General features: G+C 51.6%; 8 protein-coding genes and 3 long non-coding RNA genes across 18 annotated transcripts; 8 read left to right on the forward strand and 3 right to left on the reverse strand.

Moving 5' to 3' along the window:
- The first annotated feature begins 1,207 nt into the window (after nt 1-1,207).
- On the forward strand, nt 1,208-5,231 carry HOXC12 (homeobox C12). Its single transcript, XM_012450546.3, has 2 exons — nt 1,208-1,838; nt 2,625-5,231. Exons 1-2 carry the CDS (start codon nt 1,235-1,237, stop codon nt 2,861-2,863), a joined length of 843 nt encoding a protein of 280 aa, XP_012305969.1. The 5' UTR covers nt 1,208-1,234; the 3' UTR covers nt 2,864-5,231.
- Nucleotides 5,232-10,474: 5,243 nt separating this feature from the next.
- On the reverse strand, nt 10,475-13,030 carry LOC105716011 (uncharacterized). The gene is made up of 3 exons (XR_001107172.2): nt 12,869-13,030; nt 12,551-12,705; nt 10,475-10,725 (listed from the first exon to the last, which is right to left on the reverse strand). It is a non-coding gene; the product is annotated as an uncharacterized LOC105716011 (long non-coding RNA).
- A 6,653-nt stretch (nt 13,031-19,683) lies between these two features.
- Nucleotides 19,684-24,198, forward strand: HOXC11 (homeobox C11). The gene is made up of 2 exons (XM_012450547.2): nt 19,684-20,470; nt 21,734-24,198. The coding sequence occupies exons 1-2, from the start codon at nt 19,789-19,791 to the stop codon at nt 21,964-21,966; spliced, it is 915 nt and encodes a 304-aa protein (XP_012305970.1). The 5' UTR covers nt 19,684-19,788; the 3' UTR covers nt 21,967-24,198.
- Nucleotides 24,199-30,454: 6,256 nt separating this feature from the next.
- On the reverse strand, nt 30,455-32,127 carry LOC105715881 (uncharacterized). The gene is made up of 3 exons (XR_001107146.2): nt 31,966-32,127; nt 31,451-31,570; nt 30,455-30,665 (listed from the first exon to the last, which is right to left on the reverse strand). It is a non-coding gene; the product is annotated as an uncharacterized LOC105715881 (long non-coding RNA).
- Nucleotides 31,633-36,764, forward strand: HOXC10 (homeobox C10). The gene is made up of 2 exons (XM_012450346.2): nt 31,633-32,500; nt 35,659-36,764. Exons 1-2 carry the CDS (start codon nt 31,750-31,752, stop codon nt 35,934-35,936), a joined length of 1,029 nt encoding a protein of 342 aa, XP_012305769.2. The 5' UTR covers nt 31,633-31,749; the 3' UTR covers nt 35,937-36,764.
- Nucleotides 36,765-41,384: 4,620 nt separating this feature from the next.
- Nucleotides 41,385-101,816, forward strand: HOXC4 (homeobox C4). 5 transcript variants are annotated; one of them, XM_012450347.3, is made up of 4 exons: nt 41,385-41,491; nt 98,959-99,075; nt 99,192-100,154; nt 100,648-101,816. In XM_012450347.3, exons 3-4 carry the CDS (start codon nt 99,716-99,718, stop codon nt 101,001-101,003), a joined length of 795 nt encoding a protein of 264 aa, XP_012305770.1. In that variant the 5' UTR covers nt 41,385-41,491; nt 98,959-99,075; nt 99,192-99,715; the 3' UTR covers nt 101,004-101,816. The 5 variants fall into 5 exon arrangements, with proteins under 5 accessions (XP_012305770.1, XP_012305772.1, XP_064233237.1 ...); XM_012450349.3 differs by having other exon boundaries at nt 41,408-41,491; nt 99,710-100,154; nt 100,648-101,041; XM_064377167.1 differs by lacking the exon at nt 41,385-41,491 and adding an exon at nt 63,771-63,861.
- LOC105715888 (uncharacterized) lies at nt 45,478-46,467 on the reverse strand. Its single transcript, XR_001107148.3, has 2 exons — nt 46,167-46,467; nt 45,478-45,726 (listed from the first exon to the last, which is right to left on the reverse strand). It is a non-coding gene; the product is annotated as an uncharacterized LOC105715888 (long non-coding RNA).
- Nucleotides 46,555-49,423, forward strand: HOXC9 (homeobox C9). The gene is made up of 2 exons (XM_012450350.2): nt 46,555-47,183; nt 48,865-49,423. Exons 1-2 carry the CDS (start codon nt 46,646-46,648, stop codon nt 49,107-49,109), a joined length of 783 nt encoding a protein of 260 aa, XP_012305773.1. The 5' UTR covers nt 46,555-46,645; the 3' UTR covers nt 49,110-49,423.
- HOXC8 (homeobox C8) lies at nt 55,690-60,179 on the forward strand. The gene is made up of 2 exons (XM_012450355.2): nt 55,690-56,158; nt 57,536-60,179. The coding sequence occupies exons 1-2, from the start codon at nt 55,723-55,725 to the stop codon at nt 57,826-57,828; spliced, it is 729 nt and encodes a 242-aa protein (XP_012305778.1). The 5' UTR covers nt 55,690-55,722; the 3' UTR covers nt 57,829-60,179.
- On the forward strand, nt 63,775-77,145 carry HOXC6 (homeobox C6). 4 transcript variants are annotated; one of them, XM_012450354.2, is made up of 3 exons: nt 63,775-63,861; nt 74,989-75,334; nt 76,065-77,145. In XM_012450354.2, the coding sequence occupies exons 2-3, from the start codon at nt 75,181-75,183 to the stop codon at nt 76,370-76,372; spliced, it is 462 nt and encodes a 153-aa protein (XP_012305777.1). In that variant the 5' UTR covers nt 63,775-63,861; nt 74,989-75,180; the 3' UTR covers nt 76,373-77,145. The 4 variants fall into 4 exon arrangements, with proteins under 4 accessions (XP_012305777.1, XP_012305776.1, XP_012305775.1 ...); XM_012450353.3 differs by lacking the exon at nt 63,775-63,861 and adding an exon at nt 65,874-65,947 and having other exon boundaries at nt 76,041-76,723; XM_012450352.2 differs by lacking the exon at nt 63,775-63,861 and having other exon boundaries at nt 70,175-75,334.
- Nucleotides 78,851-81,781, forward strand: HOXC5 (homeobox C5). The gene is made up of 2 exons (XM_012450356.3): nt 78,851-79,975; nt 80,684-81,781. The coding sequence occupies exons 1-2, from the start codon at nt 79,522-79,524 to the stop codon at nt 80,896-80,898; spliced, it is 669 nt and encodes a 222-aa protein (XP_012305779.1). The 5' UTR covers nt 78,851-79,521; the 3' UTR covers nt 80,899-81,781.
- Nucleotides 101,817-137,647: the final 35,831 nt, after the last annotated feature.

Here is a 137,647-nt window from a genome sequence, read left to right on the forward strand (position 1 = left end):
GTGGTTTCGCAGATGTTGATTATCTCACCAATGGCCAGCGTTGGCTTCTGGCCTTCTCTGGGGGGAGCTTCTGAGTTTGCACCATAAATATAATTTCACCCCCCAACAAGATAATTCTTCAAGGATTTTTTTCCCTTGAAGAATTATCCTTCAGGAGGCAACCTACTGCTGGCTTCTGCACTGCTATCTGATGGTCCCGGGGCAGGCTGGGCGGGTTATGGGGTGCGGGTGTCTCCTCCGCAGTGAGAATTAGCCCCTCTCAGGCCAGCCAAGCCCTGTTAGGTGTCCAAAGCTTCCCGCTGCAAAGACTCCAGGAGGCCCCCAGAAGCTCCTCAGTGTCCCGGAAATGACAGCAGAAGAGTAGTTCGAGCCCTCAGATTTTCAGGAGCAGGCAGACAGGTCCATGCGGGGCTAGGCACCTCCTTTTGCTGCATTCTCTGCCTCCCTTCTGCATCTTTCCTCTAACCGTGAGTGGAGGTGTGAGGCTGGATGGCTCCCGGCTCCGGCGGAAAACCAGGCATTATCAATTATCCTTGAGTATTTCTTGGGGAAGAGGACTCCAAATGTCTCTCCAAATTCCTGAGGATAAAGAGATGATAAAGAAGCGTGTGGCAGCAGCTGGGGCTGGGAGAGATAATGGCAGGGAAACCTGTCCTTACCCCCTCTTCGCCTCTACTGTAAATAAACCCCGAGCCAAAGGGCTCATCCGTCTCCTTAAACAGCCAGTAAACTTTATATGACACAATATCTAATAGTAATTTATTGGGGAGATATTGTAAATTCCAACGGTTTTAGTTAATAAAGAAGCTAATTAAAGAGGGACGGGCTGTGCTTGGCCAGCTGTTGGCGATAAGATAATACTGGGGGGGGATGCAGGTTATAGGGGTGTGTATATGCGGGCGTTTTTTGGCGTGTTTTTTTCCGTCTTGCCCCGTGTTGGGCAATTGCTTTACTCTCTGCGTTAGGATATATATATGTATATTTTAAATCAGAATTCGGCAAATAAACCTGCCCCCGCCATTTGTTCCCCCTACCCCAGGATTGGGGAAGGGGGAAGTTGGAGTTGGTGCGGGATGGTGGTGGGGGCGGGAGGGGGGGAGTCGGTAGTCCCCACCCCTCCCCCTGGCGGCGGCGCCCACGTGAGCGGGGCGGCCAATGGGTGGCCGGTGCAGGTTTAACTATGTTTAATGTCAGATAGCAATAAAGTAGAAGCTGCCGGTCGGGCCCCGCGGAAATGGGCGAGCATAATCTCCTGAATCCCGGGTTTGTGGGGCCGCTGGTAAACATCCACACGGGAGACACCTTCTACTTCCCCAACTTCCGCGCGTCCGGGGCGCAGCTTCCCGGGCTGCCTTCGCTGTCCTACCCACGCCGCGACAACGTGTGCTCCCTGCCCTGGCCGTCGGCGGAGCCGTGCAATGGCTACCCGCAGCCCTACCTCGGCAGCCCAGTATCTCTCAACCCTCCCTTCGGCCGCACGTGCGAGCTGGCGCGCGTGGAGGACAGCAAGGGTTACTACCGGGAGCCGTGCGCCGAGGGTGGCGGCGGGGGCCTGAAGCGTGAGGAGCGCGGGCGCGACCCGGGAGCCGGGCCCGGGGCAGCGCTGCTCCCGCTGGAGCCGTCGGGGCCGCCTGCGCTCGGCTTCAAGTACGACTACACGGCGGGCGGCGGCGGTGGGGACGGTGGCGCGGGACCTCCGCACGACCCGCCCTCCTGCCAGTCGCTGGAATCCGACTCCAGTTCGTCCCTTCTCAACGAGGGTAACAAGGGCGCCGGCGCGGGCGACCCTGGCAGCTTGGTATCGCCGTTGAACCCCGGCGGCGGGCTCTCGGCCAGCGGTAAGGACCCCGGCCACTCGCGCGGTGGACTCAAACCAGACATCTTACCAGGGCGGGAAGAGCAGGACTGAGATAGGGCCGCCTGGGGTGACAGAATGTGTGGTGAGGAAGAGCTTCTTTTAAAATGAAGTGCGGGTGGGGGGAGCCTATAAACATGTAAATATCCCCATAAAGGAACTAGAGAAATTTTCTTTTTTGTCCGCTTGCGGCCGGAGGCGGCGGGGAATCGGGAGTTGGGGGATCCTGACCAGGACTCCCCAGGCCTGGGGGTGAGAAGGTGGGGACAGAGAGCCCGGCCCTAGTTCTCCCAGGCGCCTGTCCCTCCACCTTCCCACAGGCCCCCATTACCTACATTTCAAAAGAAATGCCAGTGGACACGTTTACTCTTTGCCACTCGCCCATGTCTGTTGTGACTGATCCGGGACGCAGTCCTGAAGGATGTGAGAGGAAGGGACCAGGAAATAGGGAAGGAGAAAATTGGAAAGAGGTTTGGGGAGAAAGGAAGGGACACGGACATAGAAGGGTCATGAATTCTGCAGCAGGAGGTAGGGTTGAGGAGGTAAGGACAAGGAATGAAAGGAAAAAAAGAGCAATGAAGGTGGGGGAGTGGGTGGGGACGGGGTCTGGGTAGGAAAGGCTATTCAGATGACTGGCGGCAAGAAGGGAGAGGAAGAGCCTGGAGTCCAGGCATGAGGCCAAGGTGAAAGGGTCTGGGGAAGGGCCTAGGGCACTGGACTGGTCACCCTTTGATCCTCTGGCCAACCCCTGCCATTCATCTCCACCCAGGCGCGCCCTGGTACCCGATCCACAGCCGCTCTCGGAAGAAGCGCAAGCCCTATTCGAAGTTGCAACTGGCAGAGCTGGAGGGCGAGTTTCTGGTCAACGAGTTCATCACACGCCAGCGCCGGAGGGAACTCTCAGACCGCTTGAATCTTAGTGACCAGCAGGTCAAGATCTGGTTTCAGAACCGGAGAATGAAAAAGAAAAGACTTCTGTTGAGGGAGCAAGCTCTCTCCTTCTTTTAAGGGGCAGGACATGAGCGCCAGCCCCAGACTGAGCCTGTCCCTGGCAGAGAGCAAAAGAGGGCGCCGCCTAGAACACAGTCCCCGCTTAGAACGCCAGGCGTCTCTGGCAGGCCCTCTTTGGACACCCTCTTGTCTGTTTCGTTCGTGGTTCCCTCCCATACACCCCCAAAAGACCCTGCCAGGTCCCAGAGAGAAGGGAAGAAACCTAGCCAGGGAGAGCAGAAGCCCGCAACTGCCCGAGGGTGGCAGGGACAGGAAGGCTGAGGTGGTCCAGGCTAGTTTAAGGCGGGACTGGGGCACTGCGCCTCCGCGGAGGATCTGGAGAAGCCTCAGCCCAGATGTCCCCTTCCTCTACTTACCTTCCGTGGTCTTAAGTCTCTGCCTGCAGGAGCAGAGAGCAGGGCCAGTGGAACCAAGGCGCCCTGAACTTGGTGGGATTAGAAGAGGCTGGGAGGAGAGAGGAAGGGTGGAGAGTCAGCTGAGAGAGCTGAGGGGGTCAGGTGGCTCTGGCAGGACTGGAGGAAGTGGGGAACCAAGGAGGAAGTGTGGTTTGTGAGAAAATGATCAGCAAGACCCAGAGTTCGCTTGGGTCTGTGTCTCCCAGGACATCCAATGGGCCAAAGCTTGGGTGTTTGGCTGGCTGGGCTGTGGACAAGGACCATCAGCCTTGTGTTCCCTCTAGGATGGGTGGCCAGAACAGTCTCCTGGTCCTCAGCCCTCTCCCGAGTCCCTTGCCTTCCCCAGGTGAACGTCCATTCACAGATGTGCTGCCATCCACTCTTCCGCCGCCTAGGCAGCTGTGAGCCTGGTGCAGCAAGCAGGGACCTGAAAGCCCAGCCGACACAGCCTCAGGTTCGGTAGCCACCCCAGAGGTTCCCACCTGGCTCTCCAGAAAGAAAGTCTAAGAGGCTATAGATGGGGCTACGGAGCACCACACTGATTGGCCGGGAGAGTTTCTGGCAGCCACAGCTGAGGCCTCTGATTCTTCCTTCCCCGCTGGCGTTCATGGTCATGGCCGGCCAGAGGCTGGACCAGCGTAATTTACGAGGCAGGAGGAGAATTCGCCCTTAAAGGGGCTACCAGCCATTGAGGCCCCACTCAGCCCCAGTTTCCCAGGCTGGTGACAATGAAGGAGGGGGGGCGCTGCAGCCCCCCACCCAACTCCCTTCTCTCTTTTCCCTGCCCGCCCCCCAACATTGCCTTTTGTCTCCAGACTGGCTGCCTCCGCCTACCGTCCAGCACAGGGACCAGAGCAGAGGGAGGGGCACAGTCCTAGAACCCACTGGAGGTCTGAGAATGGCTTCTCTGAGCGGGAAGGCCTTTCATCCAGACTTCTTCAGACCCTAGCCCCAGCCCAGCAGACCCTGGGCTGACTTTGGAGAGAAGCAGTGAGAGAACCCATCAACCTTTCTGCACTTCATTTTTATCCTTCTCCCCAAGAGTCCCGCAACCTCCCATCTGCTGTCCCGCCCTTTCCAGGAACAAGAAGGGTGAGAAGCAGGGCACTGATAGGAGTTAACTGCAGCCTGGACAGTGTGAAACTGGTCTGCTGACTTGGAGTGTTTCCCACATGGGGAGATTCTCCTCTAACAAGCTCTCCAAAGGCCATCCACAGAACTCTTTACTCTCCCACCAGCACACAGCTTCAAGTTTCTGTACAGGCAGAGGCACAGGCAAACACATACACACAGCTGGACACAGCACAGCACTGGGCCCACCCCAGTCTCCCTGGTGCACTTGCAATCAGGGAAGTGTCTATAGTCCCCATAGAGCCCAGCACAGTGGAGATACAATCACATGCCTCCATCCCCTACTGGGTATCTGACACCTGACACTTCCCCATCCACACATGCTTGTTTCACCCATGTACAAGTTCTCCCAAATTACCACCATTCCAGCTGTCTGCAGTCTCCTGTGGGCTTGTCCTGGACATGTAGCACTCCCCACCTTGCCTAGTCACCCACTGTACCCCCTTTATGCAGCCCTTCTTGTGATCTCTGGGCTCTAGGGTGCTGGATTTGAGCTCCACCACTCCTAACTAACCTGATTCCCAGCCTAATAGAGAAGAGAGACCAGAACACTCCAAAAGGAGTGAGGGGACAAAGATATGCAATATTCTCTTTCCATTTGCTTTAAACTTGACTTCTGTGAGCTTCTCTGTCAATCTGTGTCTTGTTCTCTGTGTCTGTCGCTGGTACCTAGTGTAGTCCCCGTGGATAGTTGACCTTCCCCTACCTGCCTCCCCAGCTCTCTGTAGTGTACCCTCCTATTCAAACGTCTGTCTTTAGCACGTTTTCCCTTTATATAGTCCTTGTACAGAGTTGCTTCATCATATTAATATTGATAATAATAATAATTAAAACATGAATTATGACTGTGATTTTTTGAAAACAAAAATTCTACCCCAGAAGAATGGGAGTCCCAGCCTCCTAGCTGTTCTCCGCTTTTTTTTTTCTCCAGCTCAGGTGAATAATAAAAATAATAAATGTGTAATAATAATAAAGGAAGAGTGGTTGCAGGGGCAACAAAAATATACAAGCAACCAAGATCTGTTGATGAGCTACCATCTGCAGTACAAAGCAATTATAGCAGAGAGAAAATTGGGGGGTGGTAGACTTGGGGGAGGAGAGGGAGATTTGAGGAGTCATGGGGCCATAAAAATAATGTGGGCAGACTAAACGAGGTTGAAACCAGCTTCAGAATAGGAGGTCTGTGCTGCAGGAACTTGACAAATAGAAGCTGGGAGAGGGGCACTGGTGGTCTGTACTGGGATACTGGGGCAGTAAGAGTAACCAGTAAGCCAGGGGCTGAGATGGAGCAGGGTTGGTGGGCCTAGAGCTTCAACCCTGTGATCTTAATGCTGTGGCTTCACTCTGAGATGACACTTGTGTATTGCAAGATGTTGAGAGGGGGCCAAAGACCCCTTGGAACTGGCAAAATAGGCTCCATCTTTTGAAGCCAGCGACCCCCTACAGGCCAAGCCAGAGGTAAACTCACGCCCAGGCCAGTGGTAGAGTCCAGATGTGCCCATGAGCCCTCTGCACATCCAACTACCCCTTCCTTCTCTAAGAAATGCCCTCTCTCTTTCTCTCCCTTTTGCCTCTTCCCTCCCCTCTCCTGTTACCTTTTCTACCTGTTTGGCTCCCGTCAAAGGAGTCTCCTCCAAATTCCTCTTCCACCCTCAGGAATACTAGGGTCTCCCACCAAGTCCAGGCTCTGAGCCACACCTCCTGCCCTGAAATCTTCCTTTCTCTCTTTCCCTCCCTTTCTTTATTCCTATAATTAGAGAAAGTAGCAAATTTAGATCAAATACCATTTTTTAAAACCCTAGTCCCCAGCTGCTTTGTGAAGCTGAGGCGTATGGACAGGAAGGAGACCCAAAGTCTTAGGGGGCTCGTATAAATGCCCCACAGAGTGCAGCATCGATCGAAGACGGGCAGCTTGGGCAGCCATGAGCTGGGGGAGGGGCTTAGTGGTTGAGCCTGGGTCTGAATAAAGGAGGGTAGGAGGAGTCTGAGTTCCAGGGAACCCAGGCAAAAGACTATCTGATTCTCATGACGTGTCTTCACGGGAAGGGTCAACAATAGGGACATCTCTGGCAAAAGAAAAAGAGGGATTTAGGAAGGCTGCAAATAACTGGCCTTTAAATTTATTCCCAGAGACTCTCCCAATTTGAGAGAGAAGGCACCTAGTTGGGCGGTGAGATCCAAAGACTCAACGCAAACACTGGGGATGTTGCCAGAGAAGGAAAGACATTAGCCTCCTCCTTATGACTGAAAAACAAATCGCTGGGTCTCCCGGCCAAAGAGGAGGTCATGGCTGGAACCGCGATCCAAATACTTAGGGCGCAGCTGAGCTCTGGATCTGGGTGAGGATTTCCTCTATATTGCAACTATTTGTCCAGTTTAAGCCCCCAAACTACAATTGACGCTACTAACTTTAAGACAAAGCACTCCGTGTCTCTAGCCGAGTTTTGAGGAGCAAGAAAAGGTAGACAACAATTCTGCTGTTGTGCGTATATAATCTTATATCGCCGAATGAGTTCCGTATTTGGACCTGGTTATTCTCGCAGTTACTCTGCTCCACTCTGACGTGCACAGATGAAACTGGGTATTTAAAGCTACTAAGCCGCTATCGAGCGGGCAGGAGATGGGTTTGGCAGTCTGGGTTCTGTGGATGCTAATGCAGCCGGAAATCCGGCGCGATCGATGGCTCAGACCCAGAGCGGAGCAGGGACCGCTGGCCCCGATCCGCGAACAAAGCAAACCCCGGGGACTTGGGGTTCCGGCCAGGCCGGAGCCCCTACCCATCCTCCCCGCTATATCCAGGAAAGCAGGAGAAGTGTTTTCGGCCCCAGGCCGCGCGGGAAACGCACTCCGGAGCCGCCAATCCTCTCCGCACGGCACCTGGAGGCGCGGAAAGTTCCGGTGCAATTCAGAGGGAGTTGGAAGGCAGGCCCGATCCCACAGCGCGCCTATGCCGAGCCTTCGGTCCGAGCGGCCGCCTTTCTGCGTGTGCCTCGGTCGAGACGGCGCTGCCGGTTTAGCGCGGAGAGGCCGTGGCCCGCGCCCGCCGCTGCAGGACTCCCCAGCTTCGCCCTCTGCTCCGCGCTGCAGCCCTGCGCGGTGCTCGCCGTTGCCACTTTAGGAGAGGCCCCGAAACAAAGACGCGCCGGCCACTGGTGGACGACGCGGGCGCCCGGGCCACTCCCTGACTCGCGCCTGGAGTCCACAGCGCCCCGGCCCTGGTAGCGAGGGCTGTGAGACCTTGGTCCAATTCCCCAGCCGTCGCGGTCCCGGCTGCGGTCATCTCCAGGGTTCAGGGAGAGGAAACCCTGCGCGCCCGCAGCCCCGGCTGACCCAAGCAGCTCCCGCGCCCGACAGCGCCGGCAGCTCTGATCTCCTCCCGAGGGCTGCTGGGCCCCCGCGAAGGACGAGATGACCCCTGCTGGCCGGAGCTGTGGAGGCTGCCTCGCCGAGATCCGGACCTGTCCAGTCGCTTGTCCCTGAGCACCCTAGGCCTGGAGGGGACGCCCTGTGAGTGTAATAGACCTCCAAGAGCCGCCGGAGTCTGAGGCACTGCCCGGGCTGCGGTAACCAGACCTTTCTCCTAAGAGCCTTCCCTCTGCTGGGCACGCAGTGTCCCCACGGCGGCGGCGGCCCGCTCTCCTGTCTGACTTCTCATCGCTAGAGGCTCTGCCCTGGAGGCTCCTAAGACCTATGTCGCCCGCTGGAGCCTGGCATAGGAGCCAAGAAACTGGGCCTCGACAAGACCAAACACAGCTGGACCTTTAGCCAATCTAAACCAGCCCGTTGCCAGCAGGTGATTTCTCCTGTTCCAGCCAGAGCCGCTTAGGAGGCAAGTCTTCACTTTGTCAGTTTGCCTGGCCCAGAGTGGAAAGGTTCCTTCAAAGACAGGTCTGTGAGGATGGAACCCACCAGCAGCCCTTGCTTGGGAAGCTCTCTGTGAAAGGTGCATAGTCCACATGCAGAGCATGGAAACGATTTTCCATAAAGCACACACTTGGTCATAGTGCTGCTAATAAATTGAAACACAGTCTAAAATGCACAGATATCTATATTACAGGTACACTCTAGGCATAGAAAATATTTTCTCTATAAAATATACACACAGAGGCACTTTTATCTACTGTATGTGAAAGCAACCTACTAGGAAAGGATTACATACAGCACATATATTCACCACATGTAAAACTTTATTTACACATATAACCACTACACACACACATCCTACACAAAGAATGTGCAGTCCTGAGTCTATTTAGCTACATGTGAGTATATACTCCATAAGGCATATAAAACCAATAGATAGAAAATGCACCTAGATATTAATATGTCTAGATTTTAAAACTGCATGGGAAATATATTATTATATATACACAAAGTGCATATCTACCCAATGTATGGAAAATACATTCTGAGTTATGTTTATAAATATGCTGTGTGTGTACTAAATACATTGAAAGTGCATTCCTCTGGGTTTGTGAACTGTTTAAGACACATTTCTCTAGCAATCTTACTAGCAGGAGGAAGTTCAGGCATTGGCAATGGTAATCTCCATCTGCTGGGTCTTTTTTTTCTGTTCTTCTGTACTTCTATTATTTGTCTTTTAAGTCCCCCTTCTATGTCTACATGCATTACTTATATAAATGTTCTCCTATGTCTATTTCTCTGTTGCAACTTTTATCCCAAGCTGGGGTCTATATTTAGACTGCAAAGTCCCATTTGCAGCAGGGTCCCACTGCATAATCATGCCTGTATGGAATAAGCATTATATAATTAGGTTACCCATGTGTCTCAAGATGCATTTTTCTAGACCTAATATAAGTATATTATAGTTTCTCTGCACTGCCTGTTAGAAAAGGGGTGCCACCGTGGCTTGGCAAGGCATGTAACAGGCAGGTGGATTCCTGAGTGGGTGCTGAGCCTTCAAGGGCTTCCAAAGGCTAGGGCTAGTTTCATTTTTATTTTTTATTTATTTTATTTTTCATTGTTTTCTGAGACAGAGTCTCACTCTGTCGCCAGGCTGGGGTGCAGTAGCGCGATCTCAGCTCACTACAACCTTTGCCTCCCAGGTTCTAGCTATTCTCCTTCCTCAGCCTCCCCAGCAGCTGGGACTATAGGCGCGCACCACGCCCAGCTAATTTTTGTATTTTCAGTTTTTGTATTTTTAGTAGAGACGGGGCTTCACCATGTTGGCCAGGATGGTCTCGATCTCTTGATGTCGTGATCCGCCCTCTTGGCCTCCCAAAGTGCTGGTATTACAGGCGTGAGCCACCGCACCCTGCCTAGTTTCACTTTTAAAAAATTATTTTTGAATCTTGAGTCTAGGAAGCAGCATGAAGCAAAGGCTGGACCTCTGCTTCTATGTCCCTCTCACATCCCAGACGGAGCAGCTCAAGTCCCCCGCATCCAGCTGGGACAGAGAGGTTTCTGGGTTACCCAGCCCCTTAGCTTCCTTGTAATTATTAAACTGGGCTGGGTCTACACAAGTAGCAGGGAAGGCTTTCCTATAACCCAAGCTTTTTTCCAACAAAACACATTCCCAACCCCTTTGAGGAAGCGTTTTCTGACACTGAACGGACTGTTTTGGCCCCCTAAAATTAGTCCCATTTGGGTCTTTCCTTAGCAACTAAAAATCCGGAACCCTCTGACACATGCTTATGGAAAAATTCTTTGAGAGACAGTGCACTCACGCCCAACAGAGATATTGTTTATGAGTCCTTGGGTTCGGTGTAGACGCCGCCATATTTTACAGTCCAAAGGAATCAATTAATTAGCGCCTCCCAGTCCCCCCGCCGGCCCGCTGCTCAGCTGAGCGGGCGCGGCTGAGATAGATGTGCGTGGCCAGCTCGCTGGTCTTGTTAACAAGCCTCGTCATAAAGATGGAGATGATAAGAAGACCAAGGAAGCCCGGGTGGCCGCGAGGGGGGGCTTCGTGGGCCCTGCCCGGCAGCGTATGGGGCAGCGGCTGACCGGAGCCGGGTGCTGTCCCGGCACCCGCTCAGGTTTTTCCAGCGTTCCCTCCTTCTGGGTGTTCATGTGGTGAGCTAGGACCCGGATAATTCCCTCTGTATTCCCGTTCCCGAGATTTTCCCTTTTTCTCATAGAACACCAAATCAGATTTTTTAAAAAGTAAAAATACATAAACCTCTGTCTGTGAGTGCCTGTGTTGCCCTCTGCCACGTTTGTTCGGGGAACTGCCGCCTTGCTCCCTTGCCTGCATTTCTCTGCGTGGTTCACTTTCACCTCCGTCTGGCGCTCTCTTCCCTCCTCTGGCTCTCTCTCTAGCTTCGCTGTTGCTTTCTCTACCATGTCGGCGCTGGCTCAGGCCCCAACGAGCTTGTAAAAAAATACAAATACCCCCTGGTTATCTCTTGCCAAAGTGAACACCCCCAGATAAGCCAGACCCAATGAAAATAAAATTTGAAAAAAAAAAAAACCTTGGGTGTAATTGCTGGTTTGGGTTGCAGCACTTAATTCTGTTTATTCTCGCTTATGTGCATACTTAACGGAGAGATATTGATATTAAAGGGCAGGGGGGAATTAATTTTTCTTTTATAGTCATCTATTGAGAGCAGAAGATGATCTGAATCTCCTTTAAAGGGACTCAAAAAAGGGGGATGGGGAAGAGAAAGAAAGGGAGGGGGAAGGGAGAAATATGACTGAAGGCGAACAAAGATCTTTGCCTGAAGAAACAATGTAACACTAGACAGAACTATAAAGTCTGGGAATGTAAGAACGCAGGACTCTCTCAGCTTCCCCCATTTGGAATTCTGTCCCCTGCACTTCCTGCTGAAATCCTGACCCTGACTACACAGTGGTATTCCAGGAAGAATTCATGCAATTATTTGGATAATTGTAGGGGGAGAGAGAGAAAGCATTTCTCTTTTATTGTCTGACCCTCTCTGATGTCTGTGCAGAGGAGGAGGGGCCAGGGGTGTATGGGATGTAGAGGAAAAGGAGATGGTAGGGTCTCCCAATATCACCCTAAACCCTACAAAATGGCTACTCCTAAATCCAGCAGGCCCTAGGCAGGAGCTTACAGATTTTGGAACATACTTAAGAACACACAAGAGATCGCATTTGAATGCCCCGATCCAGTTTCATTTTCCAGGATATTTGCTTGGCTTTACTTTGTCGGCATAGACCTGCCTCCCCTAGTATTATAATCATTACAAGTAAGGGAATAATAGATAATTATAGGGGTGTCAATAATATTATTTTATAGCCACACAAGATATGATTAGAGTTAATGTCGGAGAGAGCTCTGCTGGAGCCTGGGAGGCAGCAAGAGACAAGGTAGAGGGCCCTCATAGTCTTTCTCTATCCTATTTTTACATGTGTGTGAATCTCTGTAAATCCCTAATTCTCTAAATCTCCTCCCCAGATGTCTTAAGGGAAAGCTCTAGGATTTTAGGGGCTGAAAGCCAGAGAAGGGTGAGCCACAATTTGGTATTTGAACTCCACTCCCCTCCCCATAGTTTCAGGAGCTGTGGGATCTGCTCTCCCCCTGCCCCCACAGCCTGAGGCTTTGCTCTCAGTCCAAGCCCACTAGGGTCACAGAGACTTTGCAGGTGGGGCCAATGTGAGGAAGACAGGGTCTTATCATCCCCAAGTGGGCCCTGGGCCCAAAGTGAAACCTCTTTTGATCCCCTTTTGGCCTTCCCCCTCTCCCCCAGGAAAACCTGGGTGGGGCAAAAGCCAGGCTGGGGCTGTGAAGGTCAGTTCAGAGTGGGGATGAAGGAAGGACTGAAAATATTTTTGTTGTTGTTGTTTCTGGGATTTGAGACCAGAAGGGACCAGAAGGTTGTGGAAGAGAGAGAAAGATTAAGGAAGTGCCCGAGAGCAAGGCAAGAGAGAACTCAGGGAAGCTATGAAACCGCCGGGCACGGGTAAAAGGAATGAGTGAAAGAAAGGGAGCGGGAAGAACAGCAGGAGAAAAAGAAGAAAAGAAAATGAAAAGGGAAAGACAGAAAAAAGAGGAAGAAAAAGACAGAAGGAAGGAAATGAAAGTAAGAAAAAAGAGAGAGAAAGATTGAAAGAGAAAAAGGCGGGAGGGAGGCAGAAGCAAGGGTCGGCGGTTGCTCTCCCTCGCCCGGTCGCCTGCAGCAGTCTGGGTGGGCGGGGGCGCCATGACAAAGTGAAGGTCAAGTTAGCATCGTACCTTATAAGGAAGGAGCCGGTCCTCCATTTCAGCCTTTTCTCTGCCAGGACGCGGCGGTGGCATTTCTAGTCTTGTAAACATCGGGCTCTTTGGGGCCTTAAAAAAATAAAGACCCACTCTTCTTTCTTTACTGGGGATGAACCGGCCGGGGAAAGCTGTGGACAGAGAAATCAACTAATGAAGACTGGGAAACTTTTCTCTCTTTTTCTCTCTCTGGCTCCGCTCCTCGCCAGCTGGGGACCCCTCCCTCCCTCCTTCCTCCCCCACCCTCCCCTCCCCCCGCCTCTCTTTTTCTCAGTATCTCCCGGTCTTCCGTACCTCTCGCGGCTGTCTGTAACTCTGGGCTCCCTCTCTCCACTCTCTCCTCCCCTACTGCAGGCTTCTAAATCCGTTCCATTCCACTGCGAAGCGGAGCAGGACCTAAGAACTGGAGAGAAAATTAAACGTCATAAAGAAAAGTTCATTTACAGCTTAAATGTCTGAATGTTACGGTTCCTTCAGAAAACAAGGCGGTACACTCGGTAAGGAGCAGAAGTGAGGCAGCAGGGGTGGGGAGGGCTGGTGCGGTAGGAGACTTGGTTTTATTTATTTCTCAGATCCAGAGGCGGAAAGAAAGGGGGAGAGGCAGCAAAGTGCGACAGAAGCGATTTACCCGGGCAGCTAGCAAAGAAGGAGGCTGCAGTCGGTGGGATTGGAAGCAGAACGCTTAAGGACCCTGTGCGGGGGCAGCGACTCCCGAGCGCCGAGCGGGCTGCGCGGAGGCCCGGGGTGCGGAGAAACAAGCATTTTGGATATTTGTTGGTCTAGGGGGAGGGAGAAGGCAAGAATGGAGGGACCCAGGGAGACCGGGAGCGTAGGGCAGCGCCGCAGCCAGCCGGCAAGACGGAAAGAGCTCCGGATCTGCACGGACAGGCTTAGCTCAAAGGCTCTGGGAGGAAGGATCCTGAACTGAGATCTTTGATCCTTTTCCTCCAAGGTAGCGCCGGGGATGTACAGAGAGAAAGAAGGAGAGAAAATTAATTGGTGTGGGATATCTGCGGAGGACTTACCTTTTCCCTGGACCTCACAGCTCGCTTTCGCCTCCTCTAGGCTCTTGGAACCATTTTAAGGCCTTTTTAAATTGGAATTATAATTGCAAGGAAGGGAAGAATGCACAGAAAACAATGATGGGAAATTCTAGTTCAATCCGATGCTTCCAAAGGCTCTAATTTTTGTCACCTCTACCCTCCCCAACCGGAAAACTGGCCTCTGGGATCTGCCCCCTCCCACTTTACCTTTCTGGTTGAGAGCACCTCATGGATATTAGGGACATGAGGGTCTAGGTCCCGGATGGGAGCCCACAGGAGCAGGGGGGTTGGTTGGTGGAACTCCCAGGCCTCAGTGCCTGGTGCTCTCCTACCCTTGTATTCTCATCACCCAAACACAAAGGGGGAGGATTTGATTATTTCTGGTGCTGTTAAATGATCCTGGCTTTCAAAGCAGCTCTGCCCCCAAGATCTAAGGTGATAAGTGTCCCTGTGCCATAGATGTTTAATCTGGGCAAAGTGCCACTTATGTTACAAAATGCCTGGGCTCAAGGGACTGAAGGAGTAGCCAGGAAGCCCCAGGGAGGGAACAGCAGGCTCTCTTTGGCAGTATCTAGAACTCCGTGGATAGTATTTTAAACAGTTGAAATGGACTGGGGGGGCCCTTTCTTATGTTCCCTCAGCCTGGGAAGGGGAGTCCCAGTTAGTGAGGTGGCTTATGAGCTGGACCCTTCCCCCTAGTGTGGGAAAGATAGAGATAGCCAGACCTCACCCTGCAAAAATGTGCTTCATGTCTGTGACATAAAATTGGCAGGCACTTTGGAGATTTAGGGACTTGCAGAGAGTAGGGCAGGGCCAGACACCCTGGTGAAGGCAGAGGCTGAGGTGTGACTCAGGGTGGGTGGGGGAATCTGAGGGAGTAAGCTTGGGAAGGTATCACCCAAAACCATTTCCTCAGAGAAGCCAGATACACACAATGCACTCCAATATTGAAAAACACCAGATGATCTGCTTGGAAGGGACATAAACAGGCCAAGCGGATGCAAGTTAATAAAACCCGAAAAAGCCCAGGCAGGAACACTTAAAATGCCCCAGAAACAAAGCACACCGTGACAAATTCTCACCCAACACACAAGTACACGCGCCGGAATGATCCCAGACACAGAGAAAAAGCGACTTCCCTACCTTGGGCCTCCACTCGAGAACACTCAGGCGTACCTGCCCAGCTCCAAGAGCGTACACAAATTTGTGCACTCTCATAAACTGACCCAAAGAAACCCTTGGGGCCTGGGGCAGGCACTGGCTTCATGCACACCCCACAGAGCCAGCCCCATGTCTCCTGAGCCTCGCTAATGCATGATCCATACCCGGAGATAAAAGTCTAGACAATAGACGGCTGTTTATGACAACCAGGCTCTCCAAGTTTGGGGCCAGGCGATAAATCTCTGGCGAATCTTCCTGTAACTCAACTTCTGGCTGTAGTGAGGAGAAAACCACTGAGCCCGCAGAGAGGAAAGCAGCAAAATGGGGGAGACTTGTAAATCCTGAGCAGAAGGCACCTTCCCTGCTGGGGCAAGGAGACATAGGCCACCACACTCACCCCACGCAGCAGTCCTCACTGTGGAAGCTTTTGGAGCAAGCTTCAGAGCTCAGGCGAGTCAGAGTTCCCCACTGCCCGCCCAGGCTTCCAGGTTCCGGAAATCAGGGCAGAATGTGCAGGCAGAAGGCAGGGCCTGGAGGCTGGAACAGATCCACAAACAGACGATTCTTGCTGGAGCCAAATAATCTTTTTTTGTTTTTGGTGACAGGACACTTTTTGCTCTGTGTCACCTGAATTTTTTCACCCCATGCCTCCTCACCCCCCTCTTTTTTTTTCCTTTTCCTTTTTGGATTGATTAGCTGTTTGTTCCCTTTTGCATTTTCAACCCAGGCATCTGATTACTAGTAAAGAGCCACTGAAGTTGATCTCATAAAAATGCCGCGAGCTCACTTTGATCAGCTCAGACTAGGTCCGAGCCTTAAAGTAGGAGCTAAAGCCAGAGAATCAGGGCTCTGGCCAACTGGCCTCTGCTCTGCGGTGAGGCGGGAGATCTGGGTGGCCCAACAGAGCAATCCCACCCAGAAAAGGTATTTTCTGTGCCACGGCAACTGGCTTAGGAAACTAAAGCCCAATAGCAGCGACTCCATTTCCAGACTGCTTTTAAGACATTTCCTTCATTTTGGAGCATTTGGTGAGGGGGCCAGTGAAACGGGCTCGTAAAATGGGGCTTTTATGGGAAGAAATAGGGTCGGGTTGCTAGCCTCCTGGGACAATCTCTCCACAGAGGAAGCTGGGTGGGGCCTGTGGGGGCAAGGGAGCTGCCCTTCTCCCTCCCCACTACCTCCTCCATAGGTCCCAGGAAGCTCTGAGCAGCGTCCACCAGCTTAGGTGGCCTGACTTGGGGACTCAGGCTTGGGGCGATGGCCAAGTCTGAGAAGAGGTGGAAGCCAGGAACCAGCAGTCCCACCCCTTTCTTGTTCCCTGGCTGGGGCTGGGGTATCCCAGGTGCATGATAAACTGCTGACCTGAAAATCCCAAAGCATACTAAAGGGATTATTGCAGGCAGTGGTATTACTCTACGGGAGAGAAATACAGGCAAAAAGGTGAAAGCCAATTTCTAATGAGTGCTCCTTGCTGGCCCAGCCTGTGAACAAATGAAGGTGTCCATCCATGGGACTCTCTCTGCTTATCTTATTATTTACTCCGCACAGGCTGATTTTACAATCCAAGCCCACTGGAGCTCATGCAGGCCCCATTTCTCCTTTCAGCATTTTCCTCCCCAGCTCATGGTCTGTGGGATGGGTTCCTTTCCCTACCATGATCTGCTCTCTAGAACCCAGAGCAGCTGGAGGAAGTAGACAAGCTACCAGGAGGCTCCAACACTATGCGCGGGAGTTTGCTCTAGGAGCCACCCAGGCCAGAATTTGGGAGACACTGCTGCCCCCTTCTAAAGCCGCCCCTGTTGTCCGTGTGTGGGAGGGAAGGGTGCTGGAGTCTGCCTTAGCCAGGGTCAGGCTACCGGGACAGCCGCCCAAACCGCAGCCGCCTGCTAGCGGCCAGGCTGGCTGGTGGCGCTGACTGAGGACACTAACATCCAGTGGGGAGGGCGGGATGGCCCTGCTGCAGAGAATTTCAGGTGAATTTTGGAATTTCAGGACTCAAAGCAGTTGGAGAGGCCACAGGTACCCACCAGATAAGGTACAAATAAGCGACCTGGAGCAGGCTTGACAAGGAAGGGATTGGGGGCCAGGGATGGGTCCTGTGTGGAAAGGCATGAGGCTTTGGCCAGAATCAGCAGGCTGAGAGGGTGTAGCCTGGAACAAGCAGCTCAGCTGAAGCTTCCAGGTAGCCTGGACCCAAGGATGGGCAGGGAGGCTATTTCACACCGTGGGCATTTTTGCCCACAAATGTCTAGCTGACCTCAGTGGCCAGGGCCTTCTTTCCTTGACCCTAGCAGCAACTTCCAGTTGCTAGGGTTTTTTTGAGTTGTTGAAAAACTAAGTCTTATCGACACTAGAGAACATTTTAAACTTCATGCCTTCCTTTTAAGGGGAGGAATATTATTTTCCGGATGTCTCTGTTGGGAGACCCCAGAGTTTCCTAGACATCAACTCTTTGACATTCTTTTTTGCCTTTCTTTTTTGTTTCAAGGAAATAGGGCCGCCAGCAGCTCCTTGTTGCCGCCTGGCTCACTTTTATGGTGGCCCGGGAATAAACTTTGGTGGTCAAATTCAAGTGCTCAGGCCAGCAGCTGTCTCCTCACAGGAAGCAGCCCCTACCCCCACTGCAGCCCAGGCTGTGCTGAATCTGCCTTGGGGGATTGGGCCCCACTTCACCCTGGAGGGCCAGGAACGGGAAGGAAGTAGAGCCTTGGGTGGAAGTGGAGAAAGGAGGAGCTGAGACTTGAGCCCTCATTCACACCTCTGCAAGGATAGGGGTACCTCTCCCTTCCCTTTTGCTGGTTCCTATCATTGGGGAGCATTTTGCCTCCAATAAACTCGAGTTTAATGAGGTCAGTGCAAACCCCATTAAAAGCCACAGTCCATAGTTCTCCACCATTATAATTAAAAATGCTGGCCCAGCTCACCCTATAAAAAGGGCTAGAGGAAAAAGGAAACAACAGATTTTCTTTTTGTGGTTCCTTCCCGTCAGAGAAGCCTCACACTTTAGCAAAGCCCCAATCTAGTTCTTCTTTGCTTTGGTTTAAGATCTGACCAGATCTAAAGAAGCAGCGCCCAGCATTGAGTAGGTAGGCGGGCGCTTGAGTCCTATCCCTGAATATTCCAGAACCACCCCAAGAATGGGACCCATGGTGGAGGCAGACTCCATCCAGGTGTGGCTGTAAATGCTGGGGAGGCAGGAGGGCTGAGGAGGAATGGATTTTAGAGGTTACATATGGAGACAAGCTACAATTTTTTGTGTACTTACTATCTGGTTTGGGAGCCGCAGCACTTGATCATGTTCCATCAAAACAAATCCAATCTAATTTTTATAAGTGGAAACTAATTTTAAGTAAGGGTTATGGGGGTAAAGAGAGTTTGGGCTATTTTTTGTTTTCCCTGAGTGTGCATTGGGCTGAGCCCTTGGGGGCTTCGGTTCTTCCCCTCCTTCCCAAACAAATCGTGCCCTGGCAGCTCCTCTTTGGGTCTAAGGTTGCTTTCAGCTCATGCCGGTTGCTTTTGGCCCCCTGGACCCAGTCCAGAACCTTTCAATAAAGTGATTTTCAGCCAGATGTGTCCTGTGGCGCTCGGAGGGATGGAAGGCAAGGGGTTGGGGATGCAGAATCTGGAACTTACTTCTTGGGCTACAGCTACCAAGGAGGATGACAGGCTTGAAGGAGGGCAGGGAAGGACTGAGAAATAGGAAGGAGGCACTAAGATCTGGCCACAGCCCCAGGGACAGCAGCTGGGGGCTTTGACTAGGGAGTGGCCCCTGGCCCTGCCTTGATGCCATAGCATCCACCGCTCCTTTCCACTGTCCTGCTAGTCTCTTCTGGAGACCCATACCTGGCCCCATCGCCCACCTTACATTCCCTGCAATCATCCAAGGATAAGAATCCCAAACCTAGTTCCCCCACCATATTCTTCCTGGACCCCAACACTAGGCTTCTTTTCAACCCACTAGCTGAAGCTGAGTCGCTAAGCCAAAAGGCCCTGACATAGAAGATACACGGCTCTCATTCCAATCCTTTTCTTTGGGGTTTGGGATTTGAAAATCCACAGTGGATGTAGCTTTCTTCACATTGATTGACAATAAAGGCAGGCATGAAATATTCACCCAGGGCCACTCTCTCATACTAAATATTTAACACAACATTAGAGAAGGTTTTTCCCAGACTTCGCCAGGCACCGGCTGGGCGGCTGGCGCACTGCTCACCACTCGTTTATGACTAATCCGACTCCCTAGCCAACGGCAGCACAGCAAGCCAGACAAAGTTGGGACACTGGCTTGCAGCTGGGCTGCCTCACCTTTGGGAAACTTCAGATACTCTTCCAGGAGTCTCTCTAAGGACTCCAAAAAGGTAGTCTTGACGCCCAGCTCTGGCCAAAAAAGAGCGGACTTCTTCAAACTCTTGTGAACAGGCGATGATTCTGCAGGTTGGAGGGGTAAGAGTCCCCGAGATTTAAGGGGAAGGATTCACTTCTCTGGGGAAATCAGGCAGTGGGGAAAGAAGTCCTCACTCCCACCCTTCTGGTGCTGATCACAGGGAGGAGGCAAGACCCCCATACGTGAGAGCCCTCCTCCTTCCCCCAATCCTGGGGGGAAAAAGAGCAGCAGCTAGAAAAAAATACAATTACCCCCTCCCAGCCACCACCCTCGCCCATCCCACCGCCCACCCCACCCCAACCCTTTCTCTCCTCCTTTGCTCGGGCTGTGGTATGGAGAGAAGGGGAGTGACGAGAGAAAAACGAATACAAATCTGCAATTGATTTTCATAATGTTTCTGCGGTGTTTGCAAACCAATCGCCTGAACGTCCCCGATCTTACCTAAGAGAGAACCCCTCCTACGTCTGCGAAGTGCTCCGAACTGATATATGACAATATCTACTTTGGATCACGTGCTTGGGGAGAGAGACTAAGACGGATAACGCGTCATCTCGCCTTCCCAAATTTTCCCCCCTCGCTAGACCGGGTCCAAAACCTCCATCCGGAGCCGGCAGGAGAGGAGAACGATGTTTAACTCGGTCAACCTGGGCAACTTCTGCTCGCCGTCGCGCAAGGAGAGGGGCGCTGATTTCGGCGAGCGAGGGAGCTGCGCCTCCAACCTCTATCTGCCCAGTTGCACTTACTACATGCCCGAGTTCTCCACGGTCTCCTCCTTCCTGCCCCAGGCCCCCTCTCGTCAGATCTCCTATCCCTACTCGGCCCAAGTGCCCCCGGTCCGGGAAGTCTCCTACGGCCTGGAGCCATCCGGCAAGTGGCACCATCGGAACAGCTACTCCTCCTGCTATGCGGCGGCCGACGAGCTTATGCACCGGGAGTGCCTGCCTCCTTCCACCGTCACCGAGATCCTCATGAAAAACGAAGGCTCCTACGGCGGCCACCACCACCCCAGCGCCCCGCACGCAGCCCCCGCCGGCTTCTACTCCTCAGTCAACAAGAACAGCGTCCTGCCTCAAGCCTTCGACCGTTTCTTCGACAACGCCTACTGCGGTGGCGGCGACGCGCCCGCCGAGCCCCCCTGCTCCGGCAAGGGCGAGGCCAAGGGGGAGCCCGAGGCTCCCCCGGCCTCGGGACTAGCGTCCCGGGCTGAGGCGGGTGCCGAGGCGGAGGCTGAGGAGGAGAACACAAATCCCAGCTCGTCCGGTTCATCCCACTCTGCGGCCAAGGAGCCGGCCAAAGGAGCCGCCCCCAGTAGGTAGCAGCGGCCGGGGAACGGGCGGGCGGGCAGCGAGGGAGGGAGCGAGGGAGGGAGGGCGAGAGCAGGGGGGAGGCCAGGGGAGCAGGAACGGCCTCGTGTTTTGGGTCAGTCCGATTTTATGTGGAGTTTTATAAGCATTCAAAGGATTTTATTATAACCTACAAAGCCCTCTCTCCCAACGACTCGACTTTTTACGATGGAGAAGGGGTGGGGAGGGAGGGAAAAGGGCTCTTTGGAAAAGCCGGGTGAACCCCCCTCCCCCGTTATCTCCCTCGGTCTGTGAAATTTTTAAAAGCGCCACCATTGCGGGCGATATTAACTTTGATCGTGAACTTAGAGGAGCATTTAAGGAAGGATGGGGAGCCGGGCTGCCGGGGAGTGGAGGGAGGGGAGGGGTGGAGGGGGAGAAAGGGGAGGGCGAGGGAAAGACAGGGAGAAATCCACAGAGGGGGAGAGGTGGGGGAGAGGAGCAATGGAGCAGAACCTGAGACCGGGGAGGCAAGCCAGGGCCCCTCCGATCCTTTTAAAAACTATTTTTGAAAATGCTCAAACTATGTGTTTGCGGGTCCTCGAGCAGAAACCCAAGCAACCTTGGGGTCAGCGGCGACAGGAGAACGGGGAGAGGCGGCTCAGGGCTCCGCTGCACTCCAGGCGGGGGTCTAGGCGTTTCTCCTGGGTCCGCGGCCTCCGTGCGGGCCTAGAACTGCGGCGTGGAAGGCGCGGCCCCGCGGGCGTCCCGGGGCGCTAGGGCCCCGGAAGCGGCTCTCTGGAGTCCCGGTGCCTGCTGTCCGGCTTCTTCCCCGCCTCCCCACTGCTCTCGCCAGATCTCACCGCTTCGCGCCGGTTCTCGGCTTTCCCCCACAGATTTCTGAAGGAGGGGGTGGTGGGCTTTCCGAACCTCTAGAAGGGCGGCGGAGGAAGGGCCTGAGGGCAGTGGGGAGCAGGCAGGGGGTCCCCGAGGGGACGCACGTGGCCCCGGCGGCTTTCCTCCGGTTCTATACCCTGTCAGCGGCGGCTCTGGCCTGAGGACGGGGGACGCTGTGGCGCAGTGGCCTGGGGTCGGGACCCGCTAGACCTGGCAGGGGGTCGAGGCTTGCCCGGGCGCTGGGGCCGCAGGAGAGGCGGCCGCCTGGCGGGAGGGCTGCCAGCGGTGGGCTGGGAGAAGGGCCGCGGAGCGCTCAGCGGGCTTGGGTCGCCCGGGTCTCACGTGTCTCTCTCCCCCCTCTCCTCGCACTTGCCCCCTCCCCTCCCTCCAGACGCCCCCCGCTCCCGCAAGAAGCGCTGCCCTTATTCGAAATTCCAGATCCGGGAACTGGAGCGAGAGTTTTTCTTCAACGTGTATATCAACAAAGAGAAGCGGCTGCAGCTGTCCCGGATGCTGAACCTGACGGACCGACAAGTGAAAATTTGGTTTCAGAACAGAAGGATGAAAGAAAAAAAACTGAGCAGAGACCGGCTGCAGTATTTCTCGGGAAATCCGCTGCTGTAACCTGCAGACCGGGCCCTTTTGGGGGCGGGGGGAGGGGAAAATTATTTTATTTTATTTTTATTTTTTATTTTCTAAGTCGTCTTCTTTCCGCTGGTGGAAAACTGGACTGGGCCAGGGCTGGCCCCCACCGCCGTGGCCGGCACTCCGTTCCGGAACCTCCTGGACCCTCGGCCTGACTCGCGCTGTGGGACAGGGACCGGGCCTGGAAAGGGGGTGAAGGGAAGTGTCTGATGCACGGCGAGTGAACACCGTTGGCGCCGAGGCCAAGACTTTTATTTAAAAGAAAACACACCTCGGCGACAAGGTCTTGCTGCTCGGATTGGGTGGGGGAGGGGCGACAGTAGTAAGCGCCTGAGCCGAACAATCCTCAAACTAAAAAGCCTTCCCTTGCCCAAGTGAAAAGATCCGCTAAGACAGCCTGTCTGCCAGCGGTAACTTCTCGGGCTCCCCACTCCCACCCCACCTTGCCCCACTCCTTAGGGGGCAGCTAAATGTGATCCTGCCTTGCTGTGAAATTTCCGTACCTTCGACCTGGTGTTAGGTGTGCAAAGTCCATGTCCTACCTCCGTCTTCGCCAAGGCCCCGCCCGAGCCTAGTTGTTCTCCCCGGGAATGTGTAGACCCTTCCTTTGAAATTTCTTAATTGGTGCATTGAGGTTTCCAAACCTTTTTCCAATCAGTGCCCCACTTCATGGATTTATAGCTATAGTCTATGCAGTTGTTACCGCTTTTTTTTCTTTTTTAAGAAAAAAGATTGGGGTGGTGGAGGCAGTAGGGAGATGGGATTGGGCACCTCCCCCGTGCTGGGGCCTGGATTTTTGTAAATAAATTTCCCAAGCGTTTCTTTCCATCTGGAGGGGAAGGAGGGATGCCCCAATGAGATTCGAATCACCCATCTCTCTCCCTGTGCGTGAGTGCATGTGTAATGTGCACTCCCCACCCTGCTCCCATCCCAGAGGGATTGCTGTGAACATTTTTTTTGGTGGCAAATAAAGATAAATTTCATTCTGTTCAATATTATGATTTTATTTAACCCTTTTATTAACCCCTCTCCTCTTAAAATCCTCCATGCTCCCAAGGCGGCGGCGGAGGAGGAGGCAGGCGGGCAGAGCTCAGCGGGTGAGGACAGGCACATTGAGGTGAGGTAGGCCGGTGCTGGCCGCATGGGCCTGGAGCTCCTATCTGCTGGCAGGTCCAAGAGTATGGCCATAGTTTCCTCAAGCTCTCAAGCTGAGGACATTCCACAGCTACTCTTAAGCTTTCCTTTCTCACGTGCAGCTCGAGCTGTGTCCAAACGCCCAGCAACGGCTTTCTGTTTAAGTACACGTTTGTTGTGGAGTTAATTGTAACCATCATCGAATTTAAATTTATAGGAATTTTTTTGGCTCCACCACCCTTCTGCCAGATGTCTCCGTCTGTCGCAGTTAAATGTGTAGTGTTGAGGGTAGGGCTTTTTTTTTTTTTTCTCTATGAGAAGTCTGTATTGGAATTTTTATATACTGTTTTTAAGGAAGGAGGGGACAGAAGGAGAAACCAGCCCCCTCCCTCTCCTCTCCACAGCTCCTGGGGGTGGGAAGGTGGGGCCTGGCTGCTTTCCCTCTGGCACAAATGGCCAGGCTCTCCCAGACAAAACAAGACGCCTAGGCTGGGGCCACCCTGATGTTTATACATGGGGTATCCCACAGTAGAAAGCCCCAGAGATTTGTTTTGTAGGGGTTGGCACTGGGGATGGAAATGACCTGTGGGGACGGTCACCATACCCATCTATATTTGTGCATGTTTCTTCTGTGTAAAGATAATCATGGCCCTTGTAATGCTTTCAGTGAGGACACTTCATTGGTCTCTGTTTCAAATTCGTTATTTGGGGGCAGAAGTTCGGGACCAATTATCTCATCTTTCCCCCCTCTTTCTGTCTTTGTATAATTCAAAGAAAATGTTTTTGTTGATACAATTCTGTTGGATGAAAGGAAAAAGCATCATGACTATCAAATCTAGGTTCTGTCATTTTTGATGGTAGAAATCCCTGCAGCTTAGTTATCTGAATCTTAATTTGTAAACTTGGGTCGTGAGACAAAATTTGCAAACTAGGATGTATGTGCAGCCCACAGTTCCCTCATGTGCTCATACACACACATTTTGTTTAACTCGGTGTGCCTATAGGTGCAGATGAGAAGGAATATTATTGGTATGCTTTGTCTGTTTTATGGAGTAAACCTGACCACATGCACATCTAGAGCTTGTGTCTCTGTGGTGTGTGACCACTGGGAGTCTTTGTTGAGTGTGGGCACGAATGCAACTGAGGGGCCTCTGTACGTTTGTGTGTGTGTGACACTTCTTAGGATGATGTTTATCCACTAGCCACATTAGGAAATATTAGCCTGCCGGTCATGTTTCCTGTAAAATTAGGATAGAAGAACCTATTTATAAAGCAAAATATTAATCTCCAAATGCCTCCTGATTCTGGAGAAAAATATTTAAAATCCGCAGGTACCATTTTCTCTGCAATGTGCAGTCCAGAAAATGTCCTCAACTCCAGAAGAGATTTCTGGCAGATGAGAGAAGGTCATCATGAAAGAAAAACAAAGGCTTCTGTGACCCAAGCCAGGAACCTGCCAGTCCTTGGTGACCCTCTAAAAAGGGGGGAAATGGGGTTTTTGGCCCCCAAACAAACCCACCTTCGGACTCCCAAGATGTCCCACCCCCCTTGCAGGTCAGGGGCACTCTGGGCGCAACCTCTTGGAGTAATCCCCTCCAGCCACAGCACTGCCCAGGAACAAAAGATCCTCGTCTAGACGCAGCCATAAAGCACCCCCCTCCCACCGCCCGCGTCTCTAAACCCAGTTTCATTTCGACCTTAACGACCCAGTCTGGCCTGTATTAGAAACCGCTTCCGCCCTAAATAGTAAACAAACCTGTAGTGGAGGGTCTTGGCTCTCCCAACACACCCCAGATCCCCACCTCCTCAGCTGCTTGCCCCACATTTTTCCTCTTTTCTCCAGCCTTTCTCAGTTCCCAACTCCCCAGCTCCTTTCCTCCCCGCACCCCCCCTCCACAGTAAATAAACCTGAGGCCGAGTTCAAAGTTTCCCGGGGCCAAGAAGGAATGTTGGTTGTAAAAATCCAAGTTTATAGCGCACGTGGGAGTTTACAAGGGTATTAAGTGGTGTGGGCTGAGAGCACTCTGGGCCCCTCCCCCTCCCATCATGGGCTTTAGGGGTGCAGGAGGAATCAAGGGCACTCAAAATGAGAAATGGGTTTGGGAGTAGCCTTGAGTTTGGGATTTCTTTGTCACTCAGACTCTTAGGTTGCTGAGCAATGGCGATGGAAGGGCCCTTTGTAAGAAGGCTCAAAATCCCTGCCAAGCACCTCTGAGAGAAAGCCCCCTGGCTCTAGGTGTCCCAGATGGAAAGATTGGGCAGCCCTGTTGGGGGAGAGCAAAAAGGTGCAAACCAGGTATCTGAAAGGTGAACAGAGTTGGGGATACCTAGAGCCAGGTCTTAACCAGAGCGGGGAGAAACTACCTTGGGCTAATTTCTTGAGTGGGCTGAGAGCAGAGAGGGCTCTTCTCTTAAGGGCAAAGAAGAACTTTGAACTTCAAGGGAGTCAAGGGCACCACCCCTTCGCTTTCCCCGCCTCTCTCAGGAATCCGTAGGGCAATTGTTTCTGGGCCAGTATTCCCTGAAGGGGGCAGCCACTGGGGTTTTCTGGTGCCCCAGGGTTGGATAATGCTGTTTGCTAACCCCTCCCTACTCACAGCCCGCCAGAACCAGTGCACGCGACTACGCTCTTTATTATTCGTATAAACCTTTGGAAAAGGCAACGCCCGGGAAGTTTTTATAACTTTGTTTGGCATAAAAATTTTACAAGATTCCCCATCCCTTTAAAAAAAAATACTTAAAAGTTTTGGTCTTGCCATAAGATGAAATCTCAAGTCTTTGAGAGGCAGGGGAGAGAGGGGCTGAGGGGGGTGACAGTGCAGGGAAGAGAGTGGATGGAGCTGTCTTTCTCTGTCTAAGACAAAAAGCCTTGAAGGTCTGAGTCGGTCCTTCCTGAGGCCAATCTTGGACTCAGCTTTGGGGCATCTTTGTACAGAGTCCTGTCCACTCTGCTCTTGAGTCACACTCTTACAGACTCCAAAAGTTGGGACAATATCAGCATGGCAAGATCTTCCCTCATTACACCCTCTTGTTCTCCTGCAGGCACTTCTCTCTCTCTCTCTCTCTCTCTCTCTCTCTCCACACACACACACACACACACACACACACACACACACACACACACACACACATCTCTACACGCTCCCCCTTCTAACCCACTGCACAAAGCAGAGACCCATAACCTTGACTCAGACTGCTGATTGGGGAGGGTCCCTGCACACACAGCCCTGCATGCCTGCCTGCCGCCTGTGAAGTCAACAATGGGTTTGAAGAAAGAATCCAAAACACCAAGAAACTCCTGCCAGAGGTTGCAGTGGTCGCAGGACCAAAGGAGACAGAGGGCCCGCAGGGCTGCAGTCCAGGAGCAGAGAACAAAGGCAGCCATGTGGGAGATGGCCTTGCCCATGGATGACCCCCGGATCTGCCCCTCAACCTAGGACTGACAGAATCCCACTCGCTCATTTCCCCTGACTCCAGCCTTGGGAGCACCAACTGGGCTCAACTTTGGAGTCATTTTAATGTTTCAGCTCCGGAGGTCAGGACAAAGATGGGACGACTTCTCCAAAGGTAGGCCTGGTAGACAAGGCTCCTTTGGGGTGATGGAAGTGAAGATATATGATCCCTGAATCCTGGCACTTCAAGAAGCCATCAGCATTAGTGTGAATGTGCCCCAGAATCTGATTTTTCCTCCCCTAATGACGACTGCTGGGGCCTGGCTGCTGGCGGCTGGCAGCCCTATACTTCGCCTTGTGAGGTGGAGCTGAGCTAAGGCTGTAGGCGGGAGAAGGTCAACTCCAAGCCTTAGCAGCTAGGCTGGGGAGGCATACGACTGAGCCTGGTGCTGTCCCCTTCACTAAGCCCAGCACACCAGAGAAAAATAAGAAAGCTTAGGAACGAAAGTCAAGGGGAAGAAAATAATTGGTGAGAAAAAAAGAGCAAAGATTGAATTGTATAATAGAGAAGGAAACGAGGAAATGTGGGAAGTAAGGAAGACAATTGAGAAAGGATTGGAAAAAGAAGGAAATAATGAATTACAGGGAGAAAGGAAGAAAAAGAAAAACAGAAAGAAGAGGAAAAAGGACAAAACAAGAAGGAAAGAAAGAAGAAAAGAAAGACAGAAAAGGGGAAAAAAAAGGAAAGGAAGACAAACAGAGATCTTTGAAAAGGAAATTAACTGGTAAGAAAGGATCGGTATTTTTCTCCGGAGCAAGCCAGCCTAACCACAGCCCTGACTCGTTAGAAACCTGACATACTGGGGCAACTTAGAAGCAAATCATTAAAGTGGGGAGCAGGGCCTGCCCCCTAAGTCATCTTTCCACCTGTCTCCTTCCCCCAAAGCTTCTCTCGGAGGTGTCTGCGGTCTGGTTTCAATTCAGGGGACAAAAACTAAATAACTGGCTAGCTTCGGCAGGGCCAGGAAGCAGTCAGGTTGGCGCGGGGTATCAGACTTTGGGATTCGGAGATCTCAGACAGCGCTTTGGGTAAAAGTGAATATTTGTGGCTGTGTACACACATTTAAGTGCAAGTTAGACACGTGTATAGATGCTGAACTCCGTAGTATCTGTGTGCAAGTGTATACAATGTCAAGATTTGAGAGATTCTGTTGGTCGAGCTGCCCCGGAGGCTGTGAGGTCCAGAGCAGACCAGAGGCCCCGCTAAGCGTCCTCAGCCTCCTACCTCCCTCTAGTACCTGTTTGTAAATATTTTACTTTTCTGGGTCTCTAGGCATTCAGAATTTTGCCTGGAATTTCCCTGCTTTCAATTCAGCTGGGGCAGAGCCTGGTGCTAGTGAAGAAGAAAAGCAAATCTTTTCCTCAAGTTTTTGGAAGAGAAGGATTTATCTCGGCCTCCAAAGCGAGAGGAAGAATCCTGCAATCTCTGGTGTGATTCTGTTTTCTCCGCTTAAAAAGATTTCAATACACACGCTTTATTTTTATTTTATTATTTAATCCCAAAGGGAAAGACCTTTTTCCTTTTTCACTTCATCCTCAGAATTTCCCAGGTGACTTTCTTAACCTCTTGGGGAAATTCTGATCATTTTTGCTGGATAATCCAGGGTGCTCCTGGGGTGTGTTGAGGGCTACAGCCAGGAAAGTAACCAAAGTCCCTTTTTGTTCATTGAACATATTTTCCTTCTACTTTCATGTGGGGACCCCTAGCGCCTCAGCCCTTGGGCTGCCCTGTGGAACCCGCTGGATCCTCCCGGAGTATTCACGGAGCTCCTGAACCCTCCTCCTCTGCATTGCTCACAGCCCCAGAGGAGGAAGGAGGCCCAGCCCCGTCCTTGCTGCCTTTCCAGGATCTGGGTACCCAGGAAGGGTGAAAGGGGCCAAGGCACTGGGGTGGGTGGGATTTGTCAGGAGGAACGCAAAGTCTGAGCCCCATTGTGGCCTGCAGCCCTGAATTTTCATGTTCCCAAGTTGAGGTAAGAAGGGGGAGCCCCAGACTTAGGCGTAGGCACAGGTCTCTCGGCACTCTGGGAAAGTTGGGGAAATGGATTAATAACAGTCCATGTGATTCTAGCAACACAGACTTCCCCTCGATCCCAATTCAGTTGCCAAGGGCACAGGCCAAAGGGTCTTGGCCCTATGGGGCAGGGAGGTGGGTGCCTGGCAGTGGCGGCAGGCGGGGTGGCTGTGGCGGCCCGCATGCCTTTGAACGCCAGGCCCGGACAATAGGACGGGAACAGCCTTTGCTCGTGGCCTCGGGAAAGACCGAGCCCAAGGGGGCAGGGCTGGGGCCCAGACCCGCACAAATGCTCCCTTCGCCAGGTTCCAACACTCACTTTTTCCTTCCTTTTACCTCCACTGAAGCAGAATCCCAAAGTCTGTGAAAACCCAACAAGTTATTCAGGTCTGCGTCCGAGCGGGCTCTAATTTAACAGCTCCGGGTTTTCGTTTATCTTGCGTAATTAGAGGCAAACATTTGTCCCACCGGGGGTCCCACTTAGGCTGATGAATTTGATTTCTTTTTTCATTAATGGGTCGTGTTCATCATACTTCTAATTATTTCAACTTTAAACACTATTCGTTCTTGTGAGGAGGTGGGAGTCGAGGCGGGAGGCTCCTTCTCCCGGGAGTATTATTTTCATTAATAATGGCAAGGATTCCGAAGCGACTCCGTCCTCTCCCTTGGCTAAGGTGAGAGGTGGGCTTGGAGGGAAGTTGGGCTGGTGGGGCCCCTGAGGCCGACGGCTCTGCTCCCTTTCTGCTGGTTCCCCGGGCTACTTCTTGGGGCTTGTCTGAAGTTTATCTCCTTCACCCCCTCCCTAGGCTTGGCTCAAACCCTTTGACTCTCTTCCTTGCAAACCTTTCTCTGATCGCAGCCTGGCCTGGCTGGTCTGGGCAGAGGCTCGTGTAGCGCTGCCCTGGCCCCCAGCTACTAACATTCAGAGAAAAAACAGGAAAGGCTGAGGTGGCCGAGGGGCACTTGGCCGTGGGGAAAAGGTCCCACCAGACTCCAAAATGGGGGGTAAGGGTGGAGAACAGGGACACTAAACTCCTGGGAAAAGCACACCAGGCAGGAAAATAAAGGAGCCGTGAAAGGGGGGGAGGGAACCCCCAAAGCCATATAATTCTCAATTGCTTTGGTATTTAATTTCATCGTCCCATAAATGAGGAAATATCAGTTCCCATACTAAATTTTTATCCCTGGCTGATAAATATGACGGGAAATTTTCGTTGGGTCCTCGTAAAAGGGAACGGTTTCGATCAAACTGGTGGGGAAAGACTTATGCAGATAACACAAACAGAGTGGCCATAAAGTCTCGCCCGTTTCCCGCGGGATGGGCGGTGGGACAAATGGCTCCCTGGACTCACTGCTGCCCGGACTGTCCCAAGTCTCGTCTGGGGCCTAAACAGCCTAACCTTGCCCTGGATAACCCCCATGCTGAGGCCACGGTGACCCTGCAAATGAAAATACAAAACCATTTCAAATCTCCTCTGGCCGGTCCTGCAAGCAAATCACACACTCCACATTTCCTTCCTGTTTTCCCGAGGTTCAGGAACCCCTGCGTCTTCTCTCTCCACCCCTGGATGGGGGAATTCCGCGGATTTCTTTCCGCAGTCTTTTAGCAGCAGCGGGCTTGGGCCTCCCTGGAAGCTGTCTAGCCTCCTCACTCCTCCATGCCAGGGCGCTGGGCTCCAGTCCTTTCCCCGCCAACCTTCAGCGCTTCGGAAAGTCTGAACCCCAGGCTCTGTCCAGGGAAAAATGTGGGGCGACCGGAAAGACAAGTTGTTTTTCAGATTCCGTTTCCTGAGGAAGGGGTGGAGAGTTTAGTTCGCTTTGGAAGAAGGCGATGGAGAAACGGAAAGAACCATTTGGAACATACGGTTCCCCTGATTTCTTCCTTTTATTTAAAAACAAGCACAAAAATAAACTGGTCTGTCTTCTTTCAAACATGCTCCCAGCCCATTCGCTCTGTAAAAGACACTTCTCTGGGTCGGGTTTTGTTGGGTCTTGTATGCTGGTTTCCCGTGTGATACGTGACTCCTCCAAACTGGCCGAGGCTCCGCGGGTTCCCTCTTTCTTTCCCGGAAGATTCCCTGTTTTAGTGGGGGCAAGGTCAAGCGGAAAGCGAGGGCCGCCAGGGCCTGAAGTAAAGCAGCCGAACCGACTCCAAGGCCAAAGCCTTGCAGGCCCCTGAGATGATGACCCAGGAGCCGCCACCCTGCCAGGCCCAGGCCGCAGCTCCCGGGTCGGGGATCGGGTGCCTCTGGTCTCTGGCTTCCTCCTCCCCCTATCCCGCGTCCATTCGGAACCTCCTTTCCCTAGCAGCCGTGAAGTGACCGTGACCCCCTCCCTGGCCCTCCCCGTCAACCCCCGTAGGGAACTTGCAACTCCACCAACCTCCAGCGACGCGGCCCCCAAGCTTCCAGCCCCGAGGGCCAAGCCCGAGGAACGAGGAGGCGGGAGAGCAGAAACTTTAGTCCTGTTTGGGATTCCTTAACTTTTTTCCCCTTTCTCTGCTCATCAGATCCCCCACCGGCCCCCAAAAAACCTCACCCCACTCCCACCCCCAAGGGAAGAAGCGGGGGCAGGGGCCGGGGAAATGAAAAAGGGAGATGAAGAGGGGGGAGAAGTACCTGATACGTGTCTCGACCTTTTAATTTGAATTTGACTGTTTTGAGCCCGGTTGTCTCGCTCTCTCCCTCTCTCCCGCATTTTCCCCCTCTCCGCCCCCTTCTCCCCAGGAGTTACAGGCTGGTTCCCGGGTAAACAAACCCCACTCTCCCCAGAACCCCCACCCCAACGCTTTCCACCCCCCTACCGCCCCTGCCGCCCGGGGGGCGCTTCCTTTGTTCGCGGGGAAGGGCTCTGGTGCCCCTACCCCGAGGCAGCTGCTAGGTGGCGCTGTTACTCCACTCTGCGCGGTCCGCCTGCCGACAACTTGACCCCGCTGACGTCACGGCCGTCTGAATCATCAAGGCCATTTTCAAATCCCATTGGTCTAGCCGTCACATGGTGAGAACCGAATGCACGGATAATTATGGAGCTGATATTTCCCCCCCTCCCCTTCTTTTTCCTCCCTCCCCTCCAACCGCGCCCCCCCACCTCCCGGATGGGGGAAAAAAAAGATGTCAGCTCCTCCGCTGTAGTATTGCTCCTTAAAAACCCCTCTCTCTGAAAATGACATGCCCTCGCAATGTAACTCCGAACTCGTACGCGGAGCCCTTGGCTGCGCCCGGCGGAGGAGAGCGCTATAGCCGGAGCGCAGGCATGTATATGCAATCTGGGAGTGACTTCAACTGCGGGGTGATGAGGGGCTGCGGGCTCGCGCCCTCGCTCTCCAAGAGGGACGAGGGCGGCAGCCCCAGCCTCACCCTCAACACCTATCCGTCCTACCTCTCGCAGCTGGACTCCTGGGGCGACCCCAAAGCCGCCTATCGCCTGGAACAACCTGTTGGCAGGCCGCTGTCCTCCTGCTCCTACCCACCTAGTGTCAAGGAGGAGAATGTCTGCTGCATGTACAGCGCAGAGAAGCGGGCGAAAAGTGGCCCCGAGGCAGCTCTCTACTCCCACCCCCTGCCGGAGTCCTGCCTCGGGGAGCACGAGGTACCCGTGCCTAGCTACTATCGCGCCAGCCCGAGCTACTCGGCGCTGGACAAGACGCCCCACTGTGCCGGGGCCAACGACTTCGAAGCCCCTTTCGAGCAGCGGGCCAGTCTCAACCCGCGCGCCGAACATCTGGAATCGCCTCAGCTGGGGGGCAAAGTGAGTTTCCCTGAGACCCCCAAGTCCGACAGCCAGACTCCCAGCCCCAATGAGATCAAGACGGAGCAGAGCCTGGCGGGCCCAAAAGGGAGCCCCTCGGAGAGCGAAAAGGAGAGGGCCAAAACTGCCGACTCCAGCCCAGACACCTCAGATAACGAAGCGAAAGGTAAGGCCGCCTGGGCCGCGGGCGCCACTGAAACGTTCAGGCACTTGGTCTTCGAGACCGGGGAGGGGGGCAGGGGAGAGGGTTGGGCCCAGGAGGCCCCTGACGATTTCGGGAATGCGACCCCGGCTTGAGACTAGTGTCTGCTGAGCTCCAGGCTGGTGGCGCGTCACTTAGCTGGGGAAGGTAAGCGGCGACGTGAAGGTGCCGGCCCGGCCCCTGCCGGGGGTGCTAAGGCGCGGGCGGTGCGCACCGCGGGCAGCCTGCAGTCGCAGTGTGCTGCCCGGGACGGGTGGCTGCTCCTGGGCGCGTGCTGACTGTGCTTTGCTTTCTCAATGCTGGTGTCCTGGGGAGCTGATGTCCCCCAGCTCAGGTCAGAGGCTTGCAAAAACCTTAAAATGGCGATCTTGGGCCAGGGACTAGAGAAGGCTGAGGAGATGAAGGGTTTCTCTTTACTGCGTTTTCCCAGTTGAAAATTGTTTCCTGCGAAACGCGATTTGTTGTTTGTGGGTCTGAATTGTGCATGCGGTTTGGGCTCCTGCGGCTTTTGGCTCGGCCGGGGGCCTTGGGCAGCCAGGCTGGGGCCGGAAGAGGTGGAGGTGAAGGGCTGCCCGCCACGTCCCTCCCTCCTCCAGATGCCTGGCTTGGATGGCGTTGGAACAGGGCATTTGGAATGTTGTTAAGTTTTCTGTTTCCTTTTTAAATTTTTTTCCTTTCCATTTTTTTCTAGTTAAATTATCTTTTTCATTGGTTTCCAAAAACAGCTTACAAATGAGTGGTTGGGAGATTTCTGTGTGCGTGGCAAGAGGTTTTCTCCTCAAAGAGAATGTGGCTTTGGTTGGATTTCATTGTAATTTTGGTTGGAGAGAAAGCCCAGCCAGAGTTCAAGCTCAGGGTTCAAGATTCATTTCTGCTGTAGGAGCTGGGGGCCTTCAGGATCTTTCTCTGACACTTGGGGAAAGAATGTGGAGGAAACGGGGGCAGGGGAGGGAAGCCGAGGGGAAACGACTTTTCCTGAAAAGTTGGAGCAAAGAGCATCAGAAAAAGGCCCAACCAACGGGGAAGAATAAACCTGCGCCCCACAACACTGGCTACTGGCGACAGTATATGAGGGGCTCGTTGGGTGTAAAGGTAGATGAAATATGGAGAGCGGAGCAGGCTGGGGGCGGCCTGGATCTCCTGGTGCTTTGTATATGGATGCGACGCACACGCATGCCTACAGGCGACCTGTGTCACACTCACACACACCCATATTGCATGCTCCTTGCACACTCACACATGCCCGCTCACACACACACAAGCACTCTTTTGGCGGGCAAGGGCAGAGCCTCATCCTCTTGAGTCTGCAAAAGTGGCCTTGGCAAATCAGCCCCGTAGAGACACTGACTGAAGATGAGCACGGGTGTGTTCCTGAGGATGAGGGGGAGAGTGAGGTGCCCACAGCCTCAAAGACTTTCCTGTGGCACGTGTACAGTGTGAAGGTTTTAATCTTATACCCTCTCTACAGACCCTGAGCTTGGTTAGGGAGCAGATTTGGGGCAGGAAAAGCTGCATTCTAGCCCTACCAAAAGCAAAGTCAAGGTTAACAAGTTCACCTCTTAACTCGACCTGCACCCATTCCCACATGTTCTCCTTTTCCTCTAGCTGTCCCCACAACAACCTAATCCCTCCCACCCCAAGGAATCCCTCTTATCCTGTACCCTGTCTGTACCCTTCTTTCCCCTCCTCATGTTTTGGTGTCTCCATCAGGCCAAAGGCAAGAGAGCTTTTGGTTAAACTTCCCCATTTATAATTTCTCTTGCCCCCCCACCTCCAAACCTAACAACCCCATTAAGAAATTAAACAGGACATAGTTAGATGTGGAGAGCCTGTAAACAATCTGGCAAGAAGCTGCAGGTGCAGAGGCAGGAGAGAAAATTAAGGACATTCAGATTCTTTAGACTGCAGCCTCAAGTTTGCATTTTTTGTGTGTTTTCTGGTTCCTCTTAGGCCACTGCCCCAACCTACCCCCATCAAGATAAGATCCAGGAACCTGACAGCCTCATTTGGCATAGGGAGGAGAGAGAGCTCAGAGCCATCAGCAGGGTCCTTTGCTGGGTGCCCTCTTGGGTCTTTGGACTCTGTGTTTTACCCTTAAAAAGATGATCAGGTTCCCTTCTGCTGCTTGAGAAGCAAGGCTGGTCCATTTCAGCAAGAATGTGTGTCAGGGAGAGGGGCTGTCAAGATCATGGGAAATACACAATATTCTATAGTATCTCCTTATATAAATAGACATGTGTACATATCTATGGGTGTGTATTTACGTGTATAGGTGTGTGTATCTCCGCAGGTACACATGTGTACTTGCAGGCATACACATCTACGGTTGCACAGACTGGGCAGGGGGTTTCTAGGAGGCTGCATTTCCTCAGGATATGTCTCTCCCTTGACCTTAGGTCCTTTGGCCAGGAAAGTTGTTTGAGAACCCCTCAGGATGCCCCAGCTCTGTTGCCCCTGACCTCTGCTGCTCTCACAAGCTCCCCTGCCTCAACTACACATACCTAGGGGAAATGATTAAGAGAGGAAGAGATGGCAGTGAGAGACTTAAGGAAGCAGAGTCACTCTGTGGCAGCTCATGTTGGGGTTAGAGCTGGGGGCCCAGTGCAGGGACCACTGCAGTGGCCTCTGGCCACAGATCCTGGAACAAAGTCCCTCCACTGAGTTGAAATAGGTCAAAGCTCTCTGGGAATTTCTCTGTGCTGTGGATGGACTCTGCTCTGGTCTGGGGCCTGGAGAATGCTTTTCCATCTGGTTGGATTTTTCCAGACCTGGAATAGAGCAGAGAGAAGAGGGGACCTGGCAAGATTTAGGGAATTCGCCAGGGTCAGCCAGCTGGGGGAAAATGAGGGTATTCAGGATCTTTTAGGTTAAGGTGAACTTGGGTAATTTAAATATAATAAACACTTGGAGGCAAGAACTTCCTCCCTTTATCTCCCTAAGTCTATACCCCAAAGCAATTGTAAGAACCCTGAGCCTAAGAGGACCCCACAGCCAGGCCCCTGGGGCAAGAGCAGCTCCCCTGTGCTCCCTCAGCCACCCCACAGCAGGCTGGCAAAGGCTGCAGCACTAAGAGGGTTTTCGTCTTCGAGGGATACTTATGTAAATAATGTTATTTTTAACAGAGGAGATAAAGGCAGAAAACACCACAGGAAATTGGCTGACAGCAAAGAGCGGAAGGAAGAAGAGGTGCCCCTATACTAAACACCAGACGCTGGAATTGGAGAAAGAATTTCTGTTCAATATGTATTTGACGCGAGAGCGCCGCCTGGAGATTAGCAAGACCATTAACCTTACAGACAGACAAGTCAAAATCTGGTTTCAAAATCGCAGAATGAAACTCAAGAAAATGAACCGAGAGAATCGGATCCGGGAACTGACCTCCAATTTTAATTTCACCTGAGCGCGCGGCCTCTCCTCCTCCCTTCCCCCTCCTTCCTTTCCCCGCCCCTCCTCCCTTTGTGCCTGGTGATATTTTTTTTCCTCCCTGAGTATAAATGCAACGCGCCTGCAAAAAAGGCAAAGACCTCAGACTCTCCTTCCAAGGGACCTATGGTTCGTGCTTCGAAGATGCTTCCACTTAAAGCATGAGAAATGGGGTGCCGGGGTGTGGGGTGTGGTGTGTGCCCTCATAGATGGGGGTGGGAGTGTGGCTGGTGTGTGTGTCAAACCCTCACTCACCCACGCACTCACACACAGCATTCTGTTCTCCATGCAAAGTTAAGATCGAATCCACCCGCTTGAGGGGAAAAGACAAAAAAAATTAACCAGAGAGGGTCTGTAATCTCGCAGAGCACAGGCAGAATTGTTCCTTCCTTGCTGCATTTCCTCCTTAGAATAATAGACGTTTTGGAAAGTTCGGCTAGTGTTCCTGTGTTTGTCGTAGCACCCAGAGCCTCCACCAAACCCTCTCCGTATCTTTACCTCCCAGTCGCTCTGAGAATCTGCTTGAAGTCTCGTATTTGTACTGCTTTCTGCTTTTCTCCCACCCCTCCCAGCACCCCCACGTCCTCCAACTACTAACATCTCAGAAATTTCATCCAGAGGAACAAAAAAATTAAAAATAGAACATAGCAAAGCAAAGACAGAATGCCCCCCCCCCCCAATATTGCCCCGTCCCTGTCTGGGAGTTGTGTTATTTAAAGATATTCTGTATGTTGTATCTTTTGCATGTAGCTTCCTTAATGGAGAAAAAAAATCCTAATAAATTTCCAGAATCATAATCCTCAAATGGGTGGTTTTTTGTTTTTAGTGTTTTTAGCGACACCCCCCTCCCCCGAAGAGGCTGAGTGTGTGGATGTGTGTGTTTTGTGTTTGACTCATCTCCTAGAGCCTTTCTAGAACGTCTCTTGGCGGGTTTAATGTAAGTGAGAGACCATAACGTTGATTTAAATATTATCCAGGTGACCACAATAAGTCAAGGTCATAAAACAGTAATGTCAGGACGGTCTTGGTGCGCGCGAGAGGTGGATTTTATGATCTGCAAATATAATGTGGTGCTGCAGTAAAAGATGCATTTAAAGGTGACTGGAGGAGGGAAAGAGGCAGAGAGCAAACTGCAATCTTGAGGAGCAGACGGATCTGATTGCCCGGGGTGCTGTGCTGGGCGCACCCCACTGCTGCTGGGGGGCACCCCAAGAGCCCCCACCCATCCAAGGAGAGGAATAAACTTAACCGCTGGAGGGGCAGGAGGAGCTCAGCCCCCCCAACCTCGACAGCAGCTAACAGAAACGCCAGCAGCAGCAAGAGGAGGAAGCAGCGACAAGGTAAGAGAAGCGGTTTCTTGTTCTTCTCTTAGCGGCGGAGTGGGGACGAGCGGTGTCCCCAGGTGCCCGGCGTGCAGCGGACAGAGCCTTGAGGAAGGTGTTTAGGGCATCCGTGCTTGCCGAGAGCCCAGGCTTTCCTTGTGGCTGCTGGCAGAGGAGGGCAGCGACTGGGAGCTCCCTCTCCTCCCCTCCCTGGCCCATTGCCGTGGGGGTTCCACAGTTAAAGGGATAAATTGATGGTTTTTGGCTTCTTTATCTTTTCGGGCATTTTGGGTCTCCTCGAGGTCGACATTCCGGTCTAGGTGTTGCTCAGTCTGGTCGTCTGTTGGTGGGGGAGGGGGAGTACAGAGGATTGAAGCTTGAAGCTTAGGTTTTCCTGCTTTTTTGCTGGTTTGGGTGTGAGCCTCGTCCAGGCTCTTGTTTCCTGTGCTCCCTGGCTGTAGGGCTTTGCCAGGCAAGTGGCCTGATTGGAAGTGGCTCCAGAGCACAGGGCTGTGATTCAGTCGCCCATATTCGCTGAGAAGCCTAAACCGAGCTGAGAGGGAGCGGATCAGAGGAGTCTAGGAGGGAAGCGCAGGAGAGCCAGATGGAGAAGACAGAGGACACAGCTCCAGAGTGGAAGGAAGATCCAGCTTCCCCCAGGGCCAGGGCCAGATGCAGGGGAATAACTCCACTGCGGTGCTGGGGGTGGGGCAGGGATTTGGCGGCTATCAGTCCCATTTCGCCAGATTTTTCCTGAGCGATTTGCTTAGACCAGAAACTAATGAAGGCAGTCAGACCCCCTACCCACCCAGCAACCCAAAGTCTACTCTCGAGTCCTTAGGGAGGTTGTGGGGGCGGAAAGGGGGACGGGGCTGAATTTCTTCCTTCCCCAACCCCCTTCCCTTCTCCTCCGGATAGATGCAAAGCTGAATCTCCCGCCCTGCTTGCTCAGCTGATCTGTGGCTTAGGTAGTTTCATGTTGTTGGGATTGAGTTTTGAACTCGGCAACAAGAAACTGCCTGAGTTACATCAGTCGGTTTTCGTCGAGGGCCCCAACCCACCTCTCCCGCTCCTACCCTCCCCAGTGGGACTGCCCCACTGCCCCTCCCAGGTAGGGCAAAGTGGGTGCAGACCAAGGAGGGCAAGCTGAGTGGGGCCAGAGAACAAGTCTGGAGAACCTGCTTTATTCGATCCTCTCCTCAACCTGTCCCAATCCCTGTGACTAAGGGAGAGGAGTTTTCCTGCACCTATTGTCTCCTGGGCCCTGCTGATGGAGACAGACAAAGAGGGTCCAGCCAATTCCAAGGAAATTCAGGAGTTTGAGTAAGGGTGGCCTGGTGGGCCAGCTCAGTTAGGCAGCAGGGTGGGGCAGAGTCATTAGCAGAGAGAGGAGCACAGAAAGAGAAGAGGGTCTCTGGCATGGCTGGCTTCTCCCACCTACCACCTCCAGGTGACTGGGGCTCAAGATTCCCCTTAGAAAAGTGGGGTACCTGGAGGTCCCAAGAATTTAGGAACTCTGAGCGCCAGCCCAGCCATTTTTCCTTCCCCTTCTATAGCTCCATCTCCAGGGGAAAGATATATTTGGGGTGTTAGTAGGTTAGAGGAAAGCCATCAAGTCCAAATAGAACCCCTCACACATGCACATGCAACTGGGAAACATCAGGGCAAAAACCTGACTCTGGTCTCTGTTGAGTCATCTGTGGCCCGTAGGCCTCAGTCTCTGTGTCTGTGACTGTCAGGCAGTTGCCTGTCTTTGCGCTCTGTGGAAATGTCCGGGTGAACAGAGGCTGCCCATGCCCACCATTGCTATGTTGGTGGAAAGGTTGTTGGCTGATGCCAGGGCGAGGAGGGGAGGAGAATGGGGTAGAGGAAAATCTGAGCAGTGTGAAACTTTGCAAAGCTTCTTCTAGTCCTTTCCGCCTTTGGTTCTTCAATTCTGGCCCTGTTTGCTACAGAGAAAGTTCTCAAAAGAGGTTTCTTTGCCTTCAGGGGAGGGGGGAATAAATGAGGGAGGGGTTAGGGAGACTGAGGAGATACACCCCTGTTCTCAGAGATACTGAGGAAAAGAAGCCAAAAGAAAGAGGTCAGGTTCTTGGTTCTATTATTTTGAAATTATTATGATTATTAAAACATTATAAACTTCTAAACAGGGAAACAAAATTATGTCCCTGTAACAAAATATATACATGGAGTTCTATATTCTCACAGTCATCTGTTGGGAGGGATATACGTGACCTTGTATTAGTGTAGGGCTCTGTGCCTATCTGTCTGCCCTAGGCTCTCTTAAATACCCTGTATATTTTTATATGTGTACACATTTATTTTTTCTCTCTCTCTTATGCAAACATTTATTTTGACTCTCAAAGAAGCTGGAGGAGAAAATGGGAATAGAACTTCTCAGTCTCCCTAGCTGAATTGTTGGTCTGTCTGTCCCCCATCCCTTTGTGGGAGAAAAAATTTCTTCTCTTGGAGAGAAGTATTCAAACCTCTTTATGGCTCCCAGGGAAATGGGGAAATTTCCAGAGTCAGGCCAGCCAGTGGGAGGCAAGCAAGGGGCTCCCCTGGTTTGGGAGCTCCTAGCAGCCTCTGAGTCTTCAGGCTGCCCCAGGCACACAGTCAGTCGGGGTGAAGGGTGGCCCAGGCAGGGAGTGGGTGCTGAGGAGCATTTGGCTTGGAGATAGTGTCCCTGATGGGCCGAAATTCACCAATGAACGACTTCTGTGCTTTGGGTCTCTGTGCCCCCATTTCGGTTTCAGAGCTGTTGGGCTTATGGGTAGGAGGTTATAGAGCCAGGGGTTGAGGTGTCTCCTCCCCAAATCCGGAGAAATGGAGCAAGGTCTCATAGGGCCAAGGTGAGGGCCAGTCTGGTGGTCAGAGTCCACCTCCGGCCGGAGGCCGTGGATCATGGCTAAGGCGATGGTAATTATTTATTCGCTTCGCTGGAAGGGAGTCTTCAGAAGGAACAGCGTGAAGAGAAGAGAAAAAATTATCTCTCTCGTCTGCGGATATTAAGATGGATTTTTATTTCTTAAAGGACCCTCCCCGCCGAGAGCGCATACGCGTAAACTTAATATATGCTCCGCAGCCCAACTCCAGAAATCGCAATAAAAGTTAAAACCTCCCCTACTGGTTTTTTTTAATTATGATATGGGAAAGAGGAGCAGGATTTATAGAGCTGAACTCTCGGTGTGTGAGTGTTTCAGACTTGCGGGAGAAGGAGGAAAAGGCAAGAGCTCGCCAAGGCGAGCCTTGGTCTCTGAGATCTCTCGTCGGCTGCTGGGGCTCCGGCTTAGCCCGGAAGATCCGCTGTGGCCTCTGTGGGACCTGGCCCCGGCCCATCGCCTAGCTCCGGCTCGGAGATGCAGCCCTTCCCGAGAACAGGTGAAGGAGGCGGCGGCGGCAGGGACTGGGGGCTGCGGGTGGGAAAGCCAGGGCTCAGGGCTTTGTGTGGGTCGTGCAAGGGGCGAGGTTCGAAGTCCTGGGCCGGGCCACAGCCCGCGTGTGGCCCGGAGGGCGGCGTGGCCAGGAGGGGTGTCGGGGCCGGGCGCGAGAGCACCGGCAAGGTGGATTGTGTATGGACTTTAGCCGCAGAGCAGAGCGGGCTCCGGGCTGTGGCCGGCAGCGAGGCGAGCAACCGGATGTTGAGTCTGTAGGAAGGACCTTGAGGTCTGCTGGGTATTTGGGCTGTCCTGGGGGGCGGCGGCCCAGAGTGTGGAGCACGCGGCGCGTGGGGCGCGGCGGTCAGCGTGGGCGAGGCGGCAGGCCCCGCGCACCTCTGCAACTGCTGGGCCTTGTCCGGGACGTCTGAATTGAGGCCGACCAATGGTCAGAATATGAAAAATAAATGCCATAGAAGGTCTTTCTTTCTTTTCTTTTCCACGTAAGAGGTCCTTTCTTTTTTCTACCTTTCGGAGATACCTGGACTTGGTCCAGAGCAGGTTGCCCGCGGGAGGGCCCCGCGAGCGGCAGTGCGCGAGGGAGGGAGAGAGAGGGAGGGCGAGAAGGAGGGAGGGAGGGAGGGAAGGAGGGCGGGCGGCGGCGGCCGTGGTGGCCGGGGCTTCCCTCCCCAGGCGGGAGGCGGCTGCCCTGCAACTGTGGCCGTGGGGAGCGGAGGAGCAGGTAACGAAGGAGCTTCCGAAGCGGGATTGGACCAAGCCAGAGGGACCGAGTCTTCTGGGTCTCTCTGCCTGAGGCCTTGGAGGGAGAGAAGGTAGGGAGATCGGCGCCCGCCGGGCCTGGCAAAGAGGCCTCGGGAAATAATTGAACCTGTCTGTGATCTCAGGCTCACACTCATGTTGTGGGTCTGTCTGCCTCAGGAGATGCGGTTTGCCTCTCTGTCTGAGACGCCCCAAACCCTGGGCTCTCCTTCCCAAGGCTGGAAAAAATCGGAAAATACGGCGGAATTTGCACTTTCATTCATTGGGTTCTCTGCAACTCAGTAGGGCTGGTTAAGTCGCCCCCAAGTTGGAAGGGCGCTTTGCTTCTGTTTTCTGGATGCAGAGTCCTCTGACTCCCTCCGCCACGGGCTGAGTTTCCGGCTCCAGGTTCGCGTGTCGCCCAGAGGTTTGAGGCCAGACAGCTCGCAGTCGGGCAGGGAGGGCGGGGGAGAGACGAGAGGCTCTGGCCCCTTAATTGTACTTCGGACCCGTATTGTCTCTCCTTTCGCCACCTCCGCTTCCTCAGTCTGGGCTCCAAAGTCACTGCAAATTTCCTTGCGACACATACATCACACAAAAGATCAGGTAACAAGGCGCTCAGAGCCATTGGGGGCTCCGGGCAGGGCAGGGAGCGGCTCTAGCTCTGGGGCGGCTCCCCCTCCAGCCACTCCCCAGGCTGCAAAGCCAGATCGTGTAGGGGGAGCCGGAAATAGCCCCGTTTGCTGCGGAGTGGCAGGGCGGGGGCGCCGGCGGGAATGCAGGGCCGGCAGGCCGTGGCGTTGAGAGGGCCACGTTCACAGGCCCTAGGGATTTCACTCCTGCTGGGCTTGGGGACCTGACTCCTGGTGTGTAGGGATCCCGGATACCCACCTGGGGTGGGGGCAGGACGCGGGTCTCCTCGCCGCGGGCCAGGAGAACTCAGTTTCTGCTTCCAGCGCAGGCCTTAGCTAGGAGGAGTTGTGTGTGGGTGTGTTTTCCCCAACAAAGAGGGATCAGGAGAGAGAAGGGGGGAAAGTAGAGGGGAACCGGGGAGGGGGCGGGGAGGGGGAGAGGGCAGTGGAGAGGTGAAATGAGCCTATTTCAGGGGAAGAAGGAAAATGAAAGCAAATGGAGTACGGCCTTCTCCGCGCAGGGCGGGTGCTGACGAGCCGGGAGCGGGCTCCCTGCCTGAGGCAGCCGGGATGGCCCGCTGGGGGCACCGGGAAAAGCCTGTTTTAAATTTAATCCGAACTTGACGGTGTGGATTGAACCGGAGGGAATTTAAATCACTAAAAGGAAGGCGCGGGGCAGGGGGAGGGGACGACTCTAACCTGTCTGTCTTTCTGTCTGTCCTTCCCACGGTGCTAGTTTGGTTGTGGCCGCAGCTGCCCAGGTTTCAGGTGATGGAGTAAGGGTGCCCCTCCCTCTCAAGGGTCTCTCCGGTGCCCAGTGAAGTCTTCTGGGGGTGGGAGGGAACTCTAGGAACCAGAGTGACTGCACAGCTGCGAGCTAAAGCTGGGGTTTCCCCCTCCCCAACAAGAACTCCCAGGGGCCTTCAGTTTCTCGGTTTACCCCAGCGGCGCTGAGGAAAATTGAAGTGAGTGGTGTGGGTGAGGGGGAGTCTGGAGTGTGGCAGAAGATTCAGAAGGAGTAACTGAACCCCAGGAAGACAGACCTTCCTTCTTGGTACCCCAATATCCTTTGTGCCCCGCCCCCCTACCTACAAACCTGGATTTGAGGGAAATCTGCAGGTCCGCTTCAAAGCCCTGGTCTGCCACCCCTCTCCAAATGTGGAGAATGGGGGCTACAGGCCACATACAGTTGTGGACCTGCGAGACCTCCGCCCAGTGGGCTCCGGGACTCCCAGCCTCTTCTAGCCCCCCTTCTCAAGGCCGCCTCTCTCTGCAAGGCACAGGGAAAATGAGGCATTGGCTGGGAGGGGGCTGTGGGCGAGGCCTGCTTCCTGATCCATAGCCGTGCCTGCCTCTGAGTGGGAAGGGTTCGGAGTTCCTGCTCTCGGGGAAAAAAAAGAAAAAAGAAAGCGACAATCTCCTCCTTGGTTTCACAGGGGATTTGATGGCAGCAGGGATCCTCACTGCCCGCTGCTGCCGCCTCCGCAGAGTGGGCAGGCAGGGTGCGCAGGCAGCTCAAGAGTTGAAAAGAAGGCGGTGTTCGAAGGGGTAGGAGAGAAGGGGGCATCTCTTTACGGCCCCAATGTCTACTTGAGGGACTCTCCCAAATAGCAGAGGCCCTTAGGAGAGGCTCCTTAAGGACTGTTTCCTCCAGGAAAGCTGAGGCTGGGGCAGCTGGCCCTGTCGCCTGGAGAAGACGTGAAGGAGGAGCAGGCATGAAACCTCTTTCCTCTTCTTCTGTTTCTTCACTCCTTGACTAGAGCATGGCTCAGCCCCCAGCCGCCTGGGTGGCTGTCTGGGCCAACACGGGGTTCTATATCCCGCAGGCTTAGTGTACCCACCAGAGCAGGTCTCCTGGGAGGGGCCGGAGAGGAGGCCTCTTCAGCCTTTGTGTCCAGACAGAAGTGGCCGCCGCGCCCGGAGCCGGTCCCGCGGCAAAGGCCCGGCAAGCCAGCGGACTGCACAATGCCACGGCTGCTCCGCCAGCTCGCCCCCTGCCCCGTCCTGCCTGCGTACGGCCGCCCTTCCTCCGCCTCCCTGTCTGCTCGCCTGCCTTTCTGGGCTCTCCTATTTCTTTTCATCTTGCCTTCCTTCTTTTCCTTAATTCGCTCCCCTTTTTCTTTCTATTCTGATGCTCCGTTTCCTTCTTTCCTCTCTTGGGCCTGCCTCCGCGTTTCAGTTGGTCTGTCTCAGGCTGTCTCGGGTTCAGTCTCTCTTAGGCTCTGTCCCTTGATGTCCTCTTGGTCGCAGTCTGGCCCCGGGCCCCGCTGAGGGCTAAACGTCTCTGCTCAACGCTGCCAGCAGCCGCCCAAGAGCCGGCTGGGTCCTCAGCTGCCCTGGGCTGGGGGAGGTGCTGGCTGCACTGGGGATTTGGAGAAAGCCTCGGCAGGGGGACTGGAACCTCCTGTCTTTTCCTTGAACTAGTGAGGGAGATTTTTTGATTGACAGCTAACCCAACTCCATCAAGGCCAAAGAGATATTCTGTTTCTTGTTGTAAGTTGGGTTTCCCAGCTCGGTCCAGCTCAAGGGAGGGGAAGACAGTGGCGCCAAGGAGCTGAACCCCCAAGTCGCCTCTCCCCAACCAAACACATCCCTCATCCTCCTCCATGCGTTGAAATCCCAGCCCCGTTAAACCACCCCGTTAGACCGAAAAGGAAAAGGAAAACGGGTGAGGGGGAGGAGCAGGGACTTGGGAGGGGGCCTATGGAGCTGAGGTCGGTGCTGCCAGCTGCAGCTGTCTCCCCCCAACTTTCCTCCCCCAAACACATATACTATGCACACTCTCCCCAGCCCTTCTCCACCCCAGAGGAGAAAGATCCACAGAGATGCAGGAGAAAACTAGCCCGCACCCCCACCCCTGGCATTTGGTCCCCTCCTGGGGACAGGAGGGGGAAACAAGGGCAGGCATGGCCGGGTCTGGGAAGCCTCCTACCCTGCTGCCTCCAGAGCCTGCATCTCAGTCTCAGCCTATTTTCCCTTGCCACAGACTGGGACTCTTCCTTTCTGACCCTGAAATTGCACTCCTCCTTCAAACTCACTCTGCCCTGCCTAAATGCACCATACCTCTGGGGACATCACCTGTTCCCTCCCCCCCGCCCCCCGCCAACCTCCCATGCCCCTCTTCTGCACCCACACTGAGAATTTCCTGCTTGGCTAAAGCCCCCCTTTACTACACCACTATGGGACAGTCTGATGGAAAGCAGAGGGCTGGGCACAAACCCCCAGTTGAAGGAGGAGGGTAGCAACCAACTTATTGGGGGGAGGAATCCAAGTTGTCTGATATTCCTCTACCATCACACTGCCCCCTCTGGAATTCCTGCATCCGACCCCAAAGAAATTGCTTTCTCCCATCCCTCCGTTGCTTTTTTCCCGTTCCAAAAACAGCCTACAATTTTATTTAATGAAAGACACATTTATGAACAATCAAATGATCCTCATAAAAATTTTATTGAAGGACGTAAAAACAAGCTACTTGCCCACGACCGAGGTCGCTCTCTCGCCTTGCCCGCTCTCACCCTGGCTCTCTGTAGACAGAGCCCGGGAGTGACTTCTTTTTTGGGGAGTGGGGGTGGGGGAAGTATCGCAGAGATGGAGCTGGGGGCAAAGGAGGCTGAGCAGGAAGATGGGATGGGGACACCCCACTCAAGTTGTGTAGATCTCTCCTCCACTTCTTCAAGCTGGCAAAGAAAGATAAATAGATACAGACAATAAATTTAAAATACAGGCGCCTGTATATCTGTGCCAAAGCAAAGAGAAGACTTCTGAGGCTGCTGTAAAGGTGTATGAGATCCTGAGGTTCTACCCCTCCCACCCAGGAACCACCTTCCCCAGGCTTCCCCTACCCCAGATTTGGGGGGCTGAGTTGGCCAGTGGCAGAAGAACGCTCCCCTTCCCTCCTTCCCTCCCTCCATCCCAGCTTCCCCAGTCCCCTCCCACCCTCCCTCCCTCACCGCTGCTGCTGCTCCTGAAAGAAATACATACATACACACTATTTAAAAACGCATTTTTAAAAGCCACGTTCCGAACTGACAATCGCTGATCTCTGCTCGCGCAGAGACTGCGGGAGCGTCGGGGCCGACAGAGACGGATTACGTCAAGAAATAGTTCCTCCACCTACCTCGGTCGGCCTCCCCGCCCCTGCGGGGCTCCAGCGCCCAGCTCGGCCCTGGGGGTCCGGGAACCCTGGCTTCGGGGACTGGCATTTTCACCCCATTAAAAAATCCTCATGGTTGGGGGGAGGCCAACTGCTTATGGGTGGGCATGGGCACAGGGGCTTCCCAGATGAGCTACGAGCCGTCCTGAGGGGATGACCGGTGCCTTGGGTCCAGAGTTCCGGACCCCCAGGAAATCGCAGGTCGCGGGGAGCAGCGGAGAGAAGGGGGTGGGAGAGGGGGAAAAAAACCAAGGAAAAAAAAGCCCCTGCGCATTGATCCGCGCCGTATTTTTGGGTAAATACGATCACGTGGGGGCCGGGGAGCCAATGAGCTGCGGGGAAAAGGCTGGAAAAATAATTACCTGCCTTGATTGTTCTGTGAGCAGATAAAAAGTACATATACAGTTCATACAATAATCTTATGTATGTAAAACCCCGTTACGATGTCGGCGACGGGGCCCATCAGTAACTATTACGTGGACTCGCTCATCTCTCACGACAATGAAGACCTCCTAGCGTCCAGGTTTCCGGCCACGGGGGCTCACCCCGCCGCCGCCAGACCCAGCGGTTTGGTGCCGGACTGTAGCGATTTTCCGTCCTGTAGCTTCGCGCCCAAGCCGGCAGTGTTCAGCACGTCGTGGGCGCCCGTGCCCTCGCAGTCGTCCGTGGTATATCACCCGTACGGCCCCCAGCCCCACCTCGGCGCCGACACGCGCTACATGCGGACTTGGCTCGAGCCGCTGTCCGGCGCCGTCTCCTTCCCCAGCTTCCCGGCCGGGGGCCGTCACTACGCCCTGAAGCCGGACGCCTACCCCGGGCGCCGCGCGGACTGCGGCCCGGGCGACGGCCGCAGCTACCCGGACTACATGTACGGCTCGCCCGGGGAGCTGCGCGACCGCGCCCCGCAGACACTGCCCTCGCCCGAGGCGGACGCGCTCGCCGGCAGCAAGCACAAAGAGGAGAAGGCCGACCTGGACCCCAGTAAGTTGGGAGCAATTTTCCTTTACAACCGGCGCGGGAGGGGAGGGGAGGACGGACGGGGGCAGCCGGATTACAGCCCTCCCGAAACGTGCAGGGAGCGCGGGAGAGGGGCGAGGGCGAGGGGGCGAGGACTCAATAAAAGCGAATTACCTTGGGGAGCTTTCAGGAGCAGGAAGGTCTGAGAAGGGGGCCCAGGGAGACAGGTTAGGAGAGGGCCGAGGGGAGCTCCTCTCTCAGGAGCTGGCTTTGATGAGAGACCCCAGCCCCCTCCTCCCAGCCCAGGCTTTTTGGCTCAGTCACCACTTTCGAAGAAATGCAGGCAGGGCCAGGGAATGGAGCTGGGGGCGAGGTTCAGTTTCTGATTTGAGATGGGATGGGGAAGAGGTGAGGAGGACACTGGGGGCACAGAGGAGATACCCCCAGTGAAAAGAAGTACCCCTGCTTCCCAGTCAGCATGGAGGTCCTCACCCCACTAGAGAGTCATGAAACAGAAGGTCCATGGACTTCTCCCCCAGGAGCACTGGGTGAGGGGTCTGGGGCATTTCGAAGCCTGGGGACTTGGAGAGATCAGGACTTTCAGAGAGAAGTGGGGACAAAAGTGGGGTCTGAGTCTCCTTAAACTTGAGAACCCTCTTCTGAGGGTCTTGGAGGGGAAGGGTTGAGAATGGGGGTCAGGGATGAGGGTGGGCATCTCCCCAGATTGGAAAATTCTTCACACACACACACACTCCAATCAGGGAGACAGGCGCCTTCTGAGGGTTGTACAGGAGGGCTAGGGTTGGGGGCAGGTGGGAGCTGCAGGGCCAGAAAAAGGGGAAAGAAGGAGAAACAGCAGGAGAGGGGGTGCAGCCCCCTGGGTGTGAGGAAGTGTCTGGGGGAGTCCCAGGAGGGGGCTGCAGGAAATCTTTTCCTCCAGCCCCATAAGGGGCCAGGGCCTAATTATACCCCTCTGAAGGCTTCCCTGCCTGCCCTCAGCAACTCCCATAAACCTGAAATTGGAGGCTTGGCTCCTGCAGAGCCTGTCCTGGGGCTGGCAGGAGGGGGCACTGGAGGCCAAACAGGAAAACTAAGATATAAGGGAGCCTGTCCCCAAGGCCAGCAGCTCTCTGGGGAGAGGAGAAAGACTTTTCCCTTGTCAGCATCACCCTGAGAATTCGCCTCAGCAGGGTTGAACTCCGAGCGGGAGGAGGGTGCTGCAGAGGGTGGTGAGGGGCTTAGGGACTCTCAGCGTCAGGAAGCAGAACTGCTAAAATTTCAGGACTTGGTCGTGGGCTGGGAAGATGGGAGGGGGCAGAGGAGGAGGGAGGTGGGGAGGAGAGAGACCTTGCTATAAAAATAAAAAACAAGAGAGAAGCGTTTATGGGCCTATGAAACGGTTGGGAATTTGGACTTTTTATGAGGATATTCTCAAATTACTACTCTTGAAGCTGAGGACCAGACTGGAGGGGCTTTGATAGCTTCGGATTTCCTACAGTTTTAGGTGCTGGAAACTGAAAAGGGGGAAGCTGGGGAGGGGACAGAATGCAAAACGAGGAAGGAGGAAAATTCCTAAAGCAAAATGTGTCCAAATTCAGGTTCAGTTGTTGCGTTTGGGGAGCCTGGTTAAGTCTGGGGGTAGAGCAACAGAAGTCCTGGGCTGGAAAGGGGCCCCACTGACCCCTGCTTGTGTTTGGCCCTCCAGGCAACCCCGTGGCCAACTGGATTCACGCCCGCTCCACGAGGAAGAAGCGCTGCCCCTATACCAAGTACCAGACGCTGGAACTGGAGAAGGAGTTTCTCTTCAATATGTATTTAACCAGGGACCGTCGGTATGAGGTGGCCCGGGTTCTCAATCTCACTGAGCGGCAGGTCAAAATCTGGTTTCAGAACCGAAGGATGAAGATGAAAAAGATGAATAAAGAGAAAACCGACAAGGAGCAGTCCTAAACCCTGCCCAGCCTGCTGCCTCAGCACAGCCAAGGGAAAAACAAAAACCCCACAAAATACCCCAACCCAGGCGGGAGAGAGACGAAAAGGAAAAGGAAAGAGCAAGATAGAGAAAAGCCAATCAGCTTAAAAAGGAAAAAAAAAAAAAAAAAAAAAAAAAGGAAGGGGAAAAGAAAACTCTTGCGATTTGGGAGGGTTCAGTGTTGAGATATTGGTGTTTTAGAGTTAGTTCTACCCAGCGAGGAGGAGGCAGGGAGAGAAACTGCGTTCTCTTTCCCCAGCGCAACCGAAATAAATGACACACACAAATGTGATTTTTTTTCTCCTTTCTTCAGAGAAGCCAGTACTTGAATCGCTATATTTCTATTTTTTCCCCCTGTATCGTGTTTGGTCCAGGCCATCCCTCCATGGGCCTGGGGTGCTCTGCGTGCAGATTTTGTACAAAAAAAAAAAAAAAAGACACACACACATACATAATAATGATTCTCAGCCCAGGAGCTGAGGGGCAGGGCTGGGGACCGTGCCGCGGGCTGGGTCGGTCGTGCAGGCCGGCGCCTTGGGCTGTACATAGCAGTGTTTCCTCTCACCCTCAGCGTTCGTCTGCAGCGTGCGTCCTGTAAAGTGCTTCTGTTTGTTATGGTAGAACAGCCCTGTGTTAATATATCGAAGTCACTTAAAAAACCAGAAACCCAACTGTATCCAGTTCTCGTTATTTCTCTTCCCTGTGGTTCCCAGTCTGCTGCTGTGGAGGAGGCAAGTGTTCAGGTCGTCTGTCGGAGGCTGGAGCCAGAGAATGGGCTCCTTCTACCTTGGAAGGGCAAATGCCTGCTGCTTCTCTCCAGTCAGGGAGGGGTGGGGGGGTTCTGGGGGCGGGGTGGAGGCTGCTGAGGCCCAGGCCCAGCTAGTGCTTGCCCCGGCTGGCTGCCTACAAGTTTCCTGGTGGCTAGATGGAGTGCGGGGGAGAGGCACGGCATGAATGGCTTTCCCTGGCTGTAATTAATTGTAATAATTTATGAGTACATGAGATCGGAGGGAAGAGATAGGTGAAGATGAAAGTTGGGTGCTGGGTGAGGGCCCAGGCTGGCTTCTTGCCTGGCTGCATTGGTGCTTTGGTGCTTCCAGGGATGGCTGGGAATGAAGGCTGGGAGGGGGTGTGGGACTAGGAGGAAGGCCAGGCAGGCCTCAGGGAGCAGGACAGGCACTGGGGACTGCGGTGGGAGAAGAAAAACAGAGTGAGCGAGAAGAGAAGGGACATGGAAGGAGACAGGAAAGAATAGTATGAAAGGAAAGAAGGAAGGAAGGGAGGAAGGAGAAAGATGGCAAAACCAATACAATCAGAATTAGATGTAGTTTCTCCTTCTCCATGCAGTCTCAGCTCCTCTCTCTCCTTCTCCTAGTTCTTTTCTTCCCAATCTATCTCCCCTACTCTGGTATTTAGTTTGAATGTTTGTCTGGGGGTGACTGGGTCACACTGTGCAGTTACGCATTTCTGGGGGATGGTGCGCCTAAGGCCCAAGAAAACTGGCTAGAGATTAGCCAGGAGTGGGGTGCTCCCCGGTGACTTTGGGACCTGAAGCACAAAGGTGTGGGGATGTGTGTGTAACAGCCCGGTGGGGCTGATCGGCTGCACTGCACCCCAGAGCGCCTTTCTAGAACCAGCAGTTTTCATCTGCTAATCAGAAGCAGACACAAGCTGCCGGGTATGCCTCGGCCCGGCGCCCCCTTTCTCGGAAATTCCCCCAATCTGGAAACTATTAAAATCAGACTGCTTGAAATATAGTCCTTTAATATCTCAAGCTGCCCATTCTGCCAAGGGTGCAGGGTGTCGCTCTAAATATTTGGGGGATACCTCCGTGAAAGAAAATAATTGGGGATCCCAGCTGATCCCCCATAGCATCACCTTACACGACGGTGAGACACTTGTAGGGACCAGCCCCTTCCCCATCATTTGAATCTCCTACCCTCTACTTCTATTAAACACTCCAATTTAGGGGGGTGGAGGAAGGTAGGAAGGGGTGAAAATTTTGTTTCGATAATATTGGGGGGCAGTCAAGTCGAAACAAGGGACTTCACAGTCGCTGAAGCACCAGCTCCTCTTTCGAGCTTTGGAGACCTCTTCCCCATTTCCAGAAGCATTGTTTTTTTGATCCATTTGAAAGGTGCTTTGCTTCTAGTTTTATCTCCTTCCTCACACCTCTCTTTGGCTATTTTGCTGTTCTGGAACCCTGACTCCTGTTTCCCACCCAGTGGAGGCCAAGATACCCCTCTCTCCTCTGGTCCGGAGCGCCGGGATGCGGGCTTCTTTCCCAGCCCCAGAGCGGCGTTTCCGGGCTTCCACCCCGCCCCTGCTCCCAGGCCCTGTCGCCTCCCCTCAGCGTCCATCAGCGCGGCCTGCTTCCTGCAGCCAGCCTGAGCCGGCCTCACTGCGGGCAGGAAGGAGGGCCGCGGGCTTGGAGGACCCTGAGGAGAGCATGGGATGCAGAGCAGGCCCACCCAGCCCGGCCCACTGTTCAATCCCAGCCCAGCCTGCAGGTCAGGATTGGAACCAATTTTTATTCGCTATCATTTACGAATTAAAACAACACAACACCCATCTGGGGAAAGAAATGAAAGCTAGGGGTACAGAGGGGCTAGCAAACGCCCTCCTACCCTAATCTTCCCCTCCCACCTCTCCTTTGCTCCTTTGTCAGAATCACAAAACCCTAAAGGTTGTTCCACTTGGGAAGGCAGCGGATAGGTACATTTCCGCAGCCCCGAAATGCCACTTTTATGGCGCTGTTTGTCTCCCTGTTCTGGGTTCTGAATGGGGCCGAACAAAACAGCAGCGCGGAGCTGGCTAGACGTCTGGGCTTAATTGTTTTATGGTTTAAATAAGGTGGACACTCTTTCCTTTGAAATCGGATTATAGGAATGTTTTGTCTATGGCCCACGGAGAACAGGACCTCACTGGCTGAGAGGGAGAGGTGGAGAGCGCGCGCGCGCGAGGGATGGGCTACAAACCAGGGGTCAAACAGCCTGGAGAAGTCAGAGTCCCACCCCAAAGTCCTGCAGACGGCGGCGGAGTAGGCGGTGCGGGGCCAGCATCAGGGTAAGAGGAGCGAGGACTTTAGGGTGCGCGCCGCGGGCAGGCGGTCGTGGGAGCCTCGGAGCTTGCATCCGCTTTCGCGGAGATGTTTTCAAGCCCAGAAATGCTCCCGAATGGGGGGAGGAGATCGCGGCAGATGCTTTGCTTAGTGTCTCTTAATTGGAGAAGGGAGGGTAACAAAAAAAAAAAACAGTGTGGAACCTTTCACAAGGCTTTATTTCAAAGAACTTAGAAAACAAAAGAACAGCAGTCCTGGGGCAACTCCCTTCCGGGGAATCTCTCTCCTGCGCACCCCTTTGGAGGCTCCTTCCTCCCACTTCCCACCTTTGGGCCAGGCCTGGGACCTCTCTGTTAGCTTTTTCCCAGCCGGACTGCATTGGAGCAAATGGACGCGAGGTGGCGCTGTTGCTCAATGTTAGAGGCAGCGGTTCCCCGGGCCGCCCTGGCCGCACTGACATTTGAGGCCCGGCCCGCAGCGGCTGCGAGAAGGCCCCACGCCTCGGCCGGCCCGGCCCCACTGGCTCTGAGCAAATCAATTCTCTCACCTGCGAGGTGTAAATAATTCGCGAGTGGCAGCGGGAGATGGGCCCTCGCTCTGGCAGCGGACTCGGAAGGCTCAGGAGGGCAGGCGTCAAAAATAATCGCTTTGTGGAGGAGATAAGTGCGAAGCAGGCAGCGCGTAATTAACACAAAAAGGCAGAATGACCCGGACAAACGAACATAAATCCGTGGTACCTATGAGGGCGGTGCAGGCCCCGGGGAGAGGGACAGAGACGGCCTCGGCGAGGATGGCTGCTTTCGGTTCCTTTATTTCCAGGCTCAGGGAGCGAAATAAACCAGATAACGTGTAAAAGAAAACAAACAAACAAACAAATGAAAGAAGGGCGAGCGACCCCCCAAAGAGGAAACCAAGTCCGGCCTGGGTTGCGGGACTGGTGGGCTTTCCGGGCAGGCGGTGGTGGCAGCACACTCGGGACAGTCGCATTCCAAGACACAAAGGCCCGGAAGAATAGCTCTGTGGCAGGGTTTTCGCTGGACTATAAAATGTCTAAATATCCCCCCCACCCCACCCCCTAAATGATAAGGCGCAGGCCCCACAGCGGATCCAGCCCTCTGGGCCTCCTCTTTCCAGGCTGAGAAGAGAAAGTATTTATGACAGTCCCCAGTGACCCAGATGCTGGGAGCCCAGAGTCCACTCTGCTCACCGCGGCACCCGAAGAGCAGGCTCAGAAAAGGCAGGACTGGAGCCAAGGCTGAAGCAAGCTGTGGTAGGGGTACAGACACCCTGTCCTGACCCCCACTATTCTGGACCCTAGGGAGGCCTGCAGCCCTGGCACAGCCCTCTTCTGACCCTTCCCTCCTGCTGCTCCAGTGCCAGAGTTCTGGATGTCTAAGTGTTTGGGCAGCTCCTGAGATGAGGGTGAGATTCCCCAAATGCAGGGGATCCTGGAAGGAGCTCTTGCTGCCTGCACCAGTGAATCTCCTTTGGGAATTTGACAGAAAGTGGCCATTTCCCCGGCAATTATTTAGATAATAGAGGGACTGGGAGTGTGGGGGAGGTGTTCATTCTCTCAACCATCCTTCCCTCAACCGCCGTTCCTTCTTCCATCTCCAGAGCTGGGATCCGGATGGGGAAGGAAAAGATCTGGTTGTCTAACCACCTCCTTCCTCCTCCAACCCTGAAATCCCCAGGATGTGGAAGAAAAACAGGTAGCATTTTTTTTCATAATGCAAGACCTAAAGACGCGTCTGTGTTTGTCAGACATCATGTGCCTGTGTGCCTGGGTGTGCACATGGACAAAAGTGTGTGTGAGGGGGCAGGATGCTTCCAGGCATGTGTGCACTAGTTCACACTGAGCATGGACTTGATGGGTCTCAGGGTGAGAAGTAGCAGGCACAGTGTGTATGTGTCCTGATGTGCGCCAGGATTGCCTGGGTGTAACAACCTGACACCCTGGTGAGGGAGAGGACTGGAAAAATCATTCTTACTCCTCTTTTTCATTCGTATGCATACCGCACGCATGTACTCTCACTTTCTCCCTTTTCTCTCTGTCTGTGTTAATCACTGTACACACTTATGGCCAGAGAAGGGTGCTGATGGACTAAGGTTCTTTAACTCATTAGGATTAACTTGAATGTATTCAGTCTTGGGGATAGGGGGAACCCCCCAGAGAAAATGTGGATAAATATTTAAAGAGTGTCTGTTGACAGTTTTCATCCACATCCTGGCCTGGGCAGCCTGCCTGGGGAAGAGAGGGCTGCAGTGAAGCCAGGAACCCCACCAGGCTGAGCTGGCATTTCCTATGGGATGGGGGTATGTGGGGACAAGTAAGAGGTCTGCTCCAGTCCCTTCCAAGTCAGATGCAAATAGTCTCCTAAGAAGAAATGTCCTGAATCAGCCCAGCCAGAAGCGAGGCACACACAGCTGCCCTTTCCCTTTAGTCTCCATAAGCAGCTTTGCTCTTAGAGCCCCTAGCCAAGCTTGTGGCCATTGCCTGGGTTTCCTGCTCCATGCAGGGGTTGGTGTATGAAGGGGCAGTGTGGCCCTGACTGGGTGCCTGGAGTTTTCCCCAGCCCCACCACCTCTGACCCTCTCCTCTCCCCATAGCAGGCAGCAAGCCAGTCTCCAGATCTAAGGAAGACAGGACAGCTTTGGACCCTGGGGAGGGGCCAGGGGATGGAGGGTCTGATGCCTGAAGTGTTTGGGGATAGGTATACTTGTTCCTCTTCAAAGTCTCCAGACTTAGGGACCCCCTAGGGAGCCCATCTTTTGGGTTGGGGGCCCTGCCCTGCCTTGCAGGCATTCATCCCCTTGGAGGTCTTATACCTGTTGAGGTAACCTGGGTTGACCTGCTGGCTCAGGTGTCTCTCTCTCTCTCTGAGAGGAAGGAAAAGATAAGCAAGGTTGGGGGCGAGAGGCACCTTCACATCTAAATTCCTACCCTGGAAAAGCTGGTCCCAGCCATTAGCTGGGGCTGGCTCACCACCCCCTACACACAGCACACACCCCCATCCCTCCCCCTCTCCTCCCCTCCCTTTCCTCCAGGTCCCCCCAGCCCTGTACCCCTCAACCCCCGCCATCTCCCACTCTCTCTCTCTCTCTCTCTCTCTCTCTCTCTCTCTCTCTCTCTCTCTCTCTCTCTCTCTCTCTCTCGCCTGTCTTCATGTCGTGGATTGATGAACGCGAATCGCGTGTAAGCGCCGCCACCGCCGGGAGTCTGAGGAATTCGCCTGGGCTGTTAAAGGAAAGAGCTAAGTGAGAGAGCGCGAGCTCTACCTACCGACAGTGAGGAGCGCCGCCGCCGCCCGCCGCCGCCCGCGCCTCAGCCCCGGGAGCTCTGCTGAGCCGGCCGAGCTCAGCACCGAGGCGCCCCCCAACCTGCCCAGGCCCCAGCCCACCAGCCCAGCCCAGTCCCGGGGAGCCAGCCGGCCTGGGGTTCGGTCCCGGGGGGAGGGGAGTTTCGGGGGTACCGGGCGGGGGAGTCGTGAGCCAGAGGGGAGGGGGCCGCGGGTTTTCATGTACCCAGCATGAGCTCCTACTTCGTCAACCCCCTGTTCTCCAAATACAAAGGCGGCGAGTCCCTGGAACCGGCCTATTACGACTGCCGGTTCCCTCAGAGCGTGGGCAGGAGCCATGCGCTGGTGTACGGGCCCGGCGGCTCGGCGCCCGGCTTCCAGCACGCTTCGCACCACGTCCAAGACTTCTTCCACCACGGCACCTCCGGCATCTCCAACTCAGGCTACCAGCAGAACCCGTGCTCGCTTAGCTGCCACGGAGACGCCTCCAAATTCTATGGCTACGAGGCGCTCCCCAGACAGTCCCTTTATGGGGCTCAGCAAGAGGCGAGCGTGGTGCAATATCCCGACTGTAAATCCTCCGCCAACACTAACAGTAGCGAAGGACAAGGCCACTTAAATCAAAACTCGTCTCCCAGCCTCATGTTTCCATGGATGAGACCCCACGGTGAGAAGCCTTTTCTCTTTCCCCCTTGGTCTCCCGCGCTCCGGGGTCTTTCCCCCCCTCCCTCGCCTCCTTTTTGTCTGCCCTCGCTTTTTCTCCCGGCTTTGGGGTCTCTCCCGCCCCACCCCCCGTGCCTGGGTGGGTTTCTCGAGGTTGGGAAGGCTCCGCTGGGGCGGGGCGGGGAGGGGGTGCCTAGAACATTTAGGGAATTGGGGTGAAGGTGGGGGAAAGCTGCTGTGTGGCTGCAAAGGGTTAAAGATCATTTTCTCCATCTCTGTCTGTCTGTCTCTCTCTGACTCTCCCACTCCCCATCTCTAAAGTCAAAGTTGGGGAGGTGGCTGGGAATGGTATCCTGAGTACCCTGAGGTTGTCAGCCTTTGGAACAAACCAGTTTCTGCAGAGGCAGGGAGCCTGGGGTCCAGGACAGTGGCCAGGCTGTCTTGAGGCGAGGGGAGACCCCTGTTTCTCTGCGCTAGCCAGAGAGTGGTGAGACTCTAAGGGCAGGCTCCCTGGCTTTCTAGGGCACCCACAGCCTCCTCTCAGAGAACCAGCCTGAGGGCCACTACCCCAACTTTTCTGTACTTCCCCCAGTTGGGAGAAGACAGGGGAGCCTGAGAGGAGGGGGAAAAGAGTGCTCAAAAGGAGAGGGGCCATGCAGATTAGGGGTCTCTGAGGTCCAGAAGACCCTAGCCAGCTCCCCCAATGGAGGACTTGTGGGGTCTCCCTGAGACCTGCAGAGTAGGTCAGGTCATGATCCCCTCCAAGGGTGGCCCCTCATGGCCCAATTTCGAAGTACAGGGGGAAGCGATAAAGCGACAAGTTCCGGCAGGGATGGCCCATGATTTATTTGCTGGTCTCCAGTTAGCAATCAGGCGGAGCGGTGGTACATTCCAGCAGATCAATTATTTTTCTTATTGGAAAAGCATTAGGCAGAGAGACGCAAGGAAGGGGCAGTGGGCAGAGCCCCTCTTCTTTGCCCCCAGCTTTTTTTCCTTTCTTTTGGAGACAGACTCTGTCCCCAGCCTTGCTCACTAAATGCCAAGCTGCACTTGTAAACAAAGCTGCAAAGGCCAGTTCCTAGGATTACAGGCCTGGTTGCGGGGCGGCGGGGGGGGGGGGTTCTACAGGGCTCCCCCAGCCCCTGAAGGGCCCCAGTTTCCAAATAGACCCCAGCCTCCACCCCCACTCCATCTCTCAAGGTGAAGCCAAACCAAAATAGTCCCCCAACTTTCCTGCCCCTGTCTGCCTTCAGCTCTTGCCTTTTCCATAGAAGGGAGGGGAACTGAGGAGATCAGAGAGGGGACTTTAGAGGAGGAAGAGTGGCAAGGGAAAACCAGCCCCCACCCAAACATAACCAGACTGGGGTTTTCTTCTGTCCAGCTCCGGGGAGGCGCAGTGGACGGCAAACTTACAGCCGGTATCAGACCTTGGAACTAGAAAAGGAGTTTCTCTTTAATCCTTATTTGACACGAAAGCGTCGGATTGAAGTCTCTCATGCCCTGGGACTGACCGAGAGACAAGTGAAGATCTGGTTCCAGAACCGAAGAATGAAGTGGAAAAAGGAGAACAACAAGGATAAACTGCCCGGAGCGCGAGATGAGGAGAAGGTGGAAGAAGAAGGAAATGAGGAAGAGGAGAAAGAAGAGGAGGAAAAGGAAGAAAACAAGGACTAAGCAAAAAAGAGAGCCCCCCCCTTTTAGCGACTCCCTTGAAGTTTCGTTTTATGGTAGCAGATAAATTGAGAAGTTTACGACTGTCATTTGCTTTTATAGAGAATAGAATGACACTCACAACTCTAACTACCTGTCAGATACTTGCAGCTCTGGTTTTATTACCTTTGGACTTCCCCCGCTCTTTATTTGTTTGAGGGCTGGAGGGGGAGACCGAGACACAGCGAAAAGTTCGGACTCTCCGTCTCATTCCTTGCCCCAACACACGCTTGTCCCTGCCCCCACCCTTCTGTGTTCCTCCTGGATTTTAAGGTCTGAGACTGGCCTCCGTGCTCCTCGGTCTGTCTCTTGCCACACTCCCACCTCCCTACTTCTCTGGTATTTATTTTAGAGGGGAGCCCCCTCGAAATGCAGAAGAGGACTTGTGGTTTTGTTGTTATGCTGAGACTAGTGGACTAGATGTACTTTTGTTTTAAAAGGAAAGGACAGAAAAAAATGAAGAAAGGAAAGGAAGGGAAGGAAGACAAATTTAAAGAAATAAGGGGAAAAAAGCAAGGAATGTCTCCTCCTCTCCTCCTCCCCCACCCCGGGGCTCCCTGCTTAGAAAATCCCCCTTGACTTTCTCTAGGAACCTGATGGAAACCTGAAGGAGATGTGGGTCTCTCCCCTCCCCCACCTCCATAAGGGTAGATAGGAGCCTGCAGACGCCTCTAAAATCCTACCTAGCCAACCCATGGTCACTCGGGCCCATGCCTTCCTCCCCTTCGCTATTTGATTTCTGTTCTGTTTGGCCCGGGATCCTCTGAGCTGCATCAGTGTTCGTGCTCAGAAATTACCATAATCATGAAAATAATAATAATACTGATAATAAATCTTTAACATACTACCTAAAGGGAACCTGCAATAATCTTGAAAAAGAAAAAGAGAAAAAAATGTAAAATCCTGCTATAGGAGAAAAAAAGCGAAAAAAATTAAAAATCAAAAAAAGAAAAAAGGAAACCTCCAGCGTATTTTATCACTACCTATAGAGAGAAATCCTGCTTTGAGAGTATTCGTAATGCGGTTTTGTTGTCGTTTGTTGCTGCTTATTTCACTAAGAAAACCCAACAACTGAGACTGCCTAGCCCGCCGGTCCTGTGCGCTTTTATTGTGCTTCTAACCCCAGTAGAGTAGAACTAAATTGCACTGAATGTATAGTTAACTCTGTCTTGAATTCTCTGTTTATGCAACGTGCTCGAAAGAAAAAAAATGTTAAAAATATATCTATAATAATAATTTTTGGTCATTTGTCTTTATGTCCATCTATGAATGTAGATTTTGTGTCCCTACAGCCCTGTTCCTGGTCCAAGTACTTTGTATTGTATACGTGAGTCATAATAAAAAAAAAGAAGAAGAAAAATAATTGAAGCTGGAATGATTTGCTTTTCTCCACAGCTCTTCCCCATTCTCTACCCTCTCCCTTCTTATCCCCTTGTCCAACTCTCTGGAAAATGTCTGCTCCACTGGTCTGGCTTTGGGGTGGAGAAACTCACATGGAGATAAGCCTGGGAGTTGAGAAAGCAGGCTGGCCTGGGAAGGCAGGTGAAGGAGTTGAGGGGTTGAGAGGAGGAAGAAGAGGAACAGTCCATTGGTTAAGAGAGGAAGGAGTGTATAGGTATGCCCTTGGGGGAATCTTGGCTCCAAACAAAGTTGGTTTCTAGATGCCAGGATCCCAATGGGAAGAAAGATTTCCTCACTCATCCACCCTTTTCCTCCTCAGCCCTGGGCTGGGCCCAGACAAAGAATCTGCCCTGTGTCCCCCCGCCCCCACCTTCCTCCCGGAAACTGTGACTTTTTCTTCCAGGGGGATCTGAGGATGAGATAGTGGGGTTCCTTCTGATCTCCACATGCCCCTTGTGGCTAAACCTTGGCCCCCAGCACTCAGCATCCAGCACTAGAATAATGAACTGGGTGGGGACGTGTGAGGCTTGAGGCAGCTGGCTGGCCTGTCTGCAGGGCTTGCCTGAAGATGCCTAAGGATGGCGGATGCTAAAAATGAAGGATGAGGAAGCTTAAGCCTGAAGGAAAGGAGAAGGGAAGGGAAAGTAAGTGAGCTCATAGGTGGCCAGCCTGAGCCCACATCCTGAAATTCAAATTCAATCCTCTGCACAGGAGGATTGTCATCACTGTCACTCAGCCCGCTTGCATCCACTCCAACTTGTGTTCAGGCTGTTTAAAGTCTGCTCCCCACTTCACCTTGGCAATTGGGCAGCTTACCCAGCCCCCACAGTGTGGGCCGTGGGCCCAGGGAATGGGCCTACTGAGTGGACAGCCTGCCACCCCAGCCAAGGAGGGTTGAGAGGATTGTATTGGCATCTTCATTCCCCAAAATGAAGAATTCTTCAGTTCAAGGCTCAGGGACCCAGGGGTAAAGAGGTCTCTCACTACTCTCTGGAGAGTCCTGGACTAAAAAATCCATTTATGCCAATAAGATTCTGGTCAAATAATCCCAAATTCCAGAGATACAAGTCTTCTGACTCAGTCAGGAGAAGGGAAAGGGGAGGGGAAGGATCTTCTGGTCTTAAAAACCAGACCCCCAAAGGCTGAAATATTTTTGAGGCCAGATTTTCTTTTTTCTTTCTTTCTTTTTTCTTTCTTTCTTTTTTCTTCTCTCTCTCTTTCTCTCTCTCTCTTCCTCCCTACTCCTCATCTATCTATCTCCTGGTCATTGATTTCCCCAGACGTAGGCCCAGGCCAAATCTTGTTTTGTGTAATTTCACCTGTGTCCCAGTCACTCACTGGCCCCCCACGCAAAACGGGCCTGAAAATCGGGCCTGAGTACAGAATTGAGTCGGGCTTCCTAGGGATCTCCTGCAGCCCGAGAAAGGCTGCCGATTGGAAGTGCAGGCAGCTGGGACAGCTTTGAGCAGAAGCTCCAGGAAATCTACCCGAAACTGGGGTCCCTGCTGTGAGCAGGGGTACCAGCCAGGTAACCCTGTTCTCAGTGGGAGACACCGGCTACCCTCCAGGGAGGCCAGAAAAGAGAGCATTTCGCTCTGACCTCGGGCCTTCCCACAGGCATGTCCTCCATACTCCAAGGGACGGCCGAGGTCGCCGAGGTCCGTTTCATTTTTAAACGTGGAATTATGATTGCTATTAATAAAAATATCTAGCCCAGTAGCCTAGCGGGATGAACCCGAAATAAATGGCTCCGAAGGGCCTCACCGCCTTTTCCCCACACCAAATGTCCCATTCATCCCTGGTCCTGCTCAGCAACGTCCGTGGCCCCAAGCCCGGCGCGTCGGAGGGCGGGGTGCGTCTGGCGCCCAGCTTTACTCGAGATGCCAGGCATGGGGAGGGCTAAACCGAGGGAGTCCCAGCCACCCCTTCGTGCAGTGCCCGCTCCCCCACCCCTTCTGCCCACCGCCTCTGTTTTCTCGTTTGGAAAGAAAAGGAGGTAAAAACTCGTTTTATGGGGGAACGTAATTGCGAGCGGGATGCGCTGCTTTAGAATCGCGTCCTCCCAAATGCTCCCGCCGTCCCATTACCGGAATGGGGACCATTCGGCTGCTGCAGATAGGACTTTCTCTCCCATTCTTTACTTTTTTATTAGCCAATCAAAGTGGCTTCCGAAAGCTATTTGTGATTTGTGAAAAATAGTATCTTTCAAAATGCTGAGTTGAAGCATCTCGCTCATTGCGCCTAGAATTTATTATTCTAATCTCAACCGTAGAGATGGAATAATGCGGCTATTAAGTTGGGGGGCAAATTCGTTTCTCTGGATTAATTTTTTTTCCCTCTCCACTCCCTCATTGCATAAGCCTAGGAAGGTACCGACCTGCACGAGATCTGGGGTGGGGGGTAGGTGAGAGAGGTGATGAGCGTCCTGAAGGGCTCCTTGGGGGACTCTGGGATAGGGGAGTGTGTTTGGTCTCCCCAATCTTATCTTCCCCAGATGAGATGCCCCAGTGACTGCCTGCTGGCTGGGAAAGTTACCCCTCCCCAATTAAAAAGAACAGGATAGGTTGTGCCACAGTCTAGAAGTAAAATTTCCGGTGAGCTGCCCGCAGCGCCGTCCCATTCTCCCTGCTGCCCATTGTGAAAAGCTGGGCCAGCGCTTCCTCGTCGTAATTTTTAACTACCTGTTATAAAATTTATGGGTGGGTTTGTAAAAGAAACGAGGTCCCTGCATCTGGCCTAGGGAACTGCTTTGCTTACTGCGGAGGAAGTTTGGAGAAGGCATGAGGTATCCCCGCTTGGTCAGGGTTGAGGCACCCAGTTATTGAGATTCCCATGCCAGCTTGATTCGGGACCAAGTGGAGAGCTGCCGGCCTTCAAATCTCTGGCCCGCGGGGAGAGTGACCTGGCTGCAACCCCCTCCCCCTGCAAATAGTCTCTATAGGGGAATTTACTCTGGACTCACCTTCAAAATTAGGGGTCTGGAAAAACAGGCTGCTAGAAATTTTAGCACAAAAGGTGGAATTCGGGGCAGTAAAATGTTATTTTTTCAGGCCTCAGTAGTACATCCCAGCTGCACAGACATTGAATCAGAAAATTTTTCTGAGAAAGGCAGGTGGGTGTGGGCAACCTGACAGGATCCAAAAGGCTTCCTGCCTTGCACTCCTCCCCCAGAATATGAAGTAGAGACCAAGATCTTGGGCTTTAATTTTATTTTTAATTGTAAAAAGATTTCAAGGAAGCCACTATTTGAACTAGAAAGTGAGAAGACCTGATACTAGGGATGGTCTTGGGGGAAAATGTCATTGTCTCTAAGAAAGGGACCCCGGGGATGAGGGTCGTTTTGAGGGTCCTAGAAGTTGCCCCCAATTCTCACCTCTCCTGCTGCACTGCAGGATTGCTCAGGGAGGGTCTAGTCCCCTAGGTTCTTCAGACCACTCCAGGTCAGGTTTGGCTGGATGGTTGCCAGTGGTCTTCGAGTACTGTTCCTGTCTAGGGTGGAGTGGAGGTTTTCAGGGGTACCCCATAGAGAGGATGTTGCTCTCTTCCTTAAAAAAAAAAAAAAAGTAGGCGTAGGGAAGCACCCCTTTCAATCCCTGCAACTCACCAGCCATCACTGCCCCAAGGCCACAAATCTTTGCAAAGCTTTGAATTCCCCCTGATGCAACCTTAATGCCCCCATTTATTAAAGACAATATTTAAAACTCGGCAAGCCAGGAGAGGCAGCCGACCCTCGGTGCTTGAAGCTTTCTTTCCTCTGGGTGTCCGCCCTCAGCTCTATCCGCGCTCCGGCAGCAGCCCGGCCCTTGGGGAGTAGGCGGTGGGTGGGGGTAGGGGTGGGGTGGGGGTCCGGGGATGCTCCCTCTATGAGAGAATTGGGTAAACATGGCGACCGCGGCGCCCATTTGCACACGCTACACAAATGCATCGCATTCCCGGTTGTTTGCAGAAAATTTACAGCTGAGTAATAAAAGTTTACGATCGACTCACAAGTTGGATTGGCCACAAGAAGTCATGTGGATTCCATCCATGAACGTGAACTTTTTATTGTGGTTTGTCCGTTCCGAGCGCTCCGCAGAACAGTCCTCCCTGTAAGAGCCTAACCATTGCCAGGGAAACCTGCGCTGGGCGCTCCCATCATTAGCAGTATTTTTTTAATTAATCTGATTAATAATTATTTTACCCCCGTTTAATTTTTTTTCCTCCCAGGTGGAGTTGCCGAAGCTGGGGGCAGCTAGGGAGGGTGAGGATGGGAGGGGAGAGACAGAAGTTGAGAGCATCTCCCTCTCTCCCTTCCCGACCCTCTGGCCCCCAAGGGGCAGGAGGAATGCAGGAGCTGGAGTTGAGCTAGGGAGCTGCAGAAGCCTCCGCCCCTCCCCTCTCCCAGGCTTTTCCTCCTGTCCCCTTCTTGCAACTCTCCTTAATTTTATTTGGCTTTTTGATGATTATCATCATTTTTATTTTTGAATTTATATAAAGTATATGTGTGTGTGTGGAGCTAAGACAGGCTCGGCAGCGGCACAGAATGAGGGAAGACGAGAAAGAGTGGGAGAGAGAGGCAGAGAGAGAGGGAGAGAGGGAGAGTGACAGCAGCGCTCGGTAAGTGTTTCCTTATTGGTTCAAATATGTAACTAATGGTCCGTAGCTGGGTGGCGGTTTCAAGATAAGGACAGCAGCGGCTTGTCTTGGTTAGAGAGGAGAGGGGGCTGGCAAGAGGGTGGGCGCGTGGGTAATTATGGGGAGGAAAAGTGTGGGGGGCAGAAATGGGGTTAAACTGAAATACTGGTAGCTGGTACTGGGGCGATTGTGTTGTTCTGATGTCACTGTGTGCCAAAGTTGGGGGTGGGGGGCAAGGGGACAGCACCTGTGGTGCTCAAGCCGGCGGTCGAGGGCGCCAGCTCTCTGATGCCCACTGTGTCAGTACCTGTTTATTATAGATCTTCGGCCTCTTGGCTAATGGAACTGGGTCGGAGGGGAACTGGAAGCTCAGGCTCCAGGCAGGAGAGAGAACCTAGAGGCTGTGCCCATTACCCCCTAAGCAAAGTCAGCCCCCCAACCCCCAAACAAACTTTTCAGCGCCCCCTCCCTGTCTGGCATCCCCCTCCCTCCCAGAGAGCGCGACTGCTAGAGCTCACACATGCGCACTGTGGGCCCAGGGCCGGGCCGCCGAGCAGGAAGCGGGCGCAGCTAGGCGGGCGGCGGGGCCTGTTAATTGGCAATTAGGGGGGAGGCTGGTGGCTGGTGCGCGTCAGTCGAGAGGAGAGCGTCTGCCCACCCTCTGCTCCCGCCCCCACTCGGGCGGATGGAAGGGTGGGAGGTGCCCTGCGTTGGGTGGAGGGTGGAGGGTGGGGGTGGGGGATGCAGTACTCAAAAGCCATCTTGTGCTCGGAGAAAAGAGGCCTATCGGCTTTTCCTTCCCGGGTCCTGCGCCCCTTACCCCCAACCGCGGCCATCCCAATCGGGATGCCCAATGGACCGGGATGCCCACCCGCCACGCCTGGCTGCTCTGGGCTAGGACCTGCCTCGCCTGGGGCGGAGATGGGAATGGGGAAGGCTCTAGGCTGGGCGGGGACAGGCCCAGTCCTCCTGGCAGGGTCTCCTAGGTGCTGGGAGGCAGTGAGGATTCCGGGGACTGCTGGCCCAAGGGGTAGGGGCGTCAGCCTCGGGCGGCGGGAGGGTCCTGGGGACTCGATATCTCTCTAATAATTGGTGCTAATGGCCTGTTGTATAGTCTTAACCCGACGCATATGGTTTCATAACACAGTGGCTTAATTTCTTCCAAATGTACGTGTCCCTGAATGTGTTGCAGTTTGATATATGACCCCGCCCTGCTGCCCGGCCTGGGTCCGAGCCTCCGAGGCGGCCCCTATAAGTGTGAATTTCTGTTTATAAAGGGCGACGCACACACAAACGCCTACATACCCAGGCAGACACACCCGGAGGCGGGGAGGGGGACGCATATTCCAGGCGAGGTCCGAGAGAGTCTGGAGGCCAGACTCACCTTCAGTCTAAGCCAAGACACCCCCCTACCCCCACCCTCTCCCAGAGGCGCGACTGGGATTCTGCGCCAAGCCCCAGTGGGGGAGGGGATCGCTCCACGATTTCCTGTTTAAACCCTGACCCGTCGCCTGGAGCGGGGGGCGGTGGATGGGGAAGAAACCCGTTTTTATCAAATTCTTAAAAATACAGTTTGCATTCAGATCAAACCGCTTGAGCCCGAGCTGACGGTGAATTTTATCTCCCCTCCCCCCACAATCCCCTTCCCTTCCTTTTCTGCCCCCGCAAAATTCCCCTTTCGCAGCCAACATAAAGGCCTCTGAGGTATTCTCCCGGGGGAAGAAATGGCATTTTCTCTCCCCCTCCCCCACCCCCCCAGTAGGACTTGTGTGTCGGCAGAGGCGTCTGACGAGGGGCTAATTTCGCGTTCCTTGTTTACGATCGAGAAAAGCGCTTGGCTCTCCCCAAATGGGCCCAGCCCGTCGCCTGCTCCGGCTGCCGCGCGCTCTCCCGCCGCTCGGGCACGGCCCGGGGGCTGACGCCCCGGGGATCCAGCCTGCGGCAGGCCGGGACCCGGAGTCTGTGGGACCTGAAAAGGGCAAAGGGAGTGCGGAGGGACACTGGAGGGGCCCGGGAGGCCCGAAAATGGGAGCCTTTCTCCTCGCGTAATGTGGGAACCGCCGACCCGGTGAGGCCTCTATTTCTCTCTTTCGCCTGTATTTTGTCCGCCCCCGCCCCTGTGGATGGCCGCTGATGGGGGGAACACAAGTGTCCTTTGTTCGCCCCCGAAAGAACACCTTTTCCAGAGAAGGCCATTCAGGCCAGTGGAGATTCACCTGGAATATTAGAAGGGCCCCCTCCCACCCGAGGGGCGGGCCTGGGCGAGGCTGGGGTATTTCTCCTAATCCTAGAATGACTGCATTGAGGGTGCGGACAGTGAGATTTGGGGGTGCTAGAGTTCGAGGTTTGCCGCTTAACAGCATCATCCTGAGGTGTCTTAATTATATAATATTTTAATTGACTTTTTTGTCCGTTCCTAGCTAGAGTCCTGCAGTCCCCCCCACCTTATCCTGTGCCCTTCACCCCTAGACCCATCCTCACAAGACAGAGGCAAGCAGAGAAAGCATGGCAGCAGTGACTGGCCCTCCGTTTTCATTTTCCACTCCGGTCAGGGGGTAAACTAGACCACAGTGGACTCCAACACCAACTCTCTGCTTCCCAGTTACTTTCGATTTTCTTTCCCTTCTCCTTCTTTCTCTCCCTCTCTGGCATTCAAACAGAAGCACGAGAGGAGCCACCAGTGGCAACCCTCAGTTTCCTTGCAGGCCACATTCCCTGCTGATGCGGTCCTTACTGCAGGAGAGCCCTTCTGTGATTATCTAATAATAGCCAGAGTGGCTGAGAATAGAATCTGGCTCAAGGACTCCACACACCCGTGGCAGAGACACTGAATCTGTGGGTCAGAGCCTGGCAACATTCCTTGGAGCCTCCCCCTCTGAGCCCACTCTTTGGGTACCCTTAGGCCTGCCTGCCCCCCTTACAGGGGGCTTTGTCAGCCCTGCCATCCGCTGTATTTCATGTGCCAATTCCTAAGGAGAAATGCACAGAGCAAACCCTTTCTCTCCCTGGTCATACAGTTTTGATTCCGACAGAGAAGTCGACCTTGTTTGGAGAAGGCGACCTTGTTGGGTTGGCTGTTGTGTTCTGAAACTAGGCTTGGGAGTGTTATTATTTATTATATACAGGCTCAAATGTACAGACTCAGGCTTATGCATGAATATATACAGACTCATATTTCCTTGGTGGTTAATTGTATGTTACCATGCCTATATTCGCTCAAACACCGTTTTATGTGCATGCAAAATTTTGTTAGCTCTCACTAGAGGAGAGGGGGCTCATGGAGGCACCGGACCAAGCAGGCCCTCTGTGCATGCTCTGCTGGAAATATGTGTGCACTGGAATCGGAGTATGCGGGTTCCAGTAACCAATGGATGCCATAAAGGCTTTCTCAGACCTCATTGCTTCCGTTGCTCGAGCAGCTGGACTAGGGAAATACTAAATCCCTTCTGCTTTCTCTCCACACCTCCTGGCAAACTCTCCCAACTTAGAAAGTATTTTACAAGGGGGAACCCAGTTGTCTTGAAATTGAGTTCTGTGGGACTCTTCACGGCGTGGTGGGCCTGCGAATAGTTCTGAGTCGTCAGGGCCCTGGTGCTGGAAGCCTCACTGGGGCGATGAAGGGATCAGCGTGGTTAACAAGGTGGCCTCTGGACCTTAATAAGGTGGCTGCTGGCCAGGGTGCTTGGAGAAGCTGGTGGAAAAGGCAAGCCAGAAAGGGTAGGGGTGCAGTGAATATCTGTTTCTCCCGCTGCTTGCCCGGGCCAGCTGCTCACCCTGCCCCAGCCGTATTTGCCTGCATCTGTGGCAGCAGATCGGGAGTTCTCTAAGGTCCCCCAAATACCCAGATCTGGTTACTGGCTGAACTGTGTTTTAATCCTCGCTGCTATCTGAGCCAGGGCAAGACCTGGTCAGGGAGAAGGCTAGTTCAGGTAGCACAGGAGAGGATGCTAGGCCTGTGGGCCTGGATCACTGAGTATGGGCGACCGAGGCTGAGAATTAATGGGCCTCCTTTGCCAGCCTTTCTCCCTTCCAGAGGCATAAAAAGACAGAGCAGAGGGGAAATATCAATGTCGGTGGAAAACCCCATGAAAGAAAACAGGGACCAGAGTGGGGCTGGAGGGGTTTTCCGCCACTCTCTAGGTGATCGGGTTTCTCCCAAGACTCTTGTCCAGACAGGCTGCACCAAGAGGTGTGCAGCTTTCTTCCACCTTCCTTCCACCCTTCACGGAGGGCAGCCTCAGGCTTTCTGGGCCTTGGTCACCCCAGGCGCTGCGGTGACATTACCCAGGACTGTGCCCCTTGCCCAGCCCACGGCCTCTGCCACGGCACTGCGGCCGCTCCTGTTTATTGTGTCTGTGAGTTGTTTACTTGTTTTGTCTGCTGCCACCCTGCGTCAGAAACCCGCCAAACCAGCAAACTCGCCCAGGAGAACAAAGTGCAGCGCAATCCCCGAACTCCCTCCCCTTTCCAGCAACCCCCTCCTGCCCTCACAAGCTCCTGCATTCTCTGTTTCTGAGGGGAGGAAGCAGAAATCGTCTTAAACCAGGGCAGCTGTTTCTAGGGTCAGGGGAATTATGGGGACACCATAAACCTCCGGGTGTCCCTGTGGTGGAGAGACTTCCCAGCAGCCCTCCCCTTGCCTAGGCTTTTCTTCCTTCCCCTGGTAACCACTTGGTTAAGGGGGCCACACTCACTGAGAAAATTGAGCCCACCCCCCTCAACCCAGTCTCCCACTACCCCACTCCTTTCTGCAGGAGTTTCCCTGAGACACAAGTTGTTGGATTTAAATCAGGGTAATGCTGATGGATTCATAAAGCCAGATATAGCATGTCATTCTCCTCCCACACTCCCCTCTCCTCAGCCCCCCAAACTTGCAGTGAATTTAAGCAAATCCTACAAAATGAAATTGCCCCTTTGCTAAAGATCCTGTATGTCTCCAATCCCGCCCCCTGCCAGGTGTAGAGTCGGATAGGCAGCTGTTTGCCTTTAAATTTGCTCCTGGCTATCAAATTTAAAAGAGTATCATTGAAGTAAGTAATATTCTCATTTCTGAAATTAATTTTCCCCTCCCAGTCTCTCTCTCTCTTTTTGCCAGCACAGATTAAATGGTTCTTTCAGATCTGCAAACAATAAAGGATAAAATTATTTATAGGGAAATGAGGATGCTGTTTTATTGTTGGCTTATTGTTCCAGAACATAACAACATTTTATTTTCAAGCAGGAGAAGTTAGACCATGGAGAGAAAAGGGGGGTGGGGGAAGGAACAAAAATGTGAAGGGAGGGCAGGAACCCACACACAAAACTCCTGCCATGTATAACTGGTAGGACATTTACAATTTCTGTATGACAACTCACTGTGACGTCATAAATACCGAGTTCGTAAATTTTATAATTCTCATGAACTTCCCAAATGGGTCCAAGCAATATGCTTCATGTGGAGGGGTATAAAAGAAGCCAGAAGGCTGGAGGTCCTTTGACCCAGCACAGAGCCCCACACACCCTATTGCAGCTTCTTCCTCATGTGACATCCTCTTGAGGCCCTATTCAGGGGACTGAAAATATTCTGGATATTCTGGATTTTAATCTTTCTCCTAGGCCAAACAGTGTCACTTGCTTTGCCCCCCTCAAGTGTCCTTAGGCATCTAAGCTCTCTCCCCATTCCCAGCTCACAGAGAGCTGTGTCCCCAGGTTCTCCCTAAGCCCCCTCCTCAGCTGATACTCAGCTGCTTGGAATAGAGGTGGGAGGCTTGGGTGCCAGCTCCCAAAAAGCCAGAAATGATTTTTTCCAGATGGAGCCGGAAGGGGGCTCAGGGCTGAGCGTGTTGGGGTAGAGATGTTTGGGACCTATTTTACGTTTTAACCTCAAGTCAGAGAAGTGAATTGAGAAGCCAAACAAATGCCGATGTGAGAGTTTGTGTCTGCTGATGGTACAGCAATAAGTGAAGTGCTGGTAAGGAAAGGTCAGGCAGAAATCTGGAAAGAAAGAGGACGGAGAGGAAATGTGACATCAGTTAGCAGAGCCCCTCCGTATATACCTTTCTTCTCTGTTTAATTGCAATAAAGCAAGAGCAGCACGGGTAGGCTCTCAGCCTCTCCTTAGCTCAAAAGAGGAGTCACCAGTGCAGGCCTCCTAGGTGTTTGGGGGCAGTTCTCCACAGCTTGACATGCCCCATCTGGCCTCTTCCTCCTTTTCCCCTCTCTGCTGACCCCCAGCTCCCTTCAACTGGCCAGCCTGGGCCCTGTCCCCAAAATATTAGCACCCCCAAATGGGATCCATTTTCGTGTTAGGTGTGTCAAATTTCACTTTTCTCCATGCCTAAACTTTGAAAGGAGGAGTGTTCCTTTTAGGAATGTGGTGTGTGTGGGGGGCGGGGGCAGGTATGTGCTCAGACAGCTTCCCCCATCATATCTATGGGAAACTGGAAGCCCCTTAGGTGAGCCATGCTTTGGTGTTTCCAAGCAGCATTCCCTGCATTCAGGGTCTCTGGCAGACCAGGAGGCTCTCTTTGCGATCTGATCCTTTGACTAGGAGTTCCATGGAGATCAAAGGAGCTTATTTACACACAAAACACCAGGCATTTGGAGTAGAATTTATTATTTTTTTTAATTTCTAAATTAAAAATTCTAATCCTAGACCAGTCGGGTCAACTGAGCAGTCGCTCTAGAACAGCAAAGCCTTAACCAAATAGTGTGATTGTGAGGGGAGCTGAGTAATTATTGAAACTCGGCTTTCTCCGTAAGAGGGATTTTAGCCCTCGCCCAGTGGCACAAAAGGGGCCAGCGGGGCAACCGCTCTTCTCTCGCTCGGGAAGGTGAGAATTGGGGGTGGTGGGGGCAGGGTCGGGCAGCTGCGGTCGCGTCCAGGCAGCTGAGCACCCAGGCCAAGCGCTGAGGCCGAGGACTGAGTCCTGCGGCTCCAGTGCGTGGGTCCCTGAGCAGCCTCCGGAGGCACGGAGCTGTAGTTGCGGCGCGTCAGCCAGGAATGGAGTATGTGTATCTGTGTGCGAGGCTGGGTGAGTCACAAACATCCGCGCAGAGTTGAGGGATCTGGGGAGAGAGAGGAGACCCAGAGGACACAACTAAGGAGGACCTCTGGAAAATATTGTCCCCAAATAAAAATTCCAGATCTCATCCCACTCACTTCAAATATCCCTCCCCAAGACATTAATATATTTCCCAGAGCTGAGTGGAAAGCAAAAGCCAGCAAGGTGAGGCCTGCCCACGAACCTCTCCAGGCTGGGTCCAGTCCCACCCACCCTTTCCCCAGTTCAGAGCTCACAGGCCCCCCAGCCTTTCCCTGGCCTAAAGTGAGGCTGAAATGGGAGCTTTCAACTTGCTCAGGGAAATCCCCAAGTGCCCAGGCTGCAATGCCACCCTTATCCTTGGGGACTCCAGGCCAGTGACTCTACCCCACTCAGGTCCAAGGCGCAGGCAGTAAATTTCTCTCCTATAATTAGCGCTATCAAAAGCATGTGTTTTGCATTGGGGAGGACTGGAGAAGCAAGTGGCAACTTTCCCCTTATATTCTTTTTCTGTGTTTTTAAAATTCTGTTTTTGAATCCACTAATTAAAGCTCCTCCGAAAGTGAAAATCTGTTGACACCAAGCCCCTTCCGAATGCCTGATTCGGGAGGCCAAGGGGCTAGAGCAGGAGCAAGGAGATCTGCCAGCCTGATGGGATTGGGGGGTAGTGTTTTCTGATTTCTCTAGGCTCGTTTTATAGAAACAAAGAACAAATTCTCCCCCCTCCTTCCCAAGACTTGTGCATATTTACAGAGCACAACTGCAGTTTTAATAAAACATCTGTTCTTGCTTCTGCTGATGAGTTTCCATAATTGTTTTCAGACAAATTTAACAGGAAAATATAAATATATTTAGAAAAATCTAAGTCCCAGCTTTCTCCCTATAGACAGCCCTTCTTTTGCCAAAAAAATAAAATTAGCATGAAATGGGAAAAGGAAAATATAATCCAATGTAGGGAAGATCGGGTTCATCTGACCTGCTCTCCCCCCTTGGAGCGAATCCTTTCAGCAAATTTCAGCTGCATAATTAAAGGTCTAACTGAAAGAAGAGGGCTTCTTTCCTCAGGAACGAAAGGTAACGTGGGGGGAGTGTGCTGAAAATTAATTTTGCCAAAAGTCTTTAAGCAGTGGAAGAATTTATTTGTATTTGTTTCCCCTTCTCTCCCCCTTCCAGCATTTCTGCCTTTTTCACCCAGCAGCTGGTTTCTGTTCATTATAAATCGGCGAGACCTTTCAGTCTCTGCCCTCTGTTTAGGGACGTCATAAAACACTTAACTTTCCGGGACTGAGGCTCACATTCTGCCTCTCAGGTCGCCAGCCCCCCTGAGCCCACTGCCTTTAGGCCCCAATAGAGAATCTCCCCAACTTTGGGGCCCCTTTTCTCTCTAGACATGGTAGAGGAGGGGCTCAAGGAAACCTAGGCATCCTCGCTCGGGGGCTGTAGTCCATACTGCCCCAGAAGCCCCTTCTTCCTTCCAAGGTCCTTCCCTCCCCCACCTAGCCATAAAAGAGATTTTTAAATACATAGAAAATCAACACTCATTGAAAGCGAAACTTCATTAAGACATCCTATCTTCCATCATTCAATTTGTTGTACATTGCAACAATTTAATATCTTGAAGGAAATATCACTGACATGATTTATCCCTCTAGCAATCTCTCTCTCTCTCTCTCTATCTCTCTCTCTCTCTGAAATGGGGGGCAAGGATTTACTCTCTCTTCCCACCTCTTCTACTTGTTACACCACTACCCTCAGGGCAGAAAGGAGGCTGGGAACTCTGAGAGAGGCTACTTGTGTCCAAGGGTGCACTGACTTGTTCCCTAGCTCATCCCCCAGAGTACTCCCGCTGCTGTCTCTCCCCCACCTCTTGCCCTCCAGGGGGCCTGAAGCCTCAGCCAGCTGTTGGAAACCTCTGCTCAGGCATGCCATGAATTTGAGGACAGCTGGATTCTAGGGCAAAAAGCAACTCACATTGGTGTCTATGTTTGTGTACCTGCCAAGTCACCCCAAAATGAGATAACTCATCTCAAAAATTTTTTCTTCATTTAAAAATCCTCTACCCTTTCCCCTTCATTTCCTTGGGGAGAAGAAAGTGTGGTCTTCGAAGAGGAACCTTTATAATTATTGGAGGATTGGGGCTGTATTTCTAAAAACCAACACAAATTGTCTGGCAGGAAGACTCTTCAACCCCCTAACGAGGCTCATGTATTAACTAACATGTTGTCTCCACCAGCTCCTGCACACTGTCTGCTTTTGGGTTCGAAACTTTATTTTTCCCCCCTAGTGACACTCCAGGGAAACCTTAACGTTACAGAAGATGAATAAACGAGTTTTTTCCCAGCGTAGTCCCGTTTATGGCTTTATTGCTACCCATTGATTACTCCGCTTTGTTACACAGAAGGAAAAGATCATAAAATCCGGCGACATCCGGGTTCTTGTTATGGCCAGTTTCCCCCCCCACCCAAAAATGGTGGGGGGAAATATGAGCTTTCACTGTTCCCTGCGCACTCCCCATCACCCCTCTTTGTCAACTCAAAGCATTTTCAGCCTATATCACGATATCAAATTAAGTTTGGACTAATCAGGAGAAAACCCCCATCTGCACACTCCGCTGTTTCAGTTAGCTACTGCGGCTCCCTCACAAGCCTCGGATTTAGCTGCCTTTTCGTAACAGTCGCTTCCTTTTTTCGCCCCCCCCCACCAAGGTGGGAAAAAAATGGGGATTGAGGCTGTTGGGAGGCCCATCCCCACTAGGGGTAACTGGCACTTGGGCTAGCTAGAGCTCCCTAGAACCCCTTTCTGAAGTCTCCAAGCCACATAGCTCAGGTCCAGGGGCGCCTCCACTGGCGGTGCCCTGAGTCTGGAGGGGGCAGGGGGCTTCTGACCCTTGGCAGGGGCTTGAGCCTGCAGGAAGCTAACTGTCCATCAGAGCCCCAGCAGCCTTCTCTTTCTGGCTGGATCCTATGTGAATTAACCCACCGGCCCTCACTGGCTCCAAATCATAAATTCTCACCAACATAAACAGGAGTTGATGTCTCTAGAAAGATTCTCAGAGTTTTCGTTCTTCTTCCTTTCTCTCTCTCTCTTTCTCTCTGTCTCTCTCCATTCCGGTTCCACCTCCCTACATTTTGCTTCTTTTTCTCCTTTTTTCTATTGGATTTTTATACATTTTCCCTTTTAGGTAAAAATGCTGGAAGAGTTTTCCCAAAAGAGGGGTGCTGAGGAGGAGGCAGAAGGGGGCCAGAAGGCAGGGGAGAGCAGATGCATGGCCCCTTTGCCCACTTAATCTCTGCCACTGTACCCTGAAGTCTTGCCCCTTTAGACCTAGCGGTTCCCCACATCCCTCCTGCATTCAAGACTCTCAGCCACACTCTACTTACTCAGGGGAACAGGTTTAAGGAAATTTCTTTCTACTTTTGATTTTTTAAAATTATTAGAGAAAAAAATACTAGTTTAGTGATGGGACTCACTCCATGAAGCATCAAACCACGATTTCCTGCAGGATTTCTGGGGACCTCCTACTGAGCTGGGAGGGAGTTCCTCCCATGGAGAAATCAGGATGTAATTTTAGAAGGGGGCAGATATAAAAGATGAAACCAGATTGAAAATACAGGGATTTCTCTAGCCCTGGCTCTGGCCACAACACAGCAAAGTTAGCTGGGGCTGAGAGCTTTCCCGGGAGCACAGCTCTCCTTCCCTGAGTCCCAAGGCCCTGCTCAGGGACATGCACCCCTCCTTCACCACCAAACCAGTTCATATATATATATATATGTATATATATATATAAAAGAAATCCAAGTCTTACTTTCAAAGCACACACTTAGTCTCAACTAGGGAATCAACAGAAGCAGAAGCGATTTTTTTCCCCCTTCTTGACATCTGGCTTGCGATTGGCTGGGAGGGGGTCAGCTGACTTTGTCATTTTGTCTGTCCTGGATTGGAGCCGTCCCTATAACCATCTAGTTCCGAGTACAAACTGGAGACAGAAATAAATATTAAAGAAATCATAGCCCGACCAGGTAAAGGCAAAGGGATGAATTCCTACTTCACTAACCCTTCCTTATCCTGCCACCTCGCCGGGGGCCAGGACGTCCTCCCCAACGTCGCCCTCAATTCCACCGCCTATGATCCAGTGAGGCATTTCTCGACCTATGGAGCGGCCGTTGCCCAGAACCGGATCTACTCGACTCCCTTTTATTCGCCACAGGAGAATGTCGTGTTCAGTTCCAGCCGGGGGCCGTATGACTATGGATCTAATTCCTTTTACCAGGAGAAAGACATGCTCTCAAACTGCAGACAAAACACCTTAGGACATAACACACAGACCTCAATCGCTCAGGATTTTAGTTCTGAGCAGGGCAGGACTGCGCCCCAGGACCAGAAAGCCAGTATCCAGATTTACCCCTGGATGCAGCGAATGAATTCGCACAGTGGTGAGTTTTACAGCTCCGAGATATAAATTAAATAAACTGAACTGGCTTTATGACCGGCTTCCCTAGAAGAACGGGCGGAGAGAGTTTTTTATGGCCCCATAAAAACAATCACGCTCGTCTCCTCGCCGAGACAGGGCCCCCTCTTCTGCCCTCTCAGCTAGCCTCCCGCTCGCTTGCAGGGGCCTGGCCCCCTTGGCCCCTGACGGATTGGAGGGCTCCCAGGCGAGCTGAGGGGGCAGGAACAGGGCAGGGGATAAGGGAGGGAGCAGAAGATGGGGGAGCCCCCCAAAGTGGAGTCAGGCTGAGGAGAAGGGAGGGGGAGAGGAGAGGCAGAAAAGTGGGGAGAAGTTTCCAAGGCGCTAGGATGCTTGGGGAGATGGGAGAGCCCAGTCCTTGAGAAAGGGGGCCCTCATCCCCATTATTTGGGATTTTTCAAAAATCAGCTTTTAGACTTGCAGCTTTCTGTTTGCCTTTTGCCCCGCCCCCCACCCCACCCCACACACCTTTCTTTGGGACACACACTTCCCACCTTATGGGAGGTCTGAATGAAGTTGGGGTCCTGGCGGTACCCCCCAGTGGGGGTGGGGCAAGCCAAAAGGGAGAAGGCTAGAGCCCTAGGGGTCTGTGAGCTGCTGGCCAGGTTGAGAGGGTGAGGACTTTGCTAGGGAAAATAGTCTGCGGAGGACGCCTTGCTGATTGTTTTTAGTGTGTTTTGTGCCCGGATCTTTAGGGGTCGGCTACGGAGCGGACCGGAGGCGCGGCCGCCAGATCTACTCGCGGTACCAGACCCTGGAACTGGAGAAGGAATTTCACTTCAATCGCTACCTAACGCGGCGCCGGCGCATCGAGATCGCCAACGCGCTCTGCCTGACCGAGCGACAGATCAAAATCTGGTTCCAGAACCGCCGTATGAAGTGGAAAAAAGAATCTAATCTCACGTCCACTCTCTCGGGGGGCGGCGGAGGGGCCACCGCCGACAGCCTGGGCGGAAAAGAGGAAAAGCGGGAAGAAACAGAAGAGGAGAAGCAGAAAGAGTGACCAGGACTGTTCCTGCCACCACTCCCCCTTTCTCCCTCGCTCCCCACCCCAAATCTCCCCTAATCACACACTCTGTATTTATCACTGGCACAATTGATGTGTTTTGAGTCCCTAAAACAAAATTAGGGAGTCAAACGTGGACCTGAAAGTCAGCTCTGGACCCCCTCCCTCACCGCACAACTCTCCTTCACCACGCGCCTCCTCCTCCTCGATCCCTTGCTAGCTCGTTCTCGGCTTGTCTGCAGGCCCCTTTCCCCGCCCAGGCCTTGGGGACTCGGTCCCTGAACTCAGACTCTACAGATTGCCCTCCAAGTGAGGACTTGGCTCCCCCCACTCCCTCGACGCCCCCACCCCCGACCCCCGTGCAGAGGGCCGGCTCCCGGGCCTGGGGCCTCCGCTCCGGGGCCTCAGGGCCCAGCCTGGCAGCCGGGGAGGGCCGGAGGCCCAAGGAGGGCACGCCTTGGCCCCACACCGACCCCCAGGGCCTCCCCGCAGTCCCTGCCCAGCCACTCTGCCCCAGCAAATGCCCAGCCCAGGCAAATTGTATTTAAAGAATCCTGGGGGTCATTATGGCATTTTACAAACTGTGACCGTTTCTGTGTGAATACTTTTAGCTGTATTTGTGGTCTGTATTTATATTTATGTTTAGCACCGTCAGTGTTCCTATTCCATTTCAAAAAGGAAAAAAAAAAAGAGGGAAAACTACAAAAAGAGAGAAAAAAAGTGAATGACGTTTGTTTAGCCAGTAGGAGAAAATAAATAAATAAATAAATCCCCTCGTGTTACCCTCCTGTATAAATCCAACCTCTGGATCCGTTCTCGAATATTTAATAAAACTGATATTATTTTTAAAAGTTTATACCGGGAATTCTGTTCATTTGCTCGCCCGCCGGCCTCGGGGTGAGAGCTGGAACAGGCTCCAAGCGCTCCCGCGCCTCCTCGCCGCCTGCAAGCCCCCAGCCCTCAGCACTCGCCATCCCCGGAGCCAGGCGCCTGGCCCCGGCCTCCTGTTCGTTCTCGCGATCGCACTGACGGGCTGGGAGGCCTCTCTGCGCTCCCTGCGCGGAGCAACAAACACACCCTGCGAAAAAAAGGCCGCGTAGGATTTTGTTGCGGGGGGAAACGGGAGCAGTCGGCTCGGGCACGAGCCCCACGCGGGCCTTTCTTCCTGCCTGTGGCAGCCGGGGTCCTCAGCGTCCGAACCCCGAGGCGCCCCGAAAGACCAGTAAAGAAGCACTATCCAGGCACCAGGGTCGCCTCTGTCCACTCCCAGGAGTTGGAGGCGGGGGGCGCCGTGAGAGCAAGCCCCAGGCCCGCGCCAGGCTGGCTGTTGCGAAACGTGGCGGAGGCGGAGAGCGGAGGGAAAGAGAAGACCGAGGGACTGGAGCCCTGTCGGCAGAGATTGAGCGATTCAAGGACATCTCGAAAGAGAAAGCCTGGAAACTGAGCTCCCGCCTGATCTGGGAGTCCTGACGTGGCCGGGACAAAATTCCTCCTTCATTACAGCTCCAGCCGACCTGGTTCCTGACTCTTCTCTCCTCTAACCGGCAAAGAGACGGGTGAGGAGCGCAGCCGGACCCTAACTATTTATCAGCCCTGGCCTTCTCTCCCCAAGCCTGGCCAGAGAAACCTGAGTGGGCCTACGGGGAGAGGTGTTGAGGGGGGTCTCCGGAGGGGAAAAAAATCCACCAGAGTTTTCCAGGCCTTTCAATTCACTCCAGCGCCCCCCACCTCTCTCCTCTAGTGCCTCCACCAGTGAGGAGGGGGCCTTCTCCTGGCAGGGGCGGAGATTTCCTGGGAAGAAGCAGGCAAGAAAGTCTGAGACCTGGGGCTACAGGGGCCGAATGGCTGCAGACACCCTGCGAAGTCTGCCCAGGCGCCTGCCCTGCCCACCTCCAGGTCCGCCTCATTCCTCCTAGTAGCTCAGAAATTGCTCTCCTGGAACTTACGGATTCAGGTCCCTGGAAAGGCTGGCCCAGAGACCTTTTCCCTAAAGGGCACAAAACAGGCCTTTTCCTCTGCCCTTTTCCTCTGCCGTGCTCACGTAATATTTGTGGAGATTTGAATCTTGTTTCTCCATGCCCTCAATTTAGACATCTATTTTCTGTCTAAAACCTCTGGCATAGGTACCACATAAGGATCCCACGCAAGGAGACAGAGCAGTCCTCTAGACCATTGTCTGGCTCTGTCCGTGTACACACACACACTTGAAAATTGTCTTGTTGCCACTCTGGGGACCCTAGCATGGTGAAATCTAGCCAACTCCACCTGGCTCCTCACCTCCAGATCCATCCCTGACGGCCCGCAGCACCCTCAGCCTCATGACCCCCCATCTTGTTCTAACCACTCAGGATCCCTCCTCCTGGGCGTCTTGTCTACCTCTCTAGAGGCGAATTCTACTTTCTCATGATGGGCACCTCTTCAGCAGTGGTGGGACCTTAGGGCCTGCGAGGCAAGGGACTTCTACCTTTGGTTTAGGGAACCTAAGTTAAACCCCATTGGTTCTCCAGTCTGGGCATGGGCCGCCCTACCTAATTAAATCCCTTTTCCTCAGCCACTTTTGAAGATTGGAAGACCATGGAGGTTGGGAGAATGGGGCTATCCATTACAAAAAGCACTCTGTGCACAATAAGTGGCGCTTCATCTTTCCCAATTTAAATGGAATTTTAAAAGCTAGCTCAGGGGTTGCCCCAACAGCCAGCTTCTCCTTACAGGGTAGGAAATCCAGCCACCGGAAAGCAAGCTGGCGCTCCAGGATGCAATTCCCCGATATAGGCACCAGGTGTCGCTGTGGGCTTGTTGTCCCGGCTACCCCCAATTCCAAGGACCATTTTTTTTCCTCCCCCTTCTCTCTCTCTCTCTCACTCCCTCTCCCCCTTGGTTGAGCTTTGCTAACATATCGAGATGCGTTTCGCCGGCTTCCATCACTAACCTCCCGGAGGTCATCAAGCCAAATTTATGAGTGGCCGCTTGAGTCACGTGACTCTATTTAAGGCTCCCTTATTTGGGAAGAGCGCATAGGATAAAGAAAGAGATATCTCCACCTATAAATTGTGCACTTTGGAGAACAAAAAACCCCTCAACTTCAAAGAGTCACAAATCACCCTTAATCAAAAAGGGTGCAGAAATTTTTTTGGGCCCTCCCCGCCATGAGCTCCTACGTAGCCAATTCATTCTATAAGCAGAGCCCCAATATCCCTGCCTATAACATGCAAACTTGTGGGAACTATGGATCGGCCTCAGAGGTGCAGGCATCCAGGTACTGCTACGGCGGATTGGACTTAAGCATCACTTTCCCACCGCCTGCGCCTTCCAACTCTCTCCACGGGGTAGACATGGCTGCCAACCCCCGGGCTCACCCCGACCGCCCCGCCTGCAGCGCCACGGCCGCTCCGGGACACGCTCTGGGCAGAGACGAAGCGGCTCCTCTGAACCCCGGGATGTACAGTCAGAAGGCGGCTCGCCCAGCGCTGGAGGAGCGAGCTAAGAGCAGTGGGGAGATCAAAGAGGAGCAGGCGCAGACAGGGCAGCCCGCCGGACTGAGCCAGCCACCGGCCCCGCCACAGATTTACCCGTGGATGACCAAACTGCACATGAGCCACGGTAAACTTTAGGACTTCATTTTGCGCGCTCGGGTCCGCCTGGGTTTTATAGGCCATGCGGGGCAAATAAAGAAAAAAAACCTGCGGCCATAAATTTTACGATCCAGGCATCAATGGCTCGTAAAACTGTCCACTAAAAGGCTTAGAGGCTGTGTGCGCCCAAATTTACGACGACATAATTGGATCATAGGAACAAAACGTGTATAAAAGGCAATATTCAATTTTTGGGGGAGAGGGAGGGAGTTAAAAAAATAGAGGGATCTGAAGGGTGAGGAGCGCGGGGCTCCAGAGCGGGGATCCCCCCGCGGCTCCCTCCCTCCCTCCCCTGCGGAGCCGGCTCTGCCGGTGCTCGCAGCTCCGGAGGATTCCAGCGACTCGGGAGGGGCGGGAGGGGGGTCCCCGGTGCTCGGATCTCGAGGGTGCTTATTGTTCGGTCCGAGCCTGGGTCTCCCTCTTCCCCCCAACCCCCCCTCAGCCCCTCCGGCTGCAGAGTGAAGGCTGCGGTGGAAAGTTTCCTGCCTGGGCGGAGGCGCCTCTCCCGGGGTTGGGCTGGGCTGGGCCGGCCCGCCTGCGGCCCGCGGGGCCTGTCTTGCGGCTCTCGCCTTCTTTTCCTCCGGCCGCGGGTGGGGGCCTGGGGCTGGAGTGGGAACGGGGGAAACGCTGCACGCTATTCACCCCTTCCTGGCTTGGGGTGGGGTTTATGTTCCAGAGACGGACGGCAAGCGGTCCCGAACCAGTTACACGCGCTACCAGACTCTGGAACTCGAGAAAGAATTCCACTTTAACCGCTACCTCACTCGCCGCAGGCGCATAGAGATCGCCAACAACTTGTGTCTCAATGAGAGACAGATCAAGATCTGGTTCCAGAACCGCAGGATGAAGTGGAAGAAAGATTCCAAAATGAAAAGCAAAGAGGCTCTTTAGAGGCAGCGGGGGAGGCCCGCAGAGAGCGCCCCTAGCCGGCTCCGGTCCCTGCGCCTTTCCTTTTCGCCTTTCCTCTCTCTATATTTCGGGGCGGAGGCAGGTGCTGGAGCACTGGGCTCCCGGGCCTCACAGACAAAAGCGCTTTTCCTTGGCATTCCGCATCCCCACCGACCCAGGGTCCCCGCGGGGCTGCCCGCGCTGCCCCGTCTCCCCTCAGCTCGGCTCAGCTCGGTACCCGGGGCCCAGGGCAAGCTCCGCAGGGCTTCCCCGGAGGGCTGCGGCGTACAGGCTGGCGCTGAACGAACCTTGGCCTGGGCCATCTCTCCCAGCTCCCAGTCCCAGCGCGGCCCTCCCGAGTTAAGGTGGGCCCGGCCGGCGCCACAGGATCCTCGCCCGACCCTCCAGCTTCGCCCTCTCCTTTGTTCCCGGCTGGGCGGGTTAGGCAACCGCAGGCTGACGAGAGTCTGGCCCTAGACTCGGGGTGCTTCCTTGTAGCAACTAAACTAGATTTTCACTTATTAGTGATTTGCATATGAAAGAAGAACTGAACATCGGCCTAGGGCCCCCTCGGTTGCTCTATGTGTTCCAAACCTTATCCCCGCAACCGCACCCTCCCAAAACCCGGGAACCTCCCCAGCCTGCGCCTGCTGCATGCCCTCTCAGGCCGGCAGCCCCAGCCTGCTAGCTAGCTCAACTTTTGGGGTTTCCTAACACTGGGCCCCAGCAAGTGGTCCTAGAGGCCCTTTGCTGTCCCATAGTCCCTGCCACGGCTTTCTGTGCCCTCCTGACCCATTGCTGTTATCCAACTATTTATTGACTCTGGGTCCTTCTTGAAACTATATTTTGTCATATCAAATAAAGACGAAGAGAGAACAGGATTAAAGATGCAGTGGCTCCTGTCTGTTTGGGGCATGTATTGGGTAAAATTGTCTAAATGGGCTGTGAGGTGTAGAAGGAGACCTACAGCCTTTAAGCCTCCCCTTTAAAAATGTTTTTAGCTTCTAGAGGCAGTGAGTAGAGAGAGGTGAAATTGAGTTCTTTCCCTGACCCTTGGCTCCAATAAGAGCCTCTGGGGGAAGAGGAGGGCACCTAGACCTCGGGGACTGGCTTTTCTGGTGCTATGGCTGTCCAAGGCTTCAGGCCTCTGCACTCCATGAAGCCTCTGGACTGGCGGCAGCCCCCACTGTATGCCAAAGCTCTTCTGCAGGGACCAGTGGCTCCGCCGCCGTGCTCAGCCTCAGGCCCTTCTGGGCCTCTGAAGATCTTTTCTGGGCGTAAGTGGTCCCTGAGAGGCCTCGCTGGACATAGAGGGAGAGGGACCCATTTGGTCCCAGAAGGGCCTCTAGAAAGAGTTGGCATTACTTGGTAAGGGGATGTTGGAAAAGTTGGAGGGGCTGTGTCTCAGTATCTAAGAATCTGGGGATGAGGGAGCAGGGAGGACAATCTGCAGTGAGTATCAGTCTGGCAGGAAATGTTCAGACTGTTGCCTCCACCTTCTAGGGCCTAGGGCTATGCAGCACAATTAATTGAGAAAGGAGCTGCATAGACCAGTGCTGGAGTCACGTCTGTTTGCCATCATTTATCTCAGTCTCTGGGATTTTGTGTGGAGGGGAGGATGGGTTAAAGGTGGGGGTGTGGGGAGGCAGATTATTCAGGTAGTGTCGGAGGCTCAGGTCCTTCTCCAGGCTCCTGGGATGGGCTGGGGGAGGGAGCACTTTGCAGTAGAAACAAATGTGGGAAGGGTCCATAAAACTTTACTGCATTTCCTCTCCCACCTCCCACAATGGGGTGATTTCCTGGAGCCAAGCCTAGGCCCCCCACACTGGTGGGGTGGGGGTCTAGAGCTGGGCTAGAAGATTGCACCAGCAGCCAAGAAAAGTGGAGCAGAGAGGCTCTGGGGGAGGGCAGGGGAATATTTATGATTATTAATACTGATGCTCCTTGGATTTATTATAAGGACTAACTTCGCTGCATCCCACTGCCTAAGCTACCCGTCTGTCCATCATTTTTTAAAAGACCCAAGAGTCTTTCCTCACCCCATGCCTGGCACGTAGGAGGTCTCAGCAAATGTTTATTGAGCAGTGCCCACAACTACTACCCTTTCCCTTCGCACTGCACTCGGCCAGGCTAGGGCGCCTGTTGTCTCCTCAGCTTGCACACCGCAGTCAGCCCAGACCAGCACTCGTTCTCTTCCCTTTTCTCCCTCTGAAATAAAATGTGTAATTTTCTTCAGGGAGTTATTTTAATTTTTTCTCCATGCTGAGTAAAACTATTGGGCGAGCAGTGAAGCGCGGAGAAGCACTGGCGTCTCTGGTGGGTAACAGTTAACTAAGAAAGAGGCTGTGGCGCCCACACTCACCCGCTCCAGCATCCCAGGCTGCCCAGGCCCTCTGCTTCCTCTCCAGGGGACTGGTGCACCACTGTAGGAGGAAAACCCAGGGCTTTGCCATGAATAGGGGCTACGTTGGTTAGGGTTGCCAGGCAGGGCACACCAGCCCCACTGTGCACTGACTGCCTCCTCCCGGCAGGGTTTGGGCCTCTCCTTCCCTGGAGGAGCTGAAGGTCTGACTCATTTTGGCCAGCCTTGGGTAGACACAGCGTGCCTGCCTGCTCTCCCCGTTCCTGTCACAATCTGCAGGTCTCTCCAGGCCCCAGCCTCGGCTTCTGCGGCGACAGCAGGCAGCAACCAAGCCAGAGGCCTCAGACCTACTCCCCTGCTCTGGTGGTGCGTCAGGCCCAGATCCCTGCTTTCTCCCTGAACAGGGGCTTCTGCTATGTGGCCTGGGGTAGTTTCCCCACCAGCCAGCCTCCTAGAACAATCTCCGGGTACCAGGGGCTGGCGTTGCTCTGGGAGAGTTCATGGAGGGGGGCTTCTGGGTTCCAAGCGGAGACCATGGAACCTGCTTCTCCACTTTGCCCTGGAACCCACCCCCTCTGGCAGCGAGAAAGAAGGGGAAGAAGCGTGACTTACCTTCCCGGGGGAGTGGGAAGAGGGGGACACGGCCCACTCTGAGCAATTAGAGGAGAGAGGAGGAAAAAATAAGAGGACAAAAATATCAACACGACCTCGAAGGCGACAGGTCCTTATGGAAATAAGTAAGTAAGTAAATAAATAAATAAGGATCCACCCTCTCCCCCCCTCCACCCTGCAATGGGGGTGTGGGGGTGGGGCAAAGGAACAGCACGAGGGCTTTTTAGTGTAACTGAGCATTAGAGAAATAGGCATGGCTTCTATGTGAATTTAGGAGTTTGAAACTTTTGGAGGTTATTTATGTGAATGGCCCGAAGGCAAGCCCGTGAGTGGCTCTTGGGGGACCACGTGATGTCATTAAACCAAGTTTTATGGTGTAGGGAGAGCTGACAAACCCACAATATATTTACATCATATATAATCTTAACTGTCCAGCCACGCAGCTGCTGGTGAGGTTTAATGCTAGGACAGAGGGCCTGGCAGTTAGAGGGGATTACGGCGCTGGGAACGATGGTGAGAGAGGTTACATCTTCGCAATTGAATCCCAGGCTAACGCTGTGAGTTAATTCTCTCTTTCTCTCTCTCAGACCCTTTCTCCCATTTACCTAACCACCTCCTCCCCCTCCTCCCCCATCACTTGATAGAAGGCAGCTCCCACTCATTAAGGGGAGGGAGAAAAAGGCCTTCCCAGGCTGGGGTGGGAGAAGAGAAGAAGCCGAAGAAGCCGCTGGGAAGTAGGAAGATGGGGGAGCTTGTCTACCCAGAGCAGCCCTCCCCTCCCCACTCCTTATTCTCTCCGACTGCAAGTCAACTGGGGTAGAGAGGCCTTGGTTGTTCAGAGTTTTCCCAGGTCTTCCTGACCCCTTTCAGTTGAGAAGAAAGCAAGCGGCAGTTCAAGGGTGCTTGGTGTCTGTGCGGGTATGTAAACTCTAGAAACAAACGCAAAATGCCTCCAGGGCCTCCTGTTGCAGGGAGGGGTGACTTCAGCCCTTGGCCAGTGGCCCAGAGTCCAGGCAGGGTGGGAAGCTGGGGAGAAAGGGAGGGATGAAGGGTTTTGTGGCTTCTGAGCCCACAGGCTACTGCTGCCTGAACTGGCAGAAGCATCTCAAAGGTGGCTGTTTGAACCCAGAGGTCCCAGAGTGCCCCCTCCCTCCCTCAACACCAGGCTTGGATGCACAGCTGTCTCAGCCTCCGTAGTCTGGCGTCTTAGTCCGTCTGGAGCCAGTGTGGTTTCATGCTTCCTCCTCTCCCTCTAGCTGCTTCGGTCTTCTGGCGTTCCCAGCCCTTGCCTCAGATAAAACTAGGCCCTAAGAGGCCTAGAGGTTCCTGCTGTGAGTAGAGTGTAATTGTGTGTTGAATGGGTGAGGGAGCAGAGGCAATGTCTTTGCTAGGCTGGGAAAGTAAGTCCCCCAACCTTAAGGAGAGAGTTGCCCTCTCCCTCCATGGAGCTAGGAGGGCCCAATTTGAGCACTGCACCCTGGGGTCAATCATCAGGCTAGGGCACCCTTCAGGTTTCTAGGAGGGAGCAGCAGAAGCGTTGGGCATGGGAGGCACGTGTCTTCCACACCTGCGAGTTCTACCCCTCCCTGTGCGTCACTGGGAGCTAAGCCAGGAAAGTGACAACATGTGAATTCAGGCTCCTCTACCGGCCAGCCACGAATAGCCAGGGGTTTGGAAGCAGGGCTGAAGGCCAGTGGACGCATAAGGGCAACTCCTCCAGGCTGGGAGAAAGGGGTGGGGAGCAGAGTGAGTGAGCCAGGTCTGCACCTTCCAGAAGAGGGGTATGCCTGGGGAGCAGGGGTGTCTGGGCACCTGCTTTGTGGAGAGGTGCTGTTGGGGATGGGGAGGGAATGCTGTTAGCCTCACTTCTGCTGTCCAAGGGACTGAGGAAGAAGCGAGAAGCAGACAGGGAAGGATAACCCAGGCAGACTCTGGGAGAATAAAGGGGGCACAGAGGCCCCCCAAAATGGGGAATTTTAGCTGAACCTCATCCTTCCGTCTAGCTGTTTCACTTGCAGGAGGAGCTTGGGCACCCGACATGGAGGATTCCCTTGAGGCCATCCCTCAGGGCCTCCATCTCGGGCTAAGATTCAGCCTCCCCCACCCTCCTCCCTGACACCTTTATTTCCCTAGGATCCCAGGAAATTCTCTCCAGCAGCGCATTGGAAAAGCTAATTATCAATTTCCCCCTTCCTCATTACTCGTCCTTCTTGGCTCTTTCCTTCCCTCAAGTCTGTGATTTTGAAGGTTTCTGGAAACTTTCCGATCCAAGCAGCAGGGAGATGGGAGTTTCTCTTGGTCTATAACTTGACTCTTCCCCTCCCTCTAGCCTCCCCAGGGCACTAGGGATCGAGTGCAGTGGTCTTTAACCGGGAATTTAGCCAGAGGCGAAAACCCACACCCAGGCAAGATTCTACCGCCTGCCCTGATTTCTGGCCAAATCTCAGTCCCATTCCCTTCTTCTCTGTGTAGACAGGCACTCGAGGGTGTTTACAGATTTTACACAGCGTCTCTTGAACCCTTTGACGACTTCACCCCCTCTTCTGTTCTTTAGGCTCAGAAGTTCCATTTAAATATCACCTCTCTTCCTGTGATAATTGATCTTCCTTCCCCTCAAACAGTTTGCCTTAGTTTTTTCCTACTGTGTAAAAACAGTTTCTAGTTCCACCTGGAAACAGGGCAGACACAAAAGGGGCCTGAAATTCTTGGTCCCCCACCCCCCACTTCCCCAACCCGAATTTGGAGTCTCCCTGGAGTGAAGGATGGGCAGGCAATCAGGTGCCAAGCTTTCCAGCCAACGCGGAAAGCTTGTAATCTTGTTCCTAGGTCTTTAACCCTAGGAGAGGTCAAGCAACCAATCCGAAATGCACTAAGCAGAGTCACATGGTCCCCACCAACCAATCAGCAAAAAATACTTCTGTCTCTGTCTCACTCTTCCCATCTGGCCCTCCTCCTCACTCCCTTCCCAGCGCCACCTTAGCTACTGGGTCTACCCTATCTCAGATTTGGAAGGCTGGAGTGATACTGAGCATATTCTAGCCTCCTCTCTCAGTCCCTGAACCAGCTCTGTGGAGTCTTTGGCTTGTCTCCTCAGTTTCTAACAAAGTTGTATCTGGGAGTCAATGTCACAATTTCTAACAAAGTTGTATCTGGGAGTCAATTGCACAAGGATGTGAAGCTGTGGGGGTATCCTCTGGATTATTTCCACGTTCGCCAGCATGATTCTACCCAATTTTCTGGGTGTTGCAGATGTAGGCTCTAAATTAGCAGATATGAACTTCAGCCCTGAATTCAAATTCTGGCTGTGATAATTCCCCATATACTTATTTTTACAAGTTTTCATTCTCTTCTGATTTTCATCAGGGCAAGTGGGGTGATTAGAGGAGAGCCCTTTTGATTTATCTTTCTGGAAATGCTCCAACAGCCATTAGCTTTATCAGACAACCTCAGGCATGGTTAGGGAAGGGAGCAAAAGTGGAGATTTTTTTTAAAGTTGTGTTTGGTACCTTTCGTTTGTCAAATAAGTTTGAGCTAGTTAAGGGTTCCAGAAAGGAATGAGCACAGAGAATTGCGACTTTCCTCACTCTCTGTGTTAAATAGTTGATGAATTTGTTAAAACCCCTTCACCTTCCATTCTTTTAACAGGATAAAATAATAGTAATAATTATAATAGACTAAGTGATGATCCTGTGTCCTGGCCAATAGCCATCAAAAAGTACAGCTACTGAAGGTGTGGATTTCAGTGTGTGAGTTTACATGGATTAGGCCAAGAACAAGCAATAGGCAAGAAACTATTTCTGAGTAAGAGCATCTGATGGCACAGGGTGTGCACATGTGTGACAGCAACACTTCTGTTTCCTGAATACTTGTGCTTGGCTCTGAGCCAGTTCACTGCTGGGTCCAGACCCAGGCATTCTCCCCCAGCTCCTTCTCCAGAGTTTTGTTTCAGGATGAATTTTCTGGTTGAATTCTCCTCTCCTTCTTTTCCTGATTTCTTGCCCTCTTTGAGCTAAGGGGCAGGAGTTCTGATGGACTGTGCCACCTGGACCTCTAAGCCCTCCCCTGGGAGCATTAAGAGTGCAAGAATGGGAAGCATAGCCCAGACTGAGCTAGGCTTTGTCAACCCTCCCCCCCCGCACCCGCCCACCACTGCTTGTTTGTCTTCTGGGTGGAGCTGGTTTGGGGACAATGCCACAAGTCAGGTGGGAAGAAGAATAAGAAGCCAGAAAGAGCAGCTCTTCTCAGAAACCATTGAGCCCTCCTTCCCAAGTTACCTTCAACCACACTGCTCCATTTGCCTCTTTTATGAGTTAGAATTAAAGGACACACTCATTTTTCCCTAGTGAATGGTGTGGCAGCCTTGTTGGAGAGCAACTTTCACCCTCAATGTGGGCTTCTCACACTGGGGTGCCAGATCCCATGAAGGGTTAGGAAATAAAGATGGGGAAATTGGTACTATCCACACAGGCACTGGGAAAAGAGATTTTATCAGTGTGCCTCAGTCCCTCCTAATATCCAAGTAAACTTTCTCTTTTTTACTATTCCCCTCTGTCTCTAACTGCTTTGGGCTGAGTTTTTGAGACGGGGAATGCTGAAACATCATTGTTCTAGGATTTAATTGGGTCCTTTTTGCGGAGAAGACAAACACCACCACTCTGAGCCTCTTCTTTAGTGAGACTAGAGTCCCTTTAGCCCTTTGAGGTGAAGAAGAAAGAAAATCTGAAATCAGGACGTCAAGCTAGGGTTTTGAGGTGAGGGATTCAATTTAAGGAGAAGACTAGACTGAGAGCCAAGAAAGTCACATCCTTTCCCATCCCTCCCCACTTTTATTGGCTCCTTGTGACCCATAGTGGTGTGTCTGTTCTGATAATATCTCAGCTGCTTTGATGGGGCCACAGGAGCCCAGGGAATTAATTGCCAGACAAGGTCTGGGCTGAGGAACTTGGGTGATAGAGATCTCTTTGTTTTTGAGCCCTACACAACCCTTGTAATCATCTCCCTCTCCCAATCCTAAGGCTCACTCAGGGGGAAAGGGGGAACAGAGATACCGCAGAGGAAGGGGTATGGGTATGCCACATGGGACTTGAGAAAGTTGAATTCAGTTATGCAGGACCTTGTTCAGCCTCTAAGGACCACATTTTAGAAGCTACGACAAGAGGCTCTGGGCATGCTGGGGAGCCAGTACAGGGAGAAGACTGCTTCTCTACACCTGCACACATGTGCAGAGAAAGTTCTACAGTGATGTGAACCCCATACGGGCTGGGTGGAATGTGTAGGCTGGTCAACTAGGATCATTTCAGTGCTGCACCACAGGTCTCAGAGAGGTGGTTCAAGCTTGGTTCTGCCCTCTAAAGATCCTCATTTCCCCCAGGCCCTGGCCCTGGCCCTGAACACCAGAGTACCTGAACACACAGAATTACATATATGTGCCCAAGGATGGTATGGTAGAGGTCAGAAGCCTGGGCTGGATATAGTAACCAGCATGGAACCAACTTCCCACTCTTCCCTCCCACCCCACCCTTCTCGAGTCAGCCCAGCTTGAAAACCATTTGTCCTCCCCAACCCCCCCCACCCCCACCCCTTAAGCCCTGAGCACCTGTGGAGTTTCCTTCCTTCTGCCTTTCTGGAAAACCCAAACCCTAGAGCTGCCTCCAGGGATGGTGGCAGCCAGGCTTTCTGTGGTCTTCAGTGTGGTGTTGGCCCAGATTGAGTTGTTGGGGGTTGGAGAGACATGGAAGGTCTAAAAGGCCAGAATCTTATCTGATCTAATCCTCCTTTCCTGCTGTTCTAAGCTCAAACTCCAAACTCCTTAGGGCTCCCTTGCTCAGAAATTAGAGAGAAATCTCTTGTCTAGTAAATACTGCTTTAAAAAGTTAACTTTCTGGCTGGAAAATGCAGGGTGTGTGTGTGTGTGTGTGTGTGTGTGTGTGTGTGTGTGTGTGTGTGTGTAGGGAGTAATAAGGGTCAGGTCTTTCATTTTATGTTGTGTCTCTCTCCATCCCCTGGGTGGAGGATGGGAGCATGGGCTGAGGTTTTATTGAGGGTGCTTTTCCTGTTGGGAGTAAAGACAGGGTCATAAACGCCTAGAGGAGGGTGTTTTGATCTGTTGACTTCTCAGGAAGTAGCATCTGAGGTTTTGCTTTGTAAATCACTCTCCCCCAAAGCTGGCTTGGTAGATTGGATTGCACTTCCCCAAGCCCACCTGAGGCCCTTCCTTGCCTCCCTTCCCCAGTAAACTAAAGGGGGAATAAAAGAGCACCTAGAGTCTTTAAAACCCTCTGCCTCCAATTTCTTTTAAAAAAGGCTGAACACCAGAAATTTTTCCCCTCAAAGTTTTCCCCTAAAAAAATCATGCAACATTTCATTACATTTTCCCCATGCAGTCCCTGGTCCCCCAACCCCTCAATCACAAAGGAACTAACATTGAAGGCAAATAGCTTCAGAGCCTGGCTCTATCAGGGCTCTTCTGTTCTTGGGCTGATCGCTCCCTGTCACTCTTTCCCCAAGCCCCAAAACCCCTTTGACAAGGTGGAACTTCAGATGTTTAAGAGACAGAGTTCAAGGGAGCTAGGAAAAAGAAGAGATGGGAGGCAGGCCTGGGGGACCCCATCGAGTACAGCATGAATAGAGAAAACTCTGCAGTCTGTGACTGGGTTTTTTGTAATTAAGATGGGTGCAAGGGTGTGTGTGTGTGTGTGTGTGTGTGTGAACCCCCAGCCTTCTCACATTTCTGTCTACCAAACGAAATATTTTACGTAAATAGCTTCATTTCCTAATGATAATGACTCTTCCCCTCCTAAGGATCCCCCACCCCTCCCTGGCAAGTCCCTCCCTTGAGCCTTGGAGCTGAAGGAAAAAGAAGTTAAGAGCTCTCTAACTCAGACTTAGTTCAGGCCAGATCAGGTCAGGAGGCTTTCAGGCCCAGGCATCAGGGCTTATATTCATTGTCAGTAAAATGCCCCTGTATGCTAGAAATATGTCATAGATTTTATGAGTTCCTGGGCCCTCTTAGTACTTGCGAAGGCTCCAGTCCACCCTCATTTCTTTTTCAGAGAAGGCTGGGCTGGGATATCCCAAACCCACAAGCACTAGAGATTCCTCTTCATTCCTAGGACTCCATGCAAATAATCTTCACAGAGAGCTGAGCACTCCTATGGTTATATATGTGAAAATGTATTTATCAATGGTTCGATGTTTATTTCAGGATGTATATTTTATACTCCTTTCTGCTCCACATTTAAATGCAGATTTATAGGTCTTTAGATTTATAGATCTATAGTGAACATAACAGTCCTTGGTCGAATTCCTGTGTGCACTTTACCAATCTTTCTATAGTGGTTAGATGTATATGCTAGGATGTATTGGTACAGCTGTCTCAAAACACCTAGTTGAATATTTGGGAATTTTTCTTCTTAGTTGGAAAGAACTATGTATGTGCTCAATGTCTGTTTTGAAAATTTTATCTAGATTTATGCAAGGGTCCTAAGCCATAAAATAGCTACATATTTAGAGATTTTTAGTCTTTGTATTTTTGCTGAAAAAGTTACATGTTTGAGCGTATGTTTAGAGATGGCTCCATAATGCATGTATCTGTGCATAGGGGCATAGATCTCCCTTCTAGGAGGACTTAAAGTTACTGCATCTCTCTGTCTCCCTAAGATATCAGGTGAGTGGGAGTAGGGAACAAATATATTTTGGATATTTGGCTTATTGAAGCAAGTAATTCTGTCTCGATTTCCAAGGCCATATCCAAATCTAGTCCCACTGAGTTGTCTGTCCCCTGAAAACCTACTCTAGGGGTCACAGCCTGCCTCCAGGCTGCCTCTGTGACCTGAGATCCAAGCCAAGGCTTCCTGCCTCTCAAGGCAGCCACTAAAAAGAGGGAGAGAAGCCCAGCTCCTCTTGGCTCCCCAGGGCAAGAGGCTGACAGGGGCTTATAGGTCTCCCTACACCCCCAACTGGGTCTTTAAAATGTGGGGGGAAAGGGGTTCACGTCCCCAACTATTTTTGTAGAGTGCCCAAATAATGCCAGGGTTACTGCCCAACCCATAGGTTCCTCCGTTCCAGCTGTTCTTGGTGCCCAGGGCCCAATTAAGTGGCCGCCTTGCTCCCAGCAGCCCCGCTCTTATCGGCTGGGATTGATGCCTCAGCGGCTCCTGTATATCATTTCCAAGATTTTTTCTGTCCAACTCCTCCGCTCCTTTGGCTTCTGCGGCTTTGACTAATGATTGCTACAGATGCCAACGTCTCCAGAATCCTAATAGCCAGGCGGGCGGACTCTTATTTACCCCGAAACATTGCTATAGGAGAGGGGGCCTGCGGGGCAAGTATAGGGGCGTCGTAGGTCAGGGGACAGGGTGAAGGTTGTGACCAACTCAAGTTTCACTGAACTTCTTCCCAGTCAGAAAGACATTCCCAATCTCCTTCTCTCCTTGAGGGAAAATATGTGTGTGTGTGTGTGTGTGTGTGTCTGTGTGTCTGTGTGTAATCGTAAAATACTGCTAATAGTAACTCATTGCTGCCTCGTTAGAAAATATCAAAGAATGAACACAACGTGGGAGAATAAGCAGAGCAATGTTTATTTGTTGTAAATAAATGAGAGATTAAGCGGAAAACCAGCAGTTTGGGGAGGGAAAAGAGAAAGGGAAAGAAGTCAGCCACGGTGGAAGAAGGGGCTCCTTTTCTTCATTTCTTGACTTCCCCTTTCTCTCCCCACCCTAATCTACTCTTTCATCAGTTTCTCCCCTCTTTCCCTTCCTTCGCCTCACCTTCAATCCCTCGGGTGGAGGGGGCTGAACAGCGTGTTCCCGGGCGGAGGTGCGCGCAGCCATCCCAGGCTGCTGCTGGGTGCCCGCTGGGGCTGCCAGGGCGAGGGGGCCTCTGGGCTGTGGAGCGAAAGTCAGATCCACCGCCTGCTGCGGGGTAGGGGCCGCAGCGGGGACCGCCAGCCCTGGGGTCCCTCTTGCGCTGAGTAGCGTAAAGCTGTGGCCGAATTCGCGTCTCGTGTTGTGCTTCTCGCCCGCCAGCGCAGGGCCCAGGTGTTTGGGGCGAAGGGGCTGGAGCTCCCCGCAAACCTGGAGCCAGGCGTCGCGCTTCCTCTGGGCTCAATCAGACCTTCCAACACACACCTCATTCGGGGGAGGAGAAAAGCGCAGGACCGCAGAGAGCCCAGCTCCGAGGCCAGGCCTGAAGGGATAACCCACACAGGGAACGTTTTCCTATCAGAGAAAAATGGAGCACAAAATAATTCAGAAAGCGAATGGGCAGGACCACAGTCCGAGAGTCCCGTGCCGAGGGGCCGCTGCAGAGCCGGTCGCCCGAGCCCCGCGGCAGGACCATTTCGTTGGAGTGTAGGGCAAGGCCGCAGCCTGCCCCGGACCCAGACTGCGCGGTGCGCGCCGGCCCCTCAACGGGCCGCCTCTAAATTACAGCCCGCCTGGAGGATTCGGAAATACAAAAAGGGAGCCGAAAGATTTAAACAGTCGGAGGCAGAGGCGTCCCAAGGCGGCCAAAGCGGAAATCAATCACGTAATTAAAACAGGGAGGGGCCGAGGCCCGAGGCTGGGGGTCCTGGGTTCGGTGGAGGCGGCCAAGGTGCGGGCCGAGGCTGGCGAGCAGCTTGGGGACGTGGCTCGCCCGCCAGGACCAGAGCGCGCGGAGGGGCTATGGGGAAGTTTATAACAGATCGCCATTGATTACCGCTTGGCTGGGAAGAGCAGACTCTGGTGCCCTCTCCCAGGCCAGATCCTGAAGCCGCCGATGGCCTCTTCTCCGACTTTTCCATTTTTGTGGTGTTGAGACGCGCAGTTGCAGTCGAAGGCCGCTCCCCAGATCCCAGTGGTGCCACGATTTTGCCAAGGCAAGTTTGCGAACCCAAATGGCATCAAATGCTGCCTCTGGGTTTGAGGGGATGGAGGGAGGTGGCACCCCAGTTTCAGGCCCTTAGAAATATTTCTCGGCCTTAATTCCCCTAACCCAGGATTCAAGGCATGCCTGGAAAGACTCCGATCTATGGGCCGAGGCTTGAAGGGGTGCCCGAGGCGGATGGGCTTATTAAAGGGGGAGCTTGAGGCTGAACAAACTGGACTCCTTTGGGCAGGAAAGGAGAAAGAACAGTTCCTGGAAGAGAAAAAATGCACCCGAGGAGCTGTGTTTTGTGAGGGGAAGATGTTCTTATTGAAGTTAATCATGGTAAAGATCTGGTATGGCTGGGTCAGCCCAAGAGACCGCGTTCTCCAAAGTTCTTTCTCACAGAGGCTTCTCTGGAGGAGTCAAGGGTTCCCCAACTTGACTGTGGTTGGGAAAAATAAAATAAAGACCTCCAATCCCTTCCTCTACCTTTTCCTCTCCCTCCCTTAAAAACTCCAGAAAAAAAGGGAAACCTTATTAAACCTCCATCACCCCGCTTCATTTTCCTCCGCTCTCTCCAGTTTGCTAAAATGCACTGTCTTTGGGAAATGAGCTTTTCTGGAGTACCCTTCTTGTGAAGCAACAGAGGTAACCCGACCAAGTCCCCATGAATTCTGACGCTGACTCTGGAGAGGACCCAGGATTCCCTTGCCTACTGTAGAAATCTCTCTCTATCCCTAGCCTTTCCCAGTCTCTGCCTTCTTTGGTCTTGGGTGCCTAACCTCATGGGTCTCTGGCAGTTCAGAGGCCAAGAACAGATTAGGGGACTTTGAGATACCCTCATCAACTCTTAAAAGTGTTTCCAGCTTCCTGTCATCTCTTTAATACTGGGAGTACCAGGCCAGGGAGCCCTCCATAAACTAATCTAAGGCCAGCCTGATTTCTAGATCTTTACAAGCCACATTTAGGTTCCTTTAAAAATCAAAGTCCTCCTCCCCAGCAAGAAAGTTCAGGTTGCAAACCTGCAACAGAGCAAGCTTCCTGCATCCACACTTCAGAATTCTCAATAACAACAATTTTCGTAATAAGAATTAAAGCTTGCATCAAAGAGCAAGGGACACCCCAAAGCAAGTTTTAATGGGGATATAATCCAGCAGTCTCTAGTGGGATGGGGGCCAATGAGGCTGGGATGAGGGAGGAAGGTGGTGGGGAGCCTAACCTCTAACTAACAATCTCTCCAGCATAAAAATGAAACATCAGATTCGTTAGCCCAGGGCCTTCATTTTTCCCCTTCCACATTATAACTAGTTATTGAACTCGCTGGAAGATCTAAAGGCCATTTGCGAAGAGACAAATTTCAATGGAGTTTCCCCATCAATAACCCCATGGCAGTGACCTATTGGAACAAGTCAAACACCCGAGGTGAAATGCAGGTCACTCTGTCTAACCAATATTAAAATGCGGCCACTTTTTAAAAAGCCACTTTAAACGAGATTTGAGGAAAATTGAATTCCAAGGAAGGCAAGGCAAGGCGGGGGAAATCCATGAGAGAACCTTGCCTATGGTCTCCGAACAAACAAGAGAAATTCATCTTTAATATTTTAAAGGGGGGCAAATTAACATTCCAAGATTGCTTTTTTTTTTTTTTTTTTCTGAGACTATAAGCGATTCCAGGAGAAAAAAAGGTTGAGTATTTTCTGGTGACACATCCGGGTTATTAAAATCATTTTAGACCAATTCATTACTTTTACTGACAAGAGATTTAAGAAAAAATCAATTAAGTATTTGCATATTCTTTTGCATACATTAGCCCTGGCTGTTGGCATTAGAAAGGGACAAACACACACACACACACACACACACACACACACACACACACACACAAAGGGATATGAGCCTTGATTTAGTTTGGGGTTTTCGCGTTGCCCAGATGAAAAAAAATATCAAAGTGAAATGAATTGCCTGATTGCATACCATCTAAAAGTCAATTTATATGAGTGAAAGGAAACAAACATGTTGCAACTTTTAATCCCTAAAACAACAACAACACTCACACACACAAACCCTGCATTTCGAAGAAGAGGGGAAAGAATGACCCTCATTTTCCTTCCCTTTGCTCTCCAAATCCTGAATTGGTTCTCCCATTTATTTTTCTCCCTTGGAAAAACCAGAGAGGGGTGAAATTTTAATGCAGCAGAAAATCTGTGGAGCCGCTGAGCTCTCTCAGCCGGCAGCTTGTTACTGGGGAGGGGAGGAATATGGGTTATCCAACGGTCAGTATGGTAATCCAGGCACAATAAGGCCTCACACACAATGAACACATATTTTTCTTCAGCGATGTCAGAAGGGAAGCGCTTTGTACTGAAACATGTTTCCGAAAGAAAAACCAAATCAAGATTTAGAAAGGAGATGGGCTGGAGGGATGATGTGCAGAGAGCATTTGGATGCTGGCAAAAGGTAGTCAGAAAAAAATAAAAATAAATAAAACTGGGGCAAAGCAAGGTGGAGGGCAGGGCAGAGGTGCGAGTCCCTGGGCTAGCAAGGCGGGAGGCGGGAGGGTGAAGCACAAAAGAAGACAGGACCAGTTACAAGGATTCATCACAGATGAGAGCTGCTTTAGTACCCCCACCCCCTCCCAATTAAGCCATTGCTAAGTGCAAAAGCCCTTCGAAAGGATTTTGTTTCTCTGCTTGTAGTAATAGGCAGGTGAAAATGTTTTTATGTATGTGTGTGGTATTTTACCCATGTGATAGGCGACTTCCTTGCTATTAAGCTATAGGAGCCCAAAGGGAGTGGCTGTTGTTTTGTAAATGATGTAGATGGATGTGGGCACATTTGGGGGAATCTTGGAGATTTCACTTTCTGGATGTGCATGTTGATTGAATTAGCTGCACAAACCTGGAATGAGAACTCTACATATTTATAGCTGCATAAAGAGGCATTTAATACATTAATAAATATTAATAGTGTGCATGCATATATGTTAACCATAATAACCAAAGACAGATTTGACATTCAGCTGGAGGCATCTGAACCCTCTGTGTCTACTACTTATACTGGCCCAAAGTCAGTCTCCTTGACCCACCTGCAGAAGCTCAGAAACCTGGCAGGGGTGGGGGTGACAGGCAACATATGGGAGAGGACTCCTTAACAAGTCCAGGGGGGTGAAGATTGAAGAAAAGAGGTTTAGGGTCAGGGCAGGGGTGGTAGAAGGTGAGTGTGAGGGCTGTGAGAGGGAGAGCCAGGCTGACAGCTGGACTTTCCAGGTGAGGCAGACATATCCAGGTACAGGCCTAGAAGGGGACTGGGAGTGGGGCCTGGAAGGTTTCCTCCCTCTTCATCAACCCTCTCCAAACCCTCCCAAAGTTCGCTAAGTTTTAGACCTCCCCATGGAGCCATCTGGGACTACAGTTCAGACTTAGTTACAGGATTCAGCACTGGTTTCCCTTTGCCCTCTTCCAGCAATTTATAATTAACCCACCCCCACCACCAATGATTAAAATAAGAAAACCCTCACACAACCCAATCCACTATTCACCAAGTGGCAGCCTCCCTCCACCCCCTCACTCATACTCTCAAGTTCCTCTTCCAACTAAACCAGCCGGTCCTCACATGCAGAGGGTTACGGACAAGAGTGGACAAGGGTTCTCATCCAACTCAGAATTTGGCAATCTCCATAAGAGGTGGTCAGCCTCTGGGGAACTCCTGTTCCTTCACCTGGCCTGGTGACAGTGGGGGTAGGCACTGTCCTCTTGGAGAGAGTGTTCAGGGATCCCTGCGCAGCAGCTCCTCCGGAGCTAAGCCCTGGCCCTGCAGAGCCTGGGATGGGAGTGGGCGTGTAAGCATCGGAAGAGGGAAGGCAGCCAGGGCCCAGGCGGGAATCCGCATCCTTTGGGCATGGCCTGTGGTCCAGCTTCCCTCTCATTCCAGCCCTCTGGGGAAGCCCTAATTTGGAAGTGGGGACCCTCTCCAACATCCCGAAGGTGATGAGAAAAGGATGGGAATCTCTTGCCTTCGGTCTCCCTCTCACAAGGGCTTTATTATTTTTTTCCGTTTCCCCTCCTCATTCCCTTAATTGCAGATGTTCTAATTAAACCCTCAAATAGTTGTTATGCCGTTTTAAAAGGTACTTATTCAAGTGTCAACCAGGCTGGGCTGGGAGGAGGCAGCGTAGGGCGGCGAATTAAAGGTAGATTGACTAATCACGGCGACGATCATAATAATAAAATCAGAGGGAAAAAAATCACATTACGACTTTTCGTGGAAAGGAGGGAGCAGGCAGCCAGCGGCCGCCAGCCCCGCGCCGCCGCCGACACAAAGAGTGCGGGCGATTCCGCGAGACTGATTTATGACGTTTTACAGCCCTATAAAAGCTGTAGCGACGAGGCAAGCGCTCCTACCACCGCTGGCAGATTTAGTCTAATAAATAAAACATAAACAGTTAACTTTATGTGTCACTTTTATTGTTATCAAGTAAAATATAGCCGAGCCCCGGCAAGCTATGATTTTAAACTATAATTGTTATCAAGTACAACAGGGGGACCCGGCTCCCTCCCTGGGCTCTCCCCTCCGCTACCCCCCCAACTCTGAGTTATGAGCGATCAGTTAATTGGAATCAGTGGCATGACAGGGCCACCCCTAGCTGGTGGGGGGGCGGGTAGGAAAGCAGCTCTTCCTGGCCCCCTCCCTCCTCTACGGCACTGCCACCCCCCCATCAGAGTGTTACTGTGAGTGGGTGGCAGAGAGAGGGGAGGGGGTGTGAACCGGCTGGAGACCCCCAAGGCTGGCCCTGCCTCCCCAGCTTGGTGAGCTTAGTCTTCCGTTTTTGGAAAGCAGCCTGGAGCTTGCCCTTAGGAATTCGTGTTTACATGTAAACACACGTGTTACATGGATACAGCTCCTAGCCAGAAGTAAGCAGGCTCTACCCACACAGGCCTCCCTCTTAGCTAGGTCTGCCCTCTGTGGGGATAGAGAAAAAATTCTCAGGGCCCTGGCTGGGCACCATCACAGGGCACTGATTCCTGGCAGAAAGCTCTCCTCCTTGCCCCAGCTCCTTGGGAGCCAGCCTTGGAGATAATTGTCAGAAAACAGCAGGCCCGGCTGAATGGGGAGTGTAAACAGGAACCATCAGTAGAAGAGACCCTCTGCTCTGGGGCTGGGGCAGGGAGGGTCAGTGGGTAGCAGGGGAGGGTGAGACTTCTGAACTCTGCTTTTGCCAACCACTTCCTGTCTCTCTTCAGCGGGGGCTCAACCCCCAGACCTCCAGAAATGACGTCAGAATCATTTGCATCCCGCTGCCTCTACCTGCCTGGTCCAGCTGGGACCCTGCCTCGCCGGCCCCATGGCCAGAGGGTTGGGTGAGTGTGTATGGGGAAGGGGGGCTGGACTCTGGTATCCTTGGATGGGGGGCACTCTAGGCTCTCCAGCCTCCTCGGCTCAGCCTGGGCCCCTCCCCATCCAACCTCCACTCCAGTCCTCATTCAACTTCCTCTTCCTGCGAAAGAGGGGCGCTGCCCGGTGACCTACACAGACTGAGACACGATCGCCATGAATGGAGACCTCTGGAAAAGCTCAGGAGCCGAGGCCCACGGGGCCCAGCAGAGGCCTGAGGGGAGACCCTGGGCGAGGGCTGAATCGCTGCCTCCAGACAGCCCCCCAATGCCCCGGCTTTGGAGGGGAGCCGGGAGCTTTCCATCTCTTTTTGCAGGGGAGGGTTGTCAGTCTGACGGGATGTGCACTGGGGGCACCCCAGCCCCTGCCAGCTAACCCCACATCACCACCCACCCCCCAGCACCACCACCACTACACACACAAAAAAATTGGATACATTTTGAATAAAGCGATTCGGTTCCTTATCCGGGGACTGGGTTGCTCCGTGTGATTGGCCGGCGGAGTCACATGGTGAAAGTAACTTTACAGGGTCGCTAGCTAGTAGGAGGGCTTTATGGAGCAGAAAAACGACAAAGCGAGAAAAATTATTTTCCACTCCAGAAATTAATGATCATGAGCTCGTATTTGATGGACTCTAACTACATCGATCCGAAATTTCCTCCATGCGAAGAATATTCGCAAAATAGCTACATCCCTGAACACAGTCCGGAATATTACGGCCGGACCAGGGAATCGGGATTCCAGCATCACCACCAGGAGCTGTACCCACCACCGCCTCCGCGCCCTAGCTACCCTGAGCGCCAGTATAGCTGCACCAGTCTCCAGGGGCCGGGCAATTCGCGAGGCCACGGGCCGGCCCAGGCGGGCCACCACCACCCCGAGAAATCACAGTCGCTCTGCGAGCCGGCGCCTCTCTCAGGCGCCTCCGCTTCCCCGTCCCCAGCCCCGCCAGCCTGCAGCCAGCCAGCCCCCGACCATCCCTCCAGCGCCGCCAGCAAGCAACCCATAGTCTACCCATGGATGAAAAAAATTCACGTTAGCACGGGTAGGCAACTTTGCTTTTTGCTCCCCCCTCCCTCCCTTCTTTCCCAGCGCTCCCCACCCTCCTCGGCCCCCTCTGGCCCCGTCCTCCTTTCTCGCCTTCCCCCTCTCTCTCCAGGAGCGACTCTGGGTTAGCACAATTGAACTGGATTTACGAGCGAGAATGGGTAATTACATCCCCCATAAATTTTATGGCTTAGCTACTCTGGGCAGTCCGAGCCATGTGCTACGATCTGTTATGTATGTGTGAAAACTATGCTCGCTTTCTAAGGGCGCATAAATAATTCAGTGTCGTTACAATGAGGATTCCCCTCTTATTACACTACAAAGTCTTCAGCTTCCTTCAACTTCTTTATAACCTATTTAAGCTTGATGACTTTATTTCCACCACTCCCTCCTCCTGTTCCTCAGAGCTGAGGATGGGGTGAGGGTGGGGGGCGGGGAGCCTGCTGCCTCTGAACCCCACTATTTGCTTTTCCCCTCCCCCTCCCTCCCAGTGAACCCCAATTATAACGGAGGGGAACCCAAGCGCTCGAGGACAGCCTACACTCGGCAGCAAGTCCTGGAATTAGAGAAAGAGTTTCATTACAACCGCTACCTGACCCGAAGGAGAAGGATCGAGATCGCCCACTCGCTGTGCCTCTCTGAGAGGCAGATCAAAATCTGGTTCCAAAACCGTCGCATGAAATGGAAGAAGGACCACCGACTCCCCAACACCAAAGTCAGGTCAGCGCCCCCGGCCGGCGCTGCGCCCAGCACCCTCTCGGCAGCTACCCCGGGCACTTCTGAAGACCACTCCCAGAGCGCCACGCCGCCGGAGCAGCAACGGGCAGAGGACATTACCAGGTTATAAAACATAACTCACACCCCTGCCCCCACCCCGTGCCCCCACCCTCCCCTCACACACAAATTGACTCTTATTTATAGAATTTAATATATATATATATATATATAGGTTCTTTTCTCTCTTCCTCTCACCTTGTCCCTTGTCAGTTCCAAACAGACAAAACAGATAAACAAACAAGCCCCCTGCCCTCTTCTCCCTTCCACTGTTAAGGACCCTTTTAAGCATGTGATGTTGTCTTAGCATGGTACCTGCTGGGTGTTTTTTTTTTTTTTTAAGGCCATTTGGGGGGGTTATTTATTTTTTAAGGAAAAAAAGCTGCAAAAATTATATATTGCAAGGTGTGATGGTCTGTTTTGGGTGAATTTCAGGGGAAATGAGGAAAAGAAAAAAGGGAAGAGATTTTAAAGCCAATTCTCCTTCTCCTCCTCCTCCTTCCCCTCTCTTTCCTTAGGCCTTTTGCATTGAAAATGCACCAGGGGAGGTTAGTGAGGGGGAAGTCATTTTAAGGAGAACAAAGCTATGAAGTTCTTTTGTATTATTGTTGGGGGGGGAGGAGAGGGGGCGAAGACAGCAGACAAAGCTAAATGCATCTGGAGAGCCTCTCAGAGCTGTTCAGTTTGAGGAGCCAAAAGAAAATCAAAATGAACTTTCAGTTCAGAGAGGCAGTCTATAGGTAGAATCTCTCCCCACCCCCATCGTGGTTATTGTGTTGTTGGACTGAATTTACTTGATTATTGTAAAACTTGCAATAAAGAATTTTAGTGTCGATGTGAAATGCCCCGTGATCAATAATAAACCAGTGGATGTGAATTAGTTTTACGTCAATGTCTGATGGTTTCTTTTTGTCCCCCTCCTCTCTCTGGCCTGGTAACATCCCGTCTTCTCTATAGTTGCCTAAGTTTACTTTAAACAAACACACAAATCTTAGCTCTCCGTTAGTCTTCCAATGTCCTTAGAAGAACTAGCAAGGGGGTTGGGGCATGGGATCTTCAGTGGGGCATGTGGAAGATTAAGGCTGATTTCTCCAGTCCCCTTTCTTCCCCCTGAGTCTGCAGAGTCCAGACTCCTCTGGGGGTACTTCAGTGGAGCTGAGGGTTGGGGGGTGTCTCACTTTTCTATAGTTAGGTACAGTTTCTTCTTTTTGTCTGTTCTCTCTCTTCCCTTCTCCCTCCTCTGTGCTGGGTAGGCCTGCCTAATTTGTAGACAGGAAGGCAAGTTTAGGGAGTGGGAAGGAGAAGAGTTTTCTCTCATCTTTTAGGGCTCTTTTGGGATGAGGGATTAAGGAAGACATCCCCTCAACATTTGAGTTCTTAAAAGAAGAAAGATTTTGAGCTGGTGATTCTGAAGCAGCAAAGTGACCTGTCAGGATGCCTTCTCTGTTTGTTTAGGCTTGGAAAAAAGGGTAAGGTGGAGGCCAGAGGCCTGGGAGGTGCCCTTGTTATGCGTAGGCCTCAAAGGCTGATGCCTGGAGATAATAAAAGACTCTTACCTTTTTATTCTCTAACTTTTATTATGGACCTGCCAGGTGTTGAGAAGAGACTCAGGGAGAGTCAAGGACCACACTCTCTTCCTGTAACCTCCCAGGTCCTGGCAGAGCCTGGGGATAGCCTGAACAAGCCTCTCTGGCTGTAAAGAAATAAATTAATTAAACAAAATTGTTTCCTTGGGGCTAAAAAAGAAACAAAAAATCTTGCCTGGATTACCTGAATAATACATTCAAGCCAAAGGCTCCCAAATAATTCTGGTCCTGAGAACCAGGCCCTAGCAAAGCCTGCTTAATTTTTCACTTGTTTGTTAGGAGGTGGAAGGAGGGCTGTTGGTGAGATTCTCTGGCGATTTATCCATATTTCAGGAAGAAAGGCAATTAGAAGTAGAAGAGAGGGAGAAAGAGATCTAGGGTATGCAGGGAAGCCAGGGATACCCCTTCCCTCGATCCCCAAACTCTGGAGTGAAAGGCAACAGCAGGACTAAGTTGTGAAAATCACTTTGGTGTGCTTTGAATTTATTGCCTTTTGAACCACTTGCTGGATGTTACTTGGAGTGTGTGTGTGTGTGTGTGTGTGTGTGTGTCCCCTCACATGTGTGTGTGTATTGGGGGAATCTCTTAGTCCTTTTGGTCTACTTTTCCTCCCTTAATGGTACCCTGGAGACAACAAAACATGCTGCTACAGTGTTAGGAAGCAGGCCAACAATTATCACGAGTTATTTTATGTAATCAAGTGAATTAGGGGCCACATCTGACTGCAGCCCCTATCGTCTTGAGGCAATTGCCCTTGGAACAGGAAAAGGGGGTTTGAGCTCTGCTTGGGAAAAGGGAAGGAAGGTCTAAGGGCACCAGGGTGTCTTTTCAAGCCTGTAAAGAAGCTAAGATGGAAAGCAGGGAAGGGGTAAATCGAGATCCATGGTTCTTTCCTAAGTTTGCTCGTGTGGCTGAGAGGGAGTTTATCCCTCTCCTCCCAAAAGTGGAAGGGATGAGAGTGAGGAAGGGGAAAATCACTACATTTTATTTCCTAAGTTTATCCCTGAAATTGCTGAAGGGACACTCTTTAGTTCAGGAAAAGCAGCATAAAAGGGTCGGAACACTTATTTTATTTCCTCTTGATTACGTCTCTGGTTTCTTCTCCTTCCTCTTCCCTCATATACATAGTCATTCTCTGTGTGTCTCCTTCTTCCTTTCTGGTCTGAACAGAGGAAACATCAGAAATCCATAATTCTTGACAAATGAACCCAAACTAAAATCCCTTACATTGGAGTTTGAAGATTTTGGCCTCTGGCCTTCCCTCCAGTGGGCTCCATTTTCTCCCCTTTCCCAAAAGCTCTCCTTTGCCTTGGACCTGGCCACCCAGAATGGCAGGGCGGGTTGGGGTGTGGGGGGCCACTCTGGGCAGAGGGCCCCAAGTTTCAGCAGTCTTGGTCCCTGCTGCTCTGCCCGATGCTGCAACAGCCTCATTGGGAAGCTGAGGGCCGGGCTTTTATTTAAGTTGGGTTGAGCAGTGGGGAAAGGCTTGGGGGAGGACACAGCCCAGGTTCACGGGAAGGGCACAGCATTTTCTCTCCCATTGCCTTTATATTCGGCAGCGCCTCTGACCTCTCCCCCACCCCCATCTCTGACCCTCCCAAGCCAGCCCTTGCTCGGCCCTGGTCTCCAGATAGGATGCCACTGCTTTTGTAGGACTGGAGATTTCTTGCCCAGAGTAATGGGAGAGGCAAGGCGCATGAATGCCTGTTAGTGCATTGTATCCCTCTCTCTTCAATGGCTAAGTAAAAAGAAGACGGGTGAAACGGCGACACCAATCTTCCAGGGTTCCTTCTCTCCAACCGCCAGGAGATCCCCACAGGCCAAAAATCCCTTTGACATGTAAGTAGTTAGCACTCGATCTGTTCTGGGGGTGAGGAGCACAAAATTATTAAACTATCTCTATTTGCCACTCAATTTTTGTCTCAACTCCCGGTCTTAGGGAGGGAAGGCGGGAAATCCAGCTGTGAGCGGAGGGGTTCTGCTTGGGGAAAAAGACATTTCTGTGCCGAATCTGTGTACCTGGGGAGTAAAGAAATTTGACTCAAAAAACAGAGAGAGAGTCTGAGAAAGTGGGACTGAGGGAACAGGACTAGGACATTTTGCTTTTCCGAGGGTCTCTTGCTGCTGTTTGTGCGAAGTTTCCTACAAAGTTTTCTCTGCAATCTGTGCTTCAGTTTTCTTTCTGCGTGGTCTTGGCAGATTGAAATCCAGGGACAGCTTTCCACAGCTAGGAGAGAGAGTGTGTGTGTGTGTGTGTGTGTGTGTGTGTGTGTATGTGTGTGTGTTGGGGGGAGTGGTAGGGAGATGAAAACAATTAAAAGGTTTGCTGGGAGCTTGGAGCCAGGGTGCCCTTCTGTGCTTTTCTAGGATTAGGGAGACTAATTCTGAAAGGGGCCCTTAAGATCAAGGGTGCTATGGCGGAGAGGAGCAGTGCACTGGGCAACTGTACTATCTTTTTCTCTGCTTTTTGCCCATCCTGGGGGAGCCTGCTAGTGCACTCACAAGAGCACCGCTCCGGGTTTTCCACAGCTTCTATCTGGCACCGCACCTATGGAGAGCTAATTTTAATTTAAATGTTCGCCTTCCAAGAGACCCCTCTCAGGCTTGGAACAAGAGATGGAAGATCCCGAACACCAGAACTCCAGTGGCCACCAGAGCACAGGGAATATTTATTACCTCTCTGGATGTCATTACCTAAGAATACAATTTTATGAACTTCCTAATCTGTTAGCTTGATTTATCTGGATGGGCAGGAGCCCAAAATAAACATTTGGGGGACTGGTGAAAAAAAAAAGTCTTTGCCTCTTACCAATCTTTTTGATAGAGTTGACAACCCCTCTCAGCCTGCTTTTTCTGCATTTTGATTTTTCTCCTGCAGCATGTGGCTGCTCCGGGTGTTGGAGTTTTAGCTGCCTCTTGAGAATTAAAAATGGGGAGGGGGCTGAACTCTGAGCCAGAGGCCTGAGAGGAGCCCTTGGACATTTTAAAACCTTCGCAGCTCAAGGAGCTCAGACCCCTTTCGACCTTGGGGAGCAGACAGAAACTAAAGCTGATCCAGAGGTTTGCTCATCAACCCTCCAAGGTCTGGAGCCCCTGGCTCTCCCTCCACTCCATGATGCTTTTCTTCTCTTCTCTCTGGTGTCAGTTCTGTAGCTCTTTGAACCCAGGGCCAGTCCAGCAGAACCCACGTCCAGGCAGGCAGGGATAAGGGCCTCTGCAGCCCCATCTTCTTGCCTTCCTGTGTCTGCCAGGCCTAGTGTATAAATCAGGAAGAAGGGAAGACAAGGATGGGTAGGGAATATCTCAGAGTATGTTTGAGGGTGAATAGGGTTACAGAGCCTAATAAAGATGAAGGGACTATTTAAAATTTTCAGTCTACATCCACAAATTTTCAGATTCCTGAATAGGCAGCATCCTCTAGGGTCAGCTCCGCCAGCCTTGATGCGGTATGAGTGAAACCAAAATAGTGTCGCGTCTACTCACTCCTTTCTGACTCCCTCTCTTCCCAGCATCAAAAATTGGAAGAGGAAAGTCTACAGTATTTTAATTTCTAGGCAGAAAAAAGCCTAGAACCGAGTGTGCAGGAGGCACTGCTAGATAGCCAAACCCTAGGTTCCACTCGGGGCTCTGGCTTCCCAGGAAGCCTGGCTGCGAGAGAATGGGGCAAAATGTGACTATCTTCATGGGGTGGGGGTGTCCCGGTTCCCTTCTCACAGAGGCTGGGGTCTTGAGAATCGCGAAATGGGGCCAAGCCGGGCAAAGGCGAGGTTCCAGGGGCCGGCGGCAGCCCGGCTCCTCCTCCGGGTTCCACGCCGCGTCAGCCCCGGACGCGATGTCGCCTTCAGCTGGGTCACGACCCCGGGCTTGGGAGGACAATAAGGCGCGGGGCGGGGAGCGCGGGCTGCGTGGCCGGCTGAGCGGGTTCACTGCGCGGTGAACTCCGCTCGGCCTGGGAGTCTCGCCCTTTAGATCTCAACCTCTCCTTTCTTCCCCCATCTCATCTTCCACTTTTTCGTGGAAAATCGAGGGGACTCTCAATCGCTGATTGACCAATACCCTACCGCTACCACCTCCAAATAATAAGATTGCATTTTCTTTAGAAATCAAAGAGTAGTTTTCTCCGAGTTACCAGAGCAGGAAATGGGACCCTCTCAGGATCTTCGTGGGGATGGAGAGGGGAGATCTAGTTATCAGTAAAAGCGTTCCCCACCGACCCGGGACTCAGGAAGGCCCTGAAGGATCCCAGGCCACCAAACCAACAATCCCCTCCGCCAGAGGAATTCCAGGCCAGGAGCGTTCCCTTCTCGCCCAGTTGTAGGGAGAATGGCCCTCTTCGGTTCCCTGACCTTTGTCTCTGGATGTCAGGTTAGGCTGAGGGCTTTTGTAAAAGGGGAAACACCACTTCTCAAATCCGGCAGGCAGGGACAGGGCTGGGCTGAGTCATTGGGAGAAGTACTCCAAACTGGTCTGTTCTTGCTGGGGCGATCTCTCCCCAACACAGTGATAGCCTGGCTCTTGTTTGAGCCTCTGCCCCGTTGGTGGTACCGTTGTGTTTATAACTTTGTACATGTGGAGTCTTTCCGTTCAGCTGGAATAGATTTTGGAAAATAAGATTACCAAATGGGGCTTGACTTTTAGCTGGAGGAACAAAAAGGCAGCCAGGTTAGAGAGAAGAAAAAACAGGGTAGGGAGGTGAGGAATACTCATAAAGCACACTTGCTTGGGCCTCCCCACCTCATCCCCATCCTACCTGACTAGGCTCAGGTGTGATGGGGAGATGTGGGCCTCCCAGCTGGAAACCTCCCCTCACAGATTCAATCTCTGATAGTTTCAAACCTCTCTGGAATGTGGCTGTCTCCAGCTCTGTCTGCCTTTTCTTGGCCATTTCAGATCCTCTGCCTAGCATTTCTGCTGCTTTCTGAGTTCCATATTTCCTCCTGTCCTGGTTTTTCTTCCCCTGCCATCCTGCAGTAATCCTCTGGGACAATCCCTAGACCTGGTTCCAATCCTTGGACTCCCTTCCAACTTTAAAAGCAGGGGAAGAACCAAAAGGTGGTGGGTGGCAGTCTGGGAGGGACAGCTGAGGTTCAAAAGTTCCTGGCTGAGCCTCCAGTCCGGGCCACCTCAGGGGCTGATCTGACCTCTCCAGAGTGCCCCCTGGACCAGCAGCAAATAGAACAAAATTTTATAGCCTGAGGCAGATGTTGGCTCAGCCATCTCACCCAGATTCCCCTTTATCTCTTTTCCACTGAGGAGGCTCCAATCTCCGCTATACCTTTGTTCTCTTTCCTTTTCCCCCCTCCTCTCCCTCCTCTTCCTCTGTTTGATCCTGCCCACCCCCCAAATTGTTTCTTTAGATCTGAAAGCATCTGTTCCTGTCTGACCCTCCCCCCACACCCTCCTCTTTTTCCCTCCCTCCACCTCAAGCAGTCAAAAAGCCCCCAAATGGAGGGCCTCTGGCCTCTGACCTATTCTGATACACCAACATCCAGATACCTTTGAGGCCGAACCTTTTCTTTCATTCTACCAGCTGGAGAGGGTCCTGGGATTGAACAATTTGAGTCTTGGCCCCTAGGGATCCGTCTCTTCTCTGACTGGGACAATTATCCACTTTTCATGTAAAAGCAAGGAGTCCAAGGTTGAAGAGTTTGGAGTATTTAGCTGACTGCCCCAGTCCTCTGCTGGGCTTTTGGGGGCTCTAGATTTTGAACATATCCATATTCTGACCATAGACAGGAGGTGTCCTTTTCTAACCTCTACCTGGCCATTTCTTTTATCACCTTCTCTGACCCTTCTCTTAATTCCAAAGTCATTTGCTGAGCAATAAGAAAGCCCCTCCAAGCCCTCCCAGAATTCGATAATCTAAACTAGGAAGATCAAGGCAGTTTCCATACTGTGCACACTGCAGGGCCTCTTTTCTCTGTTTTTCAAAAAATAAAAAAGAACCAAAAAGATTACTCCCTCACATCCTCCTTCCCTCCACTCGTGTGGAATATAGAGAGAGGGTTGTAAATTCAATCAAGGTAGACAGTAGCCTGTCTTTTCCCCCTTTTAGTCAATCCACTTGGGTCCAAGTTCAGATAATTCAGCCCCAAGGCTTTTGAACTCTGCTTGGTAGACCTGTCTCTAGCAAAAATCCACTTTATATCTCCAGGACATCAGACTGGAATAATCCCAAGGTCCTTGTCCTGGTGCCCACAGTTGAGAACTGGTAGGTAAGAATAAACCTTCCTCATTCCCTTCCTGCCAGCTCCATCCTGAGATCCAGCCACTGCCTGGGATCCTGCCTCCTCTTCTATCCTGGAAGAGCAGCAGTTGGCCAAGAGCCTCAGATTCATGCTCCCAGTGGCTTTGTCACCCAGTTTCCATGATGATGAGAGGCAAATGAACTACCTACCACTCCCTGCTCTCTCTCTCTCTCTCACACACACACACACACACACACACAGGTTGTGCAGACCTGGACCAGCCTAGGATGTTGTTGTTGACTGGGGGAACCTTGCCTAAGGAAGTTACAGAGGGTAGGAGCCTGTATTTTGTGATAGCATCTTTGCTAATTAGCCAGGAAAGAAGACTGGATTGAATTCTTCTCTCCAGTCTATAATTTCACACATTTACCTAGAGGCATATCCTCAAAACATACATGGCACGTACATTCAAGGAGCTCAACATACTTATTTTTTACTTTTTCTGTTCACATGCGCATGGGTAGGTGACTTTGCTGAAGGTGATGGTGAGAGAGAGAGTGTGTGTGTGTAGAGATGATGAGTGACAGAAAATGACATCCCAACCACAGCATCTGTGAAGTGGGTTCTTTGACTTATCACTTATGTCACTGGTGCTAGAGTGTTTTGCTGTCCCCTCTTGCCCTTAAACTGCTCTACAAGGCCTGCCTCTTTGCTGAGACCATGTGGCCTAAGGTCTCACTTTTGATCCCATAACTTGGTTCCTTAGGCCTGGGGTGGCTAAAGAGGAATGAGGCAGGAGTCAGAAGACTCTCTGGAAGATCAGATCTCTCACTTAACACTCTCACTTCTATGTCAAGGTTAATCAAAACCACTAACATTTATCTAACGCTCCAATCTATCCTATTCTGCCCATAGGACCTAGAAAACAACCACTCCACAATGGCAGCAACTGCCGAGTAACTGTCTCCCAGGGTTGTTAACTGCCTTACAGCGGTATTAGAGGATTAAATGGATTAATGCATGATGAGCACTTAGATTCTTGCTTGGAATAGAATAAGCTTTCAGTGAGTGCAATCTGTTATCATTAGTAACATCATCAGGCGTTTTCTTAAATGCTTGCTATATACCAGGCACTGGACTAGATACATTGTCTCATTCAAGCCTTATAATAGCACTGTGAGGAAGTTATTATATTCCTATTTGACACAAAAGGAAGCTGAATGAGCCTTGGGAGGATAAGGACATGCTCCACTGGCAAAGCCCAGCTCCAGTCAGATTTGCCTGGCCCCAGAGTGGGTGCTCTGAACCTATCCAATTCTCATGAGAGGCAGGGAGCACTGGTGAGGACATGGGGCAGTGTCAGCCCGAGGGCAAGCAGGACCTAGATTCGCTTGGGCTTTGCTACCTGGCTTGGTCTCACCTAGGCAGATTCTTGTTCTCAACACCAGCCTCCAACCCAGTGGTTCTCAAACTTTTTGGTCTCAGGACTCTTCACACTCTTAAAATTTATTAGAGTTTTGGGCCAGGTGCAGTGGCTCATACCTGTAATCCCAGCACTTTGGGAGGCTGAGGCGGGTGGATCACTTGAGGTCCAGCGTTCGAAACCTGCCTGTCCAACATGGCGAAACCACGTCTTTTAAAAAAAAAATTATTAGAGTTTCAAGGAATTTTTGTTTATTTCTATGGGTTATACCTATCAATATCTACCTTATTAAAAATTAAAAATTAAATAGTTTAAAAAGTAATAAATATTACCAGTTAAAATAATTTTTATGACAAAACTACATTTTCCCAAGCAAAAACAATTTAGTGTGAAGAATGTCATTATTACCCTCCCCCTTTTTTTTTTTTGAGACAGAGTCTGGCTCTGTTGCCCAGGCTGGAGTGCAGTGGTATGAATGATCTCAGCTCACTGCAACCTCTGCCTCTTGGGTTCAAGCAATTCTCCAGCTTCAACTTCCCAAGTAGCTGGGATTACAGGCGTGTGCCACCACACCCAGCTAAGTTTTGTATTTTTATTAGAGATGGATTTTCACCATATTGGCCAAGCTGGTCTCAAAGTCCTGGACTCAAGTGATCTGCCCACCTCGGTCTCCCAAAATGCTGGGATTACAGGTATGAACCACTGTGACCGGCCTATTCCATATTTTTGCAAATCTCTTTAATGTCTAGCTTAATAGATGATGAATTCTCCTGTTTCTGCATTCAGCTTATTTTGATGTGCTGTTTTGGTTGAAGTATCTAAAGTACGTAGCCTCACGTGCAGACATGTAACCAAGGAAGGAAGGACCTGCAGAGCTCCTCAAAGTGTCTCTGGGACCCCCAGGGACCTTAGACTACAGTTTAAGAACCACTGAGCTAACCAACTATGATAACCAGTAGAAGCCACTATGATAATATTATTGGACACCCTTTTAGCTCTTTAGTGGTGCTTCTGACTAGAAAACCCATCATCATTTCACTGTTTCATGCTGTATTTGAATTGTGTTACCTTAGGTAAGTTACTCAATATTTCTATCTCATAGATAGATAGATGATAGGTAGATACAGATGGATATGCTATGTGTGTCATAGGTGCATTATTCATTATTTTTTAGCTTGAGTGTAAGAGTGAAATATAAATTTATAGATAAAATAGCTTTCACATGTTTAGCATTGTTAGAGGTGGGCAGTTTGACTATTAATATCAATCTTTTTTTTTTTCAGAAGGGAAAAATGAGCCAAAGAGAGTTGATGTGACTTGCTGAGGATGACACAATCAGCAACTGATGGGCAGTAGGCTAGAACGCCTGTCCTCTGACTCCTAGACCTATGCTCATCCTCTCAGAATCCCTATCTATACAGACATGCAGCATAACATGCATGTGGAGGGTGTGTACGCCAGGCACAAACCATTTATGAGGCACATATAATGTTTGTACTTATCTGAACATATTTCTATCCGACAGAAAAAATGTCTTGTACTCCTGCATGCAAGTTACAACTTTGCTTGGCACAAGGCATCAGCCTGCCAGTGTTTTTCCCTCCTCATCAAATTATCCATGTGTCTGTAGTTCTGGGCAGGATATGTTCATTGTTAGGGATATTCCTTCCTTCCAGGTCTCCTGCTGGCACATTCCCAGTGAGAGCAGGTAGACTGCCCAGCTTGTCACATGAGCACACAGAACAGGCACACCTGCGGGCAACAGTCTCATCCCCTTCTTTTTCTTTTTACTGTGCATCATTTCTCACATACCTTTTCAAAATTAGTGGTCTGTAAGTGTACAACCAAAGAGAGCATTGTTGTATGAACTGAGGTGTAGATGTCTCTCTGCAGATGCAAATGTAGAACCTTGGGCGCCCATATACCTGTCTAGGTGAGCCCCATGTAAATGTATGAGCAACTGGAGTCTCAATTCTTTCATTAATCTGATAGGTATTTACTCACAAATTCTATATTTTGTGGTTGTATGAGGCTCATGTTTATGCAGGATCCAATGAGAAGAAGCCTCAGTGGGAAGTCAGTCTGACTGAATTTAGCCAAGCCTTCTGCTCCTAGTTGCCTTAAGGAAATCACTTACCCAGTGAGAGACTCCACTTCTTCATCCACATAATGGGGGGAAATAATGATAGTCTCAGCTATACCTCGGGATGAAGAGTCTGGTAGGGAAATAGTAGGAGATGTCTGAGTATGATTCTTTCTTTCTTTCTTTCTCTTTCTTTCTTTCTTTTTGTCTTTCTTTCTTTCCTTTCTTTCTTTTTATTGAGAGGTGGAGTCTCACTATGTTGCTCAGGCTGGCCTTAAACTCCTGGGCTCAAGAAATCCTCTAGCCTCAGCCTCCTGAGTAGCTGGGACTGCAGGCACTATGCCCAGCTTTAGGATTCTTTTCTTTTATGGAAAAGTCCAAACAAAATAGTAGAGAGAATAATATAATCAAACACTAATAATATGATCATCATTTCACTTCAACAATGATCAGCCCACAGCCAGTCTAATTTCATCTATTTCCTACCTAACAATACCTATTACATTTTGGAGCAAATTCCAGACATATCTTTTTTTTTTTTTTTTTTTTTTTTTTTTTTTTTTTTTTGAGGCAGAGTCTCACTCTGTAGCCCAGGCTGGAGTGCAGTGGCTTGATCTCAGCTCACTGCAACCTCTGCCTCCTGGGTCCTGGTTCAAGCAATTCTCCCGCCTCAGCCTCCCATGTAGCTGGGATTACAGGCACGCACCACCCTGCCCAGCTAATTTTTGTGTTTTTGGTAGAGATGGGGTTTCACCATGTTGGCCAGGTTGGTCTCGAACTCCTGACCTCGTGATTCAACTGCCTTGGCCTCCCAAAGTGCTGGGATTACAGGCATGAGCCACCATACCCGGCCAACATATCATTTCTTATGTAGTAAACACTTCGATGGATATCTTTAAAAATTAAAGTTTATTAATAACATAACCACAATATGATTATAATACCTACCTAAAATTTTGTAGCAAAATTCTTTAGTTTTTAAAAAGTAAAAGAGATCTAAGAAGGGTTAAGCAGCTAACTCCCCTGTGTCTCATGCTCAGGGCTGATGAATGTCAATAAGAGAATGTGAGAATGGGGAGAAAAGGATGAACTTTCCTTTTTTATTTTTATCTTAAAATCCCAGGCCACCCCCAGCTCCTCCCCTCTACTCATTAGGTCCATTAATAATGGGCTCAGAGGGGACCCTGGAGGTTGAATGTGGTGGAGGCAGCCAGAAGGCAGCCTTGGAAGACACTGCAGACCTCATCTTGGATGAAAATCGGAGGAGTGAACCAGAAGGAATCTGAGCTGAGGGCCTGCCCAGCCATTCTCCGGCATCAGATTTCTTCTTCGGCTTTCCAGGCATTTGAAAGATATCTGAAGTCTCTTTGGAGTTACTGAGCTTCAAGACATGCAGATACATGTAATAGCATCCTCATACAGAAACCCAAAAGGAGAGTGCATGGAGACACAAGTAAACCCACCTGCCCATACACCAGCTATGTACAAACATATGCAAACACTCAGGGGCATATGCAAATATATACGTACACATCAGCAAACTTGGGCATGCAGGAAAACAGAGATACAAACCCAAACACTCAAACATACACGAACATGCAGGGATACAAACACGCAGGTTCTGGAACCAAATACAAAAACCCAGAGGTGGGAAAATTCTTAACTACTGACCAGTTAACATGGCCAAGCTCCAAGTCTGGCGACTCCTTCCCTCACATACCATCAAATAGGCCAAATATTGACCAAAACGACAATCTGAGTCACATTCACGCAAATGTATACCTGGGATAAGTCATCTCATGGCCTGCCCCCTGCTCTGGTGAGCACAAGTTCTCTATCATTAGTGCTGTGTCTCCCCAAAAGGCAGGAATAAGAGTGGTGTGGTGTTGTACCGTGCATAGGTGTGCCTGTGTCCATGCGAAGACACATTTCTTCATTCTGCTAAATCAACTTGGTGAAAAGGGAAAAGAACACTAGCCATGCACAGACTTCAAGTCACTGCAGGCTGGCGAGGGAACATTGCTTTGCTTACCCTGTGCTATAGCTGTAGGTTGAACTGATTTTTCCCCAAATTGATTGACCCACATGGGTGTTTTGGCATCTTATAGACATGACCTAAGGGTGCTTTCTCTGGGCCTGAGTGAGGCTGTGTCAATTGTCTGGCATTGTTTCTTCTGAGGGAACTTACCAATCAAAAGAATAAAGGTGATGGAGCTGTCTGGATCAGGTTGTTGGCTGGGCATTACATGGCCACGGAGTGATACTGAGTCAAAAAGGATGGGCAGAATCTTGACAGTTTTAAAACAAGATTCAGCAATAGATGGAGATAAACCAGTGGGGCTATTTAGCATTGTGTTCAGGAAAACCAGTCAACCGACTAAAATGTTCTTATTTAACCAATTTTTGTGAGATGCAGCAGAAGCAACAGCATCTGAGAGTCAAGGTACCCGAGTGTGTTTGCACTGAAAGCTGGATCTACACTGGCGTTTAGAGGCAGGGAAGGGTTGTGTAAATGACTGTAGATTTGGAAGGCTAAAATGTGAGTATGTATCAGGAAATTAAAACTATTATCATTGGCAAGAAAGTAAAAGTTGTATAGTTAATTAAGCCTTTTTCTTTATATGGAATCACAGAATGTTAGAATTGAAGGGATCCTAGAGTTCATGTGGAAACTGAGGCTTGGAGACTTTTAAACGACTTGTCCAAGTCACATGGCGAGTAAATGACTGAGACACATTTAGACACCTGAGTTTGCTCAGGCTACCATAACAAGTACCACAGCATGGACGGCTTAAACAACAGAAATTTATTTTCTCACAGTTCTGGAGCCTAGAAGTCCAAGATCAAGGTGTTGACAGGGCTGGTTTCTTCTGAGGCCTCTCTCCTTGGCTTATAGATGGCTGTCATCTCCCTCTGCCTTGTCTTCTGTGTCCTAATCTTCTTTTTTGAGATGGAGTTTTGCTCTTGTTGCCCAGGCTAGAGTGCAATGACACAATCTTGGTTCACTGCAACCTCCACCTCCCAGGTTCAAGCGATTTTCCTGCCTCAGCCTCCTGAGTAGCTGGGATTACAGGCATGTGCCACCATGCCCGGCTACTTTTTGTATTTTTAGTAGAGATGGCGTTTCACCATGCTGGCCAGGCTGGTCTTGAACTCCTGACCTCAGGTGATCCACCCGCCTCAGCCTCCCAAAGTGCTTGGATTACAGGTGTGAGCCACTGCACCCCACCTGCTAATCTCTTCTAATAAGGACACCAGTTATATTCAATTAGAGCCTACCCATACAATCTTGTTTTAACTTAATTACCTCTTTAAAGGCCCCATCTCTAAATACAGTCACATTCTGAGTTACTGAGGGTTAGGACTTCAAGAAATGGAATTTGCAGAGATGCAATTCAGCTCTTAACTGACGCCATGGCTCTAGATTCCTAGTCCACTGCCAATGTGCCCATGTCAGACTAAGTCGTCTGGTGGCACCTATTCTTGAGTTGGCTCAGTTTTGTTTTGTTTCTTAGGGATGGGGAAGCTGTTTGGAGCCAATATGAGACTGAAAACTGTTTCCCGGAGCCAAGGCCTGTTAGGAAACTGAGTGAGCATGGGCAGGGAAATCCGGGATTAGGCTGACCACCAAGCACCGGGAAAAGGAAGTTTCTAACCAGAATCTTGGAACTGGAAAGAACCCAGTGAGGTTAACTTGGCTATCTCAGAAGGAGGAGGATTTACCTGGTATATACTTAGGGAACCCAAGTGTCTCAGAGCTCCCATGGCTGATACGTTCTTTCTTATGTGTGTGTATTCAGATTCTTCAGGCCAAGCTCAAACCCCTGTCCCTTGCCTCCAGTCCTCAGAGTTGGACAGTAAGATAAAACTCATCCGATAAGAGAAGTTTTCTCCCTTGTAGCTTGAAGAAGGCTTGACAGGATCTTAAGGAATTTTTTTTATTCAAGAGAGCCTCTTTGTCACCTCATCTGAGGCTGGAAGCAGGGAATTTAGAGGCAAAAAACTTCCCTTACCCCATTGTTGTCTGCCCTGAGACCTTCAGCCCCTTCTTCGGGCCCTGGCCAGCTCTAGAAAATGGATTGAGGTGAGTTAATATGTAATGTGGTACAGAAACAGGGAGAGGGGAGAGGCCCTCTAATATCACAGAGATCACAGATGGCTCCAGTGGAATCACAGAGCACGGTGTAGATGAGGCTTGTGCCAAAAAGTGGCCACAACTGGGAAGAAGAGCCCATCTTATTATGATGGTTGGTGACTCTCCCTGCCATGGAGAACAAGCTTGGGTTCTGGGGTTTTGGAGGAAGCAATTCCAAACATATCCAGCGGAAACACACAGAGCCAGAGTCAGCATAGTGCTGGGAAAAGTACTGGTTCAGGGATCAGAACACCTGGGTTCTGATCTCTGTCTGAGCCTCAGTTTCCCTTCCTTCACAATGAAGTGTTTGATTAGGTTATCACTAAGATCCTTCCAGCCCTGAGGCTCTAAGCAAAATCTGAAGGATGCTGGGGGGCGGGGAGAAGGAATACTCTTTGTAGCAAATCAAATGATGGACTATGTGTCTCTGTGAACCAAACCAGGCACAGAAAACTCTCCATCTTCATTCCAGAGTTGGTGGGGGGTGGGGGAGTAGGGGTGTTAGCTCTGGTGTCTCCTTATTTGACAACTCAACCTTTTCCACAGGGCCCCTGCAGACGACACACCATGGGGAGCTGTTTCCCTTAAGGACCCTGCCCCTGAGGGAAGAGAGGCAGAAACAAGATGGGGCAGGAAGTTGCAATGGGTGTCTGCATGATGCCAATAGCCAGGTGAAAACAGAGAAATCAGCCCACTATCTGCTTAGTTTCAAATAGAATAAAGGGATCCAATTTTGTAGCTTTCGTCTGATGTAATGGATAATGAGATGCAGGATCAGCCTTTTGCAGTGATTCAGTTTAAAGCCCCTGGGAAGGATCTGTTTCCCCCTCCCCAATTATCCTGCCACAGAAATGCCTTAAGTCCCACCATTAAAGCACATGGTGTTAAGTACAGTCCTCTGCAGATCACATCCTTTAAAATACAAAAGCACCACTGGGATACTTCATCAAACAAGGATAGAGCCAGAAAAGTTGTGCTTAGGGGGGAAGCTCAGGGAGATGAGGGGCTCTGAAGATTAATCTCTAGATACTTCTCAGCTTTGCATTACCTGACCCTTGTGGGAAAGCTAGATTCTGCCTGAGGAAGTGGGAACTCAAGGACTCCCCTAGAAACCAGATGCCTGCAATTATGAGTGTATTTCTAGTCTTGGAAAATGAGTGGACTCTAAGTGGTGAGGGTAGTTATCACACTGAAAACTCACAGAGGCTGCCAGTAAAACTGAGATCAGGGAGATGGAAATTCTGATAATATACATGCATTTGGGTCAGCCACTATAGAAGCCAGTGTAGAAGTGCCTCACAGAGCCCCCTGTATGTCCAGAGGATATAAAACTACTCCAGAGGGGGGAAAATCCATTTCATTTATATGATTATCTACTGTATATCTAACCCATAAGTCATGATTTGAAAGTATTAAAACCTAGCAGATAGAGAAACACACTTCCAGGGTTCAAATCTGGTTATGTGACCTTGAGCAGGTGACTTAACCTTCCTGAGAATACATTTCCTCATCAAATTCAGTATAAAGCAACTGGCATGTAGTAATCTTCTACAAATGGAAACTATTATAGTTATGAGTACCGAGGGAGCTTCAGGACACCATTCATGAATTGGCACTAGGCCATAGAATCAATGGCCACCATGGTCAGAGCAGATCAGAAGTCCAGACCCTGAAAAATGTATGCATAATCTTTTTCTTACCTGGGTGGATCTTGTTTCTTCCCAACTTAATCTTACCTTTCAGGATCTGCCAGTAAAAGAAGCAGAAAGAGTCCTGTACCCCTCCTAGCAGCCTGGAAACTTTACGTTTGGGGCAAGGTTGGCCTTACCCACAGACAGGATGGGTGGCTGCCTTCATGACAGGATTTAAGAAAAATCATAAATCACTCGCTGGGCGCGGTGGCTCACGCCTATAATCCCAGCACTTTGGGAGGCCGAGGTAGGTGGATCACGAGGTCAAGAGATCGAGACCATCCTGGTCAACATGGTGAAACCCCGTCTCTACTAAAAAATACAAAAATTAGCTGGGCATGGTGGTGCGCGCCTGTAGTCCCAGCTACTCGGGAGGCTGAGGCAGGAGAATTGCTTGAACCCAGGAGGCGGAGGTTGCGGTGAGCCGAGATCGCGCCATTGCACTCCAGCCTGGGTAACAAGAGCGAAACTCCACCTCAAAAAAAAAAAATCATAAATCACTCTCACCCAAATTTGTATTATGCCACCTGCCATATGGGTCTAAAACTCCATTATTATAGATATTTCCCTCCATCTGGGCAATGGCTTCTGAAGACCCCTACCAAAAAGCACACAGTTGCCTGGGAGAATGTGCAGGTCAATACATTGATGAAAGTTTCCTAACCTGCAATCTAGCTTCTTCTTCAATAAAGAAGAATTGTCTGGTACTCAGGACAAGTAAGTTTTGATAGGACTGGAGATCTTAAAGGCCCAGAACACAGGCCTCTTCCTTTCAGGAGGCATACAGTAGGAATGTATGGGCAGCAGAAAGACACCAAATGGGCATGGGACCTACTAAGAATGTCAGCTGGGCCATCTGTGATTTAGGGAGCTAAGACACGGAGTCAATCCTGACTTTCGGTTCACCTTGACATTGACTCTACCTGGCTCTTATACCTTCCAGTGCAGACTTGCTTCCTCCCAAGAGCAATGATGTACTTGGGGAAGAGGTAGAGAGGCAATCCCAGTGTCTGGGTACTCTGAACAGCAATGCCCAGGATCTCAATGATTGAGACCAAGCAGCTCTGTCTCTGACCAACACTATCATGACAGCAGCTAAAAATCAGTAACTCAGAGTGTGCTCTGCAGATCACTGGGACTCTAGAGGGTCTTTTAGTTGGTCCAAAAGTCCACCCAGAATTCATCATCCAAACACATGTGACTGGTTTGTGTGTGTGTATGTGTTTTTTTAATGGATGAGAGGTGTTTTTTTTTTTTTTTAATGTTGCCCAGGCTGGCCTCGAACGCATAGCTTCACCTCCTCAAGCACCAGGGAAACAGACCTGAGCCACCGCAGCTCCCTGGTTTGTGTTTTAATTGTAATCTCTGAGAATATATAAATATATATTTGAAAGTGCAAAGAAATGAATATTTGAAAAAGTATAACCGTTGTCATGGTTATTTACTAAGGAAAAAAATGTGTGTGTGAATATTGAATATGTATTTATGTGTGCACAGACACACACACACTCACACCACACACGCACATATTCTTCCCTCCGTCCCTCCTTTCCTTCCTTCCTTTCTTTCGTTGCCAAAAGAGGCCAACAAGATGTGCGAGAACTGGCTTCTCTGAGATCTAACCAGAACAGGCTGAGGGCCACCAGCGTGGATGCTACATCTGCGGGATTGGACACTTTCCTACCGGTGTTTTTCGACTCAGGATGTTTTGGCATCATGGCAGCACAAATTCTCTCTCTAATCCAGTCTGTACCTAAACCCTGTGTAGGCAGATTCTGCCCTAAAAAGAGCAGCCAGAGAAGTGAGAACCTGGTTCCTCCTACGTTACCCTAAATATTGCTGTGATATCAGGGAAATAATATTAATACTTACAACAACTACAACCAAGTGGGTCTCTCTGGGCCTTAACTAAACTTTCCTCCTCTGAATTATGGGGAAACTTCCTTAACAAGGTTGGAAAAACTGGGAATGAGAGAGAGGAGAATTGGGAAGGGGGAGAATGTGTTAAGCAGGTGTAAAACACAGGAAGGGGTCTGTAAACGCTCCATCTTGAGAGGAGGGCTTTGTGGATGGGAGGAGGAGAAGGAAATGAAGGGTGGTAATTAGCTTATTATTGTTTCCCCTGGGTGTTGTGAAAATTCCTTAGGAGACACTTGTAAAAAAGCAGAGGGAAGACAGTAAATACACATCTAATGATATGCTAAATAAATTATTATTGTTATTATTATGACTATAATAGCAATTGCAACTTGCTTCCTGCTCCGAGTTTCCACTAAAGATGGGAAGTGACCCCCTTATAGCCAGGCCTCTGCAGCTGCCAACAACCCCCAGCGCCACCCCCCACCACTGCCCGGAATCAGTCAAGTAATTGGGCAATATAGACCAGGCTTCAGTTAACAGCCATTCTCCTGGTTTCGGCAGAAGGAGAACCGAACGACTCAACAGAAGCACGCAAGGTCTCTGCCAGGTACCTGCTCTAGCAAAGAAAAGGAGAAAAGGAGCTCTGCCCAGAATCATGGGGGTTATACTTAGGGAATAACTTCTTGATTTCCAAGCAAGGGAAATTAGGGAGGGCAAAAGCGAAGGCAGACAATTAGGGAGAGGTTGGGTCACGGAAACAAAGGGGAAATATATAAAATAGGGATACTCAATCTAGATAGCATAGGTTTCTAGGACTCCTGCAATTGTCAAGGGCACTTCCAGCATTTTGCTAGGAAGTGAGCCAATTGTTTTTGTCAGCTTCTCAAAAGGGTCTGGGACCCAGAAACAGCTAAGAGCCATTCCAGCCCAGGTAAAAGGGACCCAGGACTCTTTGGGCTGAGGACAAACCAATAGACTCTGGCCACTATTGTAATCTGCTGTTTACAGCAACTGCCCCTCCACCCCCCTACTTCTAGCCAGTGCCCAGGCACCTGCCCTGAACCCTTCTTAGGCAAATATATGTAAATGTAGGACCATCAGTTTTCCCTTCCTGCATTTCTTTAGGGAAAGCAACAACCGTGCCTGTAGGCCATAGGTATTCATGAGGAGAAAGGAGAGGGCTAGCTGTCTGAGAGAGAAACTGCCAAAGGCTACAGACTAGGAAATGGGATTCCAGGTTTAAAATAGCTCCTCTCTGGACCTCAGTCCTTCACCTAGTCACCTCGTCACATGGTGCATTGCCTCTAAGGATTCTTAGGGTAAAAGGAACCACATTCGGGAGGGTCCTCCTTGCTTAAGCCTTGATGGGAGAGGGGGAGACCAACCCTTCTCTGCAGACCGGGGTCCACACTAGGCAGAGGAATTCCAAACCTGCCCCATTCACCAACGGTGCCTGGCCTAGCTCCAAACTCCTGAAAGGAACTATTTCACAGGAACCAAAAAGGGTACACTGGTGATACCAAAAAAAAAAAAAAATGAAAAGAAAAAGAAATAATCTGATTAGAGGCATTACTGGATCAGAAAATTTGTGACCTTTTTAACGTTAAATTTTAAAAATATTTTACTATTGGCCGGGCGCAGTGGCTCACGCTTGTAATCCCAGCACTTTGGGAGGCCGAGGCAGGTGGATCACGAGGTCAGGAGTTCGAGACCAGCCTGGCCAACATGGTGAAACCCCATCTCTACTAAAAATACAAAAAATTAGCTGAGTATGATGGCACATGCCTGTAATTCCAGCTACTCGGGAGGCTGAGGCAGGAGAATCGCTTGAACCCAGGAGGCAGAGGTTGCAGTGAACCAAGACAACGCTACCGAGACAGACTCCGTCTAATATATATATATGTGTGTGTGTCTGTGTAGATATATATATATATATATAACTATTAAATTAAACATTTTAAATATTAAGCCTGATCTGTTTCGTAGCCCTGGAGCAGGGCTGAGTCATAGAGAGAAAGCTTTCCTTTAGCCAGGCTGGCTGTCTTTTACTGATTTATTTTTGTTTTATTTGTGGATTTCTTAATGGACCCAGTGGTGGTTCCTCTTTGCACCCCTCGGGTTGACAGGCAATTCCTTCCTAGCCCAGGTCTCAGCTCTGGTTTAGTTTTCATAGTCTGGGGATCCAGGGAGCCAGGAGACTAGAGATAGAAAGCAGAAGTACACTGGGGAGGTCACATTTCCAGACTCCAGGTGCCTCACTCCAGCCTCCGCCCCATCCTAGGCCCAGGCTGGTCTCCCACCCTACTACCCACGGGCCCCATCAGAGCCCAAGCTGCTGCCAGCCTCCATGTTATCCCCCAGCCTAGCTAGGGTCCCTGCAGCCTGGGTACCTGGGTGCCTGCTAGCCATGGTGGTGTGCAGAGTGAGGGTGAGTTTTCATGTTGATTGCCCTTCCGTTTACTTCAACAAGTATGTTTGGGCAACCACACTGTGCCAGGCAGCAGACAGAGTCCCTGTGCTGCAGGACTTCCTAGTCCTGTGGGCAGAGGTGTGTGGACGGTGGCACGTGGTGGTTAGCCCCAGTCCAAGGGTCTCCACTGCCTTCCCAGCATCCTAGAGATAGTAGAGGGGAGCAGGCTGGCCACTGAGACTGAGTTCAGGACAACTCCGCACATTCAACAAAGTTATCTGTGACTCCCTGATTAAAAAACAAAAACAAATACCGGCAGTGGTGGGAGGTATTTCCCCCCTGGGTTGGTTGGTAGCAGGGGGAGAATTGGGGAGCCTTGGCCCAGTGGTGCCTGGAAGGGGGCTGGTGCAAGAGTATTTGGTGTAGCTGTGAGTGGAGAAGTAAGATCTAGTGGGGTAAGTCCATGTGCCCTGTTCCTAAAGTCAAATTCCCCCCCGAAAAGGTTCAGGGCAGCACTGTTAGAGAGCTGGAGGAGTCCCTCTGTACCCAGAGAGAATTAGGCTACTCAGGCCTCAGAGAAGGAGGGCAGGTGGTGAGGACAAGCTCCCCAAGCCCCCATCAGAGCGGGCCCAGCTCTTGCAAATTCATTCCTCAGTCCGCCAGGTCTCCGGTCCCATCCTACATCCCCGCCAGGGCACAGGAGGCCCAGATAAAAACAGGCTTTATTTGGCCAAATGAACTCACTCTCCTGGATTACCTCACTTATCAGAAAGCAAAAGTGCACTCCATGCTCCCCGCCCTGTCCCTGCCTAAACCTGTTTATCTCTGAAGCCCACTCTTTGAGACCTAAAAATTAGGGCTTAAGAGAAACGAGCTAGGATTGCAGGAGGGGCACGACAGTCCCTATCCTTCAGTGCACTAAACGCCCAGCTGAAGGCTGCTTCCTCGGTGGACCACGTCTCGGGGTGGGGAGGCTGGAGTTTTCGCAGCTTCCCCTTTCCCAAGCTCCTCGACCACAGCCGTCTGCGCCAGCCCCTCACAAAACCGGTTCTCACCTTTTGGTGGGTGCTAGTGTTTACCCCTTTCCTCCCGCGATCTGTTCAACCGAGCCCACCCACCCTCCATTTACCTCCCTTCCTGGAGGCTCCCTGAGCTCTATTTACCGTTTTGCAACTCCATCCCTCCGTAAGTACAGAACTCTGCTAGCTGCTTTCCTAGAGGGCAGATACAGCGTTTCCAGCTGGCCCTCGGCAGATCTCTGTAAACAAGTCTCTCCTAGCCCCTACAGATAAATATGTCTGTTCTGAGATAGACTGGCCTAAGTCCCAACGTGCACACATCACAAGATAGTTATACCTTATATACATACAAATCTCACTATAAAGTTATATTTGAAAGTGTCTATAACTCTAGAGAGAGATTGCAGCATGTACATATAGGACTATAATGACTTATGTCTATTTTTATAACTATGTAGTTATAAATAGATATGCCTATATATAGCGATAATAATATAGAAATATCTCCATCGCCATATATGGCTCTAAGTGAATGCTCTAACTACTCTATATCACAATCAATAAGTATATATCTCCTGATACATAATTCTAACAATATACATTTTTATCTATATAGCTGTTCAGAGATATAAATCTGTCAGGAGATCAAGCGTACATAAAGCAGGATGGCTGTAAGAGAGTCGTATATTTTCCCATATATAAATCTGCTCCTATAACTACTGTATATGCACAAATACAATGGAAATAATTATATTTTCCTCAAACATAAATCTGTAAATACAACCACAGCACATTTAGGTATGGTTAGAGATACAGCAATATTTTCTAGACATCGGTCTGTCAATAGAGCCACCAGTGCCTCCAAACAGAGAGTTATAGATGGAGTTATAAATAAACTCTCCAGATGTGAACGGATCAGTAGAACTAGATGTAAACACGACTCCAAGCCGTTCTTTCTTCTTCTTCTTTGTAAGATATTCCTGAAGCAAGCCCAGTCATCTAACAGGGTGCAGAGGTGTCTGGGTGCTGGTATTTTCCCTCCAAGGAGCGTCGGAGGTCGCTGGACTTTGGGAAACCGAGCAGGAGTGGGTGGGGGACAGTGCCCGCTCCCAACGCAGCTCAGAAGCCCCTTCCGTCAGTCTCCTGGTGGCTGAGAGCTCCGGCCAGCGGAGAGGCCTAAGGGAGAAAAATGAAAAAGCATAGTCTGGCTTGAGTCGTTCGGCCCTTCTCCGGCCCAAAATCCTCTCACCAGGGAAGCCCCGACCAGGCGTCGGAGCCGAGAGGGCCCGCGAGGCTCAGAGGCCGGGGGCCCGGGGCTGCAGGCCGGGCTGCGGAGGCCGAGCGGAGTCGCCAGCCGGTGTCTGACTGCCCGCGCCCCATCGCCCCGGGCCGCTGCATCGTCGGCGGCCTGGAACACAAAACCTGGGCCCTCGCCCCGCGCCCTGCGCTCAGCGCGTCCACTGGTCTTATTTTATTGCTGTTTTGTCCGATTAGGTATCGCAGCGTCCTTAACCCGGTGTTGTTCTCAAATGCGAAGACATCCAGAGCTTTCTCGAATGAGTATGTGTGTTGGCTTTAAATAAGTGACTCAGTGGGTAGTGTATTTCTCTTTTCAGACCAAATGGGTCACCGGCTTCTGAAAAAGAATCCAAACCTCTGAAAGGGTTTCTGACAAATCTTTTAGAAGTTCTCACCCTTATTTGTTACGATGATTTTCTTTTCTTGTCTTTTAAAAAAAAGTTGGCTAATTTGTGTTTCTATATTCCTCTTTGATTTTATTTTTCTTGGTACAATTGTTTTTAAAGGAGGGATTTCGTTAGACCCGAAACTGTGGGGCGGCTTCCTCTCCAGCAAACTTAGTATCTCCACGCCTCTGACTCCCGTCTCCCCGAATAAACAAACTCATTAAATGACCAGAAAACTGTACCTGGAGACAATGCGGTGGATGTTGCAGGATCCGGGACCGTGGTCTTTGCTTCCTTCATGAAAAATCGGCTAGGCTCCAAGCTCGCGAAGGAAAATTCAAGGCGCCTTAGCTCCTCCTTTTAAATTTTTAAATAAAGACCCTAGAAAGGGAACTTGACCTGGGCCTACTGGAGCCCCATTCTGGCTCTCCCCACTCCCTGGCGGCCATAAATGTTTTTCTGCTTCCGTCCGGGCCCTGGGGGCTCGTCCTCCCGGGCATTTCTGCGCTCTTGCCGGATCAAGTCTGTGGTCATCGTCTCATTCATCTCTGCGCCTTGGCCTGACCCTGCACATTTGGCCTCCTCCGTAAAACAGGGGCTCCCAGAGAGTCCCAAAAACCATTAACCACCCCCATATGTGGGATCCCTTCCCTGATCACAAGCAAAAGGCCGAGAAAAAAAGCAATAAAGAGTGGCCTCCTGGCTCTCCTTCTCCTCTTTTGTCCCTTGTTTGGGAAAGGGGTTCCCAACCTCAGCTCCCCAAGAGCGTGTTAAGAAGCTTTCTTCCTCCCGTCCTTTCCTATCTCCCCCTCAGATGCTGTGATCCTGACTTCTTCCTCTGTCCCCTCCTCAAAATATTTCCTCTTGCATTTTATTGTTATCCTGTTATGCAGGGACTGTTAACTACTGTTTTATTATTATTATTCGTTATTTATTGTTATTATGATTGTTGTTAGAGATTTGTTCACCAGGTTCAGGGGACAGCAGCCTGGCCCAGAGGGAAGCCTGCCTGTCTCTCTCTCTCTCTCACACACACACACACACACACCCTAACACCGTGCACACACTCACGCATATATGCTCACAAATGCCTGCTATGTTCAGGCCCTGCACAGCAATCCAAAGAGGCAGGCATCCTACCCTAGCATGCAAAGAACACACTGCCCACGCACGCCAGCATTCAGGCAGAACACCACCCCCAGACCAACGCCAAAACCCACACGCACCGAGCTTGCAAGGAAAGGAAAATACGTAAAGAATCCCTTCTCTGCCACAACCTGGAGGGGCGAGTCAGGCCTCTGTCTCTTCCCCCCAGTCTCTTTCGCTTTCTCTTTTTTTTTTTTCCCTTCTTGTTTACAGCTTCAAAGAGCTCAAGGCCCATAAATCTTGAGGGGCCTACAGAGCGCAGAGCACATTTGTATGCATCGTTAGGACTCGCTAATACCTAAGCCCATTAAGGAGCGTGTATGCGCGTGGTTTCCGGTGTGTATTAACTTATAGTTAAATTCTGGAGGAAAGGGTATTGTGAATTAACATATACCAAATCCATCACGGGGTTTTGTCATATCAGATTAGTCAGTCATGGGTTTTGGGGGTAGCAACTTGCCTGGGTCGGGGTGTACCCACCCTCCAAACTTTGCGGAACAGGCCCGGGGGTCTGGGGAAACACGAAGACATTCCTATCCAGCCCCAGTCATTCGGATCCCCCAGGCCAAGCGGCTGCACACCTGCGGGATGGCGGAGGGACTGCAGACCCGGGTCCGGGAGGCCAGCGCCGGTGGAGGGAAGCGGGCGAGGGAGGCCCCTCCAGCGTCCTGCTGGGGTTGAGCTGGGGCGGCTGGGCCCGTGACTGCTGGGTCGTCTGGTTTCCGCTTTTCGAAAGAAATGAGAGGAGAGGCAAGTGGAGTCGCTGAACTTTAATTAAATCGTAGAGAAGACAGTGGGGGGAGGAAAAAAAAAACGATCGGAGAAGGAGGAGGAGGCGGGGGCCGAGAGGCCGAGGAAAGGAAGTCCCGGCTGGGGGAACTTGGGGATAACTCCAAGGAGCTGAAAGCTGGACTTCGTACGAAGGTGCCCCTGTCCCCCACCCCAGCCACTCCGCCCCAGTCGAGGAAGCTAATTCCAGCCCTCTTAGTGAAAAAAAATATATTTTTTTAAAGAACGGAAAGAAAAGGTAAAGAAAAAGAAAATCTAATTATGTGGCATGTTTCAGCCAGGTGTTCCTGGTTCCTATGACTCAGACCCTACTGGAGCCCCAAGGATCTGGATAATTGGGCCTGCATAGACAGAGATGAAGGATGCCAGTTCTAAAAGGAGGAAGGGGAGAGAAAAGTCCATCTCTTGGGGTCTTGTAGAAAATGCCAAAGACCAAACAAGCTAAATTATTGTGTCCGTGTAGATCTATTTGCCTATTTACATACAGCAGGCTGTGGGGATGAGGGGTGAGGGGAGGCAGGGAATAAACGACCCGGATGGAGCGGGTTGGCGGGAGAGAAAATGCGCCCCCCGCCCTTTGCGGGAACAGCCAAGGGGCCTCCTCCGTGCGCAGCTCCGGCTGCCGCGCGGCGGGCCGGGCCGGGGGCCGGAGCCGGGGCCGGGGCCGGACTGGGGGAGGGGAGGCGGGGGCGGGCCCTCCCCGGGCGCTGTGAACTTTAGCTGGGCCGCCGCCTGTCAGCCCCAGAAAGCGTTAAAGGTGCAGCAGCCCGCGCCAGCCTCCGCAGCCGCCTTTGTACGCGTGATTTATGACTTCAATCTTGGTTCACCGAGAGTTCACACGGCTTTCGCTGCTGTTGAAGGTTAAAAGATGGTCTTTGCTTGACAAGTGGGACTATTGAAAATTCCTTCTTCTTCGTTTTTTTTTTTTTTTTTTTTTTTTTTTTTTTTTTTTTTTTTTTTTAAAGAATCGAAGAGTAGAGGCTCAGGAGAGAAAAAAATGCGGGGCGGGGGGGGCCGGGGGACAGGGGTTGCAGGTGGGCCAAAATGGTAGGTCATGAAGGTTTGTCCTATATTTAGGAGTTTTTGTTGCTAGGATTTGCTTGCGTGTTGGGGAGAGGGTAGAGAATAGGAGGGAGCTAGGGAAGAGATGTAAAGATCTCTCATATTTAGAGGCCAAAGGAATGGCATTAAAAAAAAAAAACAACCATCTCGTGCTTCCACAGTTAATGATCTGGGTAACTTGGGTCATCCGTCTAACTGATCCTCCTCTTGAGACCGGAAATGGTCCAGGTAAGGGAGAGAGTTTGGTGACATCCACCTTACCTGGGTAACTACTTTTTTTTTTTTTTGAAGGGGGTCCAGCTCTGTTGCCCTGGTTGGAGTGTTATGGCACCATCATAGTTCACTGAAGCCTCAATCAAACTCCTGGGCTCAAGTAGTTCTCCCACTTCAGCCTCCCAAATATGTGACACTGCCGGCATGTGCCACACTGCGAGGCTGAGTAGCTACTTTTCAGTGTGCTCCTTCTTTTTTTTTTTTTTTTTTTTTTTTTTTGAGACAGAGTTTTGCTCTTGTTACCCAGGCTGGAGTGCAATGGCGCGATCCTGGCTCACCGCAACCTCCGCCTCCTGGGTTCAGGCAATTCTCCTGCCTCAGCCTCCTGAGTAGCTGGGATTACAGGCACGCGCCACCGTGCCCAGCTAATTTTTTGTATTTTTAGTAGAGACGGGGTTTCACCATGTTGGCCAGGATGGTCTCGATCTCTTGACCTCGTGATTCACCCGCCTCGGCCTCCCAAAGTGATGGGATTATAGGCGTGAGCCACCGCGCCCGGCCAGTGTGCTCCTTTACCCACAGATTTGGACAAGTGTATTTTTAGGTCCCCGTCCTTCAACTCTCTTCATCTGGTAGGTTTAGCCTGCCATTTACTTTTGATGCACATGCAGAGGCTGATGGGAAGGAAGTTTGTAGAACTGGAATTGGAAGTCCTTTCTAATTCCAAATCCCCTTGGTCCAGGAGCCAGTCCTTCTTCCTTCTAGCATTTTGAAGAAGGCCGTGCCACAGCAGAGATGGTGCTCAAGGACCTGCTAGAGACGAGGAGATAAGGCCCCTTTGTGGTCTAAGGCTCTGAGTACTTGGAGAAACAAAACTCACTCCTTCTTTTTAAATTTCCCGAGAGAGAGAGAAGAGGAGATACCTTGAAGCTGAGGGTCTGCTTGGGTCTTTTAGTACTTTTTAAGATATATTTTTAAAAATTTCCTGGAGTGGAATTTGGGATTGTGTGCACTGGGAAGGGGAAGAGCAGAGAGCTGGGTCTGGAATTGGGTGTGCCTCCCTAGCCCTATTTAGGCCCCATCTCCGTTGTCGATGTTAGGTAGATGTCTTCTTAAGAGATAGAGCCATCCCCTCAAATCCAGATCCGGGAACCAAAGGCATCCACACTAGAAGGGGCACTCCCTGCTTCTCTTCCTACGTAGATTCAGAGCGGTGTTCTACAATGTGGGGACTTAGGTAAGGGAGAGGGAGAAGAGACAGAAAGATGTTATCTCCCTGGGACACCTAGCACCAGGCCCTCCTTCAGGGGACCTCATATGTAAATAGCAGAATGCAGAACAGAGAGACCCCAGAAATCCAGAGAGACCCCAGAAATCCAGAGTCCAGGCTCTAAGGTCATTTTGGCAGGGATGGTCCTCTGGCCTTTGGAAGAGCAGAGGGGCAATATGGCCCTGTTTAGAAGCTCAGGGGGTGGTAGGAGGAATCAACCAAGGAAGGTAATGAATCTCTTCCAGGTTCTGGTTGGGAAGCAGAGGAAGGAATTTAACGACCTCTGGAAGTAATGTCTGACCTGAGGTCCCCTTCCCACCACTTCTGACTGTGTTCCTCACTGGGAAATAATCTCAGTGGGCTTGTGCTTATCTGCAAGTCTGGAGTAATTATGAATTATTAATTCATAATAAAGACTTGATTGTGACCATTGCTTTCCAGTGGACCCATTTATCTCCTTCTTTGTGAGGCAGAGGGCAGCCTCTGTTAGCCCTCAGCTTCTGTAACAGGCAAACTGAGGCCAGCCCCTCCTGAAGGCAGTCCTTGAACTCAGCCCTATGTGAGACAATTGCCTCATTACCAGTCAAGTCATGTGGCACCTCAGAGTATTTGTGCAATACAGCCACCTCCCACTAACTTCAGATTTCCAAGTGCTTTGTAGGCTCCTGGAAAGATAGAGTAGGGGATTGATTGGGAGTGAGACTCCAACAGGGGAAGAAACTTGGCCAAGCTGTGTGTGGAGACAGGAGTGAAGGCCAGGTGGGAGGACTCCCAGGCACACTACCTAAGCAATATTAGGATCAGGAATAGGCATTTCGCCTTTCTTACCCTAAGGAGATGCTAGCCTCCCTCAACTCTCTGGGGACCCCTGAACACACATCTGGCCCCTTCTCCCAACCTCTTTCCCCCACCGGCCTCCCAAAAAGAGGCACAGGTTCAAGACACATCATGTCCTTGAATGGCTGGGGGAGGAGAGTGGGACCTCAGATGGTTGGCAGGGGGAAAGTGGGACCTTGGATGGTTGTGGAGGGAGATTGGGAACTTGGATGGTTGGTGGAGGGAAAGTGGGACCTTGGATGGTTGGTGGGGGAATGGGACCTCGGATGGTTAGGGGTGGGGGAGTGGGACCTTGGATGGTTAGGAGTGGGAGAGTGGGACCTCAGATGGTTGAGGGGGAGAGAGGGATCTGCCAGTTGTTTCACATCTGTGAGAGGCCTAGAGAGGGAGAAAATTGCTCCTATCCCATGAGGTAATTTCCATCTAAATCCCTGATACAAGCTCACCTCCACCAGCACTGAGATCATTCTCTTCATCCTTATTTCCCCCTCTTCTTCCCTCTGAACCACAGGCAGGGAGTTTGAGGGCAGGAGAGGCAGCTCCCAACAGCTGTACCCAGAGGAAGAGACAGAAGTAGGAAATGAGGGGAGAGTGGCTTAAGCCTGTTATTTCCCACAAGTTTTATCTCCATTCTTCAAACCCAGGTCAACAACCTGAAATCAGGGCCATGGGAAGCCCTCCCTCCTTGTTCTCCCAACTCACTCTCTCACAGAGAAGGAGCCCCTGCCTTCCTCCCTGAGGCCCGGGCTGCTCTAAAAACTTCGTTCTTAGAACACTATCGCTTTCTACAGGACATCTGGGTTCCCAACCACCATGTCTCTCTTAGTGCCTTTCTGGTCCAGAGGGAGCCAGTGGCTCTGCCAGCACATCACCATTTTGTGCCCCACCAGGGGGTGGTCCATGGAGTCATCTCAACTTTCAACCCAGACCTCACTCATTCTTTCCCCACGCCACACCAGCATTCCTTGGACTCTCCCAAGCCAGGAGGCAGGTAGGAAGCTCATCCAGAGGGTCCCCTGGAACTGGCTAATATAGTCTCATTTACTGTTTGATGGTAAATAAAGAGAACTTGGGAAAAAAGGGAAGGAGCAACTGCGCCTGGCATCCTCCTCACCCACCCCTCCCTGGACATTGGCTTTCTCCACGAAACAGTGCACTGTTGTTCTTGGACAACCATTCGCCGCCATCTTCATTGGAAAGGTTTGAGTTTCACCCTCCGTTCACCCCCATTAATCACCCCAGCAGCTAAACATCACCCAGCCCCCTCTGGCCCTTTCTCTTCTTCTTGCCCTTAGTATTCATGGTGGAGCATTCCTCACTGCTGCACGCTCACAAAGACCCCTCCTCTAACACAAGGTCCCTCCCACTCCCCAACCACCCAGTCCATGATGGGCACTGCTCACTTCTGGATGTTCCGACTGCTGGTGCCCACTCCCAGACCCCGTTCCCCCACTCCCCAGCCATCTCCACAACCACTGCCCCCTTCCCATGCACACGTCTGCTCACCACATCCTCCTTCAGGTCCCTCCTCTCAGCCCCACAAACCCTCTTCAGTCTTTCCCAACCACCATTCCACCCTCCATGCCCCATCCATGTGTAGACCCTGTCTGCTTTCCTATACTTCTTGCTTCTCTCTTCTTTCCCGCCCCAGGACATTCCCTAGGGACTTGAGATGGTGAACCTGAAACCCTTTCCTTGCAGCCTTGAGAAACTGAGAGGCAGCATACCACACTGGTTAAAAGCATGGGTTTGGGATTCAAGTCCCGGATCTGACACTTGCTAGTTGTACAAACTTGGGCAAATTACTTAACCTCTCTGAACCATCCATAAAATAGACATACCCACTGACCTTATAGAGTTGTTCTATAGATCAGATTAAATTTTATTTGCATAGATCCAAGCATTCAGCAGGGTCTTGATAAATGGTAGTTATTGTGTTACAAGTTTCTCGTGAAGAAAGAAAGAGATGTTCTTCAGATTCCAATAAAAGTGAAGGAATTGCCTCCTCCAGCACCAGAGAGGGAGGGATAAAAATTACAATCTTGCAGAATAAGCAGGGTCCATTTACCAGGCAGTGATATACTCTTCTATTAGAGGGTCTCAAATTTGGCTCCATATTGGAACCCCTGGTGAGTGTGTTGTGGTTTTTGTTGTTGTTGTTGTTGTTTGAGATGGAGTCTGGCTCTGTCACCCAGGCTGGAGTGCAATGGCACCGTCTCAGCTCACTGCAACCTCCTGCCTCCTGGGTTCAAGTGATGCTCCTGCCTCAGCCTTCCGCATAGCTGGGATTACAGGCGCCTGCCACCATGTTTGGCTAATTTATTTTTTTGTCAATGTGTTGCTCTGTCGCCCAGGCTGGGGTGCAGTAGCTTGGTGTCGGCTCACTGCAACCTCCACCTCCTGAGTTCAAGCTATTTTCCTGCCTCAGCCTCCCGAGTTGCTGGGATTACAGGCGCCCACCACCACGCCTGGCTAATTTTTGTATTTTTTAGTAGAGACGGGGTTTCACCATGTTGGCCTGGCTGGTCTTGAACTCCTGACCTCATGATATGCCCACCTCGGCCTCCCAAAGTGCTGGGACTACAGTCTTGAGTCACCGGGCCAAGCCAATTTTTGTATTTTTAATAGAGATGAGGTTTTGCCATGTTGGCCAGACTGTTCTCGATCTCCTGACCTCAGGTGATCCGCCTGCCTCGGCCTCGCAAAGTGCTGAGATTACAGGCATGAGCCACCGCGCCCAGCCAGTTGTTTTGTTTTTGAAACAGAGTCTCGCTCTGTCGCCCAGTCCAGAGTGCAATGGCATGTCTCGGCTAACTACAACCTCTGCCTCCTGGGTTCCAGCAATTCTCCCTGCCTCAGCCTCCTGAGTAGCTGGGATTACAGGTACCCACCACCACATTCGGCTAATTTTTGTATTTTTAATAGAGATGGGTTTCTGCTATGTTGGCCAGGCTGGTCTTGAACTTCTGACCTCAGGTAATCCGCCTTCCTCGGCCTCCCAAAGTGCTGGGATTACAGGCGTGAGCTACCTCGCCTGGCTGTGAGTTTTTAAAAATACTGATGCCTGGGTCCCACCTCCCGAGATTCTAATTTGGTTAGTCTGTAATAGGGCCTGGGCATCTGGATTTTTAAAAACTCCCCAGGTTGCTAATGTGTAGCCAGAGGTTGAGATGCAGGCCCTAGGAAATGATACAAGAGATCAGGGGAGGGCTGACACTTCTGCCAGAGCAAGGGAGGGGAAGGATACTCAGCTGAGAGCTGCTTCTCAACCTGGGACACCCCTTCACCAGTGGCACTACTTCAGTTGGGGAGATTGTCACTTAGAATTAGCTTCTTTTGGGCTGAGCACGGTAGCTCATGCCTATAATTCCAGCACTTTGGGAGGCCTAGGCAGGCGGATCACAAGGTCAAGAGATCGAGACCATCCTGGCCAACATGGTGAAACTCCATCTCTACTAAAAATACAAAAATTAGCTGTGTGTGGTGGTGGGCACCTGTAGTCTCAGGTGCTCAGAAGGCTGAGACAGGAGAATCACTTGAACCCAGGAGGCAGAGGTTGTAGTGAGCTGAGATCGTGCCACTGCACTCCAGCCTGGCAACAGAGCGAGACTCCATCTCAAAAAAAATAAATAAATAAAGAATGAGCTTCTCTTGAGATCCCAGAATTTCAGAGACTGTCACTCTTTTCATTTCCTATAGTTATTAGAATTTAGAAAGGGACCACCCCAAGAAGAGACAGAAGAATGGACAAATTGACCTCTGAGAGGCTCATATCTTATCAGAAAAGAATATGGTCCCCAGACCACCAGTGATAGAAGCAGAGGCAGATACCTCCAGTAGTGGGAAAATTTGTAGTTACATAGTAAATGAAGTTTCTACCTGGTTGCTACAATAATAGGCCAAGCAATTAGGATACAAGTTTCCAGGATCTTTTCCTATATTTCCAAAAAGATAAATCACTGCTAGGAACAGAATCTGCATATTGTAATTAACTGATAAATATTTCATGCCTGGTTCAAACTTTCTCCTCTTCTATTTAATGGCCACAAACTTGAGCACAGGAGAAACGAGAGTGAGGAGAGTGGGGGTTGGGCGTAGGGGGAGGTGCTACCTTGGCTTCAGGAGGGAGAAACATCTTAGTTACTTATTTACTGTCCTGTTCTTTTAAGAAAACATTGCTCACCTGGAGAAAATCAGGTCCCAGGTGGTAGAGTGTGGACTTGGGCTTGTTGGCCTCAGCCCTGACCTCCCCCAGGAGAGGCCAGTTTTTGGTGACCCTGGGGGTGCTGGGAGCCACAGGCTTTGGAGTCAGGGGCCCAGTGTTTGAACACAAACTCTGTTCTGCCACTTATTAACTGGATGGCTTTAGGTAATTGACCTACTTTATCTGAAACTCAGTTTCTTCATCTGTAAAACAGACATAATTTTTACCTTGTAGGGTGACCTGTGCTCAGTTGGCTCTCAATGCATGATAACTTTTTTTTTTTTGAGACAGTCTCACTCTGTCATCCAGGCTGGAGTGCAGTGGCGCGATCTCAGCTCACTGCAGCCTCCCCCTCCCGGGTTCAAGCAATTCTCCCTACCTCAATCTCCCTAGTAGCTGGGATTACAGGTGCCCACCACCACGCCTAGCTAATTTTTGTATTTTTAATAGAGACGGAGTTTTGCCACGTTAGCCAGGCCAGTCTCGAACTCCTGACCTCAGGTGATCCGCCTGCCTCAGCCTCCCAAATTGCTGGGATCACAGGCGTGAGCCGCTGCACCCAGCGCATGATAACTAGTAATGTCAACAGTAACAATGAATAATTAACAGTCAGCCCATTGCATTGTGCCCCTTCCCTTCCTCCACCTGCCCCAATGTGCAGGCCCCTAAACTACTGCATGCTTACCGTAAATATGGTGAATGCCTTATCTCAATTAATCAACATAATTTTTTCAAGGATATATCTTGTTATCCCTACTTATCTGTGTTTTGCAAATGAGGGAACAGGGCATGTAGAAGTTAAATATCTTGCCAGGAGTCACACAACTAAGTGGTTAAGAGCACAGGCACTGCTCTTCTCAAAGTCAGATTGCGAAGTTTCAAATTTGGGCTCTGCCATTTCACAATAGACTCTCCATGACTTATGAGGTTATGTCCCAGTGAAGCTGTAATAAGTTGAAAACACTGTAAGGTGGATATGCATTTCAAACACCTAACTCACCAAATGTCATAACCTAGCCTCACCTACCTTGAAGTGCACAGAACACTTTCATCAGCCTACAGTTGGGCAAGATCATCTAGCACAAAGCCTATTTTATAATAAAGTGTTGAACCTCTCATTTATTCAACATGAGATATTTATTCATCTATGTATTCAACATGAGAGTCAACAAGCTGTAATATACCATACTGAAAGTGAAAAACAGAATGGTTGTATGAATATTAAAAGTATGGCATCTAATGAATGCATATCGCTTTGGCACCATCATAAAGTTTAAAAATTGTAAGTGAAACCATCTTAAGTTGAGGACCGTCTGTAATGACTGTAGGATGGAACATAAATGACTTAACCTCGCTAAGCCTCAGTTTCTTCATCTGTAAATTGGGGATATGAATGGTACCTACCTGAAAGGTAGTTGTGAGAATAAGTGAGAAATGCATGTATAGTGCCTGTCTCAGTCCTGGCATGTGGTAAGTGCCCAGTAAATGCGAGTTGTCATCACCGTCATCACACTACTCAGCAACTCAGGGCCATGGCATCTCCTGCTCTTTGGTGGCATTTGGGAGGTGAGTGAGTGTGAGGGTCCTCCAGAGGTCACAGCTGCTCTTTTAAACCCCCCTGACAGACACACACACTTCAGTATCTAGGACTTGGGAAAAAGGACACTAAACAGATTATGACTCCATTTCGGGAATTAAATCAAAACTCAAGACTAACTCAATTTGGCTTCTGACGAGAGGGAAAGGTTAAAAGGGAGTGAGGAGGCGGCTGGGTGTGCGTTCAGAATTGTAATTGGTTCCGGGTCCCACCTCCCAGCCCCTCCACAGGGCCAGGCCCAGGGAGTATCCTCTGGGGATGGAGAAGTGAAGGAGTCTTAGACCCCTGTGTTATTTGTATGTAGGGGAAGTGGGGAGAACTTGAGTAAGGAGTTGGGAAATTATCCAGAAACACTTCCCAAAGGGAGATCTTCCCTCATACCACCTCAGCCTGGCCCTGGATTGTAGGGGAGCCCCAGAACGGATGGGGTATGGGGGCTTAGACAAGTAGATGGCCTCAGGAGAGGGGAGAAAAAGCCCTGCTGGAGACAGTCGCCTCAGTGGAGAAGTGCCTGGGCTGGTGTCCTCTTTAAAGACGTCTAAGCCTTGCTGATACTGCCATCTCTTATATTCGGGTATGCTAAAATCATTGTGTGTATGTGTATAAACGTATCTTCTGTGTGTGAGTAGCCACTCAGCTCTTATTCAGCTTCACACGTTCAGCCCAGATTAGCATTACAAACTAAAAGTGAAAATCGGTTTCTGCTTAAGAGAGAGTGGCGTTTTCCTCAGTGTTATCTCTTGTGCTCCCAACACCCCACCCAGGCTTTCAAGGCCCCTTACAGAAGGGGGAACTGAGGCTCAGGAGATGGGTGGCTTGTTCAGAATCACAGAAGCAGTGTGGATCCAAGGAGGGTTCCCAAACAGAAACCAGTGTCTTGGGGGAGAGAGAGCAAGGGAAGCCCACACCTCTGCCCTAACCTGAGGCTTTGAGCCTCCCGCAAAGCTGCGTGAGTTGAGAGCGCCTGGAAGGCAGACGCCGCGGAGGGAGGGACTCCCGGGCTCGCCAAACAGCGGGGCCTCGGGCGAGAGCGTCGCCAGCGCGTCCTCATTCTGCGATTACTGTCAGGGGACCATCCATCAGCGCCGCCCGGGACGCTGGGCCAGACTGCCCGCCGCCCGCCGGGGTCTCTCCAGATCGCATTAGCGTGGGGCGAGGGCGCAGTGCGGCACCGGCTGCTGAGGGAGAGGCGTGGCGCGGAGTGGTGGCGGGGGGAGGGGGGACGACGAGGACTTCGCGGTGGGGCCACTGTAGGGGCAGGGGAGAGGCTGCTTTAGGACCCCCCTCCTTTTCTTCCAATCTCCCGCCTCTGGGATTTAAGGTGGATGAAGGGGAACTAGAATGGGCGGCTTTTGGGGGGCCGGAGGCGCAGAACACAGAAGGCATCAGGAAAGGGTAATGGTGGGGGGTAGTTACCAGAAGCAGAGAGGGAGAAATACGTGTAAAGGGGAAAGCAAGAGAAGATTGTCTGGGGAGGGGAGAGACTGAAAAGTGGGGTGCAGAGATTGGGGGTTAGTGG

The sequence above is a fragment of the Aotus nancymaae genome, unplaced genomic scaffold (assembly GCF_030222135.1).
Source record: "Aotus nancymaae isolate 86718 unplaced genomic scaffold, 86718_ANA_hifiasm-v0.15.2.pri h1tg000016l, whole genome shotgun sequence".
NCBI lineage: Eukaryota > Metazoa > Chordata > Mammalia > Primates > Aotidae > Aotus > Aotus nancymaae.

Coding starts and splice junctions, on each gene's coding strand:
- HOXC12 (XM_012450546.3), top strand. CDS start 1,235: ATGGGCGAGCATAATCTCCTGAATCCCGGGTTTGTGGGGCCGCTGGTA. Junction 1,839..2,624: donor CGGCGGGCTCTCGGCCAGCG/GTAAGGACCCCG, acceptor ATCTCCACCCAG/GCGCGCCCTGGTACCCGATC.
- HOXC11 (XM_012450547.2), top strand. CDS start 19,789: ATGTTTAACTCGGTCAACCTGGGCAACTTCTGCTCGCCGTCGCGCAAG. Junction 20,471..21,733: donor GGCCAAAGGAGCCGCCCCCA/GTAGGTAGCAGC, acceptor CCCTCCCTCCAG/ACGCCCCCCGCTCCCGCAAG.
- HOXC10 (XM_012450346.2), top strand. CDS start 31,750: ATGACATGCCCTCGCAATGTAACTCCGAACTCGTACGCGGAGCCCTTG. Junction 32,501..35,658: donor CTCAGATAACGAAGCGAAAG/GTAAGGCCGCCT, acceptor TATTTTTAACAG/AGGAGATAAAGGCAGAAAAC.
- HOXC9 (XM_012450350.2), top strand. CDS start 46,646: ATGTCGGCGACGGGGCCCATCAGTAACTATTACGTGGACTCGCTCATC. Junction 47,184..48,864: donor GAAGGCCGACCTGGACCCCA/GTAAGTTGGGAG, acceptor TTGGCCCTCCAG/GCAACCCCGTGGCCAACTGG.
- HOXC8 (XM_012450355.2), top strand. CDS start 55,723: ATGAGCTCCTACTTCGTCAACCCCCTGTTCTCCAAATACAAAGGCGGC. Junction 56,159..57,535: donor TCCATGGATGAGACCCCACG/GTGAGAAGCCTT, acceptor TCTTCTGTCCAG/CTCCGGGGAGGCGCAGTGGA.
- HOXC6 (XM_012450351.2), top strand. CDS start 74,935: ATGAATTCCTACTTCACTAACCCTTCCTTATCCTGCCACCTCGCCGGG. Junction 75,335..76,040: donor GCGAATGAATTCGCACAGTG/GTGAGTTTTACA, acceptor GATTGTTTTTAG/TGTGTTTTGTGCCCGGATCT.
- HOXC5 (XM_012450356.3), top strand. CDS start 79,522: ATGAGCTCCTACGTAGCCAATTCATTCTATAAGCAGAGCCCCAATATC. Junction 79,976..80,683: donor CAAACTGCACATGAGCCACG/GTAAACTTTAGG, acceptor TTTATGTTCCAG/AGACGGACGGCAAGCGGTCC.
- HOXC4 (XM_012450347.3), top strand. CDS start 99,716: ATGATCATGAGCTCGTATTTGATGGACTCTAACTACATCGATCCGAAA. Junction 100,155..100,647: donor AAAAATTCACGTTAGCACGG/GTAGGCAACTTT, acceptor CCTCCCTCCCAG/TGAACCCCAATTATAACGGA.